At 36.1% G+C, this 144,179-nt stretch overlaps 4 protein-coding genes across 8 annotated transcripts; 1 reads left to right on the top strand and 3 right to left on the bottom strand.

The window, feature by feature from the left end:
- Positions 1-33,480: 33,480 nt before the first annotated feature.
- LOC131042297 (probable LRR receptor-like serine/threonine-protein kinase At3g47570) lies at positions 33,481-33,849 on the bottom strand. Its single transcript, XM_057975638.2, has one exon. The coding sequence runs from the start codon at positions 33,847-33,849 to the stop codon at positions 33,481-33,483; it is 369 nt and encodes a 122-aa protein (XP_057831621.2).
- An 8-nt stretch (positions 33,850-33,857) lies between these two features.
- LOC131042298 (putative leucine-rich repeat receptor-like serine/threonine-protein kinase At2g24130) lies at positions 33,858-93,547 on the bottom strand. Its single transcript, XM_057975639.2, has 5 exons — positions 93,493-93,547; positions 35,797-36,213; positions 34,696-35,352; positions 34,002-34,544; positions 33,858-33,916 (listed from the first exon to the last, which is right to left on the bottom strand). Exons 1-5 carry the CDS (start codon positions 93,545-93,547, stop codon positions 33,858-33,860), a joined length of 1,731 nt encoding a protein of 576 aa, XP_057831622.2.
- Positions 93,548-94,704: 1,157 nt separating this feature from the next.
- Positions 94,705-106,726, top strand: LOC131042317 (large ribosomal subunit protein uL3z). The gene is made up of 4 exons (XM_057975668.2): positions 94,705-94,940; positions 95,082-95,192; positions 95,282-95,586; positions 105,758-106,726. Exons 1-4 carry the CDS (start codon positions 94,856-94,858, stop codon positions 106,424-106,426), a joined length of 1,170 nt encoding a protein of 389 aa, XP_057831651.2. The 5' UTR covers positions 94,705-94,855; the 3' UTR covers positions 106,427-106,726.
- A 20,437-nt stretch (positions 106,727-127,163) lies between these two features.
- On the bottom strand, positions 127,164-131,397 carry LOC131042306 (interactor of constitutive active ROPs 2, chloroplastic). 5 transcript variants are annotated; one of them, XM_057975646.2, is made up of 4 exons: positions 131,124-131,397; positions 130,355-130,536; positions 130,023-130,218; positions 127,164-129,557 (listed from the first exon to the last, which is right to left on the bottom strand). In XM_057975646.2, the coding sequence occupies exons 2-4, from the start codon at positions 130,372-130,374 to the stop codon at positions 127,668-127,670; spliced, it is 2,106 nt and encodes a 701-aa protein (XP_057831629.2). In that variant the 5' UTR covers positions 130,375-130,536; positions 131,124-131,397; the 3' UTR covers positions 127,164-127,667. The 5 variants fall into 5 exon arrangements, with proteins under 5 accessions (XP_057831629.2, XP_057831631.2, XP_057831632.2 ...); XM_057975648.2 differs by lacking the exon at positions 131,124-131,397 and adding an exon at positions 130,937-131,079; XM_057975649.2 differs by lacking the exon at positions 131,124-131,397 and adding an exon at positions 130,725-130,930.
- Positions 131,398-144,179: the final 12,782 nt, after the last annotated feature.

Genomic DNA, 144,179 nt, shown 5'->3' with positions numbered 1-144,179 from the left:
TCTGCAAGCAATACTCAGGTCAACTTGATCCATTATATCAAGTTGCTTGTATTAACTTGCTATATCAAATCCATGTAAGAAATACTCTAGTCATCTTGAATCTTTATGTCAAGTTGCTTGTATTTTCTTACAACATTTTAAAAGCTCAATGATGAAAATAGAGCACTATGGATCGTCATCTCATCTCATCTGTATATATTGCATTTCGTTGCATTCCACCCATCCATATATTCATAATAGTTGCATATCATGCATACATAGTCATAATAATGCATACTCTATTTTACTCATCTTCTTCCATAGGACTCGGTCCTAGTCCTCCATATCTTCTATCTAACATCGAATCCCCCCTCACCCTCCCTATCTTGATCCTCAACATCATCCTAATCCCTTCATCGCTTCCCATCCTCACTTATCGACAAAATTAAGCCAGTTACTCTGTCTACACAGATACATCGAATCCCACACCCCTAGACTATCAACAGATACTCTGATCAAGTATCTTCGGGTCTCAACAAGTAATCGATCATGGTAATCCTAGACTACATCAAGCATTTATCATAATGACCTAGTCTCAACGAGGCTGCCATGATTCCCCACAACCATCCATCACACGCACACACTATCAATTGATCAACCAATCAAACACAATCCAACAGACAATTACATCAATTGTCTACGTCTTAACGAGTGTTTTGCTTCATATACCTTGACTTCATCGGGCAATTATATCAATTGTCTAAGTCACATCAGGTCACTTTGATTCACTTACTCAAACTTTATCATGTCCAAGCGACCAACTGACATCAACTGTCACGCTTTGACTTGACTGGGGTAATTAAACCGATTGCACCAGATTGTCCAACCAATTTTGATCAATTGTATAGCATCAATCCAAACCCCACACTACATCTGCTATGTATCTCTTGCATGACCTCAGGGTACTCGTTGGCTTGTTGTTTCTTCATATTCACTCCATTTTCTCCCATTCTTTCATCATTAGTTCTAATTTCTTCTATTCTACCTCCCCTCCACTTTTCATTCTTTTTCGAGAGATCGCCCGATTTTTAAAAAAAAAAAAAAAAAAAATCGGCCCATCTCTCGAGGGGGCATACCACCCATTAAATTTACATTTTATGGGGCATTTCTTCACACCTATTTTTCTTTCTTTGAAACGACGCGATAAACCGCACCGTCTCAAAGAGGGGCAAATGTAGTCACATAAATCTGTCCACTTAATTAAATGAATACTTAATATTTATTTGATTATTTAACCATCAATTAATAATTAATTAAATTAATATATTTAATTAATTCATCTCAACCCTCTTCTCCTATTAATTAAATAAATTATTCAATTTATTTGATTTAATTCACTTAACCAAATTCAGACCATTAATTAAATAAATAAACCATATTTATTTAATTAAATATTCTCTCACATTTAAATAAATTAATATTTATTTAAATCCCCCAAAATCCCATCTCTCACATTTAAATAAATTAACATTTATTTAAATCACCTTTATCATCTACCCACTTGTATTTTCCTACAAATGCAAGTTGCACATTTAAATAAATTAACATTTATTTAAATCACCTTTATCCTCTACCCACTTGCATTTTCCTACAAATGCAAGTTGCACAACTATTTTAAATAAATCATTTATTTAAATCACCTTTATCCTCCACCCACTTGCATTTTAAATAAATTATTTATTTAAAATCTTATTTATCCTCACCCACTTGAAACCTTTAATGGTTTCCCTTAAAGTCTTCAAACTTGATGGCTTTAAAATCTTCAAACTTAATGGCTTCCCTTAAAGTCTTCTTAAGACTTTAATGGTTTTCCTTAAAGTCTTCAAGCCTTTAATGGTTTCCCTCAAAGTCTTCAAGCATTTTAATGCTTTATCTTCCTTTTTCTCATTTAAATAAATTAATATTTATTTGAATATTTATCCAAATGCAAATTATACCATTTAATTGAAATAAATGATTTTATTTTAATTGAAAATATCAAAATTTCTCCCACTTGCATTTTCCTACAAAATCCACTTGCATGCCTAAACCCCTTCTAGATTCTTCTAAACCCTTCCTAATTAACCTAATCCATCCCCTAAATATTGTCACATTCCTAAGCAAATTGGAGTCACTTCTCAAAGACTCCAAAGTCTTTGAAAAGCAATTAATGCTTTGTGTGTTCAACAAATTAACCTCTAAAGTCTTCCAAACCACTTATGGCTCTTACATGACCATTAATGGTTAATTCCACTTGCACCCATGGTTAAGGAATTTGACTCCTAACTTAACCCTCATGTAACCCATGTGTCTCTTCAAAGCATTTATTTCTTTGACTAGGGTAACCATCATGTCCCCTCAAGCATTTAATGCTCCTTATCTCTCCTCTCAAGCCTCCTCATGGTGACATTTGTCAACATGGGATTGGGTTGAAAGTCTCACATGGATTGAATATCTTTCAATCCTAACCCTTGTTAAGATTACTCAATCTTAACCCTTCATTTCCCCATTTCTTCTATAAATAGAACCCTTCTCCTCAAGCAAAAAAAAAGCATTAGAGTATTGTTGTTATACTGGCATTAGCATAGAGCTTTTTCATAGCATCACTATCTACACTTGCATAGCATTTGCTTATCATATTCAACCATCTTGAATCTCCATATGGCATCCATGGCTAGTGCTAAAAGCTGAGAGCTACACTCATTTGGGACTTGGAGAGGAGAGGAACAAGGGAGGAGCAACTATGAGCATCTTGATTAGCTATTTTATTCTATGTTTATATGCTTTCTATTTCATGTTTAATATCTCTCTTGATATGCCTGTTTAGGATAATCTTTTGTTACTAACACTAACATTTGTTTCTTGTGCTCTTGTGTGTGTTGCCATCAAACAGATTTTCTAATCCTTTTTGCAGAGCATCAGGGAGATTGTTGGATTGTTGGCACTGACTAAACCGGTCAATCTAGAGAATCGGTATATGTGCTAAGGTTTGTCATTGATGTTCAACACTTACTGGTGAAGTCACTAACTGGTGAAGTGGTATAGGTTGAGTGGTGTTTCATTTCAGTAAGAAAAAGTGATGACTTACAATACATGGAAACAACATTGGTATTTTAATGATCAAAGGTTCATTCAGCTCAAGGAAAGATAAATTAAGTCAACCGGTCTATCATTCAGGAAGATCAGTCACTTTGGTGATGGTGAAGTCACAAAAGGTGACTCGGACAAGAACACTTGTTTGTTCTAACAAACCGGTAACTCATTGGTAATCAGGGGAAGAGACTTGGTGCTAGCACAACAAACTGGCAATCAAAGGATGAACTAGTAATATAGGAGTGCAGTGGCATACCAGTACACTGGTATGACAAAAGGAAGACATGTGATCACCATAAATCTCAAAGTGGTGATCGGCTATTCAGTTGCGGTGGCAAAGGATGAGTTAGTGAGCTTGTGTCTACGCCAAATCATATGTTGGTAAGGTAAACTTTCAGTTATCATGCAGTCAAGCATGATTCCATGCAGATTTTCTGGTTTGCACTTATTTGGCTAAATACGACTCAAAAGTTTATCTTTCGGATGCAATGGCAGAATTGATTGAACATTTGGCAAAATTGTTGAAAGGCGCACAGAGAAAGAGTGGGAGATTTTGAATTTTAAATCTTCCAAAATCCATGATTGGTTAGATTGAGGGAATGCTTGAAGGTGTCGGCAGAAAATGTATAAAGAGTTCTTGAGATCCTTCAGAAAGTTTTGATCATGAAATTTGCAACAAGGAGATCTTGTTGAAGGTGATCCAAAGTGCAGAGAAGAGAGAGAAAGAGAGAGAGAGAGAGAAAGTGCTAAGAGGAGTTAGCATAGTAGAGTGTGTTTGAGGTAGATCAACTAAGTGTAGAGTCGAGTTACAGTGAACCAACATAGTGTAGAGTCGAAGATCAGAGGACCGATAGAGTGTAGAGTCGAAGGTCAGGGGACCGACAGAGTACAGAGCTGAAGGTCAGAGGATTGGCAGAGTGCAGTGTTGAGGGATAGGCGATCGACTGAGTAAAAATCCGAAGGTGTAGGAAGGAAACCGATGTTGTGCAGAGAAGACACAATCGATGTGTATTGAGTGTAATACATGTTGATATTTGATCAAGCTATCAATAGCTAATTTAGCAGATCATCCATATGTTGCTTTCTAACAACTGCAACATAAATCCATTAACCGGGTGGACTTTAATAGGTCCCTATTGTAAAATCCCTTAATCAGGTGACATCTTAACTAATGTTCTAAGTCCTCTAATAGACTACCTTTAACAAGGTAAAGGCAATAATCAGCCTTGTTCAAAATCCCTTAACCAGGTGGCACCTAATAGTGTCTTTTTAATCTCCTAATAGGGATGGCTCTTAACCGGGCGTACTTCAGAAGAGTACAAACTTTGTGAGTTCCTACTCACACTGTGGTTTTCTCCCTATTGGGTTTCCACGAGATAACTCCTCGGTGTCACTGTCAACTTTTCATGCTTGCATATTTTACTTCAATGATTAAGTTTATTGTTGGATCTTAGATGAATGTAGATTTAAGATAAAACTTAAATTGTGAAAAACTGATTAAGTATTGATTCACCCCTCCCCTCTCAGCACCGGTTGGGACTAACAGGAGTCCCCAATGTCGGCCTGTGATGGAAAATCAGTCAATTAACCCTAATTAATGAGTATATAAGTCGCATTTTCCCTCTCATTTGCATAAGTTCAATGATTGGAAAAGTTTGATAAGCGATAAGGCGGGCATAATTTCAAGCATTCAAGCATTCCTTTCTAGCATTGAGCATTCTCAAGTCTCCCTTGAAGGCTAGGTGTTGCAATAAATTCTAGGATTCAACCATTGAGGATATTCATTCCAACATTCAACTTCATACAAGAAATTCTATCAATATTTCTATCGCAACCTCCCTTGAGGTGATTTAAAGTTCAGTCTATCATTTACATTTACTTGCAAGTACTTTCTTTCATCATTTGGTTAATTCCAAAACTGGGGTTTGACCTTAAGACAAACCCCCAATCCCAACACTTCTCCCTCTCTTTTATGTGTGTAGGTTGCAGGTGCACAGCTGTACTTTCAGATTTGGACTCCATTTGCAGAGGTAAAAAAACCCTTTTCATTTCGTGGATTTTTTGGAGGACTGTGTACACTCCCGCCACAGTCCAGGCAACTTTTTCTCAAATTCATAGGGCGGCTTCATCTCGATAGATTATTGCCAAATCCAGGTGCACAACTTCATCCTACACTTCTATTTTGATTTATAATCACATATTTGTCACTTTTCCACTTGGTCATAAGTACACAATTCAATCAATTCAAATCTCATTCCAAAAGAGGGGATTAACTTACCATCAATCAGAATTCAATCTCTTTCTTTGGAGGTTGAATCTAGTGCATTTCCCCCCCTCTTCTAATGTAATGCGTGAAAAGTATTTAAAAGGGAGATCTGAAGTGAAACTTTTATCTCTCCTTAGAGAGAATAAAAGCTTTCCTCTAAGCAAGATATTCAACCTACATCTTTGAATCATAAGTTGCACAGAACATGTGATGGCTTTACTCCTATTCGTGTTCATGCTCCTCTTTCTCTAAATTTTGATGAAGAAATGAGTGAAATTGTTATTCATGACGGCAATATGACTCCTAATGCTTCTAATAGTGATTATGAATATGTTGATGTGGACAAACATTTATCAATTTAATTTTCACAAACCCTAATCCTAGCTCCTAGAATCGAACAAAGTGACTTACCACATGAGCATAGTCCTTGTTTGGATCTTGTGATAGCTCCATCTGTTGTGCTCGATGTCACTCCTCTGGCATGTTTCTTTCCTTCCAGAAATAGTGATCAACAAGATCAAGAGGCAGATGTTGGGCTAGATTAGCAATATTAGCACTATAGATCTTCTCTCTCTCTCTGTTCTTGCTCTTTTGTGACTAATCTTCTATGTGTATCCTTGTTCTTCTATTTTTTCCTCGATGTCTACTTGAGGAAAATGCAAAGCATTGAGATCTCTTTTGGTCTCTTTCTTGTTGACTTGAAAGACATCCTCTCTTCCCTTTCTTCTAGGGTAGTGTACTTTCTTTGGCGAATGACGATTATTATATGCATATACATACATGATATACAAGAGTTATCATACAACATACTGGCCCCGAGGAAAGTGAAACTACCTCATGCTTTGTGTTTTTTGTTTATTATCCTTGGATTTATTCCTCAATTGGGGGCTAAATCCTTGCAATAATGTGCTCCCTCTCTTCTCTCTCTCTTAGGTGTATCCTACCTTAAAGCAATTGCTCCCGATAAGGCATGCGCGATCGCTTTAATGTGGGGGCATACACTCCACCCATATTTTCCTTTTTAGATACTTAGAATTATTTAGTGAACTTGGCTTTGCTTCATAATTTTGGTATCTTTTTTGTGACTCATAGTGAGGGGAACCTTGCTACTTGCAGTCACGGTTTTCCCTTCTTGATCTTCCCTTTTACTTTGTGAATCGAAGTTGTAAGATCCTTAGTCCACTAGGGACTTGGTGAATCTTGCCTCCTTGATGTGGTAGAAGTCTTTCAATATTGTTTCCTTGTACTTTACCGATAGTATTGGCATACGCTTATACTCTCGCTAAAGTGGGGGCTAAATGTAGTGTCATAAAATTGTGACCCTTGCAATTGTTGACCATATTAGGGTCCTCACACATGCAATCCAAATCCCTAGGCCTGATCAAAGACTTGAGACTTGCTCGACACCTGAGAACTGCATCTTGCTTGCCCTCTACACTGCCTAAATTGCATCTTGCTTGCCCTCCGCACTACGTAAACTACATCCTGTCCTAGAAAAAAGGGCAGGACATGGGCATGGCACCCCTGTCCCCCCTAGGATAGGGGCATGGTGCCCCTGTCCACTACCCTATTTTAGGGCAAGACCCTTCAAATTATGCTTTTGTGGTTGTGCATTGAGCGAGAAAACTCCCCCAGTGTCGGCCTATGATGGAAAATCAGTCAATTAACCCTAATTGATGAGTATATAAGTCACATTTGCCCTCTCATTTGTATAAGTTCAACGATCAAAAAAGTTTGATAAGTGATAAGGTGAGCATAAGTTCAAGCATTCAGGCATTTCTTTCCAGTATTGAGCATTCTCAAGTCTCTCTTCAAGGCTAGGTGTTGCATTCAAGTCAAGGATTCAACCATTGAAGAGGAGATTCATTCCAACATTCAACTTCATACAAGCAATTCTATCAAAATTTCTATCGCAACTTCCCTTGAGGTGATTTACAGTTCAGTCTTTCATTTACATTTACTTGCAAGTACTTTCTTTCATCATTTGGTTAATTCCAAAACTGGGGTTTGACCTTAAGACAAACCCCCAATCCCAACACTGCTCCCTCTCTTTTATGTGTGTAGGTTGCAGGTGCACAGCTGTACTTTCAGATTTGGACTCCATTTGCAGAGGTGGAAAAACCCTTTTCATTTCACGGATTTTTTGGAGGACCATGTACACTCCCGCCATGATCCGAGCAACTTTTTCTCAAATTTGCAAGGTGACTTCATCTCAATAGATTATTGCTAGATCCAGGTTCACAGCTTCATCCTACGCTTCTATTTCGAGTTATAATCAGATCTTTGTCACTTTTCTGCTTGGTCATAAGTACACAATTCAATCAACTCAAATCTCATTCCAGAAGAGGGGATTAACTTACCATCACTCAGAATTCAATCTATTTCTCTAGAGGTTGAATCTAGTGCATTTCCCCCCCTCTTCTAATGTAATGAGTGAAAAGTGTTTAAAGGGAGATCCGAAGTGAAACTTTTATCTCTCCGTGGAGGGAAGAAAACCTTTCCTCTAGATCTCCATCATTTACCCTTTTTCAACATTACACCAGGACAGGATGCAGTGCGGAGGGCAAGAAAGATGCAACTTTCAGGTGTTGAGCAAGTCTTTGGTCTCTGATCAAGCTTAGGGATTTAATTTGCATGCATGAGGACCCTAATGTGGTCAAAAATTACAAGGGTCATAATTTTATGACGCTACATTTAGCCCCCACTTTAGCGGGAGTATAAGCATATGCCAATATTACCAATAAAGTACAAGGAAACAAGATTGAAAGACTTCTACCATGTCAAGGAGGCAAGATGCACCAAGCCCCCAGTGGTCTTAGGATCTTACAGCTTCGATTGACAAAGTAAAAGGGAAGATCAAGAAGGGAAAACTATGACTGCAAGTAGCAAGGTTCCCCTCACTATGAGTCACAAAAAAGATACCAAAATTATAAAGAAAATCTGATTTCACTAAATAATTCTAAGTATCGAAAAAGAAAAATATGAGCAGAGTGTATGCCCCCATGTTAAAGCTATCGCGCATGCCTTATCTGGAGAGATTCCTTTAAGGTAGAATACACCCAACAGAGAGAAAGAGAGGGAGCACGTTATCGCAAGGACTTAGCCCCCAAGTGAGGAATAAACCCAAGGATAATGAACACAAAACACGAGGCAGTTTCGCTTTCCTCGGGGTCAGTATATTACATGATAAATCATGTATATCATATATGTCTGTGCATATAATAATCATCATTCCCCAAGGAAAGGACACTACCTTGGAAGAAAGGGAATACAAGAGTCTTTTGAGTCAACAAGAAAGAGACCAAGAAAAGATCTCAATGCTTTGCATCATCCCCAAATAGACATTAAGGGAACAATAGAAGAATAGGGATACACATAGAAGAATTGTCAGAAAAGAGAAAGAAAGGAGAGAGAGAGAGAGAGAGAGAGGATCTATAGTGCTAATATTTCTAATCTAGCATGACATCCGCCTCTCGATCTTGTTGATCACTATTTTGGTAAGGTGAGCAACATGTCAGGGGAGCGACATCAAGCACAACAAATGGAGCGATCATAAGATCCAAACAAGGACTATGCTCATGTGGTAAGTCACTTTGTTCAATTCTAGGAGATAGGATTAGGGTTTGTGAAAATTCAGTTGATAAATGCTTGTCCATGTCAACATATACATAATCACTATTAGAAGCATAAGGAGTTGTATTGCCATAATGAATAAAATTTTCACTCATTTATTCATCAAGATTTATAGAAAGAGGACCACGAACATGAATAGGAGTAAAACCATCACATGTTTTGTGCAACTTATGATTTGGAGATTGAGGTTCAACATGTTTCTTAGGAGAAAAGGGAATAATGTCAACTATTGGAGTTCTAGGAGATGGAATAGTTTGAGGGACAACTTCATGAGCTCAAACACAACATCTTCATCGGTGTTCTCTCGCACAACGATTCCATCAAGTCTTAGTAGAAGGTTGAGAAGGAGGAGGAACATTTGAAAAAGTAGAAATGTTTTCCTCTTTGATAATTGAAGGTTTAGGTTGAGGTCTTTTAGGTTGGACAAGAGGAGAAGCAGGCCTCTTCTCTCTATAAGAGAAAGGAGGTGGAACTGCACCATATAAAGGAGGAATGTTAGGTGTAGGAAGAAGACCAGGTCCATCATGAGGAGGAGGTATAGGTATAACCTTAGGAGGAATATTGTTGTTCTTCTTAGGAGAAAGCATAATCACATCCATAGGAATAGATTGAAGATCTTCCTTGGGAGGGAGATTAGTTATATCTGTGAGGGGAAGACTTCATCTTTAAGTATGATAGGAATGTCAAGTATTGGGGATCTAGGTTTACTTAAGGATAATATCATATCTTTTTTCAATTTTTTATAAGATTGAAAAAGAGCATCGCTCCTTGATGGAAGAGATTGAAATTGCTTAGGCCAAAAGAAATCAATAGGAACGTCAGTGCTTCTTTCGGATGGTCTAAATAAGCTATGGTTCACAGTTATGATTTTGCCATTGTGAGGAAATTTCAAACACTTATGGATTGGAGAAGCAATAGCCTTCATGGAAGATAGCCAAGGATAGCCCAACTTCACACGGAATTGCTCAGAAGAGGGTATGATAACAAAGTCAATATCCATAGATTTAGTATGAACTTCAACAGGAAGAGTGATAGAGCCAATGGTATAGCAAGAGAATGCATCAAATAACTTCACAACTACATTAGAGACATCATATATTGGTTTATGCAATCGTAAAGTGAAAAGATACTCCTCAGTGATAACATTAACCATGCAAGAAGGATCAACAAGAGCACCATGGCAAGGGAGATCCTTAACCTTTGCAACTATGTATAAAGGGCCATCTGGTGCTCTAATGGTCTCACTAGGGTCAAATGTAATACAAGAATCCTTAGGCGTATCTTTTTTTTCTACCATATATACCAAGTTCGAAGCCATAGAAGTGAATTCCTCGGAGGAGAAAGAAATATACTTAGGCTCAATCACGTTAGAGGTATGAGAAGGCAAAGGATCAGTAAAAAATTTAATATTTTGATTGGGAGGAGCTACTGATTTATTTCCCTTATCATTCACACCTGCCACAAATATAGTATTGTTATCAAGCAAATCTTGAATCTTACTTTTCAATGCGAAACATTTCTCAGTATCATGACCAGGGTGACGATGAAATTGACAAAAGGAATTGTTATCAAAATAAGGGGATGCAAGTTTAGAAGGATCAACTTGTTTTATAGGAGGAAGTTTGATAACATTTCTTTGCAACAACTGAGACATAATACTATGTAAAGATTCACTCAAAGGAGTAAATTGTCTTTCTCTTTTGAAAAATTTAGAAATAGAAGGCACAGATGTTGTAGAATTCACATTGTGGTTGTTGATTGTATCATTGAACTTGATGCATATTTTTGTTGGTTTGAACTTCGCAAATGGTTTTTGAACACTCTCCCCCTTATCACTCGAAGCCATAGGAGTAGATTGCTCCATTTGACTCACAGCCAGTTGATAATTGTGGAGTGTTGCGCACAACTGCAGAAAGGAAGTAAACTCAGACAAAAGAAGCTTTTCCCTAATATCTTTTTGCAAATTAGAAATGAAAATTCTTTGAATATCATTATCAGGTACATGAAAAGAAACTTGAGCACACAAATGCTTATATCTACCAATGAAATCGGTCACTTTTTCTTTAGCACCTTATTTACAATGCATTAAATCAGTCAAAGTGATTTTAGGACCAATGTTATTTTGAAATTGTTGGATGAAATAATTTTCTAGTTGTTGAAAAGAAGTGATGGAATAAGAAGGCAAAGAGAAATATCATTGTAAAGCCTTATCTCTTAATGTTCGTGTAAACAGTTTTGCAAGCAATCTTTGATCATAAGAAAAATCAGTACACAAGGTTTGAAATATTTTAAAATGTATGAGAGGATCACATTTTCCATTATAGAGTTCCAATTGAGGGACCTCAAAATGATTAGGTGGCACGACTTTAACAATATCAAGAGAAAGTGGTCTCGCAACATCACATGTGGGCATACTAAACTTGGATTGACTCAGGGAAGCAATTTGTTATTGTAAGGAAGACACAGTTTGAGCAAGATTGTTTTTTATTAAGGAAAACTAGGTTTTAAGGGACCCGAAACCCACTTACATAAAAAAAAGAAAAGGAATAGAGAAACTAGAGAGGACAGAACTAAGAGAGAAAGGCTACAAAAGAACAGCACAAAAGACAGCAGCCAGAGAAAAGAACAGCAAAAGGCCAGTGAGAGACTGGCACACCTAAAACAAAATTAGAGTATTTTAGGTGAAAATCTTTATGGTCTCTTCAGCATCCCTGACAAGCATCATCATCATATTTGCTGCCTCTTTCAGGTCTTTACTTTCCTGCACCTGTTGATTACCTTTGGTCTTCAGCTCCAGCTCTTTTGCATTTTGCCTAGTTCTGCATCTGGATGAGTGTTGAACAGAACTAGAAGTCGGCTCATCATCAACAATCATAGTGTCTTTATTATGCTTATCCTTCTCCAGGCAAGCAACCAGTGCATTCATGTTTTAAGAAGACACCTTCAACATAGCCAAGCTATGCTCCATGAATTTCCTCAGAGAATTCTCAGTTTTTTGAATCCGATTGTTTATCAGATCATTATCAGATTCGCCCTTTTCTTTGAGAGTCCTCACCACATCCTCTAGGTGCTTCAAATCTCCATTTATAATCTCACCTTCCGACCAGTCCAGAATTTATTTTTCATCCTTTGCTTCACTATTATCCTCTGCATTTTCCTCTTTTCCTTTATTATTGATATCCTTAACCAAATTATCAATTTTGAAGTCCAGCTCTCTTTGTTTTTCCTGAATGTTGGTAATGTTGTCAACCACCCACTTCTGAAAATTAAACATTTCCAGAGAGCTGTTTCTAGCAGCATTTAGAATGGTGTCTGCATCCTCCATGTCCTGGGCAAAATCCTCGGACCTAGGGTTGCCCTCCTCCATATTATTCTGAACATCATCCATGTTGTCTGAATCATAGGGACTCTCCTTCTCCTCTGACTCACCAACATCCTCTTCTTTGTGCTCAATATCCTTGTCTCCTTCCTCACCCTCAACCTCCTTCTCCTACTCATTCTTTGCCTCTTCTTCCACCTCCTTCTCTCGCTCATGCTCAAAATCAGCCTTCTCTTCAGCGTCTTCTTCATCTTTTTTACTAACCCTCAATTTTTTTTTAGGGAGAAGGTTGGAAGAATCCTCATTAGAGTCAGAACTATCATAATCCTTAGAAATATGGGCATTCTCCACAAAGGGATCATCCTTGTTAGCCTTAAATTTATCCTTAAGGTGCTCATAAATTAACAAAATAAGACCTTGGTGGGCAATGGGGTAGGAATTAGGTTTATTAGCATGGTCAGCTAGACTGTCATTAAGGGAGGAGGCCAGATAGAAGGGCAGAGATATCTTAGAGCCATGGCGAAAGTGGTTAAGGATAACAAAGTGGTAATTATAGTCTTTCGAAAACCTACCATCAATAGTAAGATACTCCATTAACACTTTCAACATTTTCTGCCAAAAGGATTTTACCTGGTTAGGGAGATAATAGGAAGTGTTATCCTTTTTGGCAAGGCGAGCCCTTTCTTCTTTGTTCTTGGGGAATTCTTGATGGCTTCCACCGAGAACTTATGATCTCTGTAAAACTTGATGTCATCCTTCTGCAAACCAGTCACCTCAGCCACCAAATCTTCAACCACTCTCCAGGTCTAACCAAACAGAGTAAATCTGTTATTATTCCAACCTTTGGCAAAACCACAGGAAAAGGAAGGCATGGATTGAGAATAAGGCGGTGGGACATTATGATAAGTAGGCATAGGTGATGATTGCGTAGGAAATGAGACACTTAAAGGAGGAACAAAATTGTTGAATGAATTGCCCCCTTGTGTCACATTGATTGGTTGAGGGATAATAGGAATACTTATGGAAGACATAGGTAAAGATGGAGGATTAAATGAAGAAGAGGGATTGCCCCCATGACCAATGGTTGTAGGAATGACATTTTGAGTTGATGTAGCCATGATGTTTGAAGTGAAAGTAGGAATACTAGCCATTGAAGTGGTCAAAGCAATAGAAGAATTGATTTGATTTGAAGGTTGTGAATAGCCTAAGTTCTTAGCATAACTCTTGATAGGCATGACATTAGAATCAGCAATATGAGCAATGCCACATAATATATCAATTCCATTCTTATCACTTTGAATTATGCATTTAAGACCTTCAATTAATGGAAGAGCTTCACTATTAGGGTATTCTTGGGACATCCATTGTTCAAAGTTATCAAATTGATTGTCCAATTTTGAAAGTTGATATATGGAAACTCTAGTCAAAGCTTCTTCGTGTTCATCATGGGATTCATCAATTGGATAGATAGGGACATGATTAGGATGGGAAGCATTAGCATTATCCTCATTAAAGAAGTCACCTAAATTATGCTCCATCTCCTCGGTAATTAAACCTTGAGAAGCCTTAATTCTAATGCTTCGTCTAACGGGGATGGTGTAGGGAGGACTAATAGTGGTAAAACCCATGCAGTAGAGGGAAAATTGAAATTTTAAATTTTCAACAAAGCTTACAAAATTGAGTAATGCAAAATTTAAGAAAATAATGATTAAACAATTTGAACTTTGTTGGAAGAAGATAATGACACAATTTCCAAATTAATAAATCAAAGGAAATTGGAATTTTAAAATTAGGGCCAAGGGGATACCACTTAATTTTAAAATCAGAATTTTTAAAATCAGGGCAGATGATAATTAACCTCTTAATTTTTAAAAAAATCTTAAATTTTGAAATGTTGAATTTTGGAGATATTTTTTATCTTAGAGGTATCAAAAATCGACAAAAGCAACCAATCTTCTAGATTTGAGCTATTAAATACAATCATAACAGTCTCCCAAAATTTTGGGAAAAAAAACGAGGATCGTGGTGGGAATGCACATGGTCCGACCAACTTTTTTTGAAATTTTGAGGGATGAATATTATGATGATTTTAAAGATAACCCCCAAAAAATGGCGAATTTTACGATTTCAAGATAGGCGAAATTAAGGTTCAAATGTGGAAATAGGACCCTATTAGGGCTTTGAAGAAAAAAGGGAATTGATCTATAAATTTGAAAAGGGTCAAACATAATGGATAGGGACACCTTGAAAAATATTTAAAAAACTAAAATTGACTGAAATTGATTGAAATTTGCATAAAATCCAATTAATTTTGAAAATTAGGGTTTTAGGACCCTAACCACTTAATTTTTGAAATTTTGAATTTTGAAAAAGGAGGGAAATTGAAATTTTGAATTGTAGGATAGAAGATAAGTCTGAAAACAGTCATAAATCTTTAAAATAAATGAAAATTCAATTTTTGCACAATTTCAAGATGATTTTTAAAAATTAGGGTTTTGACAATTAACCTCTTAATTTTGTGAATTTGATTTGCAAATTGAACAAGACAATGAAGAAAATGAATTTGACAGACAAAGTAATTTTTTGCAAAACACAAGTTCAAATTCAATTTGAAACACTAGGGTTTTGAATTATTTGACCACTAAGTTTGCAGAAAAATTAAACATGTAAATGAAAAATATGCAATGATATTTCAGAATAAAGCATGTAAGACGTCAGGTTCACTAAAATGTAATGGTGGGAAAATGAGTGAATGAGAGATCTAGAGGAAATCTTTTCTTCCCTTCGAGGAGAGATGAAAGTTTCACTTCAGATTTCCCTTCAAACACTTTTCACGCATCACATTAGAAGAGGGGGGAGAATGCACTAGATTCAACCTCCAGAGAAAGAGATTGAATTATGAGTGATGGTAAGTTAATCCCCTCTTCTGGAATGAGATTTGAATTGATTGAATTATGTACTTATGACCAAGTGAAAAAGTGACAAAGATTTGATTATAACTCGAGATAGAAGCATAGGATGAAGTTGTGCACCTGGATCTGGCAATAATATGTCGAGACGAAGTCGCCCTACGAATTTGAGAAAAAGTTGCTCAAACCGTGGCAGGAGTGTACATTGTCCTCTGAAAAATCCGCGAAATGAAAAGGGTTTTTCCACCTCTACAAATGGAGTCCAAATCCAAAAGTATAGTTGCGCACCTGCAACCTACACATAAAAAAGAGAGGAAAAGGGGTTGGGATTGGGGGTTTGCCTTCAGGTCAAACCCCAGTTTTGGAGTTAACCAAATGATGAAAGAAAGTACTTGCAAGTAAACGTAAATGAAAGACTGAAATGTAAGTCACCTCAAGGGAGGTTGTGATAGAAATGTTGATAGAATTGCTTGTATGAAGTTGAATGTTGGAATGAATCTCCTCTTCAATGGTTGAATCCTTGACTTGAATGCAACACCTAGCCTTGAAGGGAGACTTGAGAATGCTCAATATTGGAAGGGAATGCTTGAATGCTTGAACTTATGCCCACCTTATCGCTTATCTAGCTTTTCTTCTTGTCGAACTTTTGCAAATGAGAGGGCAAATGAGACTTATATACTCATCAATTATGGCTAATTGACTGATTTTCTGTCACAGGCTGACACTAAGGGAGTTTTCCCGCTCAATGCACAACGTCCAATGCAAAATTGGAAAGGGTCCTGCCCCAAAATGGGGCAAGGAAAGGGGCGCCATGCCCCTGTCCTAGGGGGGATAGGGGCGCCACGCCCCTGTCCTGCCCTTTTTTCCAAGATAGGATGCAATTCGGGCAATGCGAAGGGCAAGAAAGATACAGTTTTCAGGTGTTGAGCAAGTATTTGGTCTCCGATCAGGCTTAGGGATTCGATTTGCATGTGTGAGGACCCTAATGTGGTCAAAAATTGCAAGGGTCATAATTTTATGACGCTACAAAGGAATACTTCAACTTTATCTATGTAGTGAAGTGAGATTTGAATTTCAAGCACTCATATATGGAAAAATTACCATTGATCATAAGAATCATTATAAAATGGTTGTAATGTTGATCATTGTTGAGCCTAAAAAGTTGTAGTGTTGATCAAATAGGTCATTGTTTTATGGTTTTAATGTTCATCACAAAAAATATTGTTGAACCTAATATTCGTAGCGATAATTGCAACTTGATCATTGCTAAATTTATAAAGGTTTTGATGGCAAATATCTTTGTAAATGCTTCACCTTCTCTATTGATATCTTTGAAGATTCTGATTCCAAATATATTTTGAAATGCTTCACCTTCTTTTATTGATATCTATGAAGTTTTTTTATTGCAAATATCTTTGAAAATGTTTCACCTTCTTTATTGAAATTTGTGGAGATTTTGATTGCAAAGATATTTGAAAATACTTCACCTTCTTTATTGATATAACCATGAAAGACATCTTATTATATTAAATGGCTACCAATACTAACTTTTCATTATTGTGGAATACTAAGGGCATTTTCTCTATTTCTTCTCACAACTAAATCTGCTTATGTTAAAGATTGATTTGCATGCTTTTATGTGCACAACAAAAGGAAAAGCCACATGTGTGTAAAACCATCAATTGGTGTTCCCCTTTTTTCATAGATTTGTGCATTCATATCTAGCAACTCTTCAAAAGCATTTGTTGTACAATCTCCCTTCTAGTGAATATTTGTAGAGTAAGTGGTCACAAGCCGCATGAGAATGTGAACAAATCCTTCAAGGAGTAGCCTCTACAAAGCATCAGTTATCTCTCCAAAGCAATGCTACAAGTACAAGTCAATATCTGATTTCTTTTGTATTTCTATTGAGATTAGAAATTTTAATTTTGATTTTAGTTTGGTCATACAAACTCTATCAACCAAATACTCCATCAGACACATTAACGAAGTCTTCCTACAATAGTCTTCTTGCATATTTGATATAGCTATTATACCATGTACCTTTTATGTTTAAATTGTATTCTATGGGATTCAATATCTTTTAGCCTATTTCAAGTTTATAATAGACATCTCATCCCTCTTGTAATTGTATTTTCTTCCCATTTTACCTCTTAATATTGATTTAATAGAATTTGTGTGACTTATTAGTAGATCTATATATTATCTTGTACTTTAAGGAAAGTTAAAACTTAATATTCTTGATGCATCACCACCTTTCCTTTTATATTATTTAGCTTCTTTATTTTCTCATGTAAATCACTAGAACAAGAATATGATTTAATTTTAATATGTGTTGAGTTGGATCAATGTCTGCACTAAGACATAGAAAGGGACCAACCTTCTCTATAGATCTAATCTCAAATTAGCAAGATCCCACACTTGAAAAATCCTTCCTATTATGTCTCTATAATAAAGAACCATGTCCAATAAGGGTGCATTTTATATGACAACTTTATTTTCTCATTTCACTCTTCTATGGAGTTTTGATGGAAATTTGAACTTCTCATGTTATGTCTTATTATAACCTCTTGTTTCTTATTGACTATGTGTATTTATTCCTATTCAATTCAACCACTCTCTGGATCATCCTAATTAATGACCTAATGTGACTCTTGTGACTACTCCAAGAGAACTTTTCTACCTAAAAAATTAATTTTCATTCCAAGTAGACATATTTTCTTATAACATGCATGTCAGATGAGAAGGCAACCATGTTCACACTATTGTGATAGCTAAGTTCTAGCTCTTAATGGTCTACAAATATGATCTATACCACCTATCTAATGATTTTTTTGGATTTTAGCTCATTTTGCACAATGTTTATGATATCTAGTCCTCAATTAAATTCTTGCAAGTATTTAAGCAACCAAATAAGGTGATATATATGTCATTATATTTTTTAAATCATAAGCTAATCATTTTTAAATTTACATGTGATTGCAACCACTTCAAAATATCTAGGGTTTTAGCTTCTACTAGTTTAATCACCCAAAAAAGTAACACAAACCTTATAAATCATAAAGAGGTCACCACAATATGGATTTGATAAATGTCACATTTTAAATCATTTTTTTTTTTTTAATGTTTTTATGTTCTATCTAAATTATATATGAATTTTTGAAATTTGGATATATTAGTATGAACTTAGTTGTTTGATATCACATTTGCATTATTTTTTCAATATGTTGAACATTTCTTTTGGTAAGCTATGTATATGCAACCCACTAAATAATCATTGGTATGGGAATTTAATGATCCACTCTTCTCTCAAAATGAGAAATATAATTCATCATTAGTTTAGGAATAGGTTAATTGTTTGTATATAGTTCATGATTAAATGATTCACTTAGGTATAAATATAATTAGTGAGCCATAACAGCTCATCTTAGAGAATCATGTTTAACACCTTCAACATTTATGCAATGATGTATGCATTACTTTAATAGATGGTTTGCATAGAGTAGGTTAGTTTCTAGTCTAGTGATAAATATTAGGCTAAGAATACATTGAATACTACTATAGCACTTTTAGTATTTATAAGTATAGTTGTACTTAATTATATTAATGATACCTCTAGCAACACCCTCGTGGGTTTAGTTATCCCAAAGTGAAAGAAAGAATATCCAATCACATTAATTTGGCTATGATCACTCACATTCTATTTATGAGTTGATCAATCTATCTTCAAGATGATATTTCCCTATCTTTAAATTGGATCAAATTCTCTAGGAGTGTGAACATTAATTTTAGGACCCAACAAACAATGAAGCCAAGTTTCAAATAGTTGTACTTGGGCCTTAAATTTATAAAATTGAGAGTGTAGAACACATATATTTGGGGACTCTTTAGTTACCATCAATGCATTTTAAAATAGATAAAATATAAATTGGAAAATCAATAATATTCTATTAGATGCATTTGTTGAATTTTAAATGGCACATGAATATCACTTAGACAACTCCCTTTACATATGGCAAGATATTGTCCCCAATTTACTATCGTTTTCTCTCATATATAATCTAAATAAAATTAATCATGGAAGAGTAAGTTGAATTGGTTGAATTAAGAGGGGTAAGGTTTGGGACAAAAATATTACTTCTACTCAACATGTGTAATAATGGAAACATCATTTTGGCCACTAAGGTTATTTTTTAACCCTTTTGCCTCCTTTTGATTGGACTATCATTTTGGTAGTATGGATTCAACAATTTTCTTGAAGGAAAATAAATAAAAAATACCATTCTAGGGATAGGTGACTAAATTTTTATTGGAAAAAATGTTAAGTTTTAAATTGGTAGTGGTTCTCCATCTAGTGAAAATGGTGTTGAAAGATTCTCTTCTTTAATGACTTATCAATATCAAGTTAAAAATAGATAAGTATTCAATGTTTATAGGGGTCATTTTGAAGTTAAGAGAATCTGAAGAAATAATTTGTATTCTTGCAAAGACTCTCATAAAGCCTTAATGTGTTTAGGGTTGAAGGTGGTCATGGATGATCATGGTCTAAAATTGGGGTTCCTTCCTAATCAAGGCCTTTGGACACTCATCAATCCACACTATACTAGGCCATGGGTGCCTTTCATAGTCAGCCTGTGAGAGAGGATGAAAATATATGTAAGCTATATGCAAAGTGGTTAATTAAATTTATTGAGGCAATTTTAAGGGTATTAGTTTCACCAAGGGTGGATTGGTCTTTCATTTGGAAGCATATAGCTCTAGATCAAATGAGGATGGTGAAGTGGGTGATGGTGTCTTGGGTTTATAGGTTCAAATTTAGAAATGAATATATAACATACAAATAAATGTCTATGACTATAAATAGAATGTTGATATTATCTTTAACTCATTGATTCGCATTTTTGCAACCCTCTTTTGGAGTAGCAAGAAATGTGTATATTTATTTTGATACTCGATATTTCAAGTTACGGATCCCTTAAGCCCAATTTATTTATTGAAAAAATGCAATGTTGAGAATCAATATAACACCAAGATCAAACTAGAGCTACGTTGGATGATAAACTAGAAAAGATCTTTTTAATATATTTATGTTGGAAAATACCCACGACTCAATCTTGAATTATTTTATTCACCAAAGATTATTTTAATTTGTTATATAACTATTTTTAAAATAAAAAAATCTTTACATTTTTACTTTACTTCTACTTCATAAATCATTTAAAATTTACCTAAAAATTAATTCATTTATTGAATAATTATTATATTATTATTTATTTTAAACATTGTACCTAAAGACATCACTAAACTGAGACTAAAAATAAAGTTTAATGATATTGATATGTTTAAAAAAACAAAATTAAACTTACTAAATGATCTAATAAAAATATATATAATAAATCTATAAAAATAATTATAAATTTAAATAAAAGATAATAAATAACATTTTTGAAATAGTAAATACCTTATTTAAAATCACTATAAAATTTCTCTAATGAATGATTAAATTTGATGAATGAAATGATTAAAGTCATCACGCTGATCAAAGTCTCCATGCAAAGATAATGTACAATGATTAAACAAGTCTTTTGTTTTCGTCGGCTACTTGCATAACAAAGTTTACGCTGTAGTAGGGAAGATATTATTTTATTTTAAATAAGAAAAATTACAATTGAATTATATTTAAAATATTTATATTTATTTTTAAAATATTAAATGATTAAAATCATTATAAAATTTCTTAAATAAATAATTAATAGTAAATGATTAAATTTGATGAATGAAGTGATCGAAGTCTTCATAATGACAAATGCTAGGAAATATCGAAGTCTTTTGATTTTGGCCGGCAACTCTGTGAAAGACTATCAAAATTGTGTTTTGAAATAGTTATATAGAATCCATATTTCTTGAAAAGAAGAATTAGTATATGTATATATATGAAAATTAATAAATATATAAAATATTTATATATATTTTTAAATATTTTATAATTGTTTTCTTTTCAATAATAGTTTTTCAAACTTTGATGTATTTTATTTATTGAATAGTTTTTCTTCTTATAATTTATTTGACCTTAAAAAAATTGTTTTGTTTTAGAACTATTTAAAAGTTATTTGATTTGATTATTGAAGTTAAAATTAATCTATTAAACTATAATGACTAATCACAAACAAATTATTTGTGTATTATCTTTAACAAATATTTATTGTAATGAACAAACTAAATTTCAACAATATGAATAACTCAATTTTGTCTAATATGAATTTGTCAAGATCAACCCTAACAATTAGAATATTTAACTTAGTAAATCATGATCTCTTCAACTTACAATACTTTAAATTGCTGCCTTGACTTATCTATCAACTATACAACTAATATTTTATTAAACTTTTATAAGATAGGTAATTGTCACTATATTATTTTTAATTATTTCATAATTGTTTTCTTCTCAATAATCTTTTTCACTTTTTCAAACTTCCATTTATTTTATTTATTCAATAGTTTTATCTTCTTATAATTGATTTGACAATAAAAATTTTTAGTTAAAAATAATTTGTTTTGTTTTAGAACTTTTTAAAAATGATTTTATTTGATTATTGAAATCAGAATTATTCTATTAAACTATGATGACTAATTATAAACAAATCATTTGTTTATCATATTTAACAAATATTTATTTGTAATGAACAAATTAAATTTGAATTCATACAATTGTACCTAATATGAATTGGTCAAGATCAACCCTAACAACTATAATATTTAATGAAAATCAACACTAAGACATCCTGCTATTTTTTCCCACTCTGCAAGTTTTTGAATTTCCTGTTATGCCTGGTGTTTCTGTTGGGGAGGGCCAGTCCTCCCTGGACCCTGACCCCCCCTCCGGTTGACCTACAGATTTGTCCGGATCTGGCTCTTGTGCTACACGCCCAAGAAGATGGGTGGGCTCCCTCTGTTGTTGCTTGCAATGAGATCCTGCACGAGGCCCCCTACCTTGCGAAGCTTCCTCTGGTAGCCCCCAACTTGGATTCTTCCAAAAAGGACCCCAAGACTCAGGAGGTGGGTCCTTTGTTTGGGGAAGCCCAAGCGAACTCCTGGAAAGGTTCCCTTTTGGGGAACTCCAAGCCAGATAGTCCAACGTTGTAGCCAAAAGTCACTAATGGTGAGGAGGGCCCCGAGGTTTGCCTCCCCAATGGTATCATGGATAATATTGCTTCATCCATCCACCTTTGCCTGGTTGGAAGGTTCCTAGCCTTCAGACCCACTATAGATATGGTTAGAAGATGGGCGAGCTCTAGATGGAAAATCAAAGGTGGTGTCTATGTCTCTGTCGTGCCTGGCGGACTCTTCCTTTTTAGATTTACTGCAGAGGAAGACTCCATTTATGTTATGTCTGGTACATGGTCTTATGGTAAGCATGGCCTTACTCTCTCCAAGTGGAAGTCGAGGTTTGACCCAAGTGCGGACCTCCTTAGACTAGCGCCGGTTTGGATCAGACTCTCTAGCCTCCCCCTAGAATTTTGGGACGATACCATTTTTAGGTGGATTGGTAACTCGTTTGGCCAGTTTGTTGTTGTCAACAATGTGACAATGCAGAACTCCAGACTTGTGTATGCTCACCTTTGTATGAATGTGGTTGTTAACAACCCCCTTCCTAACTTCACTGCCCTCAAATCCAAATGGGGTAAATGGACACAAGCAATTGTCTATGAGAACGCCTCTTTGTATTGTCAAAGATGTGGTAAACATGGCCATGTTATTGCGGACTACCCGACCCCTCAACCTCCTAAGGAAAAGCTGAAGGAGAAGTTGTCATCCCCAAGTATTGTTATTGAGGAGACAGCTGAGAATGGTAACCCCTCGGCCTCCGACAACTCCGTGGGTCAGACCAAGGATCCGATATAAAAGACGGGCCCTCAAGATACCTCTGAGGAGGGGTACCCTTTCTTGGTTAGTACTCTTAACATGATAGTTACCCCCGACTCCAAGAAGGTTCCTACCCCCTCAAGGAGATGTTTGGGGCTGGAGCTAGAAGAAGGAGAGATCCCCAAAGCGAAGGTTGATCAAGAAGGTCCCAATGTGGAGGCAACTAGCACGGAGAAGATAGGACTCATTATCTTCACTTTGCCAACAATCGTGAATCTGCTACCCAACCCAATGGGAAGTTGTGGGAGGAATATCTAGAGCACTTGCGTTGGGGCCTCGCCTACATCTAGGCTTGGGTTGGACCCGACCTCCTCTTCATCTGCTACAAGATCCTCTGGGGATATCACTACTCTTTCTTTTTGGTAGTCGTTTCGCCTAGTCCTCGCCGATGGATAAAGATAAGGGGGAATGGCAGGAACCGAAAAGAAAAACTAGGGGAAATAAGAAGGCGGATGTGGGAAATGACTCTAAACCAAGCAGACCCTCTGAGAGGACCCTCAGAACTAAGGTAATGGCCAGGGAAATTACTAGTGGAAGGCAATTAACCCTGGAGACAACACAGAAGGGTAAGAAATGAAGTTCCTCTCATGGAACTTAAGGGGATTAAACAACCCCCAAAAGCAGTATGCTCTTAAGGAATGCATACTCACCAATAGAGTTGATATTATCCTTATCTAGGAGGTGAAAATGAATTACCAAAATTTTGCTACGCTTGTCGATAGTTTATGGTTGGGTGTTGCCTTTCATTATGGAGAGGCGAATGGTGCCTCAAGAGGGATTGCTACCCTTTGGAATAAGAGCAAGATGGACGGTTTTGTAGTTGGCTCTTCTCATAACTTTCTTTCCACCAGGTTAACTATGAATAACTTATCTTGGTTATTTTTTAATATTTATGCTCCTAATACCAGACACGGTAGGGTTCTGATCTGGGAGGAAATCACTACCTTCTTGACTAACAATAAGGAGTTGTTTATGCTAGCCGGGGATTTCGACACCCCCCTCTATCCTTCAGAGAAGATAGGAGGTCTAACAGACTACAGTGAGAGCATGCTTGACTTAGCTGACTTCATCAGAAATAATGAGTTACTTGATTTTGACCTTCAAGGGAACCAACTCACCTGGTCTAACAATAGAAAAGGCTCCAATTTGATTCAGTTCAGGCTGGACAGGTTTCTGATCTTTGCCAAATGGAACTTTGGAACTAATTCCTCGCTCTTATCTCTCCCATGCTGACAAGCTAACCTTCGGTCCCTCACCCTTCAGGTATGAGATTATGTGGCACTCCCACCCAGATTTCAAGAAATGCATACAAAAATGGTGGAACTCCCCTGTTCAAGGGATGACTATGTTCAGAATTTCTAAAAAGTTGGAAATTATCAAAAGGGAGGTGAAAGCCTGGAGTCTCTCTTCCTTTGGGGATATCTTCAAGAGAAAAAAGGAGGTTGAAACCAATTTGGACCGCCTCCAGAGGACCATTGCGGAGGGGACTTCCTCTAGGATCACTCATACGAAGGAAGAGGGATGGAGACACAAATGGAAAGAAATCATGATTCTAGAAGAAATTTACTTGAAGCAAAGATCCAGGATCCAATGGTTAACTGAGGGGGACAGAAACACCTCTTTCTTTCACAGATTGGCCTCAAAGCATAAAAGGAGGAACACTATCTGGTCCATTCTCAATGACAAAAATGAGGAAGTGGTGGGGAATAATGAAATTGGTCAATGGGCTTCTCTTCACTTTGCTAATGCCTACTCGAATGATAGAATCAGGGAACCTATTGAAATCAGTGATAAACTCCTCGATCTCATTCCTCAAGTCCTGGATGATGCTGATAATGAATTGTTGATAAGCCATGTGTTTGAAGAGGAAGTCAAAGCTACGGTTTTTGCTATCGCTGCCTTTAAGGCTCCTGGTCCTGACGGCTTCCCCCCGACTTTTTTGCAGACTTTTTGAGAATCTGTGAAGTATGATATCACTAATGCTACCAAGGACTTCATTCGCACTGGTAAACTCCTGAAGAAGTTGAATAACACCTTCATTGTTTTGGTGCCCAAATTTCTTGATCCAAAACTTATATCATACTATCGGCCCATCAGCCTATGTAACTCAATTTACAAAATTTTCTCTAAAGTTATTGTCAACAGAATCAAACCCCTCCTTGATAAATGCATCAGTCCCTCTCAAAGAGGTTTTGTTCTGAGCAGGCAGATCCTTGATGTTGTCATTACTACTCATGAGGTCATTCACTCCATGGAGAAAAGTCGCAACCCAGGTATGGCTCTCAAAATTGACATCTCTAAGGCTTATGATAAGGTTAATTGGAAATTCCTGTATGCGGTCCTTTCTAAGATGGGATTCCAGGAAAGATTTATCAATATTATCAGGGTGGTGGTGGAAAGTGTTCACTATTCGGTGATTGTCAATGGCACCCCCTGGGGCTTCTTCAAGGCTGGGAAGGGGCTTCATCAGGGAGACCCTCTCTCACCTTATTTGTTCATTATGGTAGCTGAAGCCTTAAGTAAGAATTTCTCCAATTTGATCAGGACCAATAGAATCTCGGGGGTAAAGGTTGCTTCCACTCTCCCCCTATGGTTATGCAGCAATTCATGGACGGCACCTTCCTTTTCAGCCTTTCGTCTATGATAGAGGCTAAAGAGTGGAAGCATCTATTGGGAGAGTACGCCCATGCCTCTGGTCAACTGATTAACTATTGCAAGAGCAAGGTTTACTTCTTTAACATAGACAGAATCCTCTAGGGTAAACTTACCCAAATCCTGGGTTGTAGTGTTGTTGATCTCCCTGATTCTTACCTGGGTCTCCCCCTCATTACCAAGGAGGTCACCCCCCACTTTTGGGAATCTATCCTTGAAATAATGCAAAAGAAACTCGTGGGCTGGACTGGAAAAACTCTGAGTAGTGCAGGTAAACTCCAACTCCTAGCGGCCTCCCTTCAAGGTGTCCCTGTCTACTTTCTCTCTCTTTTCAAGATTTCCAATTCTGTGGCTGAGAAACTTGAGAGAATCCAAAGAAGCTTTTTGTGGATGGGTTTAGAGGAGAAGACCAGAATCAACTTAGTCAACTGGGAAAAGTTATGCAAACCAAAGAGCATGGGTGGCCTTGGGATTAGAAAAATCTTTGATCTGAATAAAGCCTTGTTGACTCAAATCGGATGGATCCTTATGAAGGGAAAAACGGACTGGAGCATGATTAAGAAGGCCAAGTACTTCAACCACACCCCCTTCCCCTCCCTCCTCCTTCCAATGAGCTCCCTCCTGGGTCTAAAATTGGGAACAACTTTGTTAAGAACAAGAAACTACTCAAGCAGGGTCTAAAATGGCAAGTTGGAAGTGGTGAGAAAATTAGATTTTGGGAGGACAACTAGATTGGGGACAGACCCCTTGCCTCCTCCCAGTTCATTTGTCTCATGATCCCTCTAAAGGATTCGATTGCCTCCCTTGTGATCAACTACATCTCTCCCTCTCATTGCTAGTTAAGGCTTGCTGATAGTCGGGGAAATACCCCGCAATGGATTCATCTAGCTTAAGAGTTGCAATCCCTTCTAAAGGGGATCAAGATCCCCTATTTCACTCACACTAATAAACTTGTTTGGACCGTGAATCCCTCAGGTTCTTTCAGTGTTAAATAGGCCTACAATCTCTTGGTTGCCTCCTTCAACGACTATTGCAGTTGGAAAGAAGTTTGGGACTCTCAGCTCATCCCTAAAATTAACTTCTTCTGGTGGACGACCCTTCACAGAAAGGTCCTTACTATTGATAATCTGAAGAGGAGGGGATTTATGCTTGCCAACAAATGTGTTATGTGTAGTTGTGCGGAGGAAACCATAAATCACCTCTTTATCCATTGCCCTTTTACTTATGGGGTTTGGCACAAAGTTCTTCAGAAATTCGATTTGGCTTGGACATTCTTGGAAGACTTGCAACAGTTTATCAGCAACTGGAAGTGCCCTTCTGCTCACCCGCTAGTCACTCTTTTTTGGAGACTCATTCCTCCCCATGTCTGTTGGCATATCTGGAAGGAAAGAAATAATAGGATTTTCCGTGACACCAGCAGCTCGGTTGACACGGTGACTGACTTAGTTGAGAATTACCTCAGGGAGAACACCATCATCAGCAAGTGGAGAACCCCGAAAGCCAGCCCTATGGCTCTGGATCGGAGGTGAATTAAAACTTGGAAGTTGCCAGATAGCTTCCTCTGATATGACAATTCAAAAAAGATGGAGAGGCTCAATACCAGATGGTCATCACCCCCCCCCCTTGGCTCAAGCTCGATTTTGATGGTGCTGCTTGTAGTGGTTCAGCGGCAGGGGGAGGAATTATTAGGGACAGCCTGGGCAACCTGGTTTTGGTCTATGCAGGAAATTTTGACTCTGTTTCAAGCAACATGGCGGAAGCCCTTGCTCTTTTTTGGGGGCTTAAGCTGGCCCTTGGCACCAATATCAAATGACTGGTCATTGAAGGGGACTCTAAACTGGTTATTGAGGCCACTAAAGGCGCTTCAGGGATCTATTGGAGAACCAAAAATGTCATCAAGGACATCTGGTCCATGATTGTCTGGCTGGAAGAATTTCAAATTTAGCATATCTACAGAGAGGGGAATGGGGTGGCAAACTCTCTGGCTACGACGGGACTGGAGATAAAAGGAATGAGGTGCTGGAGGCACCTAGATTCTCTCACTGACAAGCAAAAGGACCTTATTGGGTACAAACAGATCGCCTCTATCAAGCAATGAAGTGCCACTTTCCTTTAATCAATAGGTTGCTTTGGGTCGTCTGCTATGCTACGTTGCTGGCGAGATTTTCAAATTCAAATTGGGCGGGCTTTGCCTTGCTGGCTTCTAGTGGTCCCCACCTTCTCTGCCAGATGTTGACTTGGCTGGCCACCTATTTCTACGTCGTCAATGGGTTGGAGTGCCAACTTTTGATCATTAATCATAGCAAGGACCCTAATTATTACAATAAATGGAACCTTAGAACTCGCCATAATGATGATCTTTGCAAGTTGGTGGAAATCTCAAGAGGTGTCCCTTCGCATGCTTCCCAGAGTTGGCGGATGCAAGCCTTGGGAAACAGCACCAAAAATCATTATTACACCTTGCACATTATTTTGGCTAATTACCGTTTGTTTTCTCTTAACTCCAGCTCTGGTTTTCCTCTCTGCAATTTTCCTTCTAGGCTTGCATTGTATCTCAAATTCACTCTAAAGGAAGCTAGCATGGGAGGGGATTTAGTCTGGGTTGAACCGGACATAATTGATGACTATTTTTGCAACAACCCGTGCATCTGGATGTATGCTAAGGAAGGAGGAATCATCCCGTTCATCGAAGCCATGAAGGGATTCGATGAAAACCTCTCCATGCAATTTGTCAATAGTTGGAAGAATAGGAGGGTGCTCATGGAGGACATTTCATTTGAAATCAATGAAGAAGTTATCGCCCAGGCTACGGGTCTCTCCACTGAAGGAAGGAAATGGAAGAAAACCAGCAGGGTTGCAGACAAAAACAACATGAACTGCTTCTTCAAAAAGGGCGAGGAACCGACCACAATGCGTGGGGGTTTCAACAGGGAATGTTTACCCTACCCATGGGATCGGGTTTGCAAAATCATAATGAAATACTTCACCCTCAAGGGAAGGTATGGTGTGTTCTACTATTATCACTTCCTGCTGCTAAACTACTTTTGCAACCATGACACCATTTCTTTTCCCTTTTTTCTGCTACATGCTCTTGAGTCTACTGTCAAAGATTTCCGCCATTGTATGAGCCAAGAGGGTAATTTTACCATCCTCCACCAAGGGTTGATGTTTAGGTTTTACAACTTTCATAAGGCCCTTTGCCCCCCTAAACCTATCTCGGTTCAACTCGCCCCCTCCATTTTGGGTCCCCCTGAAGGCTCTAAAAAAGGCTCCAAAAAGTCTTCAAAAAAGTCGATGACTCCTTGTCAATCCCCTGACCAAGGCCCCCCCTGCCCCCTCAAAATTGGGGAAAAAAATAAATGCAACCCTTCTGCTACGAAACCCACCTCCAAGAAACCCAGAAAGGAGCCCAAAATCCTCCTTGTTGAGTCTAATGTTGAGGAGGGTATCACCCTTCACAAATCCCACAGAAACAAATCCAAGATGAAGCAAATGGTCGTGAGAAAGCATTATGCCGATGAAGATGAGGAGGATTATGAGAAAGTGGAAAGTGATAAGGGGGAGGAGGATCTGGAGGCCACAGAGGGCTCAGATTCCTCCAATTTAGGCACTAATGTCCCCGACTCAGAGACCATCAAGGAGGATATCAAGAACACCCCCCCTCGTTCTAACACTTCCCTGCCCCACACCTCGGAGGAGGATGGTAGACACTTTGACGGCAAGAAGACTGATGTTGATGAAGGGGAGAAGAAAGAGGCGGTGCAATGTTCGGGTTCCAGGGCTATCTCTGAAAACCTAAATGGTGTTAAGAAAAAGCTAGAGTCCTATGTCAACAAGATTGGGAAATTCGTTGTCAAAGTGATGCACTCGTCAGCTACGTCTCTATGCTTGCTCCACCAGGATAAGGTTGATCCGAAAGGGCTAGGAAGCGACACCACTAAGGAACTGTTCCAGTTCTTGGCTGATGACTGGACATGGCTCATGCTCTCTAAGCACACAGGTGCTAATAATTAGGTTGTATGGTTGGTTTCCTGCCTTTGTGCTTTAGTTTTGGACGTTGGAACACCTATTTCCATGGTAATATTGGTACTTTTAACAATTGTTATAGTAATGGCATTATGATGGTTTATTGTTGGTTATGGTGCTTGTTGGACGAGATTGGTTTCAATCTCGGGTTATCCAATAGCGGCAGGCGGTTTTTGTTTTTGATTACTAGAGTAGGGATTGGCTGATTGTCATTTGTTTGCGATGTGTGTGGTGGTAATGGTTTTTTCTATTTCTTTCAGGTCAACCCCCGATTTTGGCTACTTTTTAATCAAAAATTAAAATATTTAACTTAGTAAATCATGATAGATTTAGCTTACAAGACTTTAAATTGTTGTCATGGCTCATCCATCAACTACACAAAAAATACCTTTATTAAACTTTTATTAGATAGTGTAAAGCGAAAAATCGCGAACCCTAGTTGTTCTCCCCTCTTCCAACTCCAAGGAGAGAGAAGGGAGGTCACTAGGGTTGACGGTTTTCACTTAGAGGAGACTTTAAATTCAAAAGAGGGGTTGAAACCCACAAGATCCAATCCCACACAATGCAAGATTGGATTCTAGATGAGTTTCAAGGGTTAAGACAGCAAGGCTACCCTCTTTTGTAAAGATTGTGGATAGAATGATTAAGCTAGGAATGCATAGAAAGTGAGAAAGATTCGCTTATAAACTGAGATAGGGATATAGGATGAAGCTGCGGACCTGGAATTAGTAGTAAAATGTTGAGACGGCGCTGTCCTGCAAATTTGAGTAAAAGTTGACGGGACGATGGCGCCCGGCGTGCACACGGTCCTCCGAAAAATCCGCGAAACGAAGGGGGATCTGTTCGTCTCTAAGCAAGGATTCCAGATCTTCAATTTCAGCCGCGTACCTGCAACCTACACATAGAAAAGCGAAGACGATTGGGGGGTTAGGGATTAGGGGTTTGCCCTTAGGTCAAACCCCGGTTTTGGAATTAACCAAGAAATGAGAAATGCTGTAAATGTAAATGATTGTAATGTAAAACAAGTACTAGTACCTTGTTGTAAGGATGTTTGTATCCTTATATGCGAAGGTATAGATGTTGTTGTATGTTGTATGCTGTATGTTGTAGTATGTGATCTCCTCTTCAATGGTTGAATCCTTGTCTTGAATGCAACTCTTAGCCTTGAATGGAGACTTAGAATGATCAATTGCTTGAAGGAATGCTTGAATGCTTGAATGCTTGAATGTTTGAATGTTTGAATATTGTTTCCACGCCTTTTTTCCATCCTCATTCTCCCTCCCAAAATGAGAGAGGAAAAGTAGTTTATATACTTGCCAATTAGGGTTGATAGACTGATTTTCCCAACCTTAGGCCGACCAGGAAATGTTATTTTCCATTTTGCAAACAAAAAGACCCGAAGTCCCATAGGAGACCGGGCCCAAAATAGGACCAGGGACCAGGGCGCTGGGCGCCATGGTCTTGGGGGACCAAGGCGCTGGGCACCATGGTCCCCCAGGACCATGGCGCCCAGCGCCCTGGTCCCACCTCCCGGGACAGCAGGGTGCAAGGAGGGATCAGGCAGGGTGCTGGAAAAATGCAGTTTTTGATGTCGTGGACAAGTTTCGGGGTCTCCATTCAGGTTTAGTGTTGCGTCGCCGTCGTGAAGACCCAAATGCGGTCGAAATTGCAAGTGTCGCAATTTTAGGACGCTACAGAAAGGTACTTGTGGTTTGACTTTCAACATTTTATTATTGTCATAAAACTATTTATCTGCTACCCAAAAATTACTATTGTTGTAATACTAACAAGCAAGTATTGCCACTACATGTGACATTTTACTTGAAATAACAACTTTTTCTAGGAAATAGAAATTACAACAAATCAAATTCTGGGAGAAGATAAAGAAATAGAAATCCCTTCTATCATAGCTTAGGGTCTCAAATCAGATCAGAGGAAATCCATTAGACTTATGGAGAAGAATAATTTGAAAGATGGTCAGTGTCAATTAGGACGTCTAAGACTACAACCTCTCCTGCATGCTCAGGAGGGAAATAAAATAAACAGCCAGGAACCAATCATTCGAAGCAAAAAGAAATTTGGAAATTAGATGGATATGATTACAAGGTGAAAATTAGACATGTCATAAAGTTTAGAATATTCTCCAAGCTTGTCTTTTTGAGGGTTCACTTTAATATTTTCTATGTTCAATTTCAAGAATATGATTTAATCTTTGATTGTAGGACACATTGAACATCTTCATACAAGGAACTTTATTTCAAATTATGAAATTATGAAGATATGTGTTGAAGTTATATAGATAATATAATTTTTTTAATGTAAAATCAAGTAACTAGTGTGTCGTTTCAAGTCATGATCATGGACATCCATATTGAAATAGACGTTTTTCATTATTATACTTCTAAGAGCATGTCTATTTTAGGATATCAAAAATGAAAATTTTGTGATCATCTTTGACAATATTCAGCACTACAGATTAAACTTAAAATTGAACACAATATTCAGGGGATCTGTTTTTAGATCTACAAATAGATTCACATAAGAAAAAGATGATAAATTAATATTTTACGTTCAACAAGTTGTAGATGCTACTAGTATTGATATATATTAAATACATCTATCTAAAAAATACCAAAAGATCAGATTAATTTTGAAACATTATATTCTTAAATAATAATTTCAATATAGATGTTTGAAACTAAAATCTCTTGACATCTTCTAAAAAGATATAATACCTATGTTAATAGAATTTTATACAATACATCTGTACAGTATTAATATTGTAAGTGAAAATATTCCAACATTGACATATATCCAAAACCAATAATATTTAACAAATGTGTTCTCACTGAGATGGGATACTAGAACTAATCATTTTTAGAAAATTATAACCTTTACCTTAAAGCCAAAATAAAATGTAACATGATAGTAAGTCTCTAGTACCAAGTAGCTAGAGAAAACTGACCTCTCTACACAACTTGGGAAATATTCATGGTAGGCTGACCTTAAGTCCAACACAGACTATATTGATGGTACCAAATTATCCTCTTTACAAAGCGTTTTGCAGTGACAGAAATCTCTGTTGCAATCCAAACAACTCTTTAATACTGTTACAGAAGTCCAAAGGCTTATATTTAGGATCATTACTAGTAGCTACAGAACTTTGATGTCGGTGATGTTCTGAGGACATTTTGTCATATTTTGGATGCTGAAAAAAATAGTATGTGCAATTATAGCATATATGATTATAGCTCAATATTTTGAATGAATTACGCAAGCAACTCCATGATCCATTGTTTATCTAACTGTTCCAAATTATTCAGACAACTTCAAAAATGTTATCCTATGAATATATCACCCTTGGTGTGGCAATCAGATTCATCTAATGTTTCTGAGCTTAGAGATTAAAGAATATCAAAGACTGCAAGATAAAAAATCTTGGACTTCTGCATATTATGACTGAAAGTGATTTAAATACAACTATAAATTACACGTTCTGCAGAATTTCAGTAGTATATACGGACAACATTATCCATTCTCAAAGTAGTACAATGCATATACATAGGTTGCAACAGCTTACAACTTAAAGTACTAAAATTTACATAAAAGCACTAAAACATACTAATGAAAATTATAACTATCTAAAATGTAGAGCTTTGACTGTCAGTTGCCAATGTTTCTGCGTGATTGGTATTACGCAGGAGGTCTGATATGGCAGATGTTAAATTGGAAGCAGCTGCACCTCCCATGAAAGATGTCTTGAGACTCTCCAAGAACTTGGCTACTTCTGTCATGGAAGGTCGTTCTCTTGGTGATTCACTGCTACAAAGCAAACCAACATGAATGAAAGAGAGAAGGCATCTATTGTCTTCCATGTTTTCATTCACATCTCTCAATAGCCCGCTATCAACAATATCTCCCAGCCTGTCTGGAAAAGCTGACCTTACCCACTTCTGCAAGTTCATGTCTCCCACAAACATGTCATCACTTGGCCTCTTCCTTGTAACCATCTCTAGTATCAGAATTCCATAACTATAAACATCTCCCTTTGTAGAAACATTCCCCTCAATCCATACTCTGCAATCAATTTTATTCATGAAAATTTTAAAAAGATATTAAAGGAAATGATAATGCCAATACTAACAAAACTCAAAACAATTACCTGGAGCAATATAGCCAATAGATCCTTTGAGTGCAAATGTTGTTGCACTAAATGAATCTATGGAGTTTGGAGTAGAAGTTAAACGGGATATACCAAAATCAGTCACAAGGGCTGTCATGTTGGCATCCAGGAGCACATTGCTAGGTTTTAAATCACAGTGCACAATCTGCAAAGGACAATCATGATGTAAATACTCCATGCCATGTGCAACATCCACAGCAATGTTCAAACAGTCGCTCAATCCCAATTCATTAAACTCCTGATCACCTCTGTCAGGATGCAAATGTTTCTCCAAGCTCCCATTAGATGCAAATTGAAGGACTAAACCTTTGAAGCCAGGGTAGGAAAATGCACTTATGATTTTGATCAGGTTTCGGTGCCGAATCCTCCCTAGTACTTTGCATTCTGTGTTAAAGCTCTTATGAGCTTCTTCATTCTGCAAATTAAGAGCCTTGATTGCAACTATCTTACCATCCCTTAAAATGCCTTTGTAGACTGATCCAAAGTTACCCACTCCAAGCAAGTTTGACTCATCAAATTCGGCTGTTGCAATGACAAGCTCTTGATAAGAAAATTTGTGATAGATAAGCCTTTGAAAAATGAAATTTGAGGGGTGGAATAGTTGTCTTGAAAGTTTATGTCTCCATATAATTCCTATAATGAAGGAGCATAGTATAAATGCAATGCTTCCAACAATTGATAAGACTATTTTCTTGAGCAGTGCGTGTTTTTCTTGGGCCTGCTTTGGGCATGGAAGCAATGAGTAAATTTTTTGGGCCACAGAGGTCAGGGTTTCTCATAAACAATGTTATAACAGATCCATTTGGAAACAACCCTCCTTCTGAAATCTCCCCTGACAAATTATTGAAAGAAACATTCATGTACTGAAGTGTCTTCAGCCTTTGAAGGGACATTGGTATTGAACCTGATAAAGAATTACTAGAAAGATCCATTTCTTGGAGATTTTGTAATTTGGATAGTGAATCTGGAATTGGACCTTCAAAGGCATTGTGGGACAGATTTAGATGCTCTAATTCTGTGCAGTCTCCTAGAGAATCCGGAATCGCCCCAGTAAGTCGATTTCCAGAGGTATCAATAGCTTGAGCCATTGAAATTTTACTTATCTCCAGTGGCAAGGATCCTTGCAGAGAATTTGATGAAAAATTGAGGTAGAATACCAGATGTTTAAGGCTGGCGACAACATAAGGAGGTATACTTCCCCCTAATTTATTGTAAGATAAGTCATTGAGCTCCAACTTCTCACATCCTGCTAAACTAACAGGGATCTCCCCTGACAATTTGTTGTGCTGAAGTAAAAGACGCCTTAGCTGTTGCGGGCTACAAAGAGAATCTGGTATTTTTCCAGATAGCCGGTTGTGACTAAGATTTAGGAGTCCGAGATGTTGCATTTGACCTATCTCATTTGGAATGCTTCCTTCCAATTTGTTCCCACCCAAGTACAATCTTTCCATCTTCTAGAATCTTTTAAGTACAGATAGAATATTGTCATTGAAAAGATTATTGCTTAAACTTAAAAAGGTTAAGTTTGTTAGATTGGCAATCTGCTGCGGTATGCTTCCGCTTATCATGTTGATTGATAAATTCAATAGATTGAGATTGGAAGACAGTTGGCCTATGGATGGGGGCAATATACCAGTGAGATGGTTATCTGACACTTGTATTTCTTGCAACAGAGAGCAATTTGTGAGAGAAGTTAAAAAAGCCAATGTGTTACTGCTGTCACTAACAAGTTGATTGGTCTGTAGGTAAAGCTTGGTAAGGAGGTTCAACTTACCCAGCTCCATTGGCACCACTCCACTGAGCTTGTTATCAGATAAATAAAGCATTGTGAGATTGGAACAATTTCCAAGGGATTTTGGTATTTTTCCACTAAGCTGATTTCCCCATAAACTGAGAATCTGCAGGTGAGTGAGCATGCCCAATTCAGGGGGAATGGAACCTGACAACTGATTCGTACTAATGGATAGGCTCTGTAGTTGAGACAGGGCTCCCAATTCAGAAGGAATGGAGCCTGTGAGATTGTTTGCTCCCAAGTAGAGGAACTTCAATCTTGTGAGGAGACTCAGCTGAGGCGGAATACTGCCGTTCAGTTGGTTAAAGGTGAGTCCCAGGTCATACAAACTGCGGCAAGCGGAGAGAGTGGGCGGAATTGTTCCATGTAATTCATTGGCGTGCAGCCAGAGTTTCAAATCTGATAAGATCAATTCCAGTTTACTTACATTTGAAATTTTCAAAAATTACTCTTCCAATCTTGCTCGATCAGTTCTTTTTTTTTTTTAAGAACTAATCTTATATCTTGCCCCATGAATTTTTGAAGGACTGCTTTTTAAAATTTCATGAATTTATCTTCAAACCCTTTAAGAATAAATATTTAATGCTTCTTTTGGAAGATGTTTTTGAAATTTAAACTTGAGGTCCTGCAAAATTTATTTATTAAACCTTATTTCCAAAATTTACCCAATGAAGTTACAGGAGGATTAATTTATACTGGCTAGTCTTAAGAATTTTAAAAACCCAACATTGAGTGCTTATTTTTATGAAGCTACAGGAGGATTAATTTATACTGGCTAGTCTTAAGAATTTTAAAAACCCAACATTGAGTGCTTATTTTTTTTGAGTTAAAAAACATAATCGAGTTACAATATTTATTATTTTTTCACCCTGTTAGATATTTCTAAGCCTAAAACATGTTTATTGAAGCCAAAAAAAGTTCATCCTGATTGTGATTTGATTTTTTGTCTTGAATCTGTCAAAACATGTCACAACTTTTAACAGAAAAATTCCCTGGGCAAGAAAAGGGCATCAATATTTATTTCTTAAAGTGTGAGCAATAGAAAAACCAAGGGAAACAATACATACTTTTATTTTGGTTGGCAAGAAAGCTTGTATTAAATTTCAAGAGGTTGCAATGAAAATCTATATCACAAACAAAAGGTACCTCTGACCAGGGGATACTTTATTCTCACATTTACTCTTAATTACACCGCAGGCTCTAATTTAGACTCACAAACTCTTTAGAGTAGGAGGGCGGGGGTCACAAATAAAGGGAAATTATCTGACCTACCATTTAAAATTGGAACACATCAACAAACAGTGCATCTAAAAATAGATGCTAGAGAAGAGTATACCCTGCATCAAATTATTTTTTGAGTTTCATTTCTAGATGTTAGTTTGCAGGGGTAGTCACATCACATTTTGAAAGTTGTTCACCAAGAAACTGAAATTTTTAGTGTGTATCTGACTTGCATCAAACAACTTGTCAAATCAGCAAAACTGTTTGTGAAAATAAAAAAGCCATTAATTTCCATTATCTAGCAACCATTTAAACATCTCTCTATAATTATTTGACCTTATTGTCTGTTACTATGAGCTCCTATTGAGAAATTTTTGTTTCAATCAGTCCCTAGCTGAGTCCCTAGCTGGGGTGTTAAAAATATTTTCTGATGTATATTTTGATATTCCAAGTGATGGACATTGTTACTGCATTTTAACTATTGGCTTAACAATATATCTGAATATGACATGCCCCTCTACATTCAGATTAATATGGAATTGGCTTTTGTAGAATGACAATCAAAATTTATAATGTTTGTAAATGCACAAAATTTTAAAAATTATGTTTTTTAGTTTTGGGAGGATAGATAAATTGTCCAAATTCTTGATTAATGTTCTCAAGAATAACCAATCTTGGTTTATTATTTTTTATTTATAGAATGGCTTATGATTTGGAATTTGCTAATCGTCAACCAACACATGCTCATAATCTTTCCTTGGAGCTACCAAAGATTAACTTCATCTTGTTTTTCTATGAATGAAACCAAATAATTGAAGTAATACATTATAAATAAGAGGAGCAATTTCATGTGAAGAAAAATAAAAAATGCATCTAATAGAGCACGCAATACAATCTACAATTAAAAAGTGCAGAAATTAAGAACCTAATGTGAAATATATAAGCTAATAGCATGCGTCTTTGTGCTTTAACCTATAAGTTGCACTAGAGCAACAAATCCTTCATTCAAGAAGCAAGCTTATGAAGCAATCACACAAATCAAAATACAACTTTTCAACTTGTAACCATAAAATCATTAATGTTAATGTAGTCTCTATGAAATAACATAAGCTATTATTCTATACAAATTTTGTGTTGAAACCCCATCCAGTGAATAATTGCATAACCCAATGGAATAAGAATAAGATGTCCTATGTTTTTTTTTTATGCACAATAGAACTAGAGGGCCAAAAAATGGAAAATGGCAATCAAATACTGGTAGTTGTATGATTATATCTACAATAAAAATCAATGATAGTTAAACTAATTATCTATAAAATAGTGGAGAAATGCATATTGCAATCAAGAAAAACAAAATTGATGCTATTATTTTTTTCTGCTTCTTTAAAGATTTTGTAATCATTGTTTTTGTTTGTATATATTTATTGATATTATTTCTCTTCAGTACAAAACCTAGATTATTTTTTCACTATGAAGTGTGAATTGTCATGTATCCTTCGAACTTTGTTTGAATCTTTATGTTCAGTATTTATCAGCAGAATATGTGAGTCATGTATAATATGATCTAAAATGGTGAGAAAATTTTATTCAGTTTGAGTTATCAAGTATCCTTTGTTGATTGAATCTTTGTATTCAGTTTCTATTAGTAGAATACATGATAGTCATATATAATATGATAAAATAGTGTTTTCTTATAATTTAGGAGCTACAGTGGAAAGGCTTGAAGAAACTAACACAAATAGACTAAATCAACGACATAAGCAAATTGATTATGGAAAGAATACTCTTGGCCATGAACACTATGTTGAACTTGTGACCAAGTATACTTTTTTTCTTCTGCTACCTTTGTCAAGAATAAGCTCCAAAAGTGATCATAAATAAGTCAAAGTATTCAATTAAATGAAATATTTTAATCTTTAAACAATTTTTGTCCTCATAGAAATGTAATAACCATTCAATATTGGATTGTCTCTTTGATTTCCGATGAGGACATAAATGTAGTGATTGTTCAATTTCTTTGAAAGCTTATAAATAAGCTCAATTCGAATCCAATAGATAGAGTTACAGCCATACAACTCTTAGGATGAGTTTGTCAAGTTGTGACATATATCTCGTCTGTCGAGTTTGCCAATTCAGCACTCATGGAGTCCACAGGCATACAGCTCCTTCACAAGTTTGCCTAAGTTGTATGGACTCGGGCATGCATCTCCCACGAGTTTTCCCAAATTGGATAGATTCAAGGGCATACATCTCTTTCACGAGTTTTCCCAAAATTATATGGATTTTACATTTATTGAATGAAATAAAGCTTTCACGTGATGTATTATGTGTTTACAATACCACCAATTCTTCTTTGGGCATTGTCCCCTGAATTAGTGTTGATGGTGTTTTGATGCACTATCGAACACAGAATAAAATACCAAAGGTACTCTATCCTCTCTTGATAAAAAGACTCTCAAATGCTGAAGATCTGTGAAGGATCACTTGAGATGACTCCAAGGTTCTTTCATGTTAGGTCTTAACATGTTGGGTAGCTTCAATGGTATTGATGTTCTTTATTGTACTTGCGAGGGGACTTACGTACTTTCTTGCTTCAACTTCAATAGTTATGATGTTCTCCAAATGATTTTGAAATAAAGCTCTTTTTCCTATCTCTACTGATGTTTGATGAAAAAAAAGTGAAAAAGGAGTAAGGTTTAGAAATGCTATGCTAAACTAAGAATGCAAGACAATAGTGATCTTAAGTGAGCTCAACTAATCTTTGCTTCAACATCTTTGAACATCTTCACAATGCTAGTACAATCTTCTAAGGCGCGCGAAGGTGTTGATCGGTTAAGTCAATTTCATCATTTTTCTCTGTGCAACATCATTTACAAAATCATCTCTAAGATGATATCTGAGAGACTGAAAAAATGGCTGAAGTATCTAATTTTAGAAGAGCAGAGTGGTTTTGTGGAGGGTAGACAAATTCTTGATGGGTGGTCATTGCTACAGAAACTATTCATTCTATGGCAACTTCCAAGGAAAAAGCCATGTTTATCAAGCTTGATATGGCAAAGGCTTATGATAGATTGCGATGGTCCTTTATCAGGAAATTTCTTGGAGCCTTTGGTTTTGATGAGGAGTGGATCCTTTGGGTTATGAGTTGGGTGACTTTGACCTCTTTCTTTGTTTTGGTTAATGGCGAGCCCACTAAGCTCTTTAGTGCCTCTAGGGGTTTGAGGCAGGGCGACCCCCTTTCCCCTTACCTCTTCATTTTGCTTGCTAAAGGAATAGGAAGACTGATGAAGAAGAGCATGGAGAGAGGTCTTATCCATGGGTGGAGATAAGGAGATGGTGTGGCTCCGCAATCGCACCTCCAATTTGTGGATGACATTGCTTTGATGGGATTGGCTAAGATAAGAGAAGCTACGAATTTGTGCAAGGTTTTTGATATCTATCTTGCAGCATCTAGTCAGTTAATTAATGAGGATAAATTTTCCATCTTCTTTTTCAACACACCTAGCCCTATTCAATTGAGGATTGCGCAAATTCTGAGGTTCCAAATTGGTTCTCTTCCCTTGGAATACCCAGGTATTCCCATCTTTGTGGGGAATCTCCCTCGGGACTCTTGGCAGTACATCATCGATAAGTTTCACCAAAAGGTGAATCTATGGACTCACAAGTGGTTGTCTTTTGCTGGGCGGATTCAGTTACTCAAATTGCTAGTTCAGGCTCTCCCCACTTATAAATGTTTGATCCAGGTGGTTTCTGCGGGCTTTGTTAAGGATTTGGATGCTTTGGCAAGGCAATTCTTGTGGGCTAGTAATTTGTCGGGCTCCAAGTGGAACCTTGTTAAATGGGAAACAGTGTGTAGTCTGAAGCAACTGGGAGGATTGGGTTTAAGGCAAGCTACTCTATCTGGGCAAGCGATGGCTACAAAGTTGTACTGGAGATGGTGTGTGGAACAGGACCATTTCTAGGCTAGGATTCTTGCACATAAGTATCTTCCAGGGGTTCCGAAGGAAGACCCTAGATAGCCTGTGACTGGGAAGGGGTCTGTGATATGAAATATGCTTAAGAAGGGAGCTACTCTAGTTAAGGAAGGCCTATTCTGGATTTACAAAAAGGGGGAGGAGGCTCTTTTTTGGTCTAATTCTTGGGATGTATTTCCTCCCATTAGCTCACAGTACCCCAATTTGACAAATTTATGTCGACATTTCCAGGAGGCAAGTTGGTCTAGAGTTAGTGATTTCAAGTCTTATTATCAAGATGGGCAGTTGGAGATGGCAAAGTGGAAGGATCCCGAAGACTGGCTTGCAGTTGGTTTGTAGGAGGAACGCAATGAGTTGTATGGATTTTAACTAGTAGGAATTGTAAGTCCATCAAGGAGAATGATACTCTGGTTTGGCTCCCAAATCCCAAGGGAAATTTTACGTTAGTTAGTGGGTATCAGAAACTTCTATCTCAGTGACTGACTAGGGGTGAGGTTCAGTGGTGGAAATATGTCTGGAATAAGTTCTCTTGGCCTAAGTACAATTTCTTTATGTGGACGCTTTCCTTGAACAGATGTTTAACCTGGGACAATATTTAGAAGCATGGTTTTAAAGGTCCTTCTAAGTGTGTTCTATGTGGTATTGGTGAGGAGGAATCTTCGCATTTGTTTTTTAGGTGTCCTTTCTCTTCCCAGCTTTGGCATTCGTGGTGGAGTGTATGAAAACATCCTTGTGTCCATGTCTCATCCCTGGTGGACTTTTGGAGAAGATGGGGTAAGCCTCCTACCTTGGTTCCTTTCCTTCAGATTGTGTGGAGTATTGGACCTACTTTCATTTTGTGGCAAATTTGGCTGGAGAGAAATAGAAGAATTTTTCAAGGAGAAAGCCTTGTTGTCTCCCAAGTTTGGTACAGAATTATGGGGCATGATTCAGGAGACAGTGGAAGCAAATTGTGAGGTGATGTTTCCTTTGAATAGAGAGGATGTTGATATTGTGGAAAGATTGGGCCTCAAGGGTTTGTCTCCATCTTCTATGTGTGTTAGAAGAGGTAGAAGGGCGAAGAAGAAGGTTCAAAGGGAGGGTAAATGGATGCCTCCTCCTGAAGATATTTTGAAGATCAATATTGATGGTTCTTTGTGAGGTAATCCAGGTCCTGCGAGGATTGGTGGAGTTGGGAGAGATTGGATGGGTAAGCTTGTGTTCTTCTTTTCTATTTATCAAGGGCAGCATGCTAATAAATTTATGGAGGGTCATGCTATTCTTCACACTCTTGAACGAGCTTTTTCCCTAGGGTGGCGTAAGGTTATCTATGAATCGGATTCCTAGATTATTGTCAATATGCTAATTGTCAAGAAGGTGATTGGTGTGAATTGGCATCTTGCTTTGGTTGTTAGTAGATATTGCAGATTAGTTCTAGGATGGAATAGGTGGCGTTTGTCCACATCCCATGGGAGTAGAATAAGGTCGATGACTGTCTGGATAAGTGGGCCTCTGAGAAGGATGGTAACTGGAAGGTGGAGGGGTGGGGGAACCTTTCTCCCAACTTTCACTAGGAGCTTGATAGGATCTTGGTGGAGGAGATGAATGGTTATGAGGTTGGGTAATGTTGAGCTTTGCTTTTGGAGCCTGGGGCTCTAGATTGTATTTGTAATGTTATTGTTGGAGAATTAATAGTTTTTACCCCTTTATTCAAAAACAAAAACACACATAACACCAAGATTTTTGACATGGAAAACCCGGTTAAGAGAAAAACCGCAGTGGAAACCTACCCACAATAAGATGACACTCTACAATAGTATGTGAAAATATTACAATGGGGAATGCACTTGCATTCAGGCACACTGCCTAGAGCTCACTGCTCAAAATATAATGACCCAGAAGGCTCCAACCCTCATGGAAGGTTCACTACCTTACAATAATGTTTGGACTACAATCTAGATTAAATGAACTGCAAAGATAGCATCTGCTAATGCTTGATGATAGTTTCAGTTAAGCGTATTTGTCTGCCCTGCAACAATCTCTGCTCAATACACCATACTGAAAGATAAATTCGCTTATGTGCACATACACCTCTCTCTAATAATGCAGACACCACACCAACACCCAAATTACATGAATATAACACCTATTTATATAATTCATCAACCTTGACTACAAGGTTGGCCAAACCCTAAACCCTTAATTATAGAATTACATAACACGATACATAAATCAACCATCAGACTGATACAATGCCATAGATGATATAGTATGGACCTAAATCAAATCTCCAAACATGCATCACCACCGTAAATCTCGGCAGGATCAACCGCAACACGCTACACCACCAAAAATACCACATAACATGAAGAATATCACCGGATCAACAAAATCATCAATATCGTGCACAAGGATCAATGCAGGCCATCAAGACAAATAAGACACAATCAGGATACACCAACAAGCACGTTAGAACCATCCACAATAGCTGCACCAACACCACTTAATCAAATCTTCATCGATCAACATACTAACCCTCAAGAACACTTAGTCGGCAGCAATTCGGACTAGAAAGATAACTTGCGGAGCACCAAATCACAAACCATCCAAAATGTATATACACATGATCATCCAAAACACTCCCAAAACTGCAAGCAAAGATATAATCGTACCGGAACACATCAGATCAAATACAAGAACACTGCAGCACTGAACAATCTTCATACAAGAATCCACAACTCACCCAAATCACCACATAGCATTATGGAATCAATAAAGAATGAGGTATCTCTAGTTGATTCAGCATCCCAAACAAATAAACCAACCAAATCAACTCAATGCAATCACCGGAACACCAAACACAGGAATATGTTGACATCAATGACAATAACATATCCTAGCAACAGCAATATCCAACAACTTCTACACAAAATATATGCAAAAAGTAGACCAATTTTTTTTATAAATTGACCTTCCATACCTCTTTGTTGTACTCATTGCACACCAAGGTGCAATTTCTAGTATACTAAGTGTTATGCCCTACATATCTAGCCCCATCATTTTCTTTGTTTTGAAAATGCGTGTTCCCCTTTGTTGTTTTCCTTCTTTCCTTTTTATTTTCTTCTACCACTTCGGGACTTCGGGTTCCCAGAGCCCCGAAGTGCCCTTTTATTTCTTTATTTTCTTTGTCTTGCTTCGGGATTTCGGATCCCCCAAGCTCTTTTCTTCCTTCTTTATTTTTTTGTTTGTTGTTCTTCGGAACTCTGGGTCCCCAGAGTCCCAAAGTCTTGTTGGTTTGTTTGTTTGCTTTTTGTTTTGAACCCTTGAGATCTCGGAAGTCCAAAATCCTAGGTTCTTCACATTTTGTTTGACAGATTTCGGAACTCCGAAGCCCCAGAGTCCCGAAGTCTTTTTTTCGTTCTCTCTTTTGAGACCCGGGATTCCAGAACCCCGAAATCCCAAGTTCTCTTTCTTTTGTTTTGTGTTCCACTTTGGAATTTTGGAACCCCAGAGTCTCGAGGTGATCTTCGTTTTGTTGTTCAGAGCCTTGGGATCCTTGAACCCCGAAATCCCAAGCTTATTTGTGTTGTTTGTTGTCTTTGGGATTTCGGAGACCCAAAACCCCGAAGTCGTGTGCATTTAATGAGCTATATGGTCGCTCGAAGGGGGTATAAATAGTGCCAAATGAGTTGCTTTAACTCATTTGTGCACACATTCTTTCCGGATTCTCAGCTCCCCCTTCGCGACTTTCGCTTCCCACATTGCACGTGTTTTCGCTCAACCTTCCTTTCCAAGTTGGTCTTTTGGTTTTTTTGTGTTTTTCTCTTGTTTTGCATTTTTTCCCGCTTTCCTAGCTTATGGTTTAGATTAGATTTCTTGTTTTAAATAAAGTTAATTTTTATCAACCCTTTAGGTTTTTGCCTTGTCTCACTCACTTTAGGATTTCAGAGCCTTGATTCACACAACTTCAGAACTTTGGGTTCCCAAAGTTTCAAAGTTCCTATTTTGCTCAAGTTAAAATCCTTCAGGATTCCGAAACCGTAGAATCTCAAAACTTGTCTTGCCGTAAAGTTTAAACCCTCTTCATGACAAAGTTTAAACCTCCTCGGGATCCTGGAATCCCGGAGACCATTTTTGGAAGTGTTATGAACACCCGGAACCTCGGAGTTCCAAAATTCGATCTTGTCAAGGGTTTTCCTGCCCCAGAATCTTGAAGTTTCAAAATAGACTGATTTTCATGCCTTTACCTACTTCAGGATTCCGAAACCCCGAAGTGAGTCCTTGTTCCATGTTTTAAACCTAGGGACCCCGGAACCTCAAAATCCTGAAATTGCTTATAAATGGTTCTTTTATACCTCATAACCTCGTAGTTCCATAGTCTATTGTGTTTTGCTAATATGTGTAAATTGATTATGTATCTTCTCTTGCAAAGTAAAGCAGACTTGTGGAAGCATCTACATCCAGTCGAAAGAAAACCAAAGAAGAGATTAAATTGGAAAATAATCCTTCCACAATGAAGTACCAATACCAAGGGCGGACCTTGGTATCTAAACTAGACAACGAGATACAATGGGTGACAGATACCAAAGTTGGTCACATTGAAATTAAAGATATAAGAAAACAAGTGGCTCAACCAAACCTAAACACACCATACAAAATAATTAGAAGATTTGGGCTAGTTGAAGCCACAATCTTCCCACAAGCCTTACAATCTCGTGAGCTCATACTCACAATAGCTCAACACTATAACTAGGAGACTAGGAAATGTGTGCATGCAACTGGTAATGTTATAGTAGACCTCTCTCTTGAAATGATTGGCATGACATGCGGGATTCTCGAATTTGATAAATTCCTCTGAACTACAGAAGAGGAAGGAGCTTTCGTATTTAAAAAGAATGCCTCAAATTATAAGCACCACATCAATGAGGCCTGGCTAGAAGAGCCTAGGAAGATAGGGTTGAAGGCGATAGACATATTAAGGGCAAACTTCAAGGAACCATCTAAGGATATAGTGATTATGTTGAGTCGTGTTTTTGGTAAACCAGATTGCCCACATTTTTATTCATGGATGTTTCATTATATGCACACAATTTTGATAGGGAAGGAATACTTTGACTAGGCACAAATTGTTTCAGACAACATTCACAACCAGTTGACAATAATACTGCAGAGAAAGAAGTTGTTTATGACTTCATACATTCTATGGGTCATGACACGAGCTAGGAAATACCCAGGATTGAAAACAAAAGGGATATTAGGGGAAGACCCATGGAAAAAGAAGGTGTGGGAAAATTGTACACCTAGTTACGCATCACACAGACCAACCTCCAGTTTAAAATAATAAATGACGCATTCATATATGCAGTCATATATAAGTTAACAGGTGTGTTGACTTGAATTTCATCATCAGAATACTACCCGCAACATATTAGTTTCACAAAATACAAAGGAAATGCTACAAGAAATCCAAACTCAACCAATGAAACTACATGAAATGAATATTAAAATAAAAACACTATTTTTACCTTCATGATTTAAGTCTCATTGTGTTCTAACTCCATTGTTCCTAGTTGCAGATGATGTGCTCTCAGACAAGCACTAATAGCTTCCAAGATGGCATATGAAGAATGGATTGATAACTGATAGTTAACTAATACTATGATATGCAATGCATCTGATTTAAAGCTAAATGATTATGCTAAATTGCTTCAAGATTAAAACTCATGGATGCATAATTTTTTCAAATTGTTAACTTGAAAAATCACTTGAAGACTAACTCTTTCTCAACTCAAACTCCCACTTTTATAGACTTTTGAGAGGATAAGATGATGTGGCCTAAATCAACGGTCATGATCAAATCTGCAGATTTGGATGACTGTGAGAAAAGGTGAAGGTTGAGAGAAAGGGGGAAGGAGAAGACAAGTGTCACTCATCTCACCTTGGTTGGGTTGCTGACTGAGGAAATCTAGGGATGGTTGGAGAAGATTCAGGCATGAGAGGACAAGTGGACTCAAGTGCTTCCTAAGATGTAAGGATGTTGGAGAGAATATAGAAGAAGGTTAGGAAATATGTGTACGTACATAATATTTCATTTATTTTGGAGGTTGGAGATAACTGGCTAATAAAGGTTTATTTATTTAATTTTGTTGAATTAATTTAGCCACATGATGAATGAGTTGGCAAAGGAAAGATGAAGTGGAGATGGAAGGATGAGTTGGAAAAGAAATTAAATAATTTAGAAATCATTTAATATTTGAGACTATATGATAGAAGAATAATCATTAAATATTAGATATTTAATTGATTGATTAGAGGAATAATTAAATATTAGATATTTAATTAATTGATTAGAAAAATAATTAAATATTAGATTAATTAATTGATTTGAAGAAAAGGATAAATGAATTAATTAATAAAATGTTTCAATTAAATTAATTAATAGAAGGACGTGAAATGAATTAAATAAATTAATCTTTTCAAATTAACTATTTAATAGAAGAATAAATATAAAAGATTTTTTTAATTGCTCATAGCCATTTTTATGTGTATACATTTTGCCCCTCTTTGAAATGATGTCAAGACAACATTGTTTCAAAGATTAAATCAAGTCTCAATAGTGTGCCTGATGGAGATTAAAAATCCTGATTGTGTGCCCCCTCGGGAGATTGATCGTGAAATTGTTGAAAATTTTGGATAAGCGATTGATCTCACGATAATTGAAAAGGTCCTTCAATTAAATTCACTTGTGAAAAATTAATAAAATTGCCCCATTTACAAACATTAATTACCCTTCCAAATGGTAAATATAAAATTAACCAAAGGTAATTTTAATTTCATTTGCATCCTTGTCAACTTGTGAAGAGAATTGTCTTTGGTGAGGTGGAGAAATGGTGATCCCGTTCAAGAATCATTGATTTGAGCATATTCGACAATATCAGCAACCTCCTAACTATGGTTATCCGGTATGTACCTTATCCCAAGCTATTTTGCAACTTATCGTACGATTTTCCTTGTTTTTCGGCACATGTGAGGCTATTTTGAATTTTTTCGATTTTCGGTTTTATGTTTTAACGCTTTCGTTTTGCATGTTAGCGCTTTTGCATTGGATGTTAACTCTTTTGATTGTTTTAGCACATTTGTTTGTTTTGTTCATGCCTTTATGATGTATGTTAGCGCTTTTTTTAAGTTAGCGCTTATGCTTTGAGTGTTTGTGTGTATGTTAAAAAGGGTAGCGCATATGACTGTTTCACGCTTTTGTTCCAAGGGTTAGCACTTTTGCGAAAAAGGTTCACACATATGTGTGTTTCAACCCCTGTGCTCAATAGAATAGCGCTTTTGTTAAAAAGATTAGCGCTTTTGGTTCAGATGAATTTGTTTGATGTTGTTCATGTTAAAATTCATTTTGATGATGATTAGATTTAGGCATTTTGATGCACAATTGTGATTGATAAGTATTCGATTGATGTCTTGATTGATAGAAATTTGATAATGTTGGTTGATAGGATAAACAATTGATTGATTTAATTTGATTTGATTGATAAATTGATAGATTAGCTCTAAGAAACCAATTTAGTGTCTGATGAAGAGCATAACAGAGTTTGATTGAACTCATTTGATTGATAGAAAACCATGATTTGATAGGTTTTAGATTGATTTGATAGCCTGATTTGCTTCATTTGAAAGGATGTACCAATTGTTGATGTGATAGATTAGCGATCTCTTTGATTGGATAGATAGATGAGTGATGATTGATAAAGATCAAATTATCTTGTTAAACAGGAGAAACTCGATGTTCTCTAGTGTTGGGAGAAATTCTCGTCTATGCACCACTTAGTGCCAGAGCTTTCACAAGCTAAGATTAGACACATAGATGCATGCGGATTACGCCACTTGTTATATATGCCTTATATTACCCATTGTATATGTAGAAACTATAAAAATGACCACTTTCCTAAATGAATATTTAATGTTCATTTTATTCTCATTCCTCTATTTAGTTAAATATAATTTAATTAAATCATCCACATTCCTCTATTTGATTAAATAAATTATTCAATTTATTTATTTAAATTCAACTAAGCCTTTCATGTCATTTAATTGAATAAATCATTTTATTTAATTAAATCCCTTCTCTCTCCTTTTAATTAAATTTACATTTAATTAAATTGTTCACTTCAAATAAATAAATCTAATTTATTTAAATCCCCCACTTGCATCTATATTATTGAAATAAAGCAATTTATTTTAATTAAATTCTATTTTCCCCACCCACTTGCATTCTCCTACATCTCCCACTTGCCTCCTAACCCTCTTTCTAGATTCTTCTAGAACCTATCTAATCCTAATCAATTAGCCTAAACCCTTCAATTATCCCCTTTCCCTAAATTTGAGGATGTCACTTCTCAAATTTGGAGTAAAGTCTTCCAAAGGCATTAAAGTCTTTATGCCTTCAACAAGCTAACTTGTTGAGTTCCCCCAAATTTGGAAGGACTCTTACAAATTTGTCCCCAAAGTCTTCCAAACCATTAGTGGTTAACTAACCCTTTGTGGCATGGTTAGAGACTTTTTGCCTAAACTCAACCCTCATCTAACCATAGGGTCTCATCAAGCATTCATTGCTTTGACCATGGTTATTCCTTTAACCCTTGCACAAGATTTTATCCCTTGGATAAAAGCTTTATCCCATGGGTAATCTTAACCTAACCTTAACCCTTACCTCCTAGGGTAACCATGAGGTCTTCTCAAGCATTTAATGCTTCTTACATCTCCTATCAAGCAATGTTATGTTGACAATTGTCACCATTTCATTGGTGAGAATTGTATACATGGATTGATAACTTTCAATCCTGGCCCTTGATAGGATCATCCAATCTTGACCATCCATTGTCATGTTTTTCCTATAAATAGAGCCCTCATTTCCTCATTCTCATCATCCAAGTCTTTAGTATCACACTTATACTCATTTTTATTAAGCATTACAATCCCTCTTCGAATAGAAATAATCTAATAAGCATTTTAGAAGTATTTTCTTTTCATCATAATAATCACATTAAGCTAGTATATCATGTTAGGATAGTTATTTACTAATATTTTCATCTTATCATCATATACATACAAGTTTAACTCATATTTGTTAAAATCATGCATAATTAGGATTGCATTCATGTTAGATTGATCAAAACATCCCTCATTCTCATGATTGTCATCCCTAAGTCACTTTGCTCGATAATCTGAGAGTAAAGGCATTGGCTTAAGGGGTCTTGTGAGATAGAGAACAATGGAACATCCCTTGGTAAGTTGAGCTATTCCACATAGCTCCATAACTTGCACCAAGAGTCCCATTGGTGTGTGGACTAGTCATGATTCCGTAATTCTCGTTTCATTGCATCGCTTTTCCCGCATACAGTATACACCTAAAAATGCTCTTAAGATAATTAATTAAATAAGCAATTATTTAATTAATCCCCCTTCCTAATTTAATTGAATTCATTAGGCAATTTGATTAAATTCTCCCTTTCATCTACTTATTAATAAATCTAAGGATTTATTTAATAGGTTTATTTCCATAGTCCCCTTTGATTAATTAATTCAAATAAGATAATCTTCCCCCCCATTTCAATCAATTCTTATAATCCTCTAATTAATTAAAACAAATCAATTTATGAGTTGTTGAGAATTAATTAGTCTTTTCCTATTATTTGAATTTTTAAATTCAAATTACCCACATGCCTCCTAACTTATAACCACCTAACCTAACCATCCCTCTAACCTAACCCATTCCACCTAACCTTGGGTTTAACTAACCCTATCCTATCTTGCACATTCTAACCTCCTTATCCTAACCTCCTATGGTGTGGATATTTTATTCTTGAGACACATGGCACTTTGGCCACGTGTCTCCTCTCTTGGACACTTGCCCTTTTATGAGCAAAGCTCCCTGACACTTGTCACCATAGAGATGACAAGTGTCTCTTCCTCCAACCTCTTCTCCAACCTCCTCCAATTTCACCCTTGATATCTTCAGACTCAATCTTGACCGTAGATTCCTGCCACCTCACCCCTAGCCTTGGAAATCCTATAAATATCCCTCATTTTGGAGCAATAAGGATCCCATCTCATTTCATCTTATGCATTGTTACTATAGGCATATCATTTGAGCATTGTTGTTATAAGCAATTGCATTGTAGATTTAGTTTAATTTGATCATTTTCTAGCATAATTGTTGAATCATGTAGCTTAATCAATCTATTTTCTAGCTTAATCATGCATATCATTAGCTTAATTAGTCTCTTGGATCAATATAGCATAATCAATCTCATCTTTGCATATCATTATCATTTCAAATCCTCCTTCTAGGTGTAGTCAAGTCATTGGGATTGCTTATCTGAATCTGAGAGCAAATCCATACTCGCATCTAAGGAGGCGATAGGTCGCTTTGTCATGGTTCATCTTTGTTTGCTTATTATTTTCTAACCATGTTTGTAATGATCTATTGAGTGTTTTGTGTTGCATCTGCAGGTATCACACTTCACAGGCACGACATTTTGGCGCCCATCGTGGGGCCAGAAATCTCATTTTTGGCCTCTCAAGCATCATCAAATCTTCATTTTTGGCCGGGTCTGAATCAAAATCTCATACGAGTTTCTTTTCAGCTTCGTACGAGCTCCTTTGTGCACCTAGACGATAATTCTTTCTTACTCGTACGAGCTTTTAAGGATACTAAATTGTCGTACGAGCTCCATTTTACACTTGCACGGTCACGAAAAGACACTCGTACAATCAAGTAAATAGTGTCGTACGAAATTATGCTTCTGTGTTTTCAAAGCAGTTTGCATTTTAAGATTTTCATGCTTCAATTTGATTATTACTAATGCTAACCCTGGTCTGTTTGTGAGTTTTCGGCAACCTAACTGGTTTTTGCAGGACGATTGTCAAAGATTACGCTTGTCAAAGCTTCATTTCACCAAAACACATCATGACTACTAATGCATCTATTTTGCAGGTTGCCTAGAAGGACTCAACCAAACTTCATGTCTTCTTTAAACTTTCTAGGCACACTTATTTTTGCTAAAAGAAATGGACAATCATGTATTATGTGTTTTGATGATAGACGAGTATGCTCTCACCTTACTTAGGTGATCAGAAAACAAGACTCATATTTTGCTTTCAATAGTGCATATCTTTAGCAGGCCTACCCGCTCGAGGAGCTAATAACTCTAAGCCATTAAGGTCGGTGAGAGGGGAATGGCTAACACCAAGTACTCCAACCCACTATAAAATAAATGTGATTTGATGAAAATCAAGTCAATGGCAGTGCTTGGGAATAGCTCTCCTCTGTACCTTTGGGTATATCAAACCTTGGTTTTCAAGGTTGGGAGACCTCTTAATTGAGTTTATACCCCAATGCGTCGAACGGATCCCTTACTAGTTTCGGTTAAATTAGAAGCTACCTGATTCACCTCCGAAAGGGTGATAATCTTTGTGCAAGAGAGATAGTAACTCTCCCAAGACACTTGCCATATCGTGCCCCCATTAGCGTTTGGAGTCGAATAATACGATGTTGAGAATCCATTGCGTGAGACTCAACAGTCGTATTCTGATTAGCTATTGGGTGTGTACCTAAGTTTGTAAGCAAAGGTTTTCTCTCTCAGCCAACTTCCTTAGGTAGCGTAATGTGCTTGAGGTCACTTATCATATCGCGCGTTTGTTGTCTTCATCCCTGAAAATAGAAAATCAAACATCTAAAACTGGAAAACAGAAGCAAAACATCAAACTTCAATGATAAAAAATTTGTCCAAACAATTTTTTTTACCTCTGTTTTGTCTTGAGTCATATGAGCTTGTGTTTTGTCGTACGAACCTTCTTGTTTGTCGTATGATTTAGAAAGTTTTGTTGTACGAGCCTTCTTGTTTGTTGTATGGTTTAGAAAATTTTGTCGTGCGAGGCCTCTAGTTTATTGTTTTGCTTAGTGGGAATTGTTGTACGAGCTTGTGCTTTGTCATATGAGGTTCCTGATTTGTCATATGGGCCTGTATGTATTGTCGTCTAATGCTTCTTAAACTGTCGTACGAATTTCTATCTCTTTTGGTCCAGAGTTGTCTTCTTGCACATCTTTTTCAGGTCTGTCATATTTGCTCAGTCAATTTACAGTGAGCATAAACACTTGTTATCTATCATTTTATGCTTGGATTGTCTTATTGGTTTACTTGGTCAAGTTATCATCTGTCAAATCGGACTCTAGAAATAGACACCTCAAGATTTTCAAGTATTCACATTCAACAAGTTCAAGATCTAAACATCTCAAAGTGCATCATCACCCCCTCTTTGATAAACTGATCACTCAAAACATAGTTTCTCATCAGGATCTATCATCCATTATCATGAAACTACAACGTTTTGTCAGGACAACCTTGTCCCATATCGTAGGATATATCGTTCCTATTGGACTTGGTTTTTATCAAAATCATCATCATTGCACTCCAAAACCAAAGATCGAAAAACTTACAAACTTTTAAACACTTGAACCATCTTTTCGTGTCATATCTCTCTATCACATTTACGTTGACAGTTGATCACTTATCAAAACAACTTCTAGACAATCGAATGCTAGCACAATATCTAACACACGTGTATGCCCATTTTAACCAGAGCTCATAGACAAAAAATCGCAGAGACTGAAATTGAAACATTGGAAATAACTGAAGAGCATAGAACCATGGAACATGAAGATGAAATACAAGTTGAAGGAGAAATAACATAACATGTCAAAAACATCAAAAAAGATCCCCAATTTGATAAATTTATGGAAAAAATATTGGAGGGAGACAAAGAAAAATACTTCCTAATGTTACCAAGAATTGGTGCTACACTCCCCCAAGATTTTGATGTGAACAAATTGACACAAAAGAAAAGTGACCCTACCCCTAATAATGAACAATATGAGGATATTTTTGGTCTCAAAATGAATGAAACGTCAATTCCTAGTAACACCAGAACCAATGAGGAAACTTACATGCCCAAAAGGGGTGAAGTAGAAATTATGAATAACGTTCAATCCAATGAAGATACAAGAAGGGGTAGAGATGATACAAGAAGAGATCTAGATCCTCCTAGAATGAAAATCATGGTTATGAAAGAACAAATCATGTTGATAATCCTATCACAACTCTCACGCAACAAATACAAACATTGCAAACACAAATTCAAGATATGCAGAGAGGAAATGTTAGAAGATACTCACTTCAAGAAATTTGTCCTTATCCATTTGACAGAAATCTAAACATGATACCATTTCCTATAGGTTGTGAAACTCCTAGATACTAAAAATATGATGGAAGCACTGACCCTCAAGATCATATATGAGAATTTTGCACAATGAGTATGGAGTTTCAACATGAGGATACCTAGTTGATGAGATTATTTCTGAAAAGCTTAACTGGACTAGCTATGGAATGGTTCTCCAAACTTCCCCGTGGAATCAAATCATTCTTAGAATTGGTGGATAAGTGTGTTTCACAATACTCTTACAACATGAAGTAACAATGCTAGACCTATGTGATGCCAAACAAAAGACTGGAGAACCTTTCATGAAATTTTTACAACAATGGAGATGGTTAGCTTCTAGATATCCTCGTACAGTGCTAGAGTATGAAAAATGGACATATTCATCGACAACCTAAATGATCAAATGAGTTATCATCTAAAAATGCAAGGAAATCAAAGTTTCGAAAAGATGATTGATAATGGAGTCAGAATGGAGGAAGCCATGATAAAGAAAGGTGAGTTGAAAATATACAAAGACGGAGTTAACCCTCCTAACAACACTAACAACAAACACAATGATAAGCCAAAGTTTTGGAATAGAAATCATAATGTCGTCAATGATGGAATAGTCGATAACAACAATGTGAAACCAAAACAACCGGTTTTTAATTTATCCCACCACTCAACAGGAGCTCAGCAAAACAATCATCACCAAAAAGCAACTATCAAAAATTTCTTTCGAAGACAATTTACAAACATTGGGGAATCCCTTGGATCAACACTAAAGACACTTCTCACAAATAGATTGATTACTTTGCCAAAAGAAAGGAACTACGAACCTCAAGTAAAACCACCTTGGTGGAATGATAACCATTATTGTGATTTCCATCGAAACAAGGGACATCACACAAATAATTGTCAACGGTTGAAACATGTCATCCAAGATTTGATTGATAATGGAGTAATAACTGTGGATGGACATACAACAAACGAATCTCATAAAAATTTTAAAACTCCACTTCCAAACTATGAGAAGGGTGAATTATCAACAACAAATAATGGTAAGGGTAAAGCCAAGGTAAACAACGCTCATACATATGATAATGAGGTAAATGTGATTGTAGTTAAAGAAAAGCAAAATCAAGAACCTGTTCATGCTATCACAAGAAGCAAAGCTAAAGTTGTTTTGTCGGGTCCTACAACAAACACGTCATCCACTACAAAACAATATAATCTAGTGGATCAATTACAAAAAATGCCCGCCCAAATATCCATCTTAGAACTTTTAAAGCTTTCACCTGCACACAAAGAAATTCTTGAATGAGCATTGGTAGATACAACAGTGTCTAAAGATCTGGATATAGATAAATTCCAAACCATGGTGGGACACCTCACGACCCCTCACTGCTTATCATTCACCGAAGAAGACGACATGTCCTTGCAACATCCCCATAATTCTCCCTTGCATATCGAAGTCATCATTCATAAGATGCGGGTTAAACGTGTCCTAATAGATGGAGGAGTCGGCTTAAACATTTGCTCTTTGAGTCTAGTCTATGCTCTAGGTTATTCAAAAAATGCAGTTGATCCCTAGAAAAAGATCACCATTAAAGCCTATAATGAAGAAGAATGTTCCTCTAAAGGAATTGTGATGTTACCCATCAGAGTGGGAGCTTTACAGAAAGACACAGCATGCCAAGTTCTAGACTTGGACTTATCATACAACATACTCTTGGGAAGACACTGGATACATGACATACAAGTTGTTCCATCAACATATCATCAGTGCTTAAATTTTCCCTACAATGGGCAGTAAATCACGATCTCGGTAGATTCAAATCCATTTTAGTATTGTAGTAATCTCAAACTAGCTCAAGAAGTCATTGTTCCTCATAATAGAGAGGCATCATCTTCAAACACACAATCTAAAGAAAAATATTCAATATCACAGTTACCCCTTTCTCCTAAATCCTTTGGAAAACCATCAAACTCTAAACAACAACCAATTGTAAAACATCTTCTGATATTTGATGAAGCATTTGTTACTACTCGAACCTTATCAGAGGAAATAGAAGACAAAGATGTACTACAGTGGCTATACAAGGACAAAGAAGTTCAACAAAAGATCAACAATGTCTGCATACCTACAGAAAAGTATGGAAAAGGATTTAATATTCTTAGAAAGATGGGATACACTGGAACATGTCCTATAGGGAAAAGAAAAGAAGGTATATTAGAACCTATCCAACCTTACACTCAACAGGCTACAGACAAAATAAGCTTAGGATATGGACAAGCTACTCTACCAGAAGACACATCTTTTAGCCAACAACAAGAGGAATATGAAAATAGATAAGAACAACTAGCAATTGAAAGAGAAGAAACATCAACTAAGCAACAAACACAAGCAAACATGAAATGGGAAAAGAAGCAAGCTTCAAATCAACAGGAAAAACAAACTAAAAGCACCTCTCAAGCAGCCTTAAATCTCAATCAAAACAAGCATGAACCTATTACTAATCAAGGAGAGCTCATAGCAAGGTTGACATAACTCAATCTCAGTCCCGAAGAGGTTGAATATGAAAGAAGAAAAGATATAACAAGAAAAGTTAAAGAAACGAATCAAACACTATATGAACAAATCTATAGATTGCAGGCTGCAAGTGATACAGATTCTAATGAATGGGAATGGGATTCCTATCACTCTGAAGAATCAACTGAAGCAAATTGCTTTGAAGAAGATATAGGAGTCGATGTAGTTCACACGTATGTAGGGCAAACGTTAGGAACTAGTTCACTTGAATTAGAATCACATTCGGCTGACTTGGACTTAATCGAGGACAATCAGGAGCTCCTAGTGTGAGGTCATTCTAATGAGAGTAACGTTCTAGACATTGACATGCATATTGAAAACTTTGATACATCCATCATGACCCTTGATACTCTCGAAACATCTCAACATGAGGACCCCCTACCTCTAATCCACCCTGAAATTATTGATTGGGAAAATGAAGGACACACTACCATTGATACCTTTCTGAATGACCACTCTATATCTGTATATCTTAATGCAATTGAAACCACAACAACTCTCACCAGGAATTTCAGCAACGCATCTTCCAGTCAAGTGGGTGCCAAATCTCCTAGTCGCAAAAAGAAAAATAAAGAAAACAATATCAAGTCTAATGCTGAAAACCATTTCTTAGCAACATTAGATCAGGAAAAAGTAAAAAGAAAGGATGCATCTAACAGTGAAAACCTCCTCAAGGCGTCGGAAGATGGGAGATTTGACACTTTACCTATGCACTATCAAGAAAGGTCATCTATTTTGATCGAACCAACAGAGATAGTTAACATTGGGACAATAGAGCAACCAAAGATCCTACATCCAACAACTTCTCTATCAGAAGAAGAAATGCAACAATATATGGAATTCTTAAAACGAAGGCAAATCAATTTTGCCCGGTCATATGCAAACATGTTGGGGTTAGATCCAGAGCTTATTATGCATCACTTAAATGTCAAACTAGGAGCCAAACCAGTCAAATAGAAGTTAAGGAAAATGCATCCACATATTGCTCTCCTGGTCAAAGCAGAATTAAAGAAATTATTGGATGTCGGATTCATCAGACCTGTAGCTTATCCTCAATGGGTATCCAACATCGTTTTGTTTCAAAACCAGATAAAAGCATCCAAAGGATGAATTTCCTTTGCCTAACATGTCCAAAGGATGACTTTCCTTTGCCTAACATTGACATCATTGTAGATTTAACTATTGGACACTCCATGTTTTCTCTAATGGATGGCTTCTCCAGATATAATCAAATTAAAATAGCACCTGAAGATCAAGAAAAGATAGCTTTCACATGCCCATGGGGTACTTTCTACTAGAACGTCATGCCTTTTGGACTAAAGAACGCAGGTGCTACATATCAAAGAGCTATGACAACGATATTTTATGACATGATACATAAATTCATGGAAGACTATGTGGATGACATCTTGGCAAAATCATACAATAGAGAAGACCATATAGGAACACTAGAAAAGATCTTTGACAGGTTAGAACAATATAAGCTACGACCCAATCCCAAGAAATGTGCCTTTGGTATTACTTCAGGAAAGCTATTGGGATACATTGTTTCAGTTAGAGGTATCGAAGTAGATCCAGCTAAGGTCAAAGCAATCATGGAGATGACATCTCCCAAGAATATAAGTCAACTCATATCACTCCAAGGAAGACTCCAGTCAATCAAAAGATTTGTTGCTCAACTGGCAGATAAATGTCAACCATTTGCACGTCTATTACACAAAAATGTTCATTTCAAGTGGGACCATCAACATGAGGATGCATTAAACAAGATAAAGGTATATCTCATGCAACCACATGTCCTAATGTCACCAATTCTAGAAAAGTTGTTGTTACTTTATGTATCGACCACCGAAGTATCATTAGGAGTTCTACTTGCACAATAGGATAATGAAAAAAAAGAATGAGCCATCTACTGCATCAGCAGAACATTAGTGGGATACGAGCTCAACTATTCTCCAACAGAAAAAGCATGCTTGGTGGTAGTTTTTGCTTCTCAAAAATTAAGACACTATCTACTATCTCACTCCATCAAGTTGATAGCTAAAATCGATCCATTAAAATATTTACTCAGCAAGGCAACATTAACAGGACGACTACCAAAATGGATCATGATCCTAAGTGAGTTTGATATTGAATATGTAGACAGAAAAGCTATCAAGGGGCAAGTCAATGCAGACCAACTAGCCGAGGCACCGCTTCAAGAGAATCATCCTTTGCAGATTGAATTTCTTGATGTCGATATCCTAACGGTCGCCACAAAAACATGACAATTATACTTTGATGGTTCATATACACAACACAGATCAGGAGCAGGCATTCTATTCATCACACCACAAGGTCATACAATTCCAAAATCATACAAATTAAGCTTTCCATGCACAACAATACAACAGAATATGAAGCTTTGGTTATAGGCATAAAAATGGCTATAGAATGGAACATTACACAACTTCAAATCTTTGGAGACTCTCAACTCGTCATCAATCAAATCAATGACAATTAACAAACAAAGGACAAAAAATTAATGCCTTATAAAAAGATGGTTGATGATATCAAGAAATACTTTGTAGAAATAACTTTTCAGCAGATTCCAAGGAATGACAACAAAGCAGCAGATGCCATGGCTACACTTGCTTCTCTCCCTCAGACATAGGAAAATCAACAGTGTTATGAATTCCTGGTAGAAGAGTTGTTTTACCCTGCTCATAATTGTCTTGATTCCCAAACTATATGTCATCTTGTTGGGCATGATTCCTCCCGCTATGGCCAAACTTATACATACTTGAAAGATAACACCCTACCTCCCGATTTATCAAAGAATCAAAAGAGAAACTTTATTCACCAATCCTCCCATTTTACTCTTGTCGCGGATACCCCATTTAAACGAGGTCTAGATGGTACTCTTTTAAGATGTCTCAAACAAGAAGAATCTTAGAAGGCCTTACATGAAGTCCATAACGATATTTGTGGCACTCATTCAAGTGGTCTTACCCTTTCAAAAAAACTCATACGCTTGGGCTATTATTGGCCAACTATGGAACGAGATTCTTTTCAGATAGCTAGAACATGCAAACAATGTTAGATTCATCAGAATTTGATTCATGCACCAGCACAAGAACTTGATGCTTTGGCAACATCTTGGCCTTTCTGCCAATGGGGTCTTGATCTAGTAGGAAAGATAAATACTTCTTCATCTAATGGTCACAAATTCATCCTTGTAGCTACAGAATATTTCATAAAATGGATTGAGGCAGTACCTCTCACAAATATCACAGGAAAACAAATTGTTGCATTTATCTTGCACTACATCATCTATCGCTATGGAATACCCATGACCATTATCACTGATAATGGGCGACCGTTCAAGAATCAGGATGTCCAAGAGCTATGTGAGAAATTCAAGATCCAACACAAATTTTCCACACCCTACTATCCACAAGGGAATGGGCAAGCAGAAGCATCAAACAAAACTATTCTGAAAATCCTCAAAAAGACAGTGAATGATGCTGGAAGAGATTGGCATATTCAATTGAACCCTACTATATGGGCCTATCGTACTAGTATCTGCACACCAACAGGTGCCACACCTTTCTCTCTTATTTATGGATCAGAAGCAATACTGCCAATAGAAGTAGAGATACCTTCTCTACAAGTATCATTAAAAGGTTTTATCTCAGATGAAGAACAACGAGTATCTAGATTGCAGGAGTTGGAATTAATCCACGAACAAAGACAAAATGCCTTTGATCATTTAAAGGTATATCAACAAAGAATGTGTCGAAGTTATAATCACAGGGTCAAACCACGAGTCTTTCCAGTTGGGGAACTAGTACTAAAGGAAAATCCATGAAACCAGTCAAATCGAGAAAAGAAAGGAAAGTTTGAACCAAACTGGTTAGGTCCGTTTGTAATCACAACAATATTTGGGTCAAGAGCATATCAGCTATCAACATAGGATGAAGATCAGCTTGATGAACCCATCAGTAACATGCATTTGAAGAAATTTTATGTCTAAAAAAGCAGAAAAATCCAAAAACAGTGTAAAATCAAGAAAAATCAAAAACAGTGAAAAAGTAAGAAAATCAAAAAAAAAAAAGAAGAAGTGAAAAAGCAGAAAATCCAAAAAAACAAATATGAGAAAAAGTGCAATAAAAATAGATGGTGAAAACCTGGCAAACAGGCGCTATCTGTCCGCTAGCTCTTCCATCTATTAATTCATGCATCCTTCCACTTGCATTCATTCAACGTTGTTCATATCCATAATAAGCCTTTGTACATATGCAGGCATCCCGGGTGGCTTCTTGCCATGGTTTGGATCATTGGGTATATCATACTGAATTTGTTTCTAGGCTTGGGGCAAAATCCTGCACCTAGATGGGGGCAAAATTTTTGATCATTTTGAGCTTAATCAAACAGGTAGAACAACAATTAGGCAACCCTTATCAAGAAAAAACTGAGACACATCCAACGTTGAACACAAGATCAAATTATCAACCATCAAACTATCACAAAGTCAACCTAAGCACATTTGCACACTTTTCAATGGTGATATCTTTTGGATAATGATTTTAACATGCTTGTTCAACCTTTTCTATCTTGATTTTCGCTATCATGATTTCTAAGTAACTCCAGGATGTCTCTGACTAGAGGAACAGGGAGGAGACATGATATTTTTCTTGTTTGCTATATGTAAATTGAATATTTATATGTGCAAATTTGTCTCAGGACATGATCATCAAAGTATCATTGAAGACATTTCCAATTTGCATATTGAAATGGTTAATATTGCCTGTCTTACGCAAGCAACACTCAGGTCATCTTGGTTCAATTATACCTCGACAGCTTGTGCTAGCTTGCCATATCAAAATCTAGGAAAGTCGTGCTCAAGTCATCATGGTTTAATTATACCATTGATGTTTCAACTCACTTCCCAAATTTAAAAAAGCTCAATGATGACAAAATGCAATAACCCAGTGACTAGTTTGGTCGTAGCCTTGCATTGGCATTTGCATTTAGCTTGCATTTCATTCTTGCATGGGATCCTACAGGCTCATTTTATCCAAGGTTAAATCTATCACAGGAATCATCAAGGCATCATCGTAAGTGTATACGCAATCAGAATGATGACTCATCTCTCTCCAAATATTGTCAACCCAACAAAAATCTAATGTTATCCTCTCAACAGAACCAACATCAGCATATCTAAATCTTCCTATAACTTGATATCAACAAACTGTCAGTTCTTTATCCAATCAACCCTATCAATTCTATCAATCAATCGCATCTAAATCGATCCTATCATGTCTTAAACAGGATGTATCTTTCCTGAAACCAGACATTCTGATCATGTCTTATATAGGATATATCGTTCTTGAAACCAGACGCTTTGATCATCTTTGTCTTATACAGGAGGTGTCATTCCTGAAACCAAACTGAATCTCGATCTTATCAATCTAATCAATCGAGCTAATCGTAGAACTCGTATTTTCATCAACCACGGTTGCATAAATCAAATTATTCTAATTGGGATATCAATTTTGCAAAGATCCAAAAACTCCAAAGATCAATTATCTCAATTGATCTGTCGAGGGAGCATCATCATACCGCAATTTATCGATCAATGTCTGGGGCATCCTATCGCACCAATATCATCATCAAAATGAGATTATTCTTTGAATCAATGTGTCATCACACCTCGCTTCAAAGAGGGGCAAAATGTATACACCTAAAAATGGTCTGAATATAATTAATTAAATAAGCAATTATTTAATTAATTCCCCTTCCTAATTTAATTGAATTCATTAGTCAATTTGATTAAATTATCCCTTTCATCTACTTATTAATAAATCTAAGGATTTATTTAATAGGTTCATTTCCATAGTCCCCTTTGATTAATTAATTCAAATTAATTAATCTTCCCCCCCCCCCCCATTTCAATCAATTCTTCTAATCCTCTAATTAATTAAAACAAATCAATTTATGAGTTGTTGAGAATTAATTTGTCTTTTCCTATTATTTGAATTTTTAAGTTCAAATTACCCACATGCCTCCTAACTTCTAACCACCTAACCTAACCATCCCTCTAACCTAACCCATTCCACCTAACCTTGGGTTTAACTAACCCTATCCTATCTTGCACATTCTAACCTCCTTATCCTAACCTCCTATGGTGTGGATATTTTCTTCTTGAGACACATGGCACTTTGGCCACATGTCTCCTCTCTTGGACACTTGCCCGTTTATGAGCAAAGCTCCTTGATACTTGTCACCACAGAGATGACAAGTGCCTCTTCCTCCAACCTCTTCTCCAACCTCCTCCAATTTCACCCTTGATATCTTCAGACTCAATCTTGACCGTTGATTCCTACCACCTCACCCTTGGCCTTGGAAATCCTATAAATATCCCTCATTTTGGAGCAATAAGGATCCCATCTCATTTCATCTCATGCATTGTTACTATAGGTATATCATTTGAGCATTGTTGTTATAAGCAATTGCATCTTAGATTTAGTTTAATTTGATTATTTTCTAGAATAATTGTTGAATCATGTAGCTTAATCAATCTATTTTGTAGCTTAATTGCATTGTCATCATAGCTTAATCATGCATATCATTAGCTTAATTAGTCTCTTGGATCAATATAGCATAATCAATCTCATCTTTGCATATCATTATCATTTCAAATCCTTCGTCTAGGTGTAGTCAAGTCACTGGGATTGCTTATCCAGATCTCAGAGCAAATCCATACTCGCATCTCTTAGGAGGCGATAGGTCACTTTGTCATGGTTCATCTTTGTTTGCTTATTATTTTCTAACCATGTTTGTAATGATCTATTGAGTGTTTTGTGTTGCAGTTGCAGGTATCACATTTCATAGGCACGACACCCATAATAGGGGATTGTTGACTACCTTAGCAGAGAGATGGCATAGCGAGCATAACTCTTTCCACCTACTCACTGGTGAGATTAGTGTGATGCTCAAGGATGTGTACAGGATTCTTCACATCCCTGTGACTGGTGAGTTAGTCCAGTATGATTTTCAGGATCGTGGAGGGACAGAGGCGTGCAGAGCCATATTTGGTGATGAGAGCATTTCTAGAGGAGAGATCTGATGGGAGGATATGATCATGTATTACGAGACTCTCCCAGTGATTCTTGTAGGTTTGATTGGCAGATTCATCTAGCCAGATAGGAGATCTTGAGGTTTTGTTGTTGGTTGGGGTGAGATTCTTCAGAGCATGATGCAACATCGGACTCAATATGCGTGGGGTGTTTGTATGCTCACTCATTTGTATCATGATCTTCATCAGGTTGTTTTCGACGAGAGTGTCAATCTGTTGACAGGATGCACACTTTTACAGATTTGGTGCTGGGAGCATAATGCTATTACTCAGCCTATCCATCATAGAGTGTATGGTGAGAGGCAGTCGTATGTCTATTTATATGCAGGTATCCTTACTCAGCATAAGCTGGGTAAGATGGAGTATTGGCGTTGGGTTTTAGATTCACTATATAGTGTTATTTGGAGACCTTATATCGATTGTGAGCCATGGATGGATGATGCACGGGCATTACCATATATTATGCAGAGTAGATATCTCATTGGTCAGACTCCATACATTATTGAGCAACAGTTGATTAGGCGCATTTTGAGATAGTTTGGTATCATTCAGCACATGCCTACCGGTGTCACAATATATGCATGATGGTACAAGGATAGGTGAGATTGGAGACTGTCTTTGTCTTTTGAGATAGCACGCACAGAGTTTCTGGCTACTCCTAGGGTGGCTTATGATTTGAGATTGCACATTCTAGATCCTAGGGTTATCGTAGATTATGCTCAATACATGCTTGCACACTCATTTCCTCATATTACCGATCCAACAGACCCTCCTCCTAGCTTAGGAGATGAGGAAGACGATTCAGACGATCCCATCATTAGGAGAGGAAGATGGAGACGAGAGCTTAGAGCTACTCAGGAGGTCAGAGGTGATGGAGATGAGGGAGGAGATGGAGGCGGAGGCAGTAGGAGACCTAGACGGAGAGGAGGTCGATTGAGAGTTCATGGAGGACCTTTTGGACCGGTTGGCAGGATTGGGAGACCACTTCCCATGGGTGGGAGAGATGCAAGATGAATTGGGAGGGATACTGGCAGGGCAAGTATGAGATCAGTGAGAGGGTTACCCTCTACAGGAGGAGGTAGGATTACTGGACTGGATGGGGGTTGCGGGAGAGGCATTGATTTTGGTCAAATTCAGATAGACCCTAGGGTTATTGCAACTCATGGTGGAGAGGTTGAGGATCCAAAGGACCATGTTCCACTTATTAGATGACTGGTTCTGAGATCTAATTGGATTGAGATTCCAGCAGGTGGACAGGGAGGTAGAGATGAGGGGATTGAGGGTCATGTTCCTCAGCAGGATGTGCCAGAGCAGGATGCCTTGGAGAGTCTCAGAGCACAAATAGAGCAGCTTAGAGAATAGGTACAGACACTCATGACAGAGAGAGATAGGTTTGTTAGGAGACAATAGGATACTCAGGGTCTCCTTGATCACATTGAGTGGGTTGGATCGGGCACTCTCTCAGCTGATACTGTTAGAGCACTAGTTCGGGTCGGGAAGGAGACATCACACTAGTGACAATTATATGAGGATTTAGTCGCAGAGAGCTAGAGAGTAGGTAGCTATCATATCACTATGAGGATGGATACTAGCAGCGATGGAGTCATAGGACCTCCTCAGAGGAGTGGTGATTGTGTTAGATAGGCATCTAGAGGATCTTCTCACCCACAGCCACAGAGACGGACAGAGTCAAGTGGTAGTGGTACAGGATAGACTTGACTTGATTTATATTGATGAGGCACTTGTATTTTTTATCTGATATCATTGTATACTCGGACTTTTTATTTTTTTATGATAATCTATATGCAGACATGGACTCTATATGATGATCTTTTATGATGCATGTTACTCTATATGATGATGATCTATATGTATTAATTACATGGATGATTTTATTTTCTTTTTATGATGATGATGCTCTATATGATGCATGTTACTCTATATGATGATGATCTATATGTATTGATTACATGCATGATTTTCTTTTCTTTTTACGATGATGATGCTCTATATGATGCAATGATGAATGCTTTTGATTTTTTTGATTTTAATGATCATGGATGCAAATGAGAATGATTACTGACTTAAATGATGCAAATGCAATGATCTATATGGGAATGCAAATGAATGAGTGATTTTATTTCATTTTTAATGTGTAGGATGATGTAAATGCAACTGATTTATATGAAATGTTTTTTTTTATATATGTAATGCTTATAATGATTATGAATCTAAGTGCAAAGATGCAACTAAATGACAAGTTAATAAGCTTCAATGACAATGCAAATAATAATGATGATATACTACATGATTAATGAAATGCACTTAATGGAATGAAAACTAATGCAATGATTGAATGCAACTAAATGAAATGGATGGTGATTAAAATGATTCTAAAAATGAATGTACCTACAATGATCAAATGCAAATTGCTTTTGTTTGTCCAAGTATACTCAATCTTTATTTATGACCGTTGATTTATGAATGAAATGAAATGCTTATAATGCAAATGATAATGAATGCTTATAATGCAAACGAATAATGAGCTAATCTAAAAAAATGATCTAACTAAAAAAGATACTGTCATTCTTCATATGTTGTCTTGTAACAGTGCTTGATTTCATCATTGAGATTTTAAAATGTTGTAAGAAAATACAAGTAACTTGACATAAAGATTCAAACTGACCTGAGTATTTCATACATGGATTTTGATATAGCAATTTTATACAAGCAACTTGATATAATGAATCAAGCTGACTTGAGTATTTCTTGCAGAATAGACAAGGATCATCTCCTTTCATGCATGACTCAAAACATCCTCCTTGATCTTTTGACGATAGTATCCTTAGACAAGTACATACCTTAATAAGAGATAAACCACAGACAATAATCAAAGAAAACAATCATGCCCCTTCATAGCTTCTCTAGTCATGGACATCCTTGAGTCGCATAGAGTACATGATTGGCAATAAAATCAAGATATAAACACTGAATCTTGTACGTCATTCACATGTTCTCATGGTCATTAACTGATATAATCATTTTGATGAATGATCATTGATAATCATTTATTACTTGTTGGTTGATTGTTTGTTTCCCGAGTTTCATGATTTACTTGTTATTAAAGGTCTTGATCTTAGTTGCTTTGTTGCTCGTTGTCTATTTCAAAATCTTAGATGTTTTTGGTTTTTCTAAGTTTTCCGAATGTTTTGGATTTTCAAAGATTCAAAAGACCACCTTAGCAAAAGGAATTAGGATTTTTCCCCCAGCGGAAACAAAACTTTATTATGGTTGTATGAATAATGATCAAGATCCAAACCATGGCGGGATACAAATGCAGATTGATTGATTATGATAAAATCTAAGACAGTGACTATGACAAGTATGCCAAAGATTGATAATTGTTGGTAAGCTGCATATTTTCTACTAATGGTTCAGAGCAATGAATGCCAAAGCTAAAATGGATAAGCTAGATAGATGGAAGAGGTAAATGTGATAGGATGGAGTGGATAGGTGCGCAAAGCGATCTCATAGATGGAAGAACTCACTTTTTAGATAGCGCCTGTTTACAAGGTTTTCACTATCTAAATTTAGTGCTTTTTTATTTTATTTTATTTTCAGTTGTTTTATGCTTTTTAGGGATTTTCTACTTTTTTTATTTTTATTGATTTCTTCAGGGCTTTATATGTTTTTTATTGATTTTTTTCAGGACTTTATATCTCAAGCATAGAATTTCTTAAGATGGATATAATCGATAGGTTCATCAAACCAATCACCTTCAGGGGTAGATAACTTGTATGCTTCTGAGCCATATGTTGCTACTATGACAAAAGGACCTAACCAATTTGGTTCAAATTTACCCTTCTTTTATCGGTCTTGTTGATTTCTCGGATTCTCCCTTAGAACTATATCTCCAATTTGAAAAATGTGTGGTTTGACTCTATGATTATAACTTCTTGCCATTCTTTATTGATATACCTTCAAATGATCTGTTGCATTTTGGCGACGTTCCTGAATCAGCTTCTTGAAGCCTAGAGACTCGTTCTTCTTCTTCTTCGGGTATAAGTCCTTTCAAGGAAACTCGTAGAGAAGGTATCTCTACTTCTATTAGTAATGTGGCTTCTGATCCATAGACTAAGCAATATGGAGTGACCCCCGTTGGTGTGCGGATGCTGGTTCGGTATGCCTAAAGAGCAGGATTGAGCTGAATGTACCAATCTTTTCTAGCTTCATTGACTGTTTTCTTCAAGATTTTCAAGATAGTCTTGTTTGATGCCTCAGCTTGACCATTTCCTTGTGGATAATATGGAGTAGAAAACCTATGTTGGATATGGAATTACTCACATAGTTCCTTCACTCTTGATTCTTAAATGGTCGTCCATTATCAGTGATAATGGTCATAGGAACTCCACAACGATAGATTATATAATTCGAGATGAGTGATGATATTTGTTTTCCTATCACTTTTGTCAAAGGTACTGCTTCAATCCATTTAGTGAAATATTCAGTAGCAGTCAGAATGAACTTATGTCCATTAGAGGATGAAGGATTTATCTTACCTACCAAATCAAGGCCCCATTGAGAAAATGGCCATGATCCTGCCATAGGATACAATTCTTTGTGTTGGTGTATGGATGAGATTCCCATGGATCTAGCATTGTTTGCATTTCTTGGCATATGTGAATGAATCTCTCTCCATAGTAGGCCAATAGTAACCAATACGAAGAAGTTTCTTAGCCAGTGTTAATCCACTTGAGTGTGTGCCACAAATACCTGTGTGAACTTCGTTAAGAACTTTCTCAGATTCCTCTTGTTCAAGACATATCAATAAAGTGCTATCTAGACCTCGCCTATATTCTCTTTTAAGTATTGATAAGTTTGGTCGTATAAGGATTGACTGGTTCCCAATATATGGAAAATCATGTAGGCATGTTGGGATTGAGTGGTAGGGGTTAAGATATCTTCCACCAGGAATTCATAACTCTGTTGATTCTCCCGATTTTGCAAGAGAGACACTATAGTAGCCATTGCATCTACTGCTTTATTCTCATTTCTTGGGATCTGAGTGAATGATACTTCTTCAAAGTGTTCTTTAAACTCTTCTACCAATTGTTTGTAGGGCATGAGCTTGTCATCCTTAGTTCGATAATCATCATTTATTTGGTTGATGATAAGCTGTGAATCACCATAGACATGTAATTCCTTGATATTCCATTCAATAGCCATTTTGAGACCAATAGTCAATGTTTCATATTTTGCAGTATTGTTTGTGCATGGAAACCGCAGTCTATATGATTTTGGAATTGTGTGTCTCTGAGGTGAGATGAACAAAATTCATGCACCTGGTCCATATTGTGTATAAGAACCATCAAAGTACAACTCCCAAAATTTTGTACTTATTATCTGAATGTCTACATCAGGAAATTCAATATGCAATGGTATGTCATCTTGTAAAGGTGCTTTAGCTAATTGATCAACAATGATATGTCCTTTGATAGATTTTTAATCAACATATTCTATATCAAACTCACTTAGTACCATAACCCACTTTGCCAGTCTACCTGTCAAAGTTGACTTGTTCAACAAATACTTTAGTGGATCTATCTTTGCTATCAGTTTCACAGAATGAGTCAGCATATAATGTTGCAACTTCTGAGATGCAAATACCACTGCTAGGTATGTCTTCTCTATTGATGTATAATTCAATTCATAGCCAACAAGTGTTCTATTGATGTAATACACTACTCTTTCTTTTCCTTCTTCATCATGTTGTGCTAAGAGAGCTCCTAATGATATATTTGTTGCTGAGATATAAAGTAACAATGGTTTCCCTTTGATTGGTGATACAAATATTGGAGGATTCATGAGATATTCTTTGATTTGCAAAAAAGCCTCTTCATCCATTCTTTCTATCCAGCTGGACAACCGACAACCAGACGATATTCTTTCTCCACACTTCTGATCCCATTTGAATGGAACGTTCTTATGTAAAAGATGAGTGAATGGATGACATATATCTACTAATTGAGAGACAAATCTTCTGATTGATTGCAATCTTCCTTGTAAAGAATGCAATTAACTTATGTTCCTATGTGACTCCATTTCCATGATAGCTTTGACCTTTTCTGGATCTACTTCAATTCCATGAGCTAATATAACGTACCCAAGAAGTTTTCTAGAGGTTACTCCAAATGCACATTTCTTTGGGTTTAATCTTAACTGATATCTTTCAAGCCCATCAAAGATCTTGCTCAAGATGTTCAAATGTTCTTTTCTTGTATGAGATTTTGCAAGTATATCATCTACATAGTCTTCCATAAATGTATGCATCATATCATGGAAAATTGTTGTCATAACTCTTTGATGAGTTTATGTTGCATTCTTAAGCCCAAATGGCATAACATTCCAGCAGTAAGTACCCCATGCACAGGTGAATGTTGTATTTTCTTGATCTTCAAGGGCGATTCTTATTTGATTGTATCCTGAGAATCCATCCATTAATGAAAACATCTCATGTCTTATTGATAAGTCCACAATTATATCAATGTTGGGTAGTGGGAAATCATCTTTGGGACATGCCTTGTTCAAATCTCTGAAGTTGGTGCAGACTCTTATGCTTTTATCTAGCTTTGACACTGGCTCAATGCTTGAAACCCATTCTGAATAAGCAATGGGTCTTATGAAACCCACATCTAATAGTTTCTTTAGCTCAACTTTTACAAGGAGAGCGATGTGTGGATGCATCTTCCTTAACTTTTGTTTAACTGGTTTTGCTTTGAGATCCACATTGAGATGATGCATGATAAGATCTGAATTAAGTCCTAGCATATCTGCATAGGACCAAGCAAAATTTATTTGTCTTTGTCTGAAGAATTCTATATATTATTTCCTCACTTCATCTGATAATGATGCAGCAAAATGAAGTATATTGGGATCCTTTGGTGTGTCAATGTCTATTAGAATAGTGGATCTCTCCCGAAAATACGCAGGGAGGATGTCAAAATTTCCATCTTTTAGCACCTCAAAGAGGTTTTCACCATCAGATACGTCTTTTATTTTTCCTCTTGATTGATCTAGTGTTTCCATGAAATGGTTTTCAACACTAGGTCTTTTTCCTTGTTTTATTTCAATTTTGCGACTGGAAAGTTTGGCATTCTCCCGACTGCAAGAAACATTACTTGATTCCACAATGGAAAATATCTTAGGTGTTATGGGTTCGACAACATTAAGATACACAACTAAGTCATGGTCATTGGAAAAGACATCCAATTCAGAGTTTTCTAGGTTATCCCAATCAATTAGTTGTGGATGAAGAAGGGGTAATTCATAATCATTGTCATTTTTAGGTGCTTCAAGGTTCATGACATAATAGTCATAATTTGGCGTAGAGTAGGTAATGTCATAGATAGAATGATCTTGAGGGTAGTCTCTCCCAAGTGTTCTCCAATCAGTTTTAATGAAATCAACATTGGTATTTTGTAGTTCACACTCAAGTGACTCTTCATCTGATGTTTGTCCCTTATATGAATAGATTATATCAAGACACACATCTTTAGTACTGCAAGTTCTTTCTTGATTAATTTCAATAAATTCATTTGTATTTTGAAGTTGACATACTTGTGTACATGATATAGAGGATTCTTTTGCTAGCTTTTGTCTTCTCTCGAACTCAGCTTCTTCTGGACTAATAGTCAATCCTACTTGACTATCTCTTAGTTCTTATATGGTTCTTCCATACCTTGGTACATCTTGCTCCTCATTTGATAGAAATCTGATATTTCTTGATGCTTGATCCATATTTGTTTGTGCTTCTTGTGGCATTACTTCTTTGTCTTTTTCATCCTCTTTCTTTTGTTGTCTTTTATATGCCTCTTTTCTTTGGATTCTGAGTTCTTCTTGTCTTCTTTCTAACTCTATCTTTTGTTTTGTAAAAGACAAGTCTTAATTTGTGATAGTTGCTTGTTCTTCATTCTTTTCTTCACTTGATATGCTAGATGATACATCTGGACCCCATTCATATTCATTTGAATCTATCTCTGAACCATTGTCTAGGATTTCACCACTGTACCATACAGGAATATTGTATGGTGCAAATAGTTTTCTGATTTCTGCCATCTCTGCTTTTACTACTTTTGGAATATCTTGTTCAGATTTTGCATTTGCTCGTATTCCTTGAACTTGTTTACAAGATTATTCTTCTCTTTTTATTGCAAGTTCTTCTTGCTGTTTCTCATATTCTTCTTGTTTTTTCTTGTTGGCTACTATTTATGCTGCTTGATGTAGCTTTTCTTGCCATTATTCTTCTTTAGGGACTGATTTCTTTCTCCACTTTGGTTGTTGATAATTATGTTGCTTTTGATTTGGTTTTGAATATCCAAGTCCTGATTTATCTTCTTTAGATTGCGAGTGAGGACAAATAGGTTTTGAAATACCTTGATGTCGCTTACCAATTGGTCCTTTTCCTTCATATCCCAATTTTTGCATGATCATAACCATTGCCATATTGATCTATGGGAATATTGACTTATGCGATTGTTGCTATAGTTTCATTTTCATCTTTGTACAACTAGCCAAGAATGTCCTTGTCTTCAGTTTCTTCTACAAGTGTCCCAGCTCTAACAAATGCTCCATTAAACATTTTTTGATTTTTCTGAGATCCGTGGTTGAATATTTGTAGGCTTTCCATATGATTTAGGTGAAAGTGGAAAATTATGCAAAGAATATTTTCCTATTCCTTCATCATTTAATTTGATCTTTTTCTCGAAGGTTTCCCATAACTCTTCTTGAATTTCTTTGGTAGGATATAGTGATTCTCTGTTATGTGGAACTCTTGTATCTTATGTTGGCTTTAGATTATTGCAATATTGGCTTGAGTTTGCAATTATAGCGACTTCTTGTCCCTCATGAGGAAACTTTACACATTGGTGATATGTAGAAGGAACTGCTTGCATGTTGTGAATCTATGGCCTTCCTAGAAGAATGTTATAAGAGAGATTCAAATCTAGAACCTGACATAATGAATTCCTTTCCACAGGTCCTATTTTGATTGGTAACACCACAGTTCCTTTAGTAGAACGCTCTTCTTCATCATAAGCCTTAATGGTTATTTTCTTCTTTGGATCTACTGCATTTTTTGAATATCCCAAAGCTTTTATTAAGCTTAATGCACAAATGTTTAAGCCAACTCCACCATCTATGAGTACGCGTTTGACATGAGTTTTATTAATGGTGACTTCAACATGTAAGGGAGCATTATGAGGATGTTGCAAGGATGCGTCATCATTTTCAGAAAATGATAAGCAATGAGGGGCTATAAGGTGTCCCACCATGTTTTGGAACTGATCTACTCCAAGTCTTTTGAAACTGTTGTTTTTGTTAGATATTTTTCCAAAATTTCCTTATGCATAGGTGAAACTTTGAGAAGTTCCAAAATTGATATTTGAGCCGGTATTCTTTGTAATTGTTCCACTAAGTTATATTGTCGTGAAGTGGAGGTTGATTCATTTGTTATACTTGGAAATGTGACCTTCACTTTGCTTCTCGTAATAATGTTGATTGGTTTTGAAGGTGTGTTCTCTTTAACGATGATGACATTTACCACATCATCATATGTATAAGTGTAGTTTACTTTGGCTTTTCCTTTATCATCTTTTGATTTAGATTGTTCACCTTTTTCATAGTTTGGAAGCGAAGTTTTGAAAGCTAGGTGTGATTCATTTGTTTTATGGCTATCCACTGTGATAGTTCCATTATTGATTAAATATTGGATATGGTGTTTCAATCTTTGACAATCATTAGTTTGGTGTCCTTTATTTTGATGGTAATTGCAAAAATTATTGTCATTCCACCAATTAGGTTTGATTTGTGGTTCATAACTTTTTACTTCTGGTAAAATAGTCAGTTTGTTCGCAAGAAGAGTTTTCAAAGCTGATTCCAAGGGTTCTCCAATGTTTGTGAATTTCCTGCAAGGATTGGAGAAGAAAGACTTGGATTTATTGTTTCTTGATTGTTATTGCTTGGGATTTGACTTGATAGATTAAATATTGGTTGTTGTTTTGTAGAATTACTGTCATCATTTCCTCCATTGATGACATTCCTATTCTTTGACCAGAACTTGGGTTTGTCATTGTTGTTGTTATTGTTGTTGTAAGAATTATTTTAAAGCTTTAGCTCTCCTTTCTTTACCATCGCGTCTTCTATTTTTAGACCATTCTCAATCATCTTGGCGAAAGAAGGAGGACATTGCATTTTTAGACGATAACTCATTTCATTGATAAGATTATCAATGAATATATTTATATACACCTAAAAATGGTCTGAAGATAATTAATTAAATAAACAATTATTTAATTAATCCCCCTTCCTAATTTAATTGAACTCATTAAGCAATTTGATTAAATTCCCCCTTTCATCTACTTATTAATAAATCTAAGGATTTATTTAATAGGTTCATTTCATTAATCCCCTTTGATTAATTAATTCAAATTAATTAATCCTACCCCCACTTCCATTAATTCTTCTAATCCCCTAATTAATTAAAACAAATCAATTAAAGAGTTGTTGAGAATTAATTAGTCTTTTCCTATTATTTGAATTTTTAAATTCAAATTACCCACATGCCTCCTAACTTCTAACCACCTAGCCTAACCATCCCTCTAACCTAACTCATTCCACCTAACCTTGGGTTTAACTAACCCTATCCTATCTTGCACATTCTAACCTCCTTATCCTAACCTCCTATGGTGTGGATATTTTCTTCTTGAGACACATGGCACTTTGGCCACATGTCTCCTCTCTTGGACACTTTCCCTTTTATGAGCAAAGCTCCTTGACACTTGTCACCACATAGATGACAAGTGCCTCTTCCTCCAACCTCTTCTCCAACCTCCGCCAATTTCACCCTTGATATCTTTAGACTCAATCTTGATCGTTGATTCCTGCCACCTCACCCCTGGCCTTGGAAATCCTATAAATATCCCCCATTTTGGAGCAATAACGATCCCATATCATTTGCAATTTAGGCATTGTTACTATAGGCATATATCTCTTAGCATATCATTTGAGCATTGTTATTATAGGCATTTGCATCTTAGATCTAGTTTAATTTGATCTCTTTTCTAGCTTAATTGCATCATCATCATAGCTTAATCTTGCATATCATTAGCTTAATTAGTCTCTTGGATCAATCTAGCATAATCAATCTCATTTTTGCATATCATTATCATTCAAATCCTCCATCTAGGTGTAGTCAAGTCACTGGGATTGCTTATTCGGATCTGAGAGCAAATCCATACTCGCATCTCTTAGGAGGCAATAGATCGCTTTGTCATGGTTTTATCTTTCTTTTGCTTATGATTTGCTAACCATGCTTGTAATGATCTATTGAGTGTTTTGTGTTTCAACTGCAAGTATCACACTTAACAGAGCATGACATTTTGGTGCCCACCGTGGGGCTGGAAATCTGTTTTTTGGCCTCTCAAGCATCATCAAATCTTCATTTTTGATCGGGCTAGAATTAGAATTTCGTACGAGCTCCTTTATGTAGGGATACGATAATCCATCTTGACTCATACGAGCTTTTAAGGAGACTAAAAAGTGTTGTACGAGCTCTATTCTTCACTCGTACTGTCTCAGAAGAGCACTCGTACAGTCAGGTAAATTGTGTTGTACGAAATTATGTTTCTATCTTTTCAAAGCAGTTTGCATTTTAAGGGTTTCATGCTTCAAATTGGTTATTACTAACGCTAACCCTGGTCTTTTTGTGATTTTTTTGACAACCTATCTGGTTTGCACAGGATGATTGTCGAAGATTACGCTTGTCAAAGCTTCGTTTCAACAAAACACATCATCACTACTAATGCGTCTATTTTGCAGGTTGCCTAGGAGGACTCAACTAAACTCTATGTCTTCTTTAAGTTTTATAGGCACACTCGATTTTGCTAATGAAAATGAACAATCATGTTTTATGTGTTTTGATGATAGGCAAGTATCCTCTCACCTTTCTTAGGTGATCAGAAAGCTAGACTCATCCTTTGCTTTCATTAGTGCATATCTTTAGTGGGCTTGCCCTCCCGAGGAGCTAATAACTCTTAGCCATTAAGGTCGGTGAGAGGGGAACGACCTAAGTGGGAATGACTAACGCCAAGTAATCCAACCCACTATAAAATAAATGTGATTTGATGAAAATCAAGTCAACGACAGTGCTCGGGAATAGCTCTCCTTCATACCTTCGAGTATATCAAACCTTGGTTTTCAAGGCTAGGAGACCTCTTAATTGAGTATTATACCCCAATGCGCCGAATGGATCCCTTACTAGTTTTGGTTAAATTAGAAGCTACCTGATTCACCTCTGAAAGGGTGATAATCTTTGTTCAAGAGAGATAGTAACTCTCCCAAGACACTTGCCATATCGTGCCCCCATTAGAATTTGGAGTCGGATAATACGGCGTTGAGAATCCATTGCGTGAGACTCAACACTTGTATTCTGATTAGCTATTGGGTGTGTACCTAAGCTTGCAAGCAAAGGTTTTCTCTCTCAGCCAACTTCCTTAGGTAGTGTAATGTGCTTGAGGTCACTTATCATATCATGTGTTTACTGTGTATTCATCCCTTAAGCAGGAAATCTGACATTTAAAACTGGAAAACATAAGCAAAAAAATCAAACTTCACTAATCAAAATTCTGCCAAACAAACATTTTTATCTTTGTTTTGTCCTCTATCATATGATTTTGTTATTTTGTCATACGAGGTATCTACTTTGTCGTATGGTTCGATGCGAATTGTCATATGATCCTATTTAGCAGAAAATTTTATGTTATCTTTCATTGTCCAGTCCAGTGATAATTGTTGTATGAGTCATCTTAGTAGAGGATTTTATGCCATCATTTGTCATCTGGTTCCGTGAGAAAGCTCGTACGAGTTTATGTCTTCTGTCGTGCGAGATTTCTGGTTTGTCGTATGAACCTGTATTCAGGGCTGTGTAGTCTGTCGTATGAACTTCTGTCTCTGTTGGTCAAGAACTGTCTTCTTGCCCATCTTTTTCAGGTCTGTCATGTTTGCTCGGTCAATTTGCAGTGATCATAAATGTCGGTTATCTATCATTTTATGCTTGGATTGTCTTCTTGGTTAGCTTGGTCAAGTTATCATATGTCAAATCAGACTTTAGAAATAAACACCTCAAGATTTTCAAGTATTCACATTCAACAAGTTCAAGATCTAAACATCTCAAAGTGCATTATCACCCTCTTTGATAAACTGATCACCCAAAACATAGTTTCTCATCAGGATCTATCATCCTTTTATCACGAAACTAAAACGTTTGGTCAGGATAACCTTGTCCCACATTGTAGGATATATCGTTCCTACTGGACTTGGTTTTTATCAAATCTTCATCATTGCACTCCAAAAATCGAAGATCGAAAAACTTGCAAACTCTTAAACACTTGAATCATATTTTCGTGTCTTATCACTCTATCACATTTACGTTGACAATTGATCACTTATCAAAACAACTTTTAGAAAATCAAATCCTAGCACAATATCTAACACACATATATGCCCATTTTAACTAGAGTGCAGAGACATAAGATCGCAGGGACGGAAATCGAAACATTTGAAATAGCTGAAAATCATATCAACATGACATATCAAAGCAAAATACAAGAAGACATAACGGGTCAACATATCAAAGCAATCAAACAAGTCCAAAATCAAAATCCAACTATATCAAAACCTCACAAGGATTCAAATGCATCTCAAAAGAAAGGTGGCTCTTTTATGAAACTCTTAAAGATATCCCTAAAGGATTTGGCTAAAGAAGATCACAATCACACACCTATGTCTAGCAATGGCTCATCCCTCCATAAGAAAATTGACTCTCCAAAGGCATCTATTCCTACACCTCCTGAAAGCTTGCAAGAACCTTCCACAACATCCTCACCAAACAATATACCCATCAAGCCTATTTCAGAGGATCTTATTCAAAGCTCATCTCCTTCATATCCAAGCATTAATTCATTGCAACATCCCCATAGCGCTTCCTTGCAAATTGAAGTCCTCATTCATATAACACTCGTTAAATGTGTCCTAATAGATGGGAGAGCAGGCTTAAACATTTTTTCTTTGAGTCTTGTCCATGCTCTAGGTTATTCAGAAGATGCAGTTGATCCCCTGAAAAAGATCACATTCAAAGCATATGATGAAGAAGAACATTCCTCTAAAGGAATTGTGATATTACCCATCAGAGTGGGACCTTTGCAGAGAGACACAACATGCCAAGTTATAGACTTGGACTTACCATACGACATACTCTTGGGAAGACCTTGGATACATGACATACAAGCTATTACATCAACATGTCATCAGTGCCTAAAATTTCCATACAATGGGCAGGAAATCATGATATCAACAGAATCAAATCCATTGCAATGTTGTAGTAATCTGAAATCATCTCAAGAGATCATTGTCCCACATAACAGAGAGGTAGCATATTCGAGCACACAATCCAAGGAACAATCATTTGCATCAATTTTGTCAAACATGGAAAAAAAATGCAGCTAAAAGATCGAGGGAACAAAGAATATTTGCTATCGTGGAAAAACAAACAAGAGCAACTTTAAATTGAAAGAGAAGAAGAAGATGTAGGAGTTGATATAGTTCACACGTATGCAGGGCAAACATTAGGAACTAGTACACTTGAATTAGAATCACATTCGGCTGACTTGGACTTAATCGAGGATGATCAGGAGCTACTTGTGTGAGGTCAACTTGATGAGAGTACCATTCTAGAATAGAAAATACATATTGAAAGCTTTGACATCTCTATCATGACCCCTAATATCTTTGACATGATTCAACATGAGGATCCTTTATCCTTAAGCCCTCCTAAACCTATGGACTGGGAAAATGAAGGACATACTGCCATTGATACCTTACCAAATGACCAGGCCATATCCTTATATCTTAATGAAATCAAACCCGCAACAACTTGCACCAGGGATTTCACTAACGTATCTTCAAGTCAAGTGGGTGTTAAATCTCCTAGTCGCAAAAGTGAAAATCAAGAAAACAATATCGGGTATAATGCTGAAAACCATTTATTGGCAACATTGGACCGAGAAAAAGTAAAAATAAAGGACGCATCTAATGGTGAAAACCTCCTCGAGGCGCCGAAAGATGGGAGATTTGACACTTTACCTGAATTCTATCAAAAGAGGTCATCTATCTTGATCAAACCAACAGAGGCAGTTATAATTGGCACAACTGAACTATATCCAGCAACTTCTCTATCAAAACCAGCAAGGCAAAAATATTTGGAACCCTTAAAAAGATGGCAAATCAATTTTACCTAGTCATATACAAACACTCCAGGGTTCGATCCATATCTTACAATAAATCACCTAAATATCAATCCAGGAGAAAGCATCAATAATAGAGCACAACATGGATCAGAAGCAGGTAGTCTATTCATCACACCACAAGATCATACAATTCCAAAAGCATACAAATTAAGCTTTCCATGCACCAACAATACAATAGAGTATGAAGCTTTGGTTACAGGTATCAAAATGGCTATAGAATGGAACATTACACAACTTCAAGTCTTTGGAGACTCTCAGCTCGTCATCAATCAAATCAATGACAATGATCAAACAAAGAACAAAAATTTGATGCCTTATAAAAATATGGTTGATGATATCAAGAAATACTTTGTAGAAATAACTTTTCAGCAGATTCCAAGGAATGACAACAAAGTAACAGATGTCATGGCTACACTTGCTTCTCTCCCTCAGACATACCTGAAAGATAACACCCTACCTTCCGATTTATCCAAGAACCAAAAGAGAAACTTTATTCGCCAATCCTCCCATTTTACTCTTGTCGCGGATACCCTGTTTAAACAAGGTCTAAACGGTACTCTTTTAAGATGTCTCAAACAAGAAGAATCTTAGAAGGCCTTACACGAAGTCCATAAGGACATTTGTGGCACTCATTCAAGTGGCCAACTATGGAACGAGATTCTTTTTAGATAGCTAGAACATGCAAACAATGTCAAATCCATGGGAATTTGATTCAAGCACCAGCATAAGAACTTCATGCTTTGGCAACATCTTGGCCTTTCTGTCAATGGGGTCTTGATCTAGTAGGAAAGATAAATCCTTCTTCATCTAATGGTCACAAATTCATCCTTGTAGCTACATAATATTTCACAAAATGGATTGAGGCAGTACCTCTCACAAATATCATAGGAAAACAAATTGCTACATTTATCTTGAACTACATCATTTGTCGCTATGGAATACCAATGACCATTATCACTGATAATGGGCGACCATTCAAGAATCAGGATGTACAAGAGCTATGTGAGAAATTCAAGATCCAACACAGATTTTCCACACCCTACTATCCACAAGGGAATGGGCAAGCAAAATCATCAAACAAAACTATTTTGAAAATCCTCAAAAAGACAGTGAACAATGTTGGAAAAGATTGACATATTCAATTAAACCCTACTCTATGGGCCTACTATACTAGTATTCACACACCAATAGGTGCCATACCTTTCTCTCTTGTCTATGGATCAGAAACAATACTGCCAATAAAAGTAGAGATACCTTCTCGACGAGTATCATTAAAAGGTCTTATCTCAGATGAAGAACAACGAGTATCTAGATTGCAGGAGTTAGAATTGATCCACTAATGAAGACAAAATGTCTTTGATCATTTAAAGCTATATCAACAAAGAATGTGTCAAAGTTATAATCACAGGGTCAAACCATGAGTCTTTCAAGTTGGGGAACTAGTACTAAAGGAAAATCCATGAAACCAGCCAGATCGAGAAAAGAAAGGAAAGTTTGAACCAAACTGGTTAGGTCCATTTGTGGTCACAACATTATTTGGGTCAGGAGAATATCAACTCGATGAACCCATCAATAGCATGCATCTAAAGAACTTTTATGTCTGAAAAAGCAGAAAAATCCAAAAACAGTGAAAAAGCAGAAAAATCCAAAAACAGTGAAAAAGCAGAAAAATCCAAAAACAATGAAAAAATAGAAAAATCAAAAATAGTGAAAAAGCAAGAAAATCCCAAAACACTGAAAAAGCAGAAAAATCCCCAAAAAAAGAAGAAGTGAAAAAGCAGAAAATCAAAACAAAATCAAATATGAGAAAAAGTGCAATAAAAACAGATAGTGAAAACCTGGCAAACAGGCGCTATCTGTTCGCTAGCTCTTCCATCTATTAGTTCATGCATCCTTTCACTTGCATTCATTCAGCGTTGTTCATATGCATAATAAAGCCTTGTACATACGCAGGCATCCTGGGTGGCTTCTTGCCATGGTTTGGATCATTGGGTATATCATAATGATTTTGTTTCTAGGCTTGGGGCAAAATCCTGCACCTAGCAAGGGGCAAAATTTTTGATCATTTTGAGCTTAATCAAATAGGTAGAACAAATAGTTAGACAAATCTTATCAAGTGAAAACTAAGAAATATCCAACATTGAACACGAGATCAAATTGTCAAACATCAAACTATCACAAAGTCAGTCTAAGCACACTTTTCCATGGATGATATCTTTTGGATAATGATTTTAGCATGATTGTTCATATTTTTCTATCTTGATTTTTGCTATCATGATTTCTGAGTGACTCCAGGATGTCTTTGACTAGAGAAACAAGGAAGGAACGTGATTTTTTTTTTCTTGTCTGCTATCTATAAATTAATCATTAATATGTGCAAATTTGTCTCAGGATATGATCATCAGAGTATCATCGAAGACATTTTCGATTTGCGTATTGAAATGGTTAATACTGTCTATTTTACGCAAGCAACACTCAGGTAATCTTGGTTCAGTTATACCTCGATGCTTGTGCTAACTTGCCATATCAAAATCCAGGAAATTCGTGCTCAGGTCATCATGGTTTAATTATACCATTGATGTTTGCACTCTCTTCCCACATTTTAAAAAGCTCAATGATGACAAAACGCAATAACCCAGTGACTAGTCTGGTCGTAGCTTTGCATTTAGCTTGCATTTCATTCTTGCATGGGATCCCACATGCTCATTTTATCCAAGGTTAAATATATCACATGAATCATCATAAGTATATACACAATCAGAACTGATGACTCATCTTTATCCAGACGTTATCGACCCAGCAAAAATCTTATATTATTCTCCCCTCAACATAACCAACATTAGCATATCTAAATCTTCCTACAACTTGATATCAACAAACTGTCAGCTCTTTACCCAATCAATCTTATCAATTCTATCAATCAATCGCATCTAAATCAATCTTATCATGTCTTATACAAGATGTATCTTTCCTGAAACTAGACGTTCTGATCATGTCTTATACAGGATATATCATTCCTGAAACCAGACGCTTTGATCATCTTTGTCTTATATAGGAGGTGTCATTCCTGAAACCAGACTGAATCTCGATCTTATCAATCTAATCAATTAAGCTTTATCAATAATCAAGAACCACATCATCCATGATCATAGAACTCGCATTTTCATCAACCATAGTTGCAGAAATCAAATCATTTCTAATCGGGATATCAATTTCGCAAAGATCAAAACACTCCAAAGGTCAATTATCTCAATTGATCTCCCGAGGGGGCATCATCGTATCAGAATTTATCAATCAATAGCTGGGGCATCCTATCGAACCAATATCATCATCAAAATGAGATTATTCTTTGAATCAACACGACATCACACCTCGCTTCAAAGAGGGGCAAAATGTATACACCTAAAAATGGTCTGAAGATAATTAATTAAATAAGCAACTATTTATCTAATCCCCCTTCATACTTTAATTGAATTCATTAAGCAATTTGATTAAATTCCCCCTTTCATCTACTTATTAATAAATCTAAAGATTTATTTAATAGGTTCATTTCATTAATCCCCTTTGATTAATTAATTCAAATTAATTAATCCTCCCCCCACTTCCATTAATTCTTCTAATCCCCTAATTAATTTGTAGTCACACAAATCTGTCCAGCTTAATTAAATAAATATTCGCTATTTATTTGATTAAAAATCCACTAGCCATCAGTTAATTAAATTAATATTTAATTAATTTATTCCCAAACATCATTCTATTAATTAAATAAATTATTCAATTTATTTTAATTAATTCATTAAATCAAATTCACAATCAATTAAATAAATAAAATCTATTTATTTAATTAAAATCCCCTTTTCCTCTTTTAAATAAATTAAATAAAAACATTTATTTAAATCATTATCCCCCCCACTTGCATTTTCCTACAAATGCAACTTGCACACATTTATTGAAATAAATAAATTTTTATTTTAATAAAAACCTATTTTCCCTCACCCACCAAATCCACTTGCAAAATCTAATCCCCTTCTAGATTCTTCTAACCCCTTACTAATTAGCTTAATCCATCCCCTAATTATTGTCACATTCCTAAGCAAAACGAAGTCACTTCTCAAAAGGCTTCAAAAGTCTTTGAAAAGCATTTAATGTTTTGTGTGTTCAACAAATTAACCCCCAAAGTCTTCAAAAACCACTAATGGCTCTTACATGACCATTAATGGCTCTTACATAACCATTTATGGTTATTTCAAACTTGTCCCCCCAAACATTTATTGTTTTGACCATATTTATCCTTTTTACACTTGCACAAGAGTTTATCCATTGGATAAAAGCTTTATTCTTTGAATAAAGAGTTTATTCATTCAACTAACCTTGACTTTAACTCCCCAGGGTCATATCAAACATTTAATGCTTATTCCCTCCCCTCTCAACCTATCTCACATTGACACTTGTTATCCTGGGATTGGGTTGAAAGCCCTCACATGGATTTGAAATCATTCAATCCTGACCCTTGTTGAGATTCCTCAATCTCAACCATCCATTGCTCCATTTTCCCTATAAATAGAGCCCATTTCTTCATAATCCAGATCCTGAAAACTTGTATGCATTTAACCTATAGGCATTTTAGAGAGAATTTAGCATAGCAAACTCCTATATTGTCATTTTGGTTAAAATAAATCATTCTAGTATCAATAGCTTAATATTAGCTTCTTTATTTATATTTAGAGCAATATTTCAATCTCAAACCTCCATAAGCATCTATAGTGCAAAAAACTGCTGAGAGCTACACTATTTTGGAATTTGGAGAGGAGAGGAACAAGGGAGAAGGAGCTAAGAGCATGCTAAGAGGCATTTGGAGATACCTCATTATCTTTGTTTCATTTGTTAGATATATTAGCATGATTTTGGCATCTCTTTTGATATGCCTGTTTAGATTAGCTTTTAGTTAACTAACACTAACGGTTTTCTTGTGTCTTGTGTTGATGGTCATTTGCTAACCTTGTCCATTTTGTAGAGCATCATAATTAAAACAAATCAATTTATGAGTTGTTGAAAATTAATTAGTCCTTTCATGTTAATTGAAATTTTAAATTCAAATTACCCACATGCCTCCTAACTTCTAACCACCTAACCTAACCATCCCTCTAACCTAACCCATTCAGCCTAACCTTGGGTTTGCCTAACCCTATCCTATCTTGCACATCCTAACCTCCTATGGTGTGGATATTTTCTTCTTGAGACACATGGCACTTTGGCCACATGTCTCCTCTCTTGGACACTTGCCCTTTTATGAGCAAAGCTCCTTGACACTTGTCACCACGGAGATGACAAGTGACTCTTCCTCCAACCTCCTCCAATTTCACCCTTGATATCTTCAGACTCAATCTTGACCATTGATTCCTTCCACCTCACCCCTGGCCTTGGAAATCCTATAAATATCCCCCATTTTGGAGCAATAAGGATCCCATCTCATTTGCAATTTAGGCATTGTTACTATAGGCATATATCTCTTAACATATCATTTGAGCATTGTTATTATAGGCATTTGCATCTTAGATCTAGTTTAATCTGATCTCTTTTCTAGCTTAATTGCATCATCATCATAGCTTAATCATGCATATCATTAGCTTAATTAGTCTCTTGGATCAATCTAGCATAATCAATCTCATCTTTGCATATCATTATCATTTCAAATCCTCCATCTAGGTGTAGTCAAGTCACTGGGATTGCTTATCCAGATCTGAGAGAAAATCCATACTCGCATCTCTTAGGAGGCGATATATCGCTTTGTCATGGTTTTATCTTTCTTTTGCTTATGATTTGCTAACCATGCTTGTAATGATATATTGAGTGTTTTGTGTTGCAGCTGCAGGTATCACACTTCACAGAGCACGACAATATTCATCTTTTTTTAATCAGGTACATCTCTTGGATACCTATTAAACATTTGTTTCCATCGTTGCAAGAAGATCATAAAATTTTCACCATTCTTTTCTTTAACATTGCATAAATCCAGCATTGTTATCTCATTTCTTACATTGTAGGAGTATTGTGAAATAAACCTATTCACGAGTTCTTGTTCTTGTTGTTGTAGTTGTTGTAAGAATTATTGTAAAGCTTTAGCTCTCCTTTCTTTACCATCACATCTTCTATTTTGAGACCATTCTCAATCATCTTGGCGAAAGGAGGACATTGCATTTTTAGATGATAACTCATTTCATTGATAAGATTATCAATGAATATATCCATCTTTTGTTGATCAGGTACATCTCTGGATACCTATTAAACATTCGTTTCCATCGCTGCAAGAAGATCATAAAAGATTCACCATTCTTTTGTTTAACATTGCATAAATCCAATATTGTTATCTCATTTCTTACATTGTAGGAGTATTGTGAAATAAACATATTCACGAGTTCTTCAAAAGATTTGATTCCTGATGGTAATCTGGAGAACCATTCCATTGATTGTCCATTTAAACTCCCGGGGAATAGACGCATCAAGTAAGTTTCATCATGTGTAAATTCCATACTCATAGTACAAAACTCCCTAATGTGATCTTGAGGATCAAATTTCCCATCGTATTTGTCATATTTAGGGATCTCGCAATATTGTGGAAATGGTATCATATTCAAACTTTTATCAAAAGGATATGGGCAAATATCTTCCAATGAATACTTCTTGGAGCTTGTTCCATTCTACATATCTTGTATCTGTTGTTGTAGAGTTTGCATTTGTTGAGTGAGATTTAACAATGGATTATCCATACGGCTTCTCCTTGTCTCTTCATAAGTTCTTCTTTCACTACGCTCTCTTCTTGTGTCATCATGTTCTTTTCTTGTTTCTTCACGACTTTCTTTGTTTATGTCTTCGTTATTTGTATATATCTGTGTTTTGAGTATTAATTGTTTCTGCATCTTGTTTCAAGCCTTCTATATTAAAGTCTTGTGGCAATTTAGCTCCTGATTTTGCCAACATCAAAAGATATTTTGCTTTTTTCTTTGCTAATAATTTTTCCATTAGTCTATCAAATTTGAAATCTAGCTCAAGGTCTCTAATGGTGTTATTGATCGCTTCTTCATCAATAGCCGTATACCCAAAAGTGTGAAACATTGAATTATCTTCTTCTTCCATTTGTTTTTGTTGTTTTCTGAGTTGTTCGTATTGAGCTCTAGTCCAAATTGGCATGTGATTGTTTTGATTTTTTTTTAAGTTTTCTAAAGATGACTTAATAGGTGATTATTGGTTTAGGAAGGTATGCTTTGTTGATTTTACCACTATTGTTTGTTCGTTGTGATAAAGCGTCTCTTTGTTGAAAAGCACGTCCTTGCAAAATTTCTCTATCAAATTCTGTCCCACAGCCACGTAAATAGTGACAAAACGGCATAGGAATGTCCTATGTTTCAATAAGATCTTGCGATTGATATACAAGAATCTTATCCTTTTCTGGGTAGCTTTATAACTGGGTTTTCTTTTCTTGAGGCGATACTTAAAAGTCATATAAGCATATGATAGTTTACAAGTTTGCTTGATTCCAATGTGAGCGTAATTCTGATTTTGATATAACCAATGTTCAAAATAGGAAAGATATATCCAAGGTAATGAACACAAGGTGGATTGATCAAGTTTCGTGATAAAGGATTTGATATATCCTGATGAGAAACTGACAATGATGTTGATTTTTGCACTTAAGTTGTTTGAATCAATAGCTTGTTGAATGTTTTATGCTTATGGAAACTTTTGGGAAATAGCCTATTCGATTGGTGACCCAGTTATCGAATTAGTTTGAAAATGTGTGATAGTTTAAAGACAATTCTACTCAAGAAGTGTTTTGATACTGATTTTGAAATTTTGGTTTGATATGCTTTGTCTCAGATGTGAGAAAGCATTTGTGTTAACTTTTTTTTTTATCAAAAGTGTTAACTTATTGGATAAAAGCGCTATTTTGTTGCTTGAAAGCACTACTCTGACTATGTTTCAAGGATTCTTTTCAAATTTTCCAGCAAGTTGTTGGATTTTTGCTCATCTTTAGATGATGTCTTTCTTCAATTTTTGGCCATTATGAACATGTTATAGACATAAAAGACACAATGTTTGAAAAACAAAATGCACAAGCAAGTACAAATCTTATGGCAGGCTGAGACAATAACTGTTGAATCTCAATGGGGTTTCCCCCAAGGCTACGCCATTCATAGCAGATATTTAGATGCTTGACCCTATTGGCTCCACCCTCGGCACTCACTTCTCCGGGGCAACTAGGCACTAGTTTCCATGAAAACGCCTCATGGCAAACTTTATATCTCTACTAAGAACCATATGTGTGTGTGCCGCTTCAGAGGTCCGACCTCCTGTGCCAACAATTAGAAGGATTTTGGCAACTAGTAAAAGTGGTTTTTAGTAAAGGCTTCTGGTCATGTGGCCATGCGACACTTTCATCTTTGTAAATACAGAAGGTTCCCAGCCTATAGAGGTTACGCTCCATAGGGTTTATGGGGAAATATAGTGTCGGTATGAACTTATCAACACATGTTGCTTGTGACTTTTGTCACAAACACGATTTATTTAGAGTGGATCGAAAGGACTTGGTATTAGCCCATTTCCACTTTGGGTCGTTCCCCTCTCACTGGCCCCCTCGAGGAAGCTCGAGAAGGCAGACCCTCTAAAGGTTACACATAAAAGAAAGTAGGTCTTGTTTTTTGATCATCGTATGAAGGTGAGAGCATACTTACCTACTACTTCATCAAGCATGGAAAACACAAGTTTATTTTAGCTTTCTAAAGTCTATGTGCAACTACTTTAAAGAAGTCACTTAAAATACAAGTTGCATGCTGTCAAATTATCCCCTTAGTTAAGCTAAATGAGCAAGATATGATGTGTTACTTTCCAAAATAAAACTCTTAATTAAATACATGAAGAAATGCATGAAGTTTGCTTAAAAACAATCCTGCACATAGATATGTTAGTAGTTTGAAATTTTTTAATTCTTGGACATTCGGACCTGTAGGAAAAGTTTGTTAGTTGTAAATAAAAGCACTATCCTAACAAATGTGTTGTCTTTCACCTCAAAAGCTCTAACCTAGAGGACAAAAGTGTGAACCTGCGATACAAAAGCACTGCTCTATGGACAAAGAAGCGAGAAATTACTGACAAAAGCACTAACCAAAATGACACATGCGGTAACCTGTGGGACAAAAGCACTTCTTTGAGGATTAAATGCGTTGATTTGCAGACAAAAGCGCTAACCTAAATGCCAAATGCGTTAACTTGTAGGACAAAAGCGCTAACCTATTAAATAAAAGCGCTATCAAAACTCACACAGACGTGAATCTGGATTACAAATGCGTTAAATTTATTTTTGTGAGAACTAGACAGGATATTAGAAAGATATATGCGAGGCTCTGGCCCCACGGTGGGCGCCAAAATGTGTGGACTTGAATTTTATCATCAGAATACTACCTGCAACATATTAGTTTCACAAAATACAAAAGAAATGCTACAAGAAATCCAAACTCAACCAATGAAACTAAATGAAATGAATATTAAAATAAAAACACTATTTTTACCTTCACGATTTAAGTCTCATTGTGTCCTAACTCCATTGTTTCTGGTTGCAGATGATGTGCTCTCAGACAACCAGTGATAGCTTCCAAGATGGCATATGAATAATGGACTAATAATTGATAGTTAATTGATACTATGATATGCAATGCAAATGATTTAAAGCTAAATGATTATGCTAAATTGCTTCAATATTAAAACTCACAGATGCATAAGTTTTCTCAAATTGTTAACTTGAAAACTCACTCGAAGACTAACTCTTTCTCAACTCAAACTCCCACTTTTATAGACTTTTGAGAGGATAAGATGATGTGGCCTAAATCAACGGTCATGATCAGATCTGCAGATTTGGATGGCTGTGAGCAAAGGTGAAGGTTGAGAGAAAGGGGGAAGGAGAAGACAAGTGTCACTCATCTCACCTTGGCTGGGTTGTTGACTGAGGAAATCTAGGGATGGTTGGAGAAGATTTAGGCATGAGAGGACGAGTGGACTCAAATCCTTCCTAAGATGTAGGGATGTTGGAGAGAATATAGAAGAAGGTTAGGAAATATGTGTACGTACACAATATTTCATTTATTTTGGAGGTTGGAGATAAGTGGCTAATAAATGTTTATTTAATTAATTTTGTTGAATTAATTTAGCCACTTGATGGATGAGTTGGCAAAGGAAAGATGAAGTGGAGATGGAAGGATGAGTTGGAAAAGAAATTAAATAATTTAGAAATCATTTAATATTTGAGACTATTGGATAGAAGAATAGTCATTAAATATTAGATATTTAATTGATTGATTAGAGGAATAATTAAATATTAGATATTTAATTAATTGATTAGAAGAATAATTAAATATTAGATATTTAATTAATTGATTAGAAGAAAAGGATAAATGAATTAATTAATAAAATATTTCAATTAAATTAATTAATAGAAGGACATGAAATGAATTAAATAAATTATTCTTTTCAAATTAACTATTTAATGGAACAATAAATATTTATTTAATTGCTCATAGCCATTTTTTATGTGTATACAACAGGTGATGCGGGTTATAGGATCTCATCGGACGCAATGAAGAAGATAAGTGAATGGGGTTGTTGGTTCCTTCAAAACCAACGCTCTACCTACATTAGAGTGAGTGGATTCACTAGGAACCCATTTCTTCTTCCACGGTTCTACAAAAACAATATTATTATTCTTGAATATACTAGACAAATTGTAGGATTGCAGTCGCTCCTAACCCTCAAGCATAAAATTGGGGTTACTTTTCCAATTTCATTGGAATATTATACATGCCAAAACATTTAAGCAGCTAAGGCAACTGAGTAAGAGCTATAGGACCTTAGCCTAAAGGAGTTTAACTATGAAAGATAGGTATGACCCAATGGGTAAGCTGAAACAAATGATGCCAATCTCATATCCAGGTCACCTGCCGGCATTGGAAGATTTCTGGGCGGATATGCAGGACAACTTTGAGGCTTGGGAGAGAAGATATCACGGATTGCCAATTCCTTAGATCAGGAACTTTAACATAGAAACCAATCTCCCTAAGGATCTCAGGGATGATGGAGAGATACTGGACCTAGTATACAAGGAAAAAGGGATTGATAAGAAACCACTCTCTCCTATTTGATGGTAATTTCAAGAAATTGTTGATGTAGATACGGTCTCAGGAAAAGTAATTGAAAGAATAATGCAGTGGTTGAATTTGAGGATCCATCCAAGCACGACGAAGGAAAAGAAGAAAGGTAAAGCAATGGATAGTCCTCAATCCAAAACAACCAAGGAGTACACTAGATGAACTAGATCCAAAAACTGCTGCTTCAACCATTGATAAAGGAGAATTAATGAAACAACTTGATACAAAAATGAAGGAGTCCCAACTCCTCAAGACAACAGTTGAACATGGGATAACCACCAGATTGCAAGCAGTTCCTCGAGCTTCTATCCATCCCGTTGTTCCAACTATTGGGATCATACCGGGAGAAGGTATCTCCCAAGCTAAGACCACTGAAACACAAGCACAAACATCAACACCTACTCCCATTCCAACACAAGAGCAGGTAATAATTCATAATATTGAAATAGATTTTGACTAGGATGATGAACCCATTGCAGTGGTTGCTCAAAAAAAGAAAGGTGAAACAAAGAAAAAGCAACCCACTATTGAATAGGTTCATGATACAACACCCAAAGCCCAAGAAGAACTTGAGATTCGGGTACAACCAATGGATGTACAAGTATAAATGATGGAGGCAGAAGGATAGGAAGAATAGGATGAAAGAACGGTCCTCACTCCTCAAGACCAAGAGAACCTTCTTAGACAGCTAGAGGGAGGTGAGGAGAAACAGATAGATGAATTTGAGAAGGTGTTTGACGAAGAGGTGACTGAAAGGTTAGAAGAGTTAGCTAAACAACAACAATTAACTCATGAACAGGTCCTTCAAGCCAACCTTGCTCAACAGGTGTCTCGAATCCCACAATAGCAAGAAGGTCCTCTACCCTAACAAACTCATGAGCAAGAGAAACAAGAAGAGGAAGAGCAGGAACAACGAGAGGAAGCACGCAGGGTTACTGTAGAAGTAACAATACAGGGAGGGGAGCAAGACGACAATATGCCCCAATGGTTAAACTTCACTTTCAAGAAAAAAAGGAGAAAGTTGTCCTCCCAAGCATCACTTTGTAGCAAGCAATTATCGAGTCTCCAAGGAGAGCCAAGAAGGCCAAAACAATTCATCATATTTCTAGAACTGACACAGGGGACGTAATCACAAGTATAACAACTCCTATACGGAATACTGAAGGACAACCTCAATCCATCTCAAAATATCAAGTATCAGAGGTCAATTTGGGTAAACAGACCACGTGGGGAGAGATTGCTACTTTAATTATTGTGACTTCCATTGCTCAGACCAGGATGGAGAAAGAACATAAGACCAAAACAGAAGTTAAAGCACAACCGAGGCAATATAAACAATTGAACATGGAGATAGCCAGGCCACTTGACTCCAGAGTAGATGACACCTTGCCATCTACTTCATCTCTCCCACAAGGTGATATAAAAGCATTATACGAGATGAGGAAAGTGGCAACAACAATCAAAACATGGGCTCAAGATCAGTTGAGTAAAATCAAAATGTTCTTGCAAGATACAATGGAGGTATTTGAAGAAGCCCGTTTCAATGAGAAAGTTCTTATTTACTGTTTTGCACAGTAGGAATGAAAACTCCTTAAGTTCTCAAGGCAGCATAAGACACTTAAGAAAATCCAAAGACTGGGAGAGACGGTGATTGCAAAGGAGGACCTACTGGGAGGAGAAAATATCAATAGTCTACAATCATGCATAGATATTTTGGAGTTAAAGATGGAGATAATGGAGCAGTGCCGCATCAAGGTTCTTAAAGAACATCCTCCACCCCTTAACATGCTTGAACAATATGAGCAATTCATCATCAAACTGCTAGGAAAATATGGGTCTAACCTTAAACAAGGTGGAATGTTGCATCAAAAAACTATACTTAATAGATGGGATTCTTACATGGCTGACCATTTTGCAACCACTGTTGAATTCAATATAGAAACAATGAACATATACATGTATGTGGTATTCCAATGTCAGGGAATTGAGGCAGTGATTGATGAAATGGTCAGTAGGCTAAAGAGTACAAATGAAGTACTCAGAGTATCCAAATTACAGATGGAGTATATTACTGACCCACTTGCTGCTTCCATAGATTGCTTCATCGACAACTACCAAAAATACAAGAAAAATAAAAGACAAACAGGTAGTTAGTCATATAATGCATATTAAAGCAATATCATTGCCTCAACCACTGCATTATTAACTCACTTATTGTCACGCTTGCTTTTATTTTGCATCATCCTTGCATGATTTGAAGATCCTGGAGCTGATGCATCACCAAAAACATGAACTACAAGCACCAGTTTAGTAACAGTTAAGTGGAGTTCATAGGCAATGACTTGCATGTCAACTACGATTCATCTTTTTGTAACTAAATATTAAGCATGATTTAATCCTAGGGTATAGGGATGAAACACTATAAATTGTAAAGTTTGGGGTCATTTAGAGGGTCTGCAAATTGATGATTCAAGGCCATTTAGTTAGAGAATTTATACTTTTTCTGCAATTTATTCTCATAACTATTTTGTTATACATTTTGAAGATTAATACAAAGCAACTTGTGGATTGCCTGATCCACAATACGTGTCTTCGTAGTTGATATTCTTCGCAATCTGGTATCTTCTTTCATTTGAATCAACAACTTGTCCTTTCAGTTTTATTGTTTTATGAATCATATTATGCATGTGAATGGTGTATGAGGATGAAATGGTAGAGCAATTTTATGATCTTTTGATATCCAATTTCATTTATATGTGAGTTGACTAACTTTGCATATTTGTTGGAACGTTATTTGAAAGCTGATTGAATGTTATTGATAATACTCCTCTGTGATGCGTCAACTTCGTAATTTGCTCAATTGTTAAGTATTGGTATTGTTATTGTCTCTTGTTACCCTGATTGATCTTTTGACGTTTCTTTATTAAAGTTAAAATTAAAAAATACAAAAAAAGGATTTTGTTTGTTCTATTCCAACCAGCAGGCCCCTTGATAGGTACAGTTACATCAACCACTAAGTTACCCAACGCCATCGTGACCCGACTACAAAGACCTTGGAGTTGTTAGTCTTTAAGATTGACTCCTTTTCAGAAGAGGTGGTATATGTTCTCATATCCTACCTGATTGTTGGGGAGTGTGTCAAAATACTCATCAACACTAAGGTTTCAAATGCTTCTGTATATACACAACTAATCCATTTCCAAAACCTATATAGAATGAATACCCTCAAAATGGAGTATTCATTTACGACTGCCTCGATAAACTAATCATATGATTTAAGAAAGACTCTTATTGAATCACATTTATGCATAAGAATTGCTTACTTTTTTATGTAACGCAGATTATACTAAGGTTTCAAATGTTTCCTCATATACATAAGTAATCCATTTCCAGAACATATACAAAATGAATACCCTCAAAAGAAAATATTGGTAATTGATTCAGTTTGCATAAGAAGCAAGTCAAAGCATAAATTTTATGGAATGAAACATGCTTGTGGTTTGCTATTAGTTGGCGAAATGTGGTTGACTTGTTCTTCTCTTAATTGTGCACTCGAGCTACAATCTCTTTACAGCTGCTTTGCTCAATAAGTATTCTTGTTTGTTCTTTTACCAATGCTTTCTTTCTCGTTGTGATTAATCTCAAAAATATATTTTTCTTTCATTATAAAGTCAAACTTCAAAATGATATCCAATTCGCATGTTCAAGACATAGTTATCTCGAATGCTCCATCTAATTGCCCACATCAGTTTGATTGTTTTAGCTAATGAAATTATTATTATTTTTTCAAACATGTTTATTTAAAAAAACTGCATCTAAACTTAAATTAATATTTGTTTGCATATGGAAAGTTTCTATAACATGATTAGTTAAAAAAAATGCATTAATAACATGTTAAATACAACATGATTACTATAGTTCTAAGATGAACTAAATCTAATAATAATGACAATATAATAATTTTTTAAGTGAAATAATGAACAAATATGATATATTTCCATGTAATTTATCTATATTCTTCTATAAATAAGTATGCTATAATCTATACATATTATAAATCATTAGATTAATTTATGTTTACACATAATTAACTATATTCTTCTAAAGATAAATATACTAATTCGATAATATATATATTACAAGTTATTAATTAATCTAGATTAATTTTATGTTTATGTATATGCATGTTATTGGCTTAGCCTAAATTAAGCTTCGGAAAAGCATTTTCCTTCACCCCTTGGCTTAGGGTTTTCTTATAATCCAATATATACGTAGATGAAGAGTTAGGGTTTTCTTTTGACCTTGCAGGGGCGGCTGGTGGAGGAGTAGAAGGAAGCAGCATGAGTCACAGGAAGTTCGAGCATCCCAGGCATGGATCCCTCGGATTCCTTCCTCGCAAGAGAGCTCGTCGTCACAGAGGAAAAGGTAAGAGAAATGGGAAAAACCCATCAATTTTTGCAATAAAAATTTCAATTTACAGAAAACAAACCGAATATGTAAATATCAAAAAGCTTCAGTATACAAAAATACAAGGTCTAATCTAGGCCTTATGGTATTGAATGACAGTGAAGTCGTTTCCGAGGGATGACCCAACAAAGCCCTGTAAGCTGACGGCGTTCATGGGATACAAGGCCGGCATGACACATATCGTCAGAGAGGTCGAGAAGCCCGGATCCAGTGAGCCTACTTTCTTAATCTATTTGTTTTCAACACACATTATCTTGTTTTGACACTTTTTAACTTATAGTTACATGGTTATTTTGCAGAGCTTCACAAAAAGGAGACCTGTGAGACGGTGACTATCTTGGAGACTCCACCCATGGTGATTGTGGGTGTGGTGGCCTACATCAAGACCCCTCGCGGTCTTCGCACGCTGAACACTGTGTGGGCTCAGCATCTCAGCGAGGAGTTAAGGAGGCGCTTTTATAAGAACTGGTACAAGGCCAAGAAGAAGGCTTTCACCAAGTATGCAAAGAAATATGAGAATGAAGATAGCAAAAAGAGCATCGAGGCCGAGCTTGAGAAGATGAAGAAGTATGCCTCTGTTATCAGGGTTCTAGCTCACACTCAGGTAAGAGGACTGACATTTTTTAGGGTTTATCCTTGCTTATGAGAAACAAGGAACACAACTTTTAATCCGTTTTCTATTTTCTATTTTCAATGCTGGGAGGGTCCGAAGATTAAGGAACTTTGAACACTATTTGATCTAGGTAAGCATTAGCGTTAATAGTTGGATATATGGCGCAGTAGCCGGAGTGGGTCAGATAAATCCAACAGACTCCAAGCAGCATATAGATCACATTTGCACAACAGAAGCAAAAAAAAGCCGAAACTCACATTGGGACATTGGGAAGTGAACACAGTTTTATAAAATCTTTAGGTTTCCAATACAAAATTATTAGATTCAGCCCACACAGGCAGCCGTAGTCTTGATGCAACCAAATGGGAAATGGAAGCAAGTCCAGCGGACTCAAAATAGATCTGGAAACAACTTCCAGTTACAGCAACCGAGGCCCACTCTACATGCGGACACATCTCACCTCTTCTCTTAGATTACTGATATCACAAATGCTCTGCTTCGGTCGCTCAAACACAATTGCAGACCAACAAGAAGGCAGCTCCTCGATCACAGCAAAAAGGTGTCTTCAAATGGTTACACATTTATCTTTACGTAGGCCTGAATTTCATCAACTCTTAATTGCTTGGCAACTTCTAGATCTTGAGAAAATAAGATCAGATAGACAGTGGAGATAAATAAAACCACATTAGTCATCCAATTGAGGATCCCCGACTTAACAAAGACAGACCATATGGGAATTAGTGAACCTTGCCAGCCAAAACTATGAAAATGAAACAAGCAAAACAACGCTAAAATGTTGTTTTTTTGGTTTTGATTTTGATTGCTCGTGAACTTACATGGGCACGATCCTTCAAACTCAATAAACTTTCGCTTGCAGAATTTTTAATCCAATGTGCATGTAATATCTTGAATATAATATTTTATGATATATACCCAATTTCAGTTCACTCAAAAATTGCTTAGGATTAACCCCAAAATGAAGGAATATTTTTATTTGCTATATAATTATCAATTGTCCAACAAGTTTGCTTAGGTCCTCAAGGGCTTGCTAGAATGTAGTATCAAAAAAAGCCCTTAATCGACTTGATGAACAATTGGTGATGATGCCATCTAGATCCATACTGCTGCTATATAATTATCATCTGTAAAGTGCTTATCATATAGACTGGTGTGATCTAAAAGGATATTTTAATGAGCTGCTCAAGGAGGTGTTTTCAATGCGTCAGAATTTGCTACTAGTTTAGATTGGTGAGATGCACCTGAATGCAATGTCCCCTCCTTGAAATTAAATCAAGATTGACCCAACAACCATTTTAACATTTCTCACAGGTCATGGAAACCTGACATTAAATGAATGGGCTTTGATTATAACTGCCGTCATTGTGCTATCCAAAGTTAGGTGGTTGCGGGAGACATCAAACCAAGTCAATAGTGAAAGAAAGTGAAATACCCCTTAGACATAAAGGTTGTAATTACCAACAATAATGCCATGGGAATAAATAAGCTCTGATTTAAGGCTGCAATTCACAACAAAGTTAATGCTTTATTGCCAATTCCCACACAACCAATAGAAGGATTAAGTAAAATATTTAAATATCTAAGCCTAAAGGAATTTAGAAGTGGGTGGGCTCTAGTAGGAAGAGGTGCTAGCATAAAGTCTACAATTAGTTAGGGATGAGGCAACCCCACCTTTATGCCAAATCTTAGAAGAAAATAAGAAAAGGAACAAAAGAAAGAAGCGTTGGGGTTTATTGACCATGAGGGTCTAAACCAAGAATTTAATGCCTATTTGATGAAAATAATTTCAAACAAATAAGATGTGGTGGATCCCTCATCCGTGTCGCAATACTTAGGGAAATATTGTTTATATTTTGAAATTCATGTCAAGAGAAAAGGAGTGGGGGTCTCATAATAACAAATATAACAGGTCCTTAATATATAAGTTAAATCCTCAACACGAAAAAATGCAATTTATTGTAGGGTTTAAATAATAATATAAATTATAATTGTAATTATAATTTATTTTTAATAAAGTAACATTTAAGAGGTACATCTATTGGGGGAAGTTATTTTTAAGGGAGGCCATGTAAGAAGGGGCATCATTGAGAAACATTTAATTATTTGAATTTTACCCCTTGTGAGCATGGAACTACGATTCATGATTCTATTAACTTGAAGATGAGACCCCTCTAGATCTAGAATTGAAGGATGAAAACCTACAATTCCTTGAGATTGATTTTACACATAAATCACAATTGTGTTGACTTGACTAATCATTTTGTAGGTGTTGATAAAGATTTCAAGGTAATAATATTTACTGCCCATAGACAAATTTGATCACTATCCATGGAGATTTTTAACTATCCAAACTATTATTGTGAGCTAGGGTGTATAATATTTAAGAAAAATTAAATGATATATTACACTAAACACCATCAAAAGTTGCAGAAAATCCATCACAATATAGTTGTAAATTTGCAAGATTTGCCATTGAAAATATTGTCACATTTCTCTCAGGTTTGCTATTTAATATTTGTCATTATTATCTAGACTTCATCTCTAGTTTATGCCATTGCAAATACAATCTGTCCTTTGGATAGCAAATCAATTTAATAAAATTTGCACTATTATGTTGACTTTGATGTCAAGTAAATTTTGACAATATAAATTGCTTCAACCTTGACAAAGATTATGGATTGTTGCAAACCAGCTATGAATTGTACATTTGGAAGGATATTTCTATAATTACAACTTGAAAATGAACCAAATTTGCACAATGGTGGTTTTTGTTTGAATACTCCAAAATTCCAAATAATTGTGAGTTTTCATCCTCCAATTCTTGACTTGGAGGGTTTTCATTCTCTAGGTTAATTGAACCAAAGTTCAATGATCCACTAGGGAGTAGAAATTAGAAAATAGAATGGTTGATCAAATATGCCTCCTTGCTTGGCTTCTCTAAAAGGGCTTCCCTCCAAAAGAGAACTCTTCAAATTTCCGTCATGACCATGGATTGATATTTGAGAGGGATTATTTAAATTAGACTTTAATTATAGTAGATGTTATTTTATATTTTAACTCTACGTGAACTCCAATTTATTATTATTTCATTTAATGCTATCACTTAAGCAGCCCCCTTTTGTGACATTATCACCTTAATTTATTATTATGGGCGCAAATAAATGCATTATGGGGATTTGGTTTTAAATTGGCATAACTTGGAAGAGGGGACATTACAATTCATCTTGCGCAATATTGCTTTTATTCAAGCAATCATAAATTAGGATGAAGAATTTTTGCTACCTCCCATGTAGCATCATTTACAATAAGATCTTTTTCGTTGGACTATGTATCATGCCATTGTTTTGTTCCTTTGAAATTTATAATTGCCTTAGTAATAAGAATTAGTTTCCCTTTATTTAGTGAGGGTAGCTCTATTGGCGAAATAATTTGACTTCTTTATGCTGGTTCTAAATTAGAGACATGAAATACATTATGAATTCTACTATTATCTAGTAATTCTAGTTAATATGCAACCTTCCCAGTTTTTCGTTTGATTTTGTTAGGGTAATGGAATTTCGGTTTCATTTTATTTGCTCCATTCTTCTACAAGGATGTAGCCTCAAGAAGACCATCTTTACTACTTTGAATGTTCTTTCAATTTAGTAATGATTTGCATATAACTTATGTTGATTTAATGTTCTCTATAATTTTTGCTTTCATTGATTGCCAAATCAATGAAGGATAAAGCATCATGACTATACAAGGTTTGTAAGGTGTCATCCGAAAGGGCATATATAGTGTTGTAGTATTTTTCCCCCAAATAAAGCCCATTTTATTAAGGTTGTTTGTTGCCTTCCTACATAATTTCTCAAACAGCCCTCAATCCACTTGACTATTTTCATCCATCCATAATGTGGGTGATAACCAGTGCTTGGAGACAATTCAATTTCTATTAAATGAAAAAGCTTTTGCCAAAACAAGTTCAGGAACCTACCATCTCTATCATTTACTATGTTTTTGGCAACCCACGCATTTTGAGAACTTATTTGGAAAATAGATTAGCCACTTTAGGGTGTCTTGAGTGCTGAAGATATGGCAAAGAAATGACCATATTTAGTGCATGTATAGTGTTTACCTTGTGCCTTAGTCCTATATTAAAATCCATTAAGATACTTTCTCATTTCTAGTTTGGAATTGGTGAAGTTGTGATATCTCTATAAGAAAAATATGATTTGTTTTGTTGGCAAGTAAGGCATTCCTTGATGGTCCTAAGAACTTCTCTAAGATCCTTCCATGAAATTTCTCTCTAATTTGTTGGTAAGTCTTGAAGTAACCTTGATGTCTTGCTAGTGATGTGTCATGAGAAGCCTTAGAAAAAGTAGTCCTTACCTTCATTCCCAAGGAAAGATAAATTCTCTCTTTATATAGAATAAGGTCATTTACATTGTACCTTTCATGTTGGATCCTCCCATCAAGATCAATATCCAATGCTTCCTCATATTCTGCTATTATGTTAGCCTTCTAATTAAGAGAAATATTTTATATTGAACATAAGTAAGGCTTCTTAGATAGAGCATTTGTTTACCACTCATTTTTTACCATTTGCATATTTAATATCAAAGTCACAGGCTTGAAGCTTATCAACCAATTTTGTTGTTTGTCATTCAAATCTTTTTGGTTGAGAAGAAACCTCAAATTATTGTGACCTATTTTTACCACATGCCATATATTGCCAATATCTGTCACAAGCATTCATAATGGCTAGCATCCCTCTATCATAGATTGAATCATTTGTTTCAGTGTGTTTGCTCTTTGTTTTTAAAAGCTGTTGGATGTCCCTTTTACATAAAAATTGTTCAAACAACTTGATTGGATGCATCACATTCTATAACAAATGGAAGTGAGAAGTTTGGAATAGCTAGTACATATACTCACTTTCTTGAATTAATCAAAAGTTTATTGAGCCATCTTTGTCCAAACAAGTACCCTTTTTTGCCCAAATTTGTCAATGGAACAATCAATTGAGAGAATCCATTGATAAATTTTCTATAATAACTACAAGGCCTAAAGGACCCTTTCGATTGAGTTAAATTGGTTGGTGGAGGCTAATCTAAATTAGCTTAGGTAACTATATGAATCAACTTTAGGTAACTAAATCAATCAATCTTGTTGACAAATTAATCAATTTAGTTAACAAATCAATCAAAATAGCTAACTAATTGATTGAATTAGATTAGAACTCAAATGATACAACTTGCTAATTACTTCCATGCAAATGGGTAATAGTTGCCACCTCTCCACATCCATTCCACCATCAATGGGAGTAAACTCATGATCCAAGATCAAATTCTAGCCTTTTATCTGTTTCATTAAATTACAAATTAAGGTCAAATTCATCATTTCATCATTTCAATTTGGAACACAAGTAGATGATGTCCATGTAAGCAACAAGCATTCTATCATTTGCAAAGCACATCCATTTGTCCAAAGTTATTGCATTTTGGTTTCAATTCATTATGTTTATGCAATTTATCTTTTTGCTTTATTGGAGATAAGTATGTGATTCAATTTTAAAATTTACATTTTGTTTTGTTGAAAACTTTCTTCTGTGTTTGAATCTTATTCCCATGGTGTATACAAACAAGGGGAGATCTCTTACATCATTCCATTGACACATGCTTGTCTCTTGTATCATTCTTTAAAGATAGCAAAAATAGAAATGGCCGAAGTGACATTGCACAAGTTTGAATCAAGGGCATCTTTCAAATCTATTTAATATGAAAGGAATTGAAAAACTTTTGGGCTAATTGCAAAAATGAAATTTGAGATAGGAAGAGAAGCTTCCCACAATTTGATGTCCTATCAAATGCAAGTTTTGCTGATCACAAGAGTACTTATAGAAGCTTAGGGTGGTTTGAAATTTTTTGATCCCTCTTATGACAAAAAGGGATTGTAGATAAACCATTTTCAAAAATAAATTGGAATAGCAAGGAATTGAAGGCCACTAAGGAATGTATATAAAGGGTCATTGAATTGAGCTTAAAATGGTTAGAGGAGAAGAAGAAGAATCTCAAGCTATTAAGGGGAATGTTCTTAAGGAAGGAAAAGGAGGAAGAGGAACACCAAAAACACAGCAAAGACCTAGAAATAGCCTCAAAGCCACCTCTGAAGTTTGTAAATAAAGGAGATTGAGAGGAAGATTTTGAAGAGGAAACATAGAAGTTAGAAAGGAAGAAACCAAAGATCAAGTTCTTTTGTTTAAGAAAAATTCGAAGAGAAGGTTAATCCTAGGTGTGTGGAGCTTCTCTTGCACCTAATCCTTTGTTGAGTCTTCAAGCTAAACGAAGGAAGAGAACACCAAAAACATGACAAAGCACTAGAAATAGCCTCAAAGCAACTTTTTAAGGCTATAAATAGAGGAGAATTTAGAAGAGGAAATGCATTAGTCAGAAATGAAGAAACTAAAGGTCAGTTTTTTTTGTTCAAGAGACTCAACTAAGAGATGGTTACCCCTAGTCCTATGTTGAGTTTTCAAGCTAAACAAGGTTTTGTATATATTGTTTATCTAACTCTATTGAAGGAATTCCTAAGATGCTAAAAGAATGTTCCCCATCGCCTTCAATGTCTCCTAAGACACCTCCTATTGCCTCTCGTTTACATTCACTTACTATTGTGCCATCCATATTCGCCTCCTAGTTCTCCACCTCCATAGGGTTGTTCATTGGTATTATCTCCCAACTTGGATTTCTAGAAAAAATTCCAAGACTATATCAATTGCACACTCTCCTAGGAGAACTCCCATGTCATCCCAAACCAGATCTGCTTCATCTCCTTGCAGAAGGACACCAATTAACTCTCCCAATAAGAAACTCACCCCTTCATAGAAATTTATTGAGGACCAAAAGCCCCTTCTAAACCCCTTCATAGAAATTTCTTGAGGACCAAAAGCCCCTTCTAAACATGATTCCCAATAGTAGAAGTAAAGAGATAAGACGTAGCAAGAAGGATCAACGCCATAGGACACCTCCATTTGGTTTAATTAGATTATATAGGAAGAGAAGAGGGTAACTAAGCTTGTAACTAATGATTTTTCACTATTGACCTCTATGATTTCAAGCCTTCTCCATCGACAAAAGAGTGAGATTTCAAATTACAATTGTTGTACAAGGGTAAGACAAGCTCAAATTATCACCTGTTTGGTAGATGAAGTAGAAGAAAAAATGCAACCCTTTGATTGCTAAGTAACCGTGGATTAATTGGATAGGCAATCAATGGATGAAGTTTAGAAAGTTGTGAAGCTCTCCATTGATTTGATGATACAAAAGATTGATGAGGATAAAGTGACGAAGAAAGAGTTGTAAGAAAATGCTTCATATCTCACCCCCTATATGGAATATTTGGTTGTCTGCATTGAATCATCAGAAAGATTAGAAAGTTGTGAAGTCCTCCATTAGTTTGATGATACAAAAGATGGATAAAGTGATGAATGAAAAGCTGGAAGAAAAGTTTCATATCTCACTGCCTATATTCAACATTTGTTTGTCCCTATTGAATCATTGGCTGCTATACATACTTTGTAGTTTGGTTAAGCAATAAAGAAGCATATTCTTTCTGCTGGAGAACAAGGAAACATTGTCAGGGCCACCAAAACAAGGAATTGTGAGTTGCTTTCATTGGGATTCAAGGTCATGGAGGACACTGTTGCTTTGTATGATAAGATTTCAAAGGAGGTCAATGCCATGAAATTAACACTCGAAGGATCAAATAGAAAACTATAAGTTATAGAGAATAACTACCCTAAAGTTGTAGAGATGGATTTTCTTGCAAAATTTGTCTTATTTGCATTTGGTAGGGGCAACTTTTCATGAATATTGAATGAAAATGAAATGTGGTTTATATCACTTGTATCTTGTTGATGGTGGAGGCATGGTCAACTTGAGCATGTTTGTGTACTTTGGAAAGTGAATTGTTGTGCACATCAGCTGTGAGTTGTTCTTCAACCTATGTATGGAATAGGGTGGTTGCTGTAGTAACTTTCATAGTTGGTCCAATTCCTAAGATTGCAGTGTATTGGCTGTGAGTATTCAGGCTCAATGGAGATTGGTTTTATTAAGTTTTCTATTTGCCAAATTGTGAAAGAAGTTCAAGATTGCTTGTCTTAGTTTTAATTATTTTTCTTTCTTGCCTGTCATACTTTTTTAATCTTATGGTTAGATTAGGATTAGTTAGTTGCAATTTTAGTTTCAATTTTATGATTTTTTTGTCAGGTTTTCAAATAAACAAAATGATAAGTCTTGTCTGATTTGAGTCCAAAACTTGAAACGAGACTTGGGCTTGACATGGACTCGGCAAGGGTGACTTGACTCAAGACTAGGGGCTCGGCAAATTTTTTTGGTGCAGACTCAACAAGACTTGGCAAAGTGAAAAACCCAAGAAATTTAGAGATTTTTAAGGATTTAAAACTTGTTTCATGCACCCTTTATTTAATAAACTTTAAAGGCACAATTACCTCGTCAAATAGAAGTTAATTCGATCACATACACAAGTATAAACACAAATTGTAGCTGAAGGAAATAGCAAACTTAGATATATATATTATAAATATTGTCAAATTTATAAAAAACTCATGGAATGTAAAATCCATGACATTAAACTGCTTTAACTGCTGTCTATGGATTTATGTCAAATGTATAAAAAACTCATGGATCTCTGGTCCAAAAATTGAAGTGATTCTCCTGCTTATAATGAATCTTGATCATGGCAAATTAATTAATTCATTATAAATTTCAGAAATATACAGTTTTTTTATTTCAGTGCTGAAAGAAACTGTTTTGGGAGTAAAATCTGCAATAAAATTTTTGTTATAAATAGAACCCTACATACTTTTGGACTACACGTGGATGTTGTTGCAGTCACACATGCTTAGCCTATGCTGCTGACCTTTAGTATTCTGGTGGAGCGTACTGAATGAGAACCAAAATACTTTTCTACCTCACCTTTCGAGCATCATATAAACTTACAAACTTATATAGCTGTTTGGATTTAAAACCTTTTAAGTAGGGTAACTTTGGATGTTCCAACTTGGTGTGTCAAAACACACATCAACAGGACTTAAAACAGATCTGGAAACAAATTCTAGCCACAGCATCTTAGGCCCACAACATATACAGAGACTTCTCATCATGTCTCAAATTGCTCATACCATAGATGCTCTGCTTCAATATTTGGTCACTCAGACCCAAGCAGATTCAATATGCAGCCAACAAAAGATCCTATGTGCAAACACACATGTAGGCAGCTTTTCAATTGCTGGAAGTTGTCCTCAAATGGTTAGATGGTTGTCTTTATATAGACCCGCTTTCACCAACTCTCAACCACTTGGAAACTTCTAGAACTTGTGTAAATAAGATCTTATATACGTTGGAAATCAATAACAACAGATCAGTCATTCAATTGAGGATCCTCAATCCAAAAAAGACAGCCTCCATCTAGGAATTAGTGAACCACGTCAGTCATCTGCAACATTTAAACAAGTTGATCTTTTGGGTCCTGACCCAGACATCATGCATTGTAGGTTCTACCACATGGATAAATTGTTCAAGATGTGGACCCCAGACCAAGCAGGAGAAAAATTAAGCATACAAATGCAGTACATTACCATATGGTATTGATTTCAGAGGCTCAAAATTAAGGCAGATAAAGCAACATAGTTTTCAAATTGTCTTTCATTGGCTAATGTATATCCAAAATGTGATAAATGTTCTTACTAAAGAAAGCAAATAGAAACTGTTTGAAGGTGAATGCTCATTTTTTCAAATGACAGATACAATAGTTGTGCTTTAACTGCTGTCTATGGATTTATGTCTCTCTGCTTCATCAGATTGTGGATTGTTTATCAAAATCCTTAGATAATACTATTGGAAATTCCATACAAGGAGGGTTTTGTGAAAATTCTAGTCTTGAATTAGATGGATTGACAAGGCTTGGGTTTATGCCAAGCTTGATATCTAGACAGCATGCAATTTTAGAAGTGGATGCTTGTGTTATGAATTGTAATGTGTTCAATCTGGATTAAATTATGGAAGGTGATCTTATATTTTTAATTGTTTAATAAATGTTTAATCATATAGGTAGTATTTTCATATTCTACTGTACATTTCAGGTGAAGAAGATGAAAGGCTTGAAGCAGAAGAAGGCTCATCTGATGGAAATCCAAGTGAATGGTGGAACAATTCCACAAAAAGTAGATTATGCATACAACTTTTTTGAGAAGGAGGTACCTATTGATGCTATTTTCCAGAAAGATGAAATGATTGATGTGATTGGTGTTACAAAGGGGAAGGGGTATGAAGGTGTTGTAACTAGGTGGGGTGTCACAAGGCTGCCACGTAAAACACATAGAGGTTTGCGGAAGGTTGCCTGTATCGGTGCTTGGCATCCAGCCAGAGTTTCCTTCACTGTTGCCAGGGCTGGGCAGAATGGATATCATCATCGTACTGAAATGAATAAGAAGATCTATAAGATTGGCAAGCGAGAGCAGGAATCTCACACCGCACTCACTGACTTTGACCGGACTGAGAAGGATATCACTCCAATGGGTGGATTTCCTCACTATGGTATAGTAAAGGATGATTATATCATGCTCAAAGGCTGTTGTGTTGGTCCGAAGAAGCGAGTTGTAACTTTGCGTCAGTCACTCCTGAAACAGACGTCTCGTACAGCCTTGGAAGAAATCAAGCTTAAATTTATTGACACATCCTCCAAGTTTGGACATGGAAGGTTCCAGACATCATTAGAGAAGGCTAAGATTTTTGGTAAAGTGAAGGCATGATAGGGAAATTATGTGGTTCCTAGTAGTATCTGTAGCTGCAGGTGGTGTTTATTTTTCAAGAGCATTTATTATTATCCTTGAATTTTGAGATTGAATTTAAGTTGTTGAAAGTGACGAAACTACTATCATCCATTTAAAACTGTTGAGAATTATTATCCGGTGGTAATGTCTAAAGTAATTGTCACTGTACTAAAGATTGCTACTTCGAGTAAAATAGGCTGGTGTCATTAGCCTCTAAAATAGTTTTCATGCAAGTTATTGTCGTAAACTAATATATTTTGGTTGTTAATTGTCACTGCATCAAGGATTGCTACTTAGAGTAAATCAGGGTGGTGATGGTGGCCTCTGAAATAAATTTGATGCAGTTTACATTCTATAAACTAATCTTTTAATGGTTGCACTTTATTGTCACTGCATCAAGGATTGCTACTTAGAGTAAAACAGGGTGGTGATGGTGGCCTCTGAAATAAATTTGATGCGGTTTACATTCTATAAACTAGTCTTTTGATGGTTGCACTTTTTTTTTTTTTAATAAGAGAAATTTCACGTGTTCATTATTTTACCTAAAAATTGTTGGGACAATTGGTTTTGGGTGACTCTGATTCTTACCCTGTTTTCAGAGTCATGTAGATGTTACTTGTCGAGGCAGCTTGATTAAGGTTTCTTATATGGATGTTTATCCTGCTTGCCTTTTACGACATGATCATATTGCCATATCCTTTTGTTTTAATTGATTTTTATCTTAGGAGATGTAACTTTATTTCAAGTTTTGACTGCTGAAATATTGTTTCTTTTATTTCTACAGCCATGTTAGAATTAAGAAAGCGTTGCAATGTTATATTGTTTTATTGGTTACTTCATTGTTGCCACATAACTTGGTTTTGATTTCAGAGAGTTTTTGAGCATTCCCTCTCTTATTTTTTGTTCACTGGCTTTTAATGGAATAAACCTTTTGTTGATAGGGATTTTTAACTTGGTTGTCTGTTCATTCATTATGATCATTTTCATAACCATTTTCTTTTAGTGGATTAATTATATTTTGCCTGCTGGAATATTCAGATTCTTTTATTTCTATGACATCCTACTTAAACAGAAAATTCTAATATAAATTTCTGTAGGCCTTCTTTTAACATTTTACTTTCAGATGGTGTCTCAATGTCCAATTCCTTTATATTCATTGATTATGTTAGCTATGCACGGAACATTCTTAAAGTCATCCTTTGTCTTCTATTGAAGATTGAGAATTATAATGCTAGTTATTGCATCTTTTATAAATTCTTTTTATTTAATTGTTTCTTTGCAAAAAGCTTAAGTTGAAACTTACAATTTACACAGTTTGCTAGCTAGTTATCTTAAGATACCTGAGTGATACAGATGATAAATTTCTCTTAATCTGGATAAGACAATTTGGTCCAGTAACCTGTCACGCCTGTTTCTTGCTTGTTAAACTAGCGTATTTTCTGGTGCAATGCTTGTAGTTTTTATAATCCTATTTTTTGATAAAAACTGCAATCTACGTAAGTTATGTAACCAGAGCATTTAGGGTTGCCATGGAGATAGAAAGCAGGGCCCTGTGCTTTGGGAAAATGCATGGCCTACACAATGAAATATATTAATTTTACAAACCCGAGTGCATTTCAACAGAACATTAGTGCAGCAAGGTGTGCAGTTGGAAGGTATTTGAATATGGGAAATCACAAATTTATTACGATTTAAGCAGAAAGTGGAGAGGTGTGCAGTTGGAAGATATTGGTTTAAGCAGAAAGTGGAGAGGTGTGCAGTTGGAAGATATTGGTTTAAGCACTCCGCTCTTGCACATACTTCTTTATACGCATCTTCAAATTGCATTGTTAGAATCATTGTAACATCCGAAAGGTGTTGGGAAAATTAACACAACTTAGCATACTTCACATGGCTTATTTGCATGCAACTAGAGATATTGCATTGTTAGAATCGCTATGATACCTACTTGCCTTCAGGCCAATGCATATTCGCACCACATTGGCTGTGAAAAAAGAAAAATGTCAAGAAAAGAGTTTGCCAATACACCTTCTAGGATGATTGTTAATTGGTTTACCTTCTAGAATGACTGTTAATTGTTTTTTATTTATTTTGGGCAAAAGGACGAAGCCTATAAGCCCATGGCGATCAACCACATGGAACACAGCAAATGCCGAAATCTTGCCCCTTAAGCATGTCTAGAAAGCCACCTCTGAGAAGAATTTGAAACGCCATAGACGAGCCAGAGCAAAGGCAGCATATCACCATTTGGTGTAATCAAACCCCATTTTGAAAGCAATTTGACAATTCTTGGCACATGCGAAAGGAGATAAAGTTCCAACTCCCCCCTGCAATCATAATGAACATGATATGGAGCATTAGCGAACTGCAGAAACAACAGCCGAAGGGAAGGAAACCATATTCCAACCGTCCGATCAATCCACGAGCCAATGTGACAGAGACATTCTTTACATATCCGCACAGGTGAAGAGAGAAACATATGCCATGATTTGGTACCAAGAATGATCAAGGACGTAAACTCCCTTGTGCAGACGTGTCATATAACATCAAATATACAATCACTGAACACACCCACATTCAGGCTGACGAAAATGGTAAACCTAGTCACTTAATAAACATTATAACACAAAATGCTTCATCCCTCACAATGATTTGAAAAATATACACACGTGGCAGATAACCTGAACCCTGCAAAAAACACACATTAGGAAAGAACACTCAAATTAGGATGGATTTCAGGGCCCGCATCAACCAATATTTGATTGTTAATTGTTAAATCTTACGGGTTATACATAAAATGGTTGTTACTATATTTATATTTTAGGAAAATAAGGTAGTCATTTTTTAAGTTTAGACAATGGTGTGTTGTAGTATTCTGAGATAGGAATTGTGCATAGAAATTATGACTCATCTTTGCATTAATTCTATGTGGATTGACAAAAAAAATTGAATGTCGGGTAGAAAATCTGTTCATATGAGCATGTCTACCAGGCAAGGAATTATTTACAGTTGATTATTACATTTCTCTGAAGTAAATTATAGATGTTGAGAGCATTTTTATGTCGCATGCCAATTGTATAACATAATTCGGAAGGCCTCATTTTGTATTGCTTTCAGATGGCAACATGTAATACCATGAAATCACTAGATAGCTGTAATAAGATGGCGCACCATATTCTATAATTTTGAGATTAGCATATTTTTCCATGGAAGATAAACCATTTGGAAGTGTTACAGTAATGAAGGTTCATTTCCTTGGCATGCCTATGGAACAAGAAGATAGGAGCTATAAAGGTTGTTGATTGACCCAACCCTTGATATAATGATTAATGTTGGATATTGCATTTAAGAATGTTCGTAGTTGCCCTTAGATACATTTGAATTTTCAAATACCATGTCATCTTAAGGGGTTCATGTTTACAACTTCCACATGAAATAACCATAATTGACACGATATTTGGATGGTTTTCATCCATGTTAAGAGTGATGTAGTTGTTGATAATCACAAATGTTGGTAGTTCTAAGGACCTAGTGTTAGATCTATTGACAATGACAGCTACTTATTTGAGAGCAAGAATCGAAAAATAAACATTTTAGTGTAAATCAAAATATTTTCACTCAAAATCAGATTGAAAGTACATTGGTATAGACAATGACAAGAACTTGGTCAGAAATTCCCATTTACAAGGCCAATTGTGACACATAACTACAATGCATTAGAAATCTCCAAACCAACAACAAGAAGAGTAATCTCGTCTTTGCCAATAACCTAAAAAATATTAGAAATGATCCAAGTCCATTCTTTAAAAGAAAAACCTCATTTTCTTTTCAACATAGTTGATGTGATATATATTCATCAACTTATCTATTTGATTTTTAGAATAAATAGTGTATTATTACAAAACCAATAATAATCTTATCTTTAACAATAACCTTAGAAATGATCCAAGTCCTCTTTTAAAAGAGAAGCCTTTTTTTTCCAACATAGTTGATGTGATATAGTAATCAACATACCTATTTGATTTTTAGAATTAACAATGTATTATTATTATTTAGCTGATTTGCAAGTAAAGGATAAAGATTTAATAGGAAAACAATAAAGTATAAAGATTTAATAGGAAAACATGTTGTGAGTTTAATACAATGATTACATTTGGGATAAATGAAAATAATTCAGTATGAATCATATTGCATAAATACAAATGAAAGATGACAAGTGAAATGAATAGCAAATAAGTAAATCTTATATGCCTAGAGAAATATACTTTCTACATTTATTGACAAAATTATATAAGAAAAAACTTGTTAATAAATGAAATCAATGAGAACATGAGATTTATTTTGAATTTGTTTCTTTATAATTTTCATAAGGTTAAGATGTATATCACAAAATCAACTCTAATTCCTTGCACTTTTTATAAGAACAAATCCATGAAACTCTTTAAAATTATATAATACCTCTATGAACATTTTATATTACTTTTAGCTATGCAATCAATACAACAATACATATTAAACTAGCATACCTATCTTTAGAAGAATATAGGTAAAGTATGCTGAAAATATCTTAGAACAAATCCATGAAACTCTCTTTAAAATTATATAATACCTCTATGAACAATTTATATTACTTTTAGCTATGTAATCAATACAACAACATGTATTAAACTAGCATACCTATCTTTAGAAGAATATAGTTTAAGTATGCTGAAAATATCTTATTTGTTCATTATTTCACTTAATTTTTTTTTTATATTATTAAATTGTAAGTAATATTCAATTATTATTGAATTTATTTTATATTATTGTAACATTTATCAATGACAGATGGAGCGGAAGAGGAGGAGTGGGAGCGACCGCTACCCAAAATTTGAACTAGGTAATGGGCGGGTAAATTCTCGAGGTGCAAGAAGGACAGGTTTGCAATAGGGTTTTGTAGGTAACGATTGGCTAGGTCACAAGCACAAATACGGTCATCAACAAACTCATACTTTGACGAGCAAGAGAAGACAACAAAAACCTGACCCTAGGGTTGTTTTTGACATTTGTGATGGATCTCCTCAAGTGCTAAATAAGGATCATTTGAAGACCTTTGATGAAAGAATATGGAAAAATAAGTGGCTAAATGTTCATGGTAAGGGTACAAATGTATTTGATAGGTGCGCAGACACTTACCACCGTCTCCTATCTTTCGTCTCGTGGCCAAACAATGTCTCTATCAAAAACGCTAAATTTCTTTCCAGTCCAAATAACATTTTGATCCAAAATAGGTCTACGGAAGGGGAAGTTTTGAAGGTAATACGAACTAATAGTGCTCCCTTCATACCAAAAAAATATAAAAGAACCTGGAGAAAGAAGGTGCCGCAAACTGAGAAAAACAGGACCAAGGAGAAGGTGTTGCAATTTGAGAAAGACAGGCCCAAGGATCATCCCATAGAGAAAGATGTTGATGGTGGTTTTATTAACAACAATTATAGCATTGCATTGCCAGATGAGTTACTTTCATCTCATATCAAATTCTTAAAGGATACGACACTCATAGGTAAATTCAGGGGCCAAAATCTTCAACTTTTTGATATTATGGAATGGGCAAATAAAATGTGGATAGGGGTTAAGTGTATTTCATTTATAGATTCACAATCAAAATTCCTGATTGTTTTATTTGATTCGAAAGAGAATAGAGATGAAGTCCATAAACACAAAGGTTGGTTTTGCATGGGTTCAAAACTTTTTACTTTGCCTTGGGTTCCAAATTTTAAGCCCAACCCAAATTTATGTCAATTCATGCCTTTCTGGATATCATTTCCAGACCTACCCCTAGAATACAGAGACCTTGATATTATTGAAATTATGGCAAACAAGCTTGGAATTTTTATAAAACATGGTTTGATCCCATTTGAGTTTATTAATTTGCCAGTTAGAGTGCGTCTTCTTCTCAATCTTTCAAAGTCTTTTCCTTACTCAATATCTATTCAAAGCAAGTGGGGTACTTGGGATTAGAAAATAGAAATCCAAAATGCTACCTATGTAGATCAACATCAACATTTTCTGGGTCACTACAACACACAGTTTTAGGGCACTGCTCAACAAAGGATTTTTGTGTGTAAAGATCACACTTCGTATCCTTTTTAATGCTTTTTACATTTGACAGAAAAAAGGTCAATATGAGGATGAGGGATTGGGTGAGGAGCCTTCATTACTGTCGTTTAAGGTACAAGATAAGATGATTTTAAATGTCCCTTTTGAGTCATTGTTTAAGAATACCCATCCAGACGGTTCATCTGTTTCTCCTAATCAGGAAGACCTAAATGCAATCAATCTTAAGTTGGTTTATAAAGCACTTTTAGATGCATTTCTTAAGGTGTTTCTCCCATCTATTCAGAGAAAACACAAGTTCTTAGGTTATGATAGGAGCTGGTTTTTTGGAAAGATATCAATTCTGGTTTATCTTTGAATGGAACATTTTGGCTTCATAAGCCTCTGGGTCATAGACAAAAAAATTTCAACATTTCACATGAAGGACTCCGTTCTCACTTTAATTTGAAAAATATTGTTCAAACTATGATCTTCCAGAGTGATCTAATTGATTTCGTTCATAAAGAGCCATTCTCTCCTTCCTTGCATCCTGTTAAATGTAACAAGAAATCAGAAGAAGAGCTTCAAAGAATGGTGGATGAGTTGATTTTAAGTGTGGCTTCTCAACATTTTGATGAAATTGCTCATGAGGAGATGCTCGGAAAATATGTTAATTGTGTGCAATTAGTAGGGCATGTTAATAAGATTGGATCTAGCGCAAGTGGCAAAGTTGACAATATGTGTCATTTAACTAAATTTGAGGACCCTGAGATATTTTCATAGTCTCACTTTAAAGACTGGATTGGGAATCAAAAGGCAACTGTTCAAACTCAGGATATTGCAACTGATCAAATTTTTCCAGTTGACCATTGCAATCTGGAAAATATGCATTATTTTGGTCCATTTAACTTTGGTCTAGATGATGCTGATATCAGTCACCAACTATCACCGGTTGTGCTTCCAAGAAATTTTTCAAAAATAGACGGAAAAGAGGTTCTAATAGAGGAAGAGCAATTAGATTTTGTCCCTTGTAACTTGACCTTGGAAGAAGATCAATTTAAGGAAAGTTTTGATTTTTCTCAAACCCTTTCCATCTCCCAAACGCCTGCTTTAAGTAAATCAGATTTGAGAACTCCTAAAAAGAGAGGGAGAAAGGCAAAAGCGGTTAAAGCAAAAGAAGAAATTGAGGCTGGTGTCCAAACCACCATTGATAAAAAATTCTCAGCTACAAAGAGAGTTACGAGGAGGACTAAATGTAGTTCTCCTCAAAAGGTATGAAAGTTTTGTCTTGGAATGTCAGGGGTATAAATGCCTCTGACAAAAGGAAGAGAATCAAGTTACAACTTGACTCTTATCAAGCAGATGTAGTTTTGCTTCAAGAAACTAAAATGTCAGATGAGGTTTTTCAAAAAACAATAGCCAAATGGCCAAATTGGAAATCAGCACACAACTAAAGTATAGGTGCTTCAGAAGGTCTCATGGTACTCTAGAATCCAAATTCGATAATTACTCAGTTTGTGAAGCAAGGAACCAATTGGTAGTATATAAGTATAAAGCATTTTGACATGTTTTTTAATTTGATAAATGTTTATGGCCCAACATCTACCTAGGATAAGAAGAATTTATGGTCCTCTCTCACTCTAATCATTCAACAAGTTGCAGGGCAAAATGTTATTTTTTTTTGGGAGGGGGGATTTTAATGCAATTACTTCACTAAAGGAGAAAAAGGGTGGTATTTGCCCCCCTATCAAGACTATTGAAGATTTCAATGAATTTATAAATGATAATGACTTGTTTGACAGTCTTTCGCAAAATGGATTTTTTACATGGACTAATAGGAGAACTGGCTTCTTACAAATTGCAGAGAGATTAGACAGATTTCTCTTTTCACAAGAGTGTAGGACTCAAAACTATTCTTTGCAGGTTCAAATTTTAACCTTATCAGGCTCAGATAATTTCCCTATCCTTTTGAGTATTGAAAAAATGGTAGCCTTACCAAAACATAACCATAAACCTTCTTTCAAATTTGAAAGGATGTGGTTCCAGCATCCTCACTTTCATGCCTTGATTCAAAAGTGGTGGGTAAGTGCCCCTCAGGTGGTGAGCACCAAAATGTTTAAGTTCCATTAAAAAATGCAGTATGTTAAAGCTCAAATTAAAACATGGAATAAGAAAGTCTTCAAAAACATATTTTCTCAAAAAGAACTTGTTGAAAACCAGTTGCATTTGATTAATGAACATATCATCTCTAAAGGGCTAGATTTAGAGTTGTTTGCTAAGCAGAAACAGGTTCAGGCGGAATGGGAAGAAATTTGTAAGAGAGAGGAGGAATACAAGAGACAGAAGTCTCGTGAGCTATGGTAAAGGGAAGGGGATAAAAAAACCAATTTTTTTCAGATGTCAGCTAAGCAGAAGAGGGCAGCCACTAATATATTTTCCATTAAGGAAGCTTCCTCAAGAAAAACCCTTCGAGATGCACAAGAAATTCAAGATGAAGGAGTAAATTACTTTAAGAACTTACTTGCTCCTGCTTCTTTAGACCTTCCACTTGATGTGCAAGAGCAGGAGATTATGGATGCTCTCCCTCATATTGTTTATCCCCTTGATAATCAACAATTATTGTCTCCTTTCAAAATTGAAGAGATTCGTAAAGTAGTCTTTTCTTTCCTGTCGGATAAGGCCCCGAGTCCGAATTTTACGACTCTTTTTTTTCCAAAAATATTGGGATGTTTTGGGTTCTGAATTGCTAGCAGTAATGGAGGAGTCACGAAAGAGCTCATCCATTCTTCAAAATTTCAATACTACTAATATTGCTATTATTCCTAAAATCAAAGAGTCAACATCTTTTGCAGATTTCATGCCCATTTTGCTATGCAATACAATATACAAGATCATTACCAAAGCCATTTACCTGAGATTGCAGAAATTGATTATCAAAATCATATCCCTAGAACAAGGTGGTTTCGTAGCAAAAAGAGAGACCATGGAAGGTGCCTTAGTGGCCCATGAAGTGTTGCACTCCATCCGTTCCAACAATGTCTCTTCTTTTGTAGTCAAAATGGATATGATGAAAGCATATGATAAACTTAACTTGTTTTTTCTGTTTAAAGTCTTGTGCAAATTTGGATTTGCTGAGAAGTGGTGTAAGTGGGTCAGGGCATGTATCTCAGAGCTCACTTTTCAGTGTTAATTAATGGTACTCCTATTGGTTTCTTTGTTGCCTCACAAGGTGTGAGACAAGGAGACCCCCTATCCCTGTCTCTATTTATAGTTATGGCAGAAGCTTTTAGCAGAATCATTAAGTCTAAACATGGTCAAGGGCTTTGGAGGGGTGCTCATATTGAAGGAACATCTATGCCAGTTACACATTCTTTATTTGTTGATAACACACTTTTGTTTGGTAAATCAAATGTTCAGGAGGCAAAGCAGATCAGGCAAACTTTGGATCTTTACATGGTAGTTTCAGGACAAAGAATAAATGCTCAGAAATCAAAGATATATGTTTTTAATACAAATGATGTCGTCACAAGGAAAATTGTTGATACTTTGGGTTTCTCACAAGAATGTCTTCCCACAACATATCTTGGCATTCCTTTTTTTATGGGTGTCAATAAGTCAGCTTATTGGAAAGCTATTATAGACAGAATTAAGATTGTCATTTCCACATGGAAGGCCCGTTGGCTGTCCCTATTAGGTAGATTACTTTTAATAAAAAACAGTCTTGTCTGTCATTCCCAATTATTACATGTCAGTCCTCAAAACCCCTGCTGGAGTCATTCATCATATTGAGGAACTCATTAGAGGTTTCTTATGGAGGGACAATATGTCAGAAGAAACGAAGATCCCACTTATATCAATTCAGGAAATAGCACATGATAAGGGGGGAGGGGGAGTCGGTCTACATGACTTATCTAAAAGAAACATTGCCTTTGGGGGTAAACTTGTGTGGCAAATGGTCTCCAAACTAGACATGAAGTGGCGCAAAATCATGCAAGAAAAATACTTGGACTCTTTAAACCCTTCCCAAGTCATAACAACTCTTGATCCTCCAAAAGGGTCAGCTATTTGGAACTCCATGATGTCTTGTAGGTTGATTACTACAAGATATGTATCTTGGGAGGTTGAAAATGGTGAGAGCATTCATTTTGGGGAGGACTCGTGAAATGGTCTACCTCCTTTAATGTTTTCAAAGCTTCTTTTGGATGCCATTCCAACTATAAAAAATTGTTGGGGCTCACTTTTGATAGATTATGTTATTGGTGTGGAAATTTTTTCAGGTAAAGTCATTTGGAAAGATCCTCTCAATCTACCGGTTAGAGATGATCAAAGGATTTGTTTTCAGGAAATATTGACAAGAAGAAGAGTGTATATTTCAAATCAAGAAGAGAAATTGTTATGGGCTCCATCTCATGATGCCAAATATTCAGTTAAAGATGGTTATGTGGTTGTCCGACATATGGAAAATCAACAAGTTAAGAGTAGAGCCTTTTTCATTTTGTTGGAATAGTATTGTGCTTCCTAAAGCAAGTTGCTTTGCCTAGTTAGCTTTGAGAAAGAGGATATTAACAAGTGATAAATTGGAAAGATTACATATTGCTAACTCTTTCGCTTGTGTATTATGCAAAGATGAAACTGAAATTGTGGATCATTTACTCCTAAGGTGTTCCTTTGCTCAGCAATGCTGGATCCATGTTTTGAAAAAACTAAATCTATCTATGTCGTTGCCCTATACTTTATGGGAGCTATTCCAATCCTAGCCTACTCTATTCACAAACTGTTTATTTGCAAGCATTTGGAAATGTATCCCGACAATTGTCATTTGGTCAATCTGGTGGGAAAGAAATAAAAGATTTTTTAGACAGATTGAATCTCCAATTCATTTGGTTCTGGAAGAATTGAGAAATATGCTTCAAAACAGGTTAATGCTTATATCAAGAACACAAATAGCAATTTTAATTTTTCATCTTGGGATGGTCGCATTATCAAGATTTGGAAAGGTCTAACTATCCCTTCTTTTTGTGCTACATTTGGCCAGGAAAATCATTCAATCAATAGAAACCTAGTTAAATGGCAACCTCCTCCAATTGGCTTTGTCAAATTAAACTTTGATGGTTCATCTAGAGGAAACCCTGGTGATTCGGGGATTGGAGTTTGTATTAGAGATCACTTAGGTCTTCTCTTGGCAGCTAAATCTTCTCCTATTCCTCTTGGTACAAACAATTTAGCGGAAGCTCTTGCCCTATTATATGGACTGACATTGGCAAAAAAAACTTAGGTTCTCTAGGATACATGTTGAAGGAGACTCTTCTATTATAGTGAAAGCTTGCATTTCCAGATGTTCGTTTAACTAGAAAATTTCCTACATTTTAAATCAAGCATGGTTGTTACTAGATTCATTTGAGGAATGTTGCATCTCTCATGTATTTAGGGAAGGTAATAGAGAAGCAGATGTATTAGCAAATTTGGGCTGTGACAAGCTAGAAGTGGACTCGTCACTTCCAAATTTCAATATGGAAAATTTTCCTCAACTAGCAAGCATTGTCAATGCAGAAAGGAAAAATATTTAAACGAATGGCACACTTTTCACTTTATTATTCAAGATTTTTGCAAAATGAATTAACTTTTTGTTTTTTCTCAAGTGAGCAGATAATGATGATTCTAAATTCGCAACATGTTGATTTAAAGATTGGCACTTCGTCTCATGAGCCTACAGACACATGCCATGTTCGCCTTTATTACATCGTGTTGATTGATTCTTCACCCCTCTTCCTTGCTGGCAATACGATGGCAACTGAAATGATGTCTGTCGTTCTTTCATTCATCCTCCATGTTGGCAGTACGATGGCGGCCTATACTATGAGCCTTGTGAGATCAAAGATATTTCCTCATTTGATCTCACACATGCGGCATCTCTTGCTACTTTGCAATATAATTAAAAAAACCAGCTTCAAGCATGTCGCTTAGACTTGTTAATCATTTCACATTATATGAAGATTTGTAATGATTTTGGCAGGGAATGTGATTTTCAAGATAGCCATTGCTTTTTACTGAGTGTCGATACTTCACTTGCTTGTTTTTTCTTTTGTAGCTTGCCCTGTTTTGATGCATAATTGATGTGTTGCAGTCATGGGTTCCCTTAAAAAACATCGTCCATAAAACGATTTGGGCAGATTTTTTGGATGATAACCAAATTTTGGAAGCCATCCGCTAGTATGATCTATGGAATGGTCAAGCAAAAGTTGGTGGTTTATTCCCCAGGCAGTTACTACTTAGTATGATGAATTTCCCCCAATCTTTGATAGCATAAAGTGGTCACTCTCCCTGCAAAATGTAAGACCTTTCCAAATAGTTGTTCGCAATGTTGGTAGAGGTTTAAGTTCAGACTTAAAAAGATGAATCTTCTCAAAAATACATGCCATCCTAGCGATCTTAGGCCACGAACATGGGCAAACAGAGCCCTCTACTCTCTCTATGTTAGTGCTAGTGGGTAATGAAGCTTCAATGCAAGTTAACTGAGTCTCTCCACCTCATCGGCTCTCGTTTGACCAAGTTAATGAGATCCATTGTTCACCGATTGAAGGCCTAATAACTTCCTTTGCTGCATTAAATGTTGGAGATGGCTTATTGTTGGGCTCACAACCTATGGAGGAGAGTAATCTTGGTGTTCATACAGTTTTTGGGTTACATTTTATGCCTATCCTCAGTTTTTTCGATAGCCCAATCTTGATAAGTATGAAGAAGGATGCAGATATATGTAAATATTCATTATATTAGATTTGTAGAATATCTGGTGCTTTTACTATGGTCTCAAAATGATCTACTTAGGTTGTTTAATTCAAGATCAGTATTGAATTGTAAAGATTGGACTGTGTCAGTCCTTGGATACACTAATGTTTCTGGTGTTACTCGGGTAAAATTTAGGTTTCTTTGGATGTTCCATACTTCTATTTAGCTAGATATGGAGGTTTTCTTAGCTGGTTCTTTCCTCCAGGACCTCTTGAACCAGTCTATTATAATTATAATATATATATGTGGCTCGTCCACTTTTGCCAAAAACAAAAAAAAAATCAATTATTATTATAATATTATGATAGTGTAATTAATACTAATATACCTATCTTTAGAAAAATATAGGTAAAGTATGCTAAAAGATATCATATTTGTTCATTATTCCGCTTCAAATATAATTATATTATTATGATATAATTAATATTAAATTATTATTATATAATTAATATTAAATTATTATTATATTATGATAATCAATATTAAATTATTATTAAGATATTACTATATTTTATTAAACTCTTCACCAAAGCAAAAGAATCTATTAGGACTAATTATTATTATTATATTATTATTATAATATTAGATTGACATAATTACAAAGTCAACTATTAGTATAGAATTGATTAATAGTTAAACTCAAAGTGAGTGGTAGTTGAGAGAAGAAAATAAATACAATATTTTTTTAGCTTTTCATATTTATAAGTGTCACAAACCCGTCAAATTTAATGCTTCTAATTTTTATTAACACATATTTGTGCATCCATTATGTGAATGTAACATGCCTTTGGCATAATGATACACCCACTTGACCCCACGATATTCCACATGATACACCATATTACATATGATTCCTTGTGCATAATTGTCTTTGATCCATTACAAACATAGTTTCAAGAGTAAGACACATCTAAGATTTAACATAACTAAGGTGTAGTGAAGGACACATTTAATTGCACTTGTTTTCTTGGTGCCCTCCTATCACAACTTTAGGATTTCAATTTTAGTGGATATTAGTGTTAGAGTGGATATTTTAGTTAAAAAATATATAATTTAATATATATCTAGGATTTCATATAACTAGGGTGTGGTAAATAATATTCGATTGTAGTTGTTTTCTCGGTACCCTCCTATCACATTTTAGAATTCTAATATTAGAGTGGATATTGTATTTTTTAAAATATTATTTCATTACACTTAAATAAGTTTAAGAGGTACAACAAGCCTTGTACATATCTTGCATGAGTATTTGTCTGACACAAATGAGAAAGTGAAGATGAACTACAGTTTCATTATGTTGATAAACTTAATTAGGTGAACTTTTTTTCTTGGTATCTTTCATTCGTTCATCTTGCAAGACAACATGTCGAAGGTGAAATCACTAATTATATGGAGTTGTGCAAAATTACATATACAAAATAAGCATTAGGAAATAATATTCAATTGGCAATGATGAAGAGAGAAATAAATTATCTTAATAAAATCAAATAACCATGGTTTCATTATGTTGACAATTCCTCAAGTAGGTGGGCATTTTTTTCTTGGTGTCTTCTATTCATTCATCTTACAGGATGGCCAAATTTTATTTGTCATAGATGGAGAATCCTTTTTCCGATTCTTTTAGTTTCATACTTTTAAATTCTACATAATGCCCCTTTTATATTAGCATTGATCTAAATCTTTTGTCTAAAGCATTACACTCTGCAACAATGGTTGTGAGGAAGTAAGAACAAAAGACACTAAACACAAACTCATTATCTCTTTAAGTCTATAAAAAACATCTTGCGTTGTCTCATTCCGCTTAAAAGTTCCCTTTTTGGTCATTGACCAAGGGGGCTACTAGCTAAGAAAAAACCTTAACAAAATTCTTATAATAGTTTACAAAGACTAAAGGTGCCTATGAATAGTATCAACACATTAAAATGTGCCCAATCTAGAATTGCTTGGATCTTTTTCAAATTCAACTAAACACCTTGACACTAATGATATGGCCCAAATACAAAACCTTTGTAACACCAAATTCACATTTATATTCCTTTCCAAAAAGAGTTTGTTTCTCTAATACAACCATAACTGTATCTAAATTCTTCAAATGATCTTTCTGAGAGTCATATTGTAAATCAAATTATCATCAAAGGAAAATAAAAATAAAAAATCTTTTTGTATGCCTAATCCATGCATCATTAGAAGGTGGTTGATGTATTACTAAGAAGTCAAAGAATTTAAAGTGACATCCAAATACTATTTTGTGTATATCCTCATCCTTACATGGATTTGATGGTAGCTCAATCTGAAATTGATTTTTAAAACATTAATAAGTCAACGTAATTCACCAATTAGATAATTGATCCTAGGAATAGGACAGTTATTGTTAATATTTTTATTTTTCAAGGCTCTACCATTGATACACCTCCACATAATGTCATTATTTTCTTCACAAGAAAAAAATCTAGAGTTTGTGTTTCCTCTTATAGGAGCCACTCTTGCTCCCCCTAATGTTGTCCCTTTTGCACCCTTTGTGCCTAAGTTAGTTGCATTAGGTGTGGCAACAACTCTTCCTAGCGGGAAGGCTTTAGAGGACCGAGTGATTATGGATGATGTCGGCGTGTTAGGGTAGGATGTTGCTACAAAACTTGGTCCTAGGGATCGCCCAAGCCCTCTTTCAAAATCTATTGTAAAGAATTGAAGTTATGCCCGTGCTGCTCGGACTAGTCCTATTTTCCCTTAGTGTGTGTTTCAACCTCTTTCTTGTGCCAAATCCTCTCTTGTCATTGTATATGCTGAGGACATTGTAGATAATGAGGATTTTTACCGACAACATAGCTTGGTGTATTGATTACCCTCTCTTAGCCTTCACTTCCAGACCTACACAATTGGATCAAGACCTCTTGGAAGTCTTTGGTGTTTGGTAAGATCAAACTCTTTCCCTGTACTAAGGGTTATTTCAGAGTTTCTTTTGCTTCATCTAATGACAAAAATTTGGTGTTGGGACAACCTTGGTCATGGGGAGAGCATTCTGTTTCCATAAAAGTCTAGACTCCCTTTTTCAATCCACTCACTAAAACACTCGTGTTCGGTCTAGGTCAAACTGCCTAATCTTCCCCTTCAGTTTTGGGAGGAAACACATTACGAGGCCATGATAAACTCTATTGGTCATTTCTTGAAGGTTGATGATTCCACTTCCTACATGGGTCACTCCACCTTTGCTCACCTTCTAGTTGACATTTACATCTCCAAACCTCTCCATGGGGATGTGGTTTTGATGGTCAACACAACCATTGGATTATGAGGGCCTCCCCTTTTGTTCTCGTTAATGCTTCATTATTGGTCACCTGGCTTTGGACTTCTCTTTGTTGCATTGGAAAGGTGTTGTTAGTTGGTGGAAGGATGCTAAGGAATATCACTTATCTATTGAGGTTCCCTCTAAGATTGACTATTCCTAAGATTCTATCGAGCTTCTTGATTTGAGTGTGGCTGTGTCGTATCCTGATGTACTTGCCACAATTCATCTTGCTCCCTGTCTAATCCCATAGGCTACTCCTTCGTAGCTATTGTCTTCTCTGATTATTGATGATATGCCTTACAATCTAATAGTCCCTCCTTCAGTTGTTGTTGATCCTCAAGTTGGAGGGTTACCTCTTGATTCCCTTTGTAATGGGGTGCTAGATGGTAACATTGCTTGGACAATAGCTCAAAGGACGAAAGGTCCTTCTCCTTCCCTCCTTACTCTTTTAGGGGTGGCAAAATATTTTTTTTTTGTGTAGGGTCAGGACCCTTGTCTCTCCCTGATCCTCAGCTTCGATCAAAAGCTTCCTCTCTTCTTTTTTTCCAATCTCACCTCTCGTGAGATTTTCTCCTTTTGCCTTGATGACTGACATATAATAGATCCAGGCCCTTCTCGTGCTTATCTAATCAAAAGTATAGGTTTCCCTTCACATTCCATTTGGAGTATGACCACCTTCAAACCAATTTAATGTTAGGTTGTCACCCAAAACACTTACTCATCGACGCATTATCCATTCTAGAGATTAGTATATTGATTATAATATTAGCAATCTTCAATAAATGCCATCCTCTAATGAAATGAAAGAAACCCATGTTGGAATCGTTTGTCGTTGCACCAAAAGCTTGAACTATCAACGCTCGATACAAATGTTAGATTTAAGCCTATCCACAGGAGGCGGTTAAGCCGTGCCACAAGTCCCCAAGGAGGTGTTGACCACCAAGTCAACAATCACACCCTCAACATCAACTGAGCCTTCAACACCCACTAAAGGAAGACTTGAACCTGTGACCCAAGGCTTTGATACCAATTGTTGGAATTGTTTGTCATTGCACCAAAAGCTCGAACTATCAACACTCAATACAAACGCCAGATTTAACTCGACCCATGAGAGGCAATTAAGCCATATCACAAGTCCCCAAGAAGATGCTGACCACCAAGTCAACAACCCCTACCTCACATAGATCTTTTGGCCTAGGTAACATAAGAGACATGCCTTAAAGTTTCAACCATGTGAGAAGCATGATACATTCATTGAAGTTACCCTAAATTTCTCAATAAGAAAAACATCCTCATGTATGTGTGCATAATGTAACAATTAAAATGACTTGAAATGTTAAGATGTGTCTCTATTAGAATAAAAGTCATTTAATATCAAGTCTTCACTAAGATTTGACATAACACAAGCCATCCCATCGTGGAATGATGAATCATCAATAATATCATGTGAAGGAGAGAGAAAATAATGCCCAACACTTAAGCATATGCCACTAAGCTCCTCACTAGACAAGTCATCAACATACCATGAGCCAAGGGATAGAGTGCAAGGACTATCATGAGCCACCTGAAGAATATTATCAACAAGTAGTCTAACAAGTTAAAGCATCACCACCACTAGATGAATCTTTATCAAATGACATACAAGTAATGTGATCATTATGAGTTGTGAACAAATGAAGTAAAGACTTCCCACATAGAAGAAGAGGTGGAAACAAGTTCTAGGAACAATGAAAATTATTAACATGTTTTAAACCAATGCATCCCTACACTTTTTTATAAAGTATATAGCTTATTCAAAGATCAAAGGAATTTGTGCAACAACTAGTGAAAACATCTTAAGACCATCAAGGTATATAGGAATTGAAGCGAAGGGCAAGGGCTTATTATAATCCATTATTAAAGAGTTGGCAATAAAGTACAAAGAAAAAGGGATAAAAGAAGGGTGATAATCAACTAAGGGTAAAACTCGAGTGAAGTATTAAGTTCACAAGAAACAATCAACTTGAAAAAATAATGGGAAAGTCAATGCACTTAGAAAAACAAAAAATCAAACCATCAAGACAAGCTCCTTTAAAGCACATACTAAATTGCTTAGAAGACCAAAACTCACACCTTAGAAATTTGCTTTATTCAAAGCCACATCCACATTAGAAGCCAACTATGGAAGACCAAGAATCACCACTTACAATTCCACATTAGATGTCCTCGTGGAGATTTGAACTTGTGTCTCCATAATGAGAACCCAATGTTGTTCACCGATAATGCAAATGTTTTTACAAATTTATGTAGAGGAAATAAACAACCCTCTACATATATAGTTCTAGAATCAATGAGTTAATTTCAAATAAAACCCCTAAAACATAAGAGCTAAGGATATAAATTTATTGAAGTAACCTGTAAGACTAAAATTAAACATGGGCTAAATTGAAATGAGAAATGAGAAATGAATGGGTCATGTAACTTGAAATGAAAGGATAGTGAATTTTACTTGATGACACATTATAATGAAGGATTGTAATTAGAAAACTAGATTGGATTGTTGGTGAACGTTAACAAAATTCTAAGAAGATAAGATGTTGGACCAAAATAACAATGACCGTTATCTTTTTGGTGGTATGATCCTTATACAATCTATGTAATCTTCTCCAAAAAAAAAAAATGATTTTTGAGACTACAAGATTGGTTCCTCTATTGATATCTAAGTTTTTCTAAAAAATAGTACTCAAAAGCACTATTGAACTTGTTACACAACCATTAGAATGTCCTTGCACCTTAGTCAAGCGCCAAGACTAAATTAATAGTAAAGATGAGAATGACTATAAGTTTAGATACTAATGCTAATGTGAGGGGTTATTGTGAACCTATAAAACATCAAAGATAATATATTGATAATAATGTGAGGTTCTATGAACCTCTAAATATAAAAGATGTGTATGAAAATATTTAGCTGATTGGCTAAATAACTTTTTCTATCACATCGAAATACTGTTCCATGAAAATGAAAATGCTCTATGGGTGTGAGGGGTTATTGTGAACCTATAGAACATCAAAGATAATATATTGATAATAATGTGAGGTGAACCTCTAAATATAAAAGATGTGTATGAAAATATTTAGCTGATTGGCTAAATAACTTTTTCTATCACATCGAAATACTGTTCCATGAAAATGAAAATGATCTATGGGTGCGTGGAAAATCACTTTGTCACACTAATTTTTTAATGATTTTAGAAGTATCGGGACAAAATTTGTCGTAGGTGAAACTAGGTTGGATAAGATTCGAGATTTAAGGGGGGTATTTTATGAAACTGAAAATATATTTAACATTCTTTAAAGTGTCATTTCCTAGGCACATGATTTGCAAGTGCAGGAGATGTGCCAGTATAGATCAGTAAAATTGTAGACTGCGTTTTCAATTTGCTATAATTTCATATCACGCAAAGAAGTCTGACCTAGTTTGTCTGGAAATACAGACAACTCGCATGCTACAATTTTAGCAGTTACCAATCAACGAAACGATACTGTTGTCTGCTATATATTTTTATAACGTTTTCTCTTTAAAATTCGACTGAAATGTCACTTTCTGTCGAGCATTTCTAGGTGTTCCTACTGTGGTTTTCAAACTTGCAAGCCGAATACTATTATAAATACTATATTAGATGAATATTATCATTTAATAGTGTATAATTAAGATTTCAATCCGATAGAATGATGGCAAAAGCTTCTGGAAAACTGTGGAAGACAAATTTACACAGTTTTTTTGGAGAAGATATGCACCTTGCATGTATAATTTAAACAATGGTTCAGAGCCTCGGAGACCCAATCCTGACAGATCGTGCCATTTCTAATGTTTGGCACATAGGTCATAACGACAAGTCAATTGGAAGAAAAAGCACTGACAGTTTGCCCTGATCAGCTTATATATCAGACCCTGGTCTTTATAAACCGAGTGGCCTGCTCTTCATATATCAATCTATGGGATCATAAACCTACTTGAACAATAAATGTGGTAAATAGCAACACATTCCCATTGTAAATCTCCCAGAGATGTCAAATTTGTCAGCGATCTGAAAAACTACCAAGTATTTCTTGTTGGCATTTAACAGATATCTGAAAAAGACCAACAGATCTTTGACCTCCTTCATCGCCAATTAACAATGGAAGTGTATCGATTTCAAGCTAGTGATGCTCAGAGCTCAATCAGGAAACTACACTAACTAAAAACCTTAGTTTGAGCTCAACTGAGCTTAACTTCCTTAGCGAAGGGACCAATACATGCACAATTCAACACAAATGCTAAAACCTGTAGCTAGAAATGTCCTTATTGCAAATAAGTCTTACATACCCTTTTACCTGAAATTTCCTTAGCGAAGGGACCAATACATGCACAATTCAACACAAATGCTAAAACCTGTAGCTAGAAATGTCCTTATTGCAAATAAGTCTTACACACCCTTTTACCTGAAATTTATATTTTGTCAGGGTCTGTGCGTCAGAAAACCTCATTTCCATCTCAGTTTCCATCCAGGAGAATAAATCACAAAAAGCGTTAATACTGTTTCCATCATCAGGTAAACTGAAAATATCGTCAATTAAAAAGGAGACATACATTGTCCTTTAACTACTAATTTAGAGATAGTTACAGCCATAACTAAACCAGTTCTGCAAATTCAAATCAATACAGGAGACATGGTGGCAGATAGAGAACAGTGCCCAACACTGCCCTCTGCATCACCAAATAGTTACTCACAGTATGAGCTTCATCAAGACATACTCTAGAGGATAGGTCTATGTACAGCGCACATCCCACGAGTAAATCATTGCAAAAATTTAAGCCATAAATTATAAGACTTTGCAGTGAAGATGATTCTGTTCAAGGATGATCATTCCTCTATGGAGGGAGCTAATAATACTGCAAAGATACGATCATACTTCCAGGAAAAATAGTATAGTATACTAAAAGGCTGTTACTGTACCCATTTTGCAATCAAAATACATATGCCACTAAAGCAAGCCAGCAAGCTCTATGTCAAATGCAGACATGCCTGACATTGCTGAGGCTAAAGCCAAGGCACCTCACTTCTGACCCCGTTTCTTCCACAGATCTCCAATTTTCTTCAGCATGGCCTTCTTCTTCTTTGAGTTTGGTGAGCCATCAAAATCATCCTTCATGGGAGATGAGAATCTCATGTTAAGTACATCAGAATCTGATAACAGAGAGGCTGATCTTTCCACTACTTTACCATTAAGTTCCCCATTGTGGGCAGCAGCCAGAACAGTTGCAGCTGCATCAGCCGCCTTCTTCCATTGTTCAGTTTGTATCCTCAACCTTTTCATATCTGCTTCCATTGATAGATTTGCAGCCTGTGCAGCCTCAAGCTGCTCCACTGATCTATTTGCTCTCTGGCTACTGTTTTCAAGCTCCAATTCACAAACCCTAAGCTTTTCCACGGCTTCTCTCTCTCTAGCATTAGCACTTGCAGCTGCTTTGAGGGCTTCCGCCAGTTTTTCATTTGAAGGACCATCTCCTCCCCCTTGGGCTCCATCATCCAGTGCAACACGATTAGCTTCTGATGGTTCAGAATTCTTGGCCATGGCAAGTGATTTCTCCAAATGGGCAATTTTCTCAAGCAGTACAGTCTCATTAGATTTTACAGTCTCATTTTCCTCCAGTATATTCTGTAACTCTGTCTCTTTATCCATCAAACAGGCTTTCAGATCTGCCACTTCCAACTTAATCTTTTCCAATTCTTCTTTTGTTTCATTAGCCTTGGCTCCTGTTTCTCTCAAAGCCTCCATCAACTTACACTCTCTTTCATTGATGAGGGCTGCATACTCCTCAGCATCCATCTTAGCTCTCATACCTGCTTCTTTATCGTGCTCTGCCTCAGCTCTGGCCTCACTGAGCATTGCCTCAAACTTAGATTCTGTGCCTTCAAATAAAGCTTTCATTTGTTCAACTTCAAATTTAGCTTTCTGTGCATCCTCATAAGCAGCCTGAAGCTCAATTTTAACATGCCCTGCTTCTGCAGTAACTTGGTGGAGGTCTAATTCAAGACTTTCCAATGCCTTTTTATTCCTTTCTTCTCCTTCAGCTTCTCTCTTCTTTACTTCAACCAGCTCTGTTCTAGCTTTCTCAAGCTCAGCCATCAAGCGCTGCACTGTTTCTGTTAGTTCAGCCACCTCGCATTTAGAGTTTTTAAGACCAGTGTTGGCTTCTACAAGCTCTGCACTTATTTGTCTCAACGACTCCATCGCCTTATTCTCGTCTTCTTTAGCAGCATTCATTTTCATCCTGGCTTCCTCCAGATTGAGGTTAGCATCGCGGGCTGCCATGAAAGCCCTAGCCTCTGAAGCTCTTGCTTCTTTCAATTCGGATCTCAGATTCTCCAAATGAGCATGCGCATCGGACAAATTTGGCTCAGGCATTCTCAAATTAGCAATCTCAAGTTTTAAGCTATCGATTTCCATATTGGCCTGCTCGACCTGAGCAATGGTCAGGGTTCTCGAATCCATGGCTAAGCTCAGCTCTTGCTTGACCCTCTGAAGCTCTTGGGAAGCCGACATCAAGGCAGCCACATCCATCGAATTTTGTCTTTCCACAGCTTCAAGCCGGGACTGCCATGCCATTTCCCTCTCCCTCGAAGCTTCCTCATAAGCCTGCTGCAGATCAACGAGTTGAGCCGATCCATTCTCAGAAATCTCCTGAGCTCTCTTCTCAGATTCTTCAAGCTTTGAAGCAGTTGCCTCGCTAAGCTTTTTCGCCTCTTGGAGCGACTCCAATTCTTGCGCACTTTTAGCTTCTGCTGCTACGAGCTGTTCCTTAGTCTTCTTTAGCTCTTCTTGGACCTCCGATGCTTGTGCCCTTTCAGTTTCAGCTGCAACTAGCTGTTCCTTTGTCTTCTTCAGCTCTACTTGAACCTCTGCAAGCTGTTGCTGCAGCTCAGATGCCTTGGTTGCGCGTTTCTGCCATTGACAAGCCAAATCTCAGGGCAAAGATAAGTTGTACTTTAAAATCTCGAAAAAAAAATGTTCAATGTAAAATCTGAGCAAAAACACAAATTGCCTAAATAATCTAAATGAAAAATAAACATTTTTAAATGTTTCATAACAAAATATCACCGAATAAGAATTGCTGTGAAGAGCAAGTGTTACATGAAAAATCTGAAAAAACAACATAGTGTCTGCTCAAAATATCTCGGGAAAATAACTTCTACATGAAAAATCTCAGTAGAATGAAAGTGTCTGGCGTAATAATCACACAGGAAATGATTTGTTCGTGACTAAAACCCGATAAACAAGTCCATGCTAAAATATCTAGCAAAATGGTTGGGTTCAATTTTTTTGTTTCTTTGTAAATCTTAATGAAAACTAAAAGCTTATATAAAATGCCTGTTAGAAGAACAAATGAGTGAAGAAGACGATAAAAACCTCAGATAGTGGACTCCTTGGTGACTTATGCTCGGGGATTTTAGGCTTGGGGCTGGACCTGGGGCTTCTATCAAGCGGCAGCCTGCTGCCATTGCGAGGAGGAGTAGCCCCGCTATCTGAATCCGAAGCCGCGCTTTTCACTATCCGTGTAGATCTCGGCGTGACCGGAGACACGCCGGAAGTAGAAGAACCACCTCTGTTTCACAACAAAATGAAAAATGCAGCAATCTCAGACACCGAATATCCATATTTTTCTAGCACATTTCTAAGATCCCCAGCCAAATGACTCAAAACCTAAAAGAAGCCAAGAAATGAAGCTAAAACTGCCAAACCTTGACTTCTGCGACTGCATTTTCGAAAGCGAGCAGCGTTCTCAAATTAAAAGGAAGGAACACTCAACTCTCAAGGCCACCGCTCACTGATTTACTTCAGCAAAAAGCTTATGCTATATTTTCACTACTTAAAACTACACAGCGAACAGGACATTATCACTGAGAATCCTTCACCACACAATCTGCAGCAGCAAATGTACACAAAGATTCGACATTAATAATCAGATTCAAAGAACTCACTGCATTTAAAGCCTAACAACAAAATATTAACTCGATCTTGACGTCTTCAACAGCATATAGCCAGTAAAACACTGTAAACCGAACAAAACAGCCAAAACGGCCATGCAATCTATAGAAATGCAGTCAAAACCTCGTCTAAAACACAAATACAGGATTTCGCCCTTCCTACTCTAAATATTTCTCCTACATTTGAGCGCACACATTTTCCTTGTCCATTTTTTCACGGTACACCATATATAACTATTCCGAACTTGTTTTCTGCTCCCTTAACCACAAATAAACGCAAAATAGGCAGAGCATCTGCAGTATCTATCAAGAAAACCAAAAAACAAAAGACCTCACCAATGCGATTCGATCTGCGGTCTATTTCCCAGCGATAAACAATTTCAAAGGCGCGCAGATGACGGATTTATCACCATTCCCAATGAAAAACCCCCCTCAACACATGGAAAAAAAAATGGCATTGCATGCATTCAAAGTAACAGATAATACCGATGGCATAGATTTATTTTTGTCTCTTCCTACTTACTTGGACATAAAGGCTGTAAAAGCTTGCAAGTGTGACAAACTAGCAAATATCCATTGGAAAAATGTGCATTCCTGGACCACCTCCACGCAACAAACCTCTTCGCTTATACAACAATTATAGGTATTAGGGTTTCATTATCAACGATTTGAATTTCATTCATGCCGCTCCTCTCTCTCTCTCCCTGTGATTGTTTGAATAATTAATTAAGAAAACAACAAAACGTTTGAATTTCATGTAATTATTCTTATCACGGACATGTGATTTCCTGTTATTATTCTTATCACGGACATGTGTGCAGGTCTTCTTTTATAGTTTTTTAGTGGGAGTAGATATCTGGTCTGTCACCAACTATATTTAGTGGGAGTAGGATAGGTACTTCAAAGTTCAAACTCTACTAGTAAAAGCACAGCTAAATATACACATTCTCCTTTTTCTAGTACCGTTTTTGGAGGAAAAGCTTCTTTTTTTTTTACTAGTACGGTGGACTAAGTTTAAACAGTCAAGCCCACCTTTTTGTCTTCCTTATTGGGCTTTTAAATTAAAATTAATGCCCGTTTTCACCTTTTTCGGGCTTCTAACAGTCTATTGATTAGCCCGTCTCCCTACACCCTACATTTTTCAAAGTTGAGGGGAAAAAAACTGCCTTACTTGACTAAACAAATAATTTATAATATTATATAGTGTTGTTGGAAATGAATAAATTAATTATATAGGTATTTAGTTCTGAGTTTGATGAAGACATTATTGTGTCTTGTCATAAAATTATTTGTCTTCATATTGTAATTTTAGTATCTTTGGTGTGACTCTTATTAACTTCTTAAATTACTATGAGAGCTCACATTTGTATGTTGTAATTGATAGGTGTGGGGACATAAAGCTTGATGCACAATGAAGAGTTATAATGTCTAAAACTTGGTTGTCTCTATGTGTGTTCTAAATTTAATAGGGGTTAGATGATGTTTATAAATATATTTTTATAAGGTTAATGTTCTCCTCAATTAAACTTATGGATGAACCAATTCAACAATGATAAACCAAGGTCAAGAATAACAAGCATGTAATATGCTCCTAGGATGATGATGCGATATCAATGTAATTATTCATCCAAGGGAAATGGATACAAATGTCAGATCTAGGGTTAAGTACATCCATAATTCAATTACAAATGGATACAGTATAACTCTACTTTCAATTATGCTCCTTGGATGTGAAAAAAATTGGAACAATTGAAAGTAGAGTTATATTGTAGGTAAAAGAATCTAAGAAGGAACTTGAGTTGTAGTTCACAAAGAGTTTTTTCATAGGTACATCAGTGTTTCCATATTGGAGGAAAAGAGGAGAATGGAAGTGTGTGATAATTTGTAATCTTGTTTCGAAGATAATGCATACTTGGCCTCTCTTCTTAGTGGAGTTTTTTCCTATTAGAAGCATGAGCTTGTATGGTTGTCATTGATGTCAAACCTAGTTATCTGAATGGATGTTGGTTTGGATATGCTCTTGGTTGTTGCAGTTGTGTTTTGTGTTGCAGATTGAGTTTGGTACTTTTGGTGTTGGTTGTGGCATTTTGTTTTGGATAGTTATTGTCCTTTGGCAAGAAGTGTGTTTGTCAAAATGGTCCAGGAAGCCTTTCATGCCCTCCGGATATGTTGTAGATTGTGTTACATTTTAGTGGGCATGGTTTCATGGCATGTGTAGTATTTTAAATATGTTTTTCAAATGGTTTCTTTGGTCCACAAGAGAGCTTTGTTGATTTATGTTCAAGATATTTAGTTATGTTATGACTCAGTGTGTCTGATTAAGTTATCTTAATTGTATCATATTCTTTTGGTCTGGATATGAGTTGGAAGTTGTATAGAGATGTTGTTATGGGTCTCATTGTGGCATGTGGAGATTCGCATTAAGTATTTTTCATTGGAAGATGTTTTGTGGCCGACTGATTGCTATATTTACACATTACGACTTTGGAGAATGTATTAACGTGTGCAAATTGTTGGATTAATCTTGGATGGATGTGAAAGGGAAATAACATGAAGTACCAAGAAATAACTAACCAATGAGTAATTGTTTGAAGGTAGAGTATTACCATGAAAATGAGAAGCCAAAACCAAGAGCAAGCACACCATAATCCAGGAAGGAGACACGAGATTTATAAAGGGGAAAAAGAAAAGAAAAAACTCCCATGATTATGAAGATGGCACAATGAGAGAAAGAGAGAATGAGCTTAGCATAGAAATGCTTCCATAGAAGAAAAGAGAGAGGCACCTCAAATATATAGAGGTGAGAGAGGAGTTGCATTTATGTAACTCCCAAGTCTAAGGATACCATCTATCATTCTATGTGTGTGCAAAATGTCACAATCCTCATAAGGAGGATATCTAATAATCCACATATATGAAATAAATAAAATGAGTTCTAAGAACTCAAATAAGACAAAGGACTTGTAGAGATTCTTTAGGAATATTCCCACAAGTAATAAGTAAAAGGAAAATAACTTTTCCAAGTAAATATTAACTCCTAATAGGATGTATTGTAATATGTTTTGGTTCCCTCTTTCTCTTGGAGTGGACCACTTTGATTATTTTAGGTCCAGGTGGCTTATTTTATGTAATATTGCTTATTCTATTTTGGGCAAGCCCAAATTAAGTTTTCAATGATATATCTCATATTTAAAAGGTGTGGATGTATGAGTTGAGTGTGACATGGTAGTGTGGTATGTGGCATTAAGTGGAGTGTGTGTGAATTGAAAAGAAGTGTTGTGAATGATATGCAAGCAGATTTTAATTTGTGAATGTGCAAAAGCCAGATTGAGAAGAGCTTTGAAGGTGATATATTTAGTGAGACAATGTGTTGTGACAATGGAGATTATCAGAGATGTTTGTCATGATGTTGGTCATTTTATTCAATTGTTCAATGATAATTTCATGTTCAGGAGAATCATTCTTAGTTTCAATACAACTATTTCCTTCGTTGTTGTTTGGCAACGAGTCCTTCAACATCAGTTTGTATCTTGCCCTAAAGTAGTGAGCCTCAGTTGTGCAAGTCTTTGTATCTTGCCCTAAGGCAGTGTTTATTAGCCTTGCAAGTCTTTTAGGTGTTGTTGCTCCTTGATAGTAAGCCTAAAACTTTGTAATCATTCTTATTTATATTGTGAGTTAGATTCTCATTGTGGTTTTTCCTTGTTTGGGTTTTCCACATAAATCTGGTGTTCATGTATTGATGTTTAATGTGTTACTACTAAGTTATTTGATGGTGTTTGTAATTAGTTTGTTTTGAAGTTCCAGGTTGATTCACACCCCCTGTCAGTCTTGCCATGTGTTCAACAATTGGTATCGAAGCATTGGTTCCTTTTTGGAAAGCTTAACCACTTGAGGTAGATTCAGAATGACACATGGACTTCATGTTAAAGCATTGATGTTTGATGAAACAAACTTTTATTATTGGAAGGACACAATGGAATCTTACTTAGAGATATTGTAGAATGGAATTTGGGAGATTATTCAGACTGGTTATAAACAACCTCATAATGGACCTTCGAATTTGAATGAACTTAAGGCTCATGAGACAAATGCAAAGGCTAGAATAGTATTTATCAGTTGTCTGAGTGATGAAGTGTTTGGTAAGGTAAAAAGAATGAAATAAGCTAAGGAGATCTAGAACAAGTTGTGTTATGCATTTGAAGGTGATCCTAAAACTCAGCAAGCTAGACTTATGAATTTGCAGCAGAAATTTGAAGGTTTCAAATTGGTTGATGATGAGAGTGTTGAGAACTACATACATATCTAGTCAATGATATTGTAGAGGCTATTCGAGAAGTGATGTTATCAGAAAGATCCTATTTACATTAACCAGACCCTACAAATTGAAAAAAATGTGTTATTGAAGAATGCCATGATTTGAATAACTATTTGATTGATTAGATTATTGGAGCATTATCTGCCCATGAAATTGGAGAGATGGATGACATAAAAAAACTCTTGAAAAGAAGTTGCATTTAAAGTTTCAAGGCTATCAGGAGATGAACCAGAAACAAGTGAAACCTAGATGAGATTGATGCGAACTTTGTAAGAAAATTGAAGAGAGGAATTGGAAATTACAAAGGTAAGTCACCCTTAAAATGCTTTAATTGTGGAAGAATTGGTCATTATGCTTCTAAATGTGTGTATACAGATAACTTCAAGAAATATGATGATGATGAAAAGAAAAGTAGATATAGAAGACAAGATTTTAAGAAAAGGATAGATGATAGAGATAATGGAAAAAATAGTTTTTGTTCCATAGAGACAAATTCATTTGAGGATGAAGATGGTGAGGACTCAAATGAAGAATCTCTATTTTTGGCTATAAGAGAGAAGAATTAGGATAGGTCCGGAAAACCATAAGAGAAGACTACACTACATACAAAGGTTGAACCAAGATCTTGGATCATTGACTCTAGATATTTAAATCACATGATTGTTAGTAGCAATCAAGAAGAAGACTGAGAAGGGGGGGGGGGTGAATCAGTCTTCACTGGATGCAGAAAATTAAACTCCAAAATATAAACTAATAAACTGCAACAATGAACAAATAAGCAAATTAACAACACAACACACAACACCAGGATTTTGACGTGGAAAACTCAGTTAAGGGAAAACCCACGATGGGAACCTACCCACATTAAGATGATACTCTATAGTAGTATGTGAAAACTATTACAATGGGGAATGCACATGCATTCAAGAACACTGCCTAGAAATCACTGCTCAAAAGATATTTTCTCGGAAGGCTACAACCCTCAAGGAAGTCTCACTGACTTACGATATAATTCAAATTACAATCTAGAAGAAATGAACTACAATGATAGTATCTACAAATGCCTGATGATAGTTCCAGTTAAGCACAATTGTTTTCCCTGCAACACCAATCTCACCTCAACGCTTCACTGAATGATAAATTTCTTGTTTACACATTCACCTCTCTCTGATAATGCAGACACAATACCAACACCAAAACTAAGTGAATAACTCACCTATATATACAATTCATCAAGCTTGATAACAAGGTCAGTTAAACCCTCAACTCATAATTATAAAAATTACATTACATGATACAAAGATCAACCACCAGACCAATATAATGATTTACATTACATAGCATGGACGTAATTAAAATTCCCAAATGATCACATCCACCAGAAATCACGCCAAGATCAACCACAACACGCTACACCATTAGAAATACAACATAACATGAAAAATCAATGTCGGTTGATGAAAACCACCAAAAAATCACACAACGATCAATGTGGATTGCCAAAATAAATAGGAAACAACTAGGAAACACCAACAAGCATGTTAGAACCATCACCAATAGCTGCACCAACACCAGTTATCAAATCTTCATCGATCAACATCAGAAAGCTCAAGAACACAACCAATCAACAACTACCGCGGAGAAAGATAACTTGTGAGGCACCAAATCACGAACCATCTAAAATGAAGATACACAAGATCATCCAAAACAATATTTCAAAACCTCAACACAAGATCTGATCACAACGAAATATACCAGAGGAAATACCGAATTCTGTAAAACCAAACCACAAAACCGGATCAAAAGATCTTCCTAAAATCACCAAAATAAATCACAGGAGTGTGTTAACATCAATGACAACAACATCCTAGTAGCAGCGATGAACAACCATATCCAACAACTCCAACAATCTCCCCCTTTGGCATTGATGGCAACATATGAATGTGAAAAACAATCAATGCAAAGAAAGAAGATATCACCAGCAAAATCCCCCTAAGATCAAGATAGATAATGCAATACCAAATATCTCCATAATAGAAAACCAAACTCTCTCCCAAAATAGAAACATGAATCTCTCTCCCCTTGGGACATACAACCAAATCAATAGACTACTCCAACAAAGGAGCAACACCAACACACCAATCCAGATAAAAGAATAAGGCTCTGAAATCCACTAGATCGATGCAACTCAATGCATCTAGTTTTCATTAGGTCGGGTGGATACCCCTAACTTGTCTCTCAAATAGACAAATGTGTATGCGGGCAAAGGCTTTGTGAAAATATCAGAAATTTGTTCCTTTGTAGATACATATTCCAGCTTCACCTTCTCTTCACTGACTTGCTCTCTTAAGTAATTATATTTGATTAATATATTCTTAGTCTTTGAATGTTGCACCAGATTCTTTGACATGTTTATAACACTGGAATTATCAGTATATAACAATAGGTTCATCGTGAGTAACTCTGATATCTTTCAACATTTGCTTCATCCAAACTATCTGAGTGCAATTACTAGCAACAACAATGTACTCAACTTCAATAGTAGATAAGGATACTGAATCTTGTTTCTTACTTGTCCAAGAAACCATCTTCTTTCCCAAAAATAATGCTCTATCGATAGTACTCTTCCGGTCATCAAAATCCCCAATCTGCATCAGTGTAGGCACACAACATGAAATCATTATTCTTTGGATACCATAAATCATAATCCATAGTTCCCTTTAGATATCTTAATATCCTCTTAACATCAGTGATATGAATCTCCTTTGGATCAGCTTGATATCTAGCAGCCATACCCATGACATGCATAATGGCAAGCCTAGTCTGAGTAAGATATAGCAGTCCACCAACCATAGATCTATACAAACTCTTATTAGCTTTCAGAGATTCCTCATTTTTGGACAACTTACAACTAGTCACCATAGGAGTTCCAACCGGTTTGGAAGTCCAAACTTCTTCAACAGTTCCTTCACATACTTAGTTTGAGATATAAAGATACCTTTTTCCTGTTTGTGCAATCTGCAAACCTAAGAAAAACTTCATCTCACCAATCATAGACATCTCAAATTCTTTCTATATATCATCGGAAAACTTCATACTCATAACATCATCACCACCAAAAATAATGTCATCAACAAAGACTTCAACAATCAGAATGTTATCATTTTCAATCTTAAAGTACAATTTACTGTCAGCAACACCTTTAGTAAATCCCAATTTCAACAAGTATTTGTCTAATCTAGCATACCAGGCTCTAGGAACTTATTTCAATCCATAAAGTGCTTTCTTCAACTTGCACACCATGTCTCCATCATCCGACAGTGAAAATCCATCAGGTTGCTCAATGTAAACTTCTTCCTCTAGATCACCATTCAAAAATGCAAATTTGACATCCATCTAATATACTTTGAAATATTTATAAGCAACATAAGCAAGTAACAGTCTAACAACTTCAATTCTAGCAACCAGAGCAAAAGTCTCCTCATAATCAATTCCTTCTTGCTGTGAATATCCTCTGCAAACCATTCTAGCTTTATTTCTGACTACTTCATTGACTTCATTCAATTTGTTTCTGAAAACCGATTTAGTACCAATAACATTTTTATTCTTAGGTCTGGGCACAAGTTCCCAAGTATTATTCTTTTCAATTTGATCTAATTCTTCTTCCATAGCTCTTATCCAGTTACCATCTTTACAAGCTTCAACAACATCTTTAGGTTCAACTTTAGAAATCAAACATACTTCTTCTACAACTAACCTTCTTCTATTCATCATGCCTTTATTCTTATAACCAATAATCTGATTCTAAGAGTGATTCAATTTGACATACCTCAGAGTCTTATGTTTGTTCAGATCCTCGGGTTCTTAAACATCTTCACCAACATCAGCATCATTTGGATTAACAATCTCTACTGGATCATTCTGTTTAGACTCTTCAGGCTGAATAGGAGCTAAAACAATAGGTTGACCATCATCATAAGCTCTAATCTCCTTCCCAAGGTTCTCATCCACCTTCACATTTGCACTCAACTATCTTTCTCAGTCTCTTATTATAGTACCGATGGGCTTTTCTCTTTGTAGAATATCCCAAAAAGATACCTTCATCACTTCTAGCATCAAACTTTCCAATATCCTCATCTCTCTTGATATAGAATTTTCAACCAAAAACTCTGAAATATTTCATAGTAGGAACATGACCAAACCAAAGCTCATAAGGGGTACCTAACATGGCCTCATAGCCGAGACCCATCTTGCATTACTTAGTTGCATTGTAGACTTTAGTGCATTCCCCTAAGTTGCACTTAAGGGGGGGTGTTGGTGTAAATAATTATTCATCATGGATATTATTACACTTTACTTAAGTTTACTTAGGTACATGCATTTCATGGTATTTTGGTCATCGACTTGTTACCTGGTTTTGTCACACTTTGACATTTTTGGTACAACATTGGCTCTCCTTCTTCCTTATGGGGAGGTATTTTGGTCATCATCATTGGACCATCTTTGCAAAAGATTCAATATTGAGGGGGGGCTTAATGGTATTTCTTCTCTCTTATGGGGGGGATATATTTTGTTCTTCTCTTTCATCATTGAGAGCATTGTGTGCTTTTTTCATCTCTCTTTTGGGGGAGGGTTTTTTCCCATTGGTTTTTTCTCTCTTTCTCCATTTATGGGAGATTTCATTTACATTTGCACATGGGTACCTAACATGGCCTCGCAACCGGGACCCATCTTGCATTGCTTAGTTGCATTGTAGACTTTAGTGCATTCCCCTAAGTTACACTTAAGGGGGGGTGTTGGTGTAAATAATTATTCATCATGGATATTATTCACTTTACTTAAGTTTACTTAGGTACATGCATTTCATAGTAGTTTGGGTATGAGACACTTGGGTGTTTGTGTCACATTGGGATAGTGTGTGTAGGAGAATTTCCACCTTTTATGGTGTTGATCTTGTTACTACTCTATCATATCCACTTATCATAGAGTGATAATTCCACCTTCGGTGGGTGATCCACCTCATGTGGAATATTTTATTGTTTCTCCTACCTAGCACACCTATTTCCTACCTACCCTTGTTTCTTATTGAGCCACATGTCATGTTTGTGTGCTCACATATCCATAAGCCTTGCCTACATAAGCAAGCTCATCTACATTGTATGTATGGGTATTCATTGAACAAAGCTTGATGATCCAGTTGATCAGTATTTTCATCTTGATAGAATACAGTTTATTCCTATCATCTATTTTGTTCTCGCTTATTTGTGCTTTCCATTGCCTCTAGATCTTGGCAAAATCTCATAGAAAGCTACATGTGTATAGCTTATACAAGGTGCTAATATGAACACCCTTAGCAAGCATCATATCTCCTTTGGTCATCTTTCATCCTCGTTGCAAGAAAAAACATACACAACCAAATCATTCAATATACTTACATAAAGTAGATTCCATTCCAAAACTAGGATATGTAGAACATCATTGATCCCCTTCACTTTATCATCGAGGAATCTAATCTTGACTCTTCCATGACCAAAAATATTTAGATAAGAATCATCACCAAGATACACGTTCCCATCATCATATTTTGTGTATTGTATAAACCAACCCCTATGAGAGTACATGTGAAAAGATGCACCCAAATCTATAAACCACACATCTTTTGATGTGTATGTTTCCATAGATGCAAAAAAATGCTTCATTGTCATCCGAAGAGGATTTATCTAAATCTGAACCAAAGGGATTTCTCTTTTTCTTCTTTTTCTCCTCCTTACATTCTTTACAAAGTTGACCAATTTGGGTGCACTTCCAACACTTCGCCTTGGAATTTCTAGGAGACTTAGATCTCCCACAAGATTTGGATTGACCTTTTTCTTCTTTCTTGCCTTTCTCTTTTGATCTGCCACTAACTACAAGAGCCTCCTTAACTAACTTAGAATTTTTCCCACGCATCTCTTTAGAAATAGTAGTGTCATAAATTGTAACCCCTTACAATTTCACACTCTTTTTTGTGCCCTTGCCTTAGTGTGTATCCTCATAGCTCTTTCCAAGCTAATTGTTGGCCTTGTACTAACAAACTACTGTCATATGTCAATTTGGTGATTAGATCATGTGTTGTGAACTTGTGTACACCTACCTCTATTCCACCCCCTTCTGGGTGGACTAGGGTGCTAAGCATCATAGTCCCCCCAATTTAGGCCCAATTTTGAACATGTCAATGTGTTGTTTCCCACTAGTTGTTATTCGGTCTCAAAACTTTAACATGGCCATTGGAGGTCAACCTAATTTATGAAATACCTTGGGAAGCCTATATAAGAGCATCTTTCCTTATTCATTTTCATACCTGCACATTCCAATAAACTCCTATAGTAACTATTATGAGTGGATTTCTTTAGATATGAGCATTATGGAGCAACAAGTTATAGAAATATTCATATAAATGGGCTTTTATGATTGATTTTTTATTGTGATTTCATGTTATTTCATCAAAACTTGAGGGTCCTTTCCAGAGAGCATTGCATCATCATCAATTTCGAGGTGTGATCTCATGAATTCAACATTTTACTTCAAAATTAGTCTCTGACCTACAAGGGTAAGCTCTCTCTTTCTAATCATAATTGTTGTAGATTTGATTCCAACTTGGGGTTTGACTAATGCAAACCCCTATGCATTCCAGCACCATTTCACTCTCTCTCATGTGTGAAAGATTCAAATCTGATGGAGAAAGATTATAAATTTAGAGAGTATAGGCTAAGACAAAGAGATCTAGACTTCAAACGAGCAGAAAACCCTAGACACTTTGGCTTAGCCACATAGTTTGACACTTTTTCAACATAAATTTAGGGAGATAATTTGAGTGACATCCTAATCTAAACTTCATTTATAATATTTGAATCATACACCTCTAGAACTATGACATCTGGCCACATAGTCTAGTACTTTCAGACTGAAATTACAAACATAGGTTCGTTCTTGATTCCTATTTCCATATTTGTTCTCATATTTTGCATATATCTTCTTTAGCTTATTGTTCATGTTGATTACTATCAATTTTACATCTTTATACCTAGTTCTTACATTCTATCATATCCAATCATATCAATCACCCTCAAAAAAGGATAATCAATCCATTGTGCCTAGCTCTCTCAAGGGTTTGAAGTCAGTCCTATTCATTATCCTTGAATGTATTATTGATGTGAATGGATTTTATTCCTAGTTTGCATGACTAGACTAGTGAATCCCATTTACCACTCTATAGGAAGTAACAATGCAACCACCTCATTTATCTTGAAATTGATGGTGGTACTCCTAATGACCATCACAAGGTGGTCTCACGAGTCCTACATATAACATAGTAAAGTCGTGTACCAATCCTCCTCCTCCACATTCACATGAACAAAGGTCAATTATGAAACAATCATACTAAATGAATTTAGATGATCAATTATGGATCCTCCATCTTCAATTATCAAAGAAAATATATTCTTCCTCGAGAATAAATTATGTACTAGGGGTTTATCCTAATAAACATCTCCAAGCTTCTTTTATATAAGTTTTGTAGTCTTATCTTCATGAATATTCAATAACATGGAGTATACTAAATAAAGTCTAATGAGACCCTTGACTTTTTGATTCATCAAGTTCTTGCCTATTTGAGTAATGGTTGATAGTTTAGATTCAGATATAGCAGCCCATTGATCTCTATCCATGAGCATATCCTCCATCTTCATGTTTCACAACTCAAAGTTAGTGTCCTTAAAATTTTCAACTTCAATTCATTTGGATGTGCTTCCATATTCTTCTTGCAACAAGAATTTGAAAAACCTCTACAAAATCTCCCACTCAAACATTGGATACCTACTCCCATCATTTCCCTTATGCATTCGAGTAGGTCAATTTATGAGTATATGTAATTTTAGAACATTTGAGTCATATACAATGTAACTTGTAATTATATTTATCGGACCTCTCTTGAAGAGGCAAATTTAATTTGAATAAATGAGAATGTATTAGTATTAGTTATGTGCCTTGGTGTGGGTATCGAGCACGAAGATATTATGTCTTTTCCTCCAATATTAAGTGTTGCAGATAGTTAAAATGAATGTAGGAACCTTTAGTTGGGCTTATAATGAATCTCCTATTTCTTACAACAAATCCTCTTAAACGTTGTTTGAACTATCTAAAAGACAAAAAAAGAAGTGTTTCAAGCTTCAAGGATTGGGCCTTTGCCTTGTGAAGTTAATCAAATGTGTGAATATGATCATGTTTCTTTGGAAGAATATAATCACAACAACCTTAATGATTTCAAGAGAATTTAGCTAGTAGATGGCGCACAAAGATTTAGGGCAGAGTATGCTAGTTTAGGGCATAAGGGTTTGGATGCTTGGAGTGATTTTCCTATGTTTCATGATGAGGAGATGATTAAGATAGTCTTAAGTAGAATTTATGGAGATTGTCTATGGCTGGATCAACCATATCAGATTTTGAAACAAGCCCTAAGGGATGTGATTGTTTTATGCTCGATTAGAATCGTGCTTGCATTAAAATTTGTGAAAAATGATGAAGTAAACAAATTGACTAGTGTTGTGTCTAATAAGAGAGCCTTATGAATTGATACCATTGTGGACCTGACAATTAAATATGCGAGTATGGGAATTTTATATAAGGTGTATTACAAGAATCATGAAGATTTGACTTCTTCTACGATAGTATTTGTGGCTTATAAGATGGTGAAAGAAAATTTTGTATATGATCTAAGTGAGTTGTTGAGGTGAAAATTGTTGGATAACCTCCAATTGATAAAGACTGAGTTGTACCCCTTCCGGTATGGTTCACTTGTTGTGTGCTTGGTATTCTACTTTCTCAATGGATTACAAGGATTAAACAATATGGTATGAATAATTATTTCGGTAAGTGCTCAAATTAGAGGATATTTGGATAATTTAGATGATTGTGATGTTGCTTGTCATAAGTTCTTTTCAGATATTCGGAAAGAGATGATTATGAGGAATCAGATTCCTCTGAAGGTTGTTGAATGGTACATAGATGATTTTACCTCTCTAGTGGACAAGGACAACTATTTCATTGAAGTTGTTATTCTAATAACTTCATGGGTGGATAAGATTCCTTATGAAGCATTAGAAGATGAATGCATGAGCACTGTGGAAATAATTCTTAACATGCCAAAAGATGTAAATGCGGGAAGGTTTGGGACTTATGATGAGATTATGAGTATATCAAATTTTGTGAATGATATGGAGAAGTTTA

This window comes from Cryptomeria japonica, chromosome 3, assembly GCF_030272615.1.
Source record: "Cryptomeria japonica chromosome 3, Sugi_1.0, whole genome shotgun sequence".
In the NCBI taxonomy this organism is placed as follows: Eukaryota; Viridiplantae; Streptophyta; class Pinopsida; order Cupressales; family Cupressaceae; genus Cryptomeria; species Cryptomeria japonica.
This window is presented reverse-complemented; position numbering and strand designations above follow the sequence as displayed.

Excerpts from the sequence above, each read along its gene's own strand:
- LOC131042297 (XM_057975638.2), bottom strand. The coding sequence starts at position 33,849 with ATGGTTACAAGGAAGAGGCCAAGTGATGACATGTTTGTGGGAGACATG.
- LOC131042298 (XM_057975639.2), bottom strand. The coding sequence starts at position 93,547 with ATGGCGTTGGGTAACTTAGTGGTTGATGTAACTGTACCTATCAAGGGG. Across the intron at positions 36,214-93,492 it reads ACCTATCAAGGGGCCTGCTG|ATTTGAAACTCTGGCTGCAC; the intron begins GTTGGAATAGAA and ends TGATCTTATCAG. Across the intron at positions 34,545-34,695 it reads AGAAAATAGTCTTATCAATT|CCGAATTTGATGAGTCAAAC; the intron begins GTTGGAAGCATT and ends TCATTGCAACAG.
- LOC131042317 (XM_057975668.2), top strand. The coding sequence starts at position 94,856 with ATGAGTCACAGGAAGTTCGAGCATCCCAGGCATGGATCCCTCGGATTC. Across the intron at positions 94,941-95,081 it reads TCGTCGTCACAGAGGAAAAG|TGAAGTCGTTTCCGAGGGAT; the intron begins GTAAGAGAAATG and ends ATTGAATGACAG. Across the intron at positions 95,193-95,281 it reads GGTCGAGAAGCCCGGATCCA|AGCTTCACAAAAAGGAGACC; the intron begins GTGAGCCTACTT and ends GTTATTTTGCAG.
- LOC131042306 (XM_057975646.2), bottom strand. The coding sequence starts at position 130,374 with ATGCAGTCGCAGAAGTCAAG. Across the intron at positions 130,219-130,354 it reads ATGCAGTCGCAGAAGTCAAG|AGGTGGTTCTTCTACTTCCG; the intron begins GTTTGGCAGTTT and ends GTTGTGAAACAG. Across the intron at positions 129,558-130,022 it reads CAAGGAGTCCACTATCTGAG|AAACGCGCAACCAAGGCATC; the intron begins GTTTTTATCGTC and ends TGTCAATGGCAG.